Source organism: Aquarana catesbeiana, linkage group LG09, assembly GCF_042186555.1.
Source record: "Aquarana catesbeiana isolate 2022-GZ linkage group LG09, ASM4218655v1, whole genome shotgun sequence".
Taxonomy (NCBI): Eukaryota; Metazoa; Chordata; class Amphibia; order Anura; family Ranidae; genus Aquarana; species Aquarana catesbeiana.
Genome location: NC_133332.1, coordinates 119046713 through 119181238, shown reverse-complemented (window position 1 = coordinate 119181238; position 134526 = coordinate 119046713). Strand labels below are relative to the sequence as shown.

The window sequence follows — 134526 nt, the reverse complement described above, 5'->3', positions numbered from 1 at the left end:
ACAAGACCATCCAACCTTCTGCTTCACTGTCCCCTTGGCCCCATCCCATGGACTGTTCTAACGACAGACGCAAGTCAGTTAGGATGGGGGGCACATTACCAAGACCAGTTGGTACAGGGCAGATGGCAATTCAATGCGACAGAGGTAGTATCAAACACCTTGGAGCTAAGGGCGGCTTGGTTAGCAATCCTGTCTCTGGCCACCTTCCTCAGGGGAAAATCCATCCTTCTCCAGATGGACAACAAAGCGGCAGTAGCTTATGTTCAGAATCAAGGAGGAACGCACAGCAGGTCCCTTCTGAACGAAGTGACACCCATTCTGACATGGGCCGAGAGGAATTTAGTCAACCTACGAGCCTCATATATCCCAGGGCCAGAGAACCAGTTAGCCGATCAGCTTTCAAGATCTTTCAGCCACAACAACGAGTGGTCTCTGAATCCGAGGGTCTTCTCCTGGATATGCTAACAATGGGGCACTCCCCAAATAGACCTATTTGCCTCCCCGCTCAATGCGAAGACACCGCTTTTCTTTTCAAGGTTCCCATCTCCGAAATCAGCAGGGGTGGATGCCCTAACCCAGCCATGGAACTTTCAGATGGCATACGCATACCCACCAACTCCACTGATACTGAGGTTTCTCCAACGTCTAACCACAGAAGCGATCACAGTTTTAGCAGTGATTCCATACTGGCCCAAGAGACCGTGGTTCACGTTGCTAATCAAGATGACCTTGTGCAAACCGCTTCACCTTCCACACATAGACAGCCTTCTGTCTCAAGGCAAGTTCTGTCACCCGCACCCGGATATCCTAGACTTGAGGGTTTGGAAGTTGAGCGGAAAAGGTTGGGCGAGTTAGGATGTTCGCATAATGTCATTCAAACACTACTACAGGCCAGAAAAGCATCTACGAATTCCACATACTATAGAGTTTGGAGAGAGTTTACGGAATTGGCAGAAACGAACCATTTTGATCCTCTAAACCCTGGAATCCAGAACATACTCCTCTTTTTACAGAGTGGATTGGACTTAGGTTTGGGCCTGAATACGCTTAAGGTCCAGGTTTCAGCCCTTTCGGCTCTAACAGACACCTGGTGGGCGCTAGATCCTCTGGTGGAACGTTTCTTGAAAGCAGTTCTAAGATTGAGACCGCCTAGAAAGACGCTATACCCCAAATGGGATTTGACTATCGTGCTTAATATCCTTTCAAAACCTCCGTTTGCTCCCACAGAAGAATGCACCTTGGAGGATATTTCTCTGAAGGCAGTCTTTCTAGTCGCCATCACTTCGGGTCGCAGGGTATCAGAGATCCAAGCATTAGGGTCACAAGAACCCTACATTACCTTCTTCCCGGACAGGGTGGTGTTGCAACCTATTCATCAGTTCATCCCTAAAGTACCTTCAGTCTTCCATCTGAACCAAGAGTGGGTTCTTCCAGCATTCGGGGAGGATCCAGCCTCCTCAAAACTGCATGAGTTGGATATAGCCATATCCCTAAGTCACTACCTAAATTTGACGCAGCAGTTCAGGAAAGATCAACAGCTATTTGTCATCCCCAAGGGTGCCAGGAAGGGAATGGCAGCATCTAAGATGACCTTGGCAAGCTGGATTGTAAGGTTAATCCAAAGAGCATATCGGGCTAGTGGTCTCCCATTCCAGATGCGGTCAATGCGCACTCAAACGCGTGGAATAGCCTCCTCCTGGGCAGTTTTGGCACGGGTCTCCCCTGAGACAATTTGTCGAGCGGGCAGCTGGTCGTCCTTCAGCACGTTCATGTCCCACTATAGTGTGGACCCAGCAGTCCTTACTTCGAGAGTTTGGGGAAAGGACTTTGCAGTCATCTGTACTGTAGCTTTTTTGTTTAATTAAATTGCTTTATTGCAGTACCCTCCCTGTAAGCGAGTTATTTACCATGGGTATGCTGACATGGGAGGCACCAGGAAAACGGAAAATTGAATACTTACCTTTCCGTAATTTTCCTTTCCTGGTGCCTGCCCATGGCAGCATACACCCTTCCTTCAATGATCCTTAGCGTTATGAGATCTAGTTACAAGAATACTGACTAAGGGGAGGAACTCTTTTTTTATAGAGTTAAAATGGTCCTGTGGGTTGGTAGGGGGCGGAGCAACCAACCATGGGTATGCTGCCATGGGCAGGCACCAGGAAAGGAAAATTACGGAAAGGTAAGTATTCAATTTTCCGTTTTCTGAACCACCAAACGCCAACGTCTGCAAACAGAACTGGATGTCGTGCTGCTGGTGTTGTCAACCTGGAACGCCTGACTGGTCGTCACTTTATGGACCACATCCCACCAACTGAAAAGAAGGCAGCACCCACAAGGATGTGCGTAGTTTGCTGCTCAAAGCGTGATGACACTGGAAGGAAAATCCGAAAGGAAACCAGGTTCTTTTGTCCTGATTGTCATGTTGGACTTTGTGCAGTCCCATGTTTCAAAATTTACCATACCTGGGATGTTTACTGAAGCAATATGACTAGTAATATTGCACCCTTGTTTGGCCCCCAAAAAATTCAGTGTTTTTGATTTGATTATATTATTGACTAAAATGTATTGAATAAAATGTATTACTATATCTTTCTTTTTATTTATAGTTATTTAGTATATTATAATTTATGATTTTGTGTTTCAAACTTTATCATACCCGGGATGTCTACTAGACTCTGGTTTGGACAGATTTAAGTGAGTTATTCCTAAGAATTACAGGCCTACAATATAAAACGCCAAATTTCCATGCAAAATAATTGTACCGCTTTCAGCACCTAAAATCTGACATAATCATACCGCCAGGAAGGTTAAGGCACTACCAGGGGATAAAACAGGTCTTGCTGCCCTCTGACGACTAGGGTGGTCCAAAGAGCACTGCAGGAAAGACAGAGGCATATATTGATTGGTTTGCGCAAAAGTTATAGCGTCTACAAAATAGGGGATATATTTATGCCATTTTTATTATTAACTTTTATTAGTAATGGCGCTGATCTGCGATTTTTATCGTGACTGCAACATTGCAGCAGACACATCGGACACTATTGACATTATTTTGGGACCATTGTCATTTATACAGCGATCAGTGTTATAAAAATGCACAGATCACTGTGTAAATAACACTGGCGGTGAAGGGGTTAAACACTAGGGGGCGATCAAGGGGCTAACTGTATAACCTCAGTATGTTCTAACTGTAGAGGGGATGGGCTCACTAACTAAAACATGACAGAGAGCAGTAGATCCCTGTCATGTTGCTAGGCTGAGCAAGGAAATGCCTTGTTTACATAGGCATCTCCCCGTTCTGCCTCTCCGTGTCACGATCGCAGGCCACCAGCGGACATAGAGTCTGCGCGCACGCTCATGCAACGCGCGCCCACTAGCCCACAATTTAAAGGGGAGGTACAGGTACGCCCATTTGCGCAGCCGTGCCATTGTGCCGACATATATCGCGCTGGACGGCAAGTGGTTAAAGGGCAAGTTCACCTTTACAGAAAATCTGCCAATGAACTTACACTGGACCCCCTCCCCATCTTCCCCGGTCCTGCTGTACCAGTATCCTGCGATCCCCTGCTGTCAGGCAGCCATCCATGCAACGATGCTGACCAATTAGAATGCCTCTTGTCCGTACACACTGAAAGGTACGGATAGGAGATTAAGCCATGGGGATTTAAAATCCCCGGACCGGTGAAACAGCGATCCGATGCCTGGGGGGGGGGGGGGGGGGGAATCGCGGTACACTGGTACGGCATGACCAGGAGGGATAGGTAGGGGGTCCAGTGTAAGTCCACTTACAGATTTTCTGTAAAGGTGAACTTACACTCTAACCACTTCAATTTTCACCCCCTCCCTGCCCAGGCCAATTTTCAGCTTTCAGCACTGTAACATTTTGAATGACAATTGCGCAGCACATGCAACACTGTACCCAAATGAAATTTTTATCATTTTTTTTTTTTTCTCCACAAATAGGAGCTTACTTTTGGTGGTATTTGATCACCTGTGCTGTTTCTATTTTTTGCGCTATAAGCAAAAAAAGAGCGACAGTTTTGAAAAAAACAAAACACTTTTTTTTATTTTTTGCTATAATAAATATCCCAATTTAAGAAAAAAAATTTTTTTTCTCAGTTTAGGTTGATATGTATTCATATTTTTGGTAAAAAAAATTAAAATCGCAATAAGCGTATATTGATTGGTTTGGGCAAAAGTTATAGCGCCTACAAAATAGGTTATTGATTTATACCATTTTTTTTTTTTTTACTAGTAATGGTGGCGATCCGCGATTTTTATCATGATTGTGACATTGTGGTGGACAGATCGGACACTTTTGACACCATTTTGGGACCACTGACATTTATACAGCGATCAGTGCTATAAAAATGCACTAATTACTGTATAAATGTCACTGACAGGGAAGGAGTTAACACTAGAGGGCGATCAAGGGGTTAAATGTGTTACCTAGGGAGCGATTCTAACTGTGGGGGGGTGGGACTGACTAGGGGAGGAAACCGATCAGTGTTCCTATATACTAGGAGCACACCATTGGTCTCCTCTCCCCTGACAGGACACACACAGAGATCCACGATCCTGCTCTGTCACGAGTGATCGCGGCCGCTGGGCACGCACACCGGCTCCTCAGTGAGGTGGTGCGTCGGTGCCCCCTATACCACCGGGAAGCAGAGGACGTCATATGACGCCCGCCCAGGATGGGAGGTCCCATCTGCGGATGTTATATGACAATGGGAGGGTAGGGAAGTGGTTAATTAGTACAGTTTGATGGAAAAAAAAAATCAGAAGAGCAAGACCGCACATGTGGAAATTTATCACTTTAGTAACCTCTTCATTTTCGATATGAGACTAGCATGCAAAAAAAAATTGGATGATCATTTGTCCAATAATCTTATCGTGTGTACAAGGCAATAATATCGGATGAACTGTCATGATCAGCTCTTGAAAGCTGTGTACTAACAATCAGATTTTTGGATGATTGCTTTAAGCGGTATTCTTCGTCAGATTTTCTGATGGTGTGTACTAGGCTTAAAACGGTATTAAACTGCTGGAAAAAAAACTGCAAGACAATGGCATAATGTGCTAGTAAGAGAAAGGGAAAAAAGAAAAAAAAAAAAAAAAAAGAAGAAGGGGGGCTGACCAGAACATCTGATCTCACCATGCTGCTTTGCAAACAATAAAAGGTTGAATAGTATTTCCAAATATATGTGACAGACAAAAATTGGTCTAGCCACCAAACAACCCTGCTGTGGCAGGTGGTGAAGGAGGTGGAATGCCTGGAAAAAAAAAAGAAAGGGGTGGACAGGGCCTAATGAGTTCACATAAAAAAATAAATGTAAAATAAAAATTAACCTAATTACCACAAACCCACATATGTGTATATTAGTCCTCAAGTGGCCAAATGTGTATGTACCTTGAAAAATGACATCTTAAAAATACAGTATGTAGATAAAAATGTAAAAAAAAAAATGTAAGAAATACCGGTATATGTGGATATGTGTTTTTTTATTTATTTTATTTATTTCAGGTGCTTATATAGCGACGTCAATAAATAATGTGTTGATTAACTTATTGGGATAACAAGATGTGCAACTGGAACCAATGTCCAAATGCAGATATCCATGAAGCAAATGCATATCAAAAAGGTGTAGCTCATGTGATTAATGCTGAAAGCCTACATACCTGGTTGCAGGATAGTGATTGCTATTGAGGAATAAGTCAAATCATGATGTGTAACATGGCAATGCTAAACACTTGATAAGCGAACTCCCCAAATAGTGTGATTAAAACCAAAACTCAAACATGAAAAAAATATTAAAAAAAAGAGCCCCAATAGATTGTGAATATAACGTGCCGTGAAAAATGTAAATGTAAACCACCAAAAAAAATACAAAAAAACAAACAAACACACAACATAGAAAAAGACCACAAAGAACACTTACCCACTAAGATCCTATAGCACCAAATGGCCGCCGTTCACCACCGGTCTGCTCACAACAAAATGCATGGAACAAAAAAAAAAAATAAAAAAAAAAATGGAAATTTGTATCAAATGCCGTAATTTTCCTTTCCTGATGCCAATACATGGCAGCAGACATATAATATAGCTCCGCCCCTATATCCACCCACAGGACCCGTTTAGCTCTATAAAAGTCTGACTTAGAGCTACCTCCCCCATTCTCCGTATAAAGCACAAAGATCAGAGGGAGGGTTCGTATGCTGCCATGTATTGGTATCAGAAAAGGAAAATTACGGTATTTGATACAATTTTCCTGACGCCTACATGGCAGCATACATATGATAAATAATGAGCTTTTGAGAGGGAGGGTTTAACCGGTTCAATACCGGGCATTTTCACCCCCTTCCTTCCCAGACCAATTTTTAGTTTTCAGTGCTGTCGCAATTTAAACGACAATTGCGCGGTCGTGCGACGTTGTACCCAAACAAAATTGATGTCCTTTTTTCCCCACAAATAGAGCTTTCTTTTGGTGGTATTTGATCACCTCTGCGGTTTTTATTTTTTGCGCTATAAACAAAAGAAGAGCGACAATTTTGAAAAAAAAAAAAAAAAAAACACAATATTTTTTTGCTATAATAAATATCCCATTTAAAAAAAAAAAAAAAAAAAAAAAAAAAAAAAAAAATTTTTTCCTCAGTTTCGGCCGATACGTATTCTTCTACATATTTTTGATAAAAGAAAAAAAAAAAAAAATTGCAATAAGCGTACATTGATTCGTTTGTGCAAAAGTTATAGCGTCTATAAAATACGGGATAGATTTATGGCATTTTTTAAAAAAAAAAAATATTTTTTTTTTTTTACTAGTAATAGTGGTGATCGCGATTTTTTTTTCATGACTGCAACATTATGGCGGACACATCGGACACTTTTGACACATTTTTGGGACCATTCACATTTATACAGCGATCAATGCTATAAAATTGCATTGATTACTGTGTAAATGTGACAGGCAGTGAAGGGGTTAACCACTAGGGGGCGGAGAGGGGTTAAATGTGTTTCCTAGGGAATGCTTCTAACTGTAGGGGGAGGGGACGCACAAGGGGAGGAGACCGATCAGTGTTCCTCTGTTCTGGGAACACAGATCGCTCTCCTCTGAACTGACAGGACGTGGATCTGTGTGTTTACACACACAGATCCACGGTCCGACCCGGTTAACGGGCAATCGCAGGTGCCCGGCGGACATCGCAGGCGCCGGGCACACGCACCAGGTCCCGAGCAACGCTGCGGGCGCGCGCCCCCTGGGCGGCCGGGAACCCGAGGCCGTCATATGACGTCCACCCAGGATGGGAGATCCCATCTGTGGACGTCATATGTCTATAGGCGTGTGGGGAAGTGGTTAATGCTGCAAACTTAGTCTTTATTTAACAATAGATATAGAAGCTTGGATAGTTTTCCTCCCAAACGCTACTGTAGTAAGAGCTGCTGGATGCAGTGTTTTAAGAACGTATGATGTGATGACCAGCTAGCCGCTTTGCAGACTGTCTCCAGAGACACTCCTGCCCAAGAAGAAGACATCGCACTGGTTGAGTGAGCTCTATCCACCTTTGGAGGATCCTTCCCGGCCGCTCTATATGCCCGGTGAATAGTTTTTACTATCCAGGCCGAGATGGTTCTGGGGAAGGCCTCTTTCCCTTTAAATTTTCCGGTAAGCATGATGAAAAGTCTGTCAGAACGTCTGAATGTAGAAGTAATAAGGAAACAGGCTTTGAGGACTTTTGGAATGTCCATCTCGTGCAGATCTGCATCTGATTCCACTGGGAAGGCTGGAAGCACCCATTCACTGGAGAGATGAAATATCGATGCCACTGCTGGGACAAAGTGATCCAATGGTCTCAGCATAACCCTGTCTGGGAAGAAGATGGAATAACGTTCGGCTGCCCCAATTCTTGGGAGTTCTGACACCCTTCCCCCTGATGTTATAGCTATTAGGAAAGCCGTTTTTAAGGTGATATCCCATAATGAACAGTCTTCTGTCGGAGCACAAGGAGAGTTTGCTAGAAAATGGAGGACTACTGCCAAGTCCCATTGAGGGAACCTATTTCTCTTGGGAGGGCGTAGTCTAATGCCCTGTACACACGATAGGATTTTCCGACAACAAAATCCATGGGATTTTTTCCGACGGATGTTGGCTCAAACTTGTCTTGCATACACACGGTCACACAAAGTTGGTTGTAAATTCCGAACGGTAAGAATGTGGTGACAACACGTACGACGAGCTGAAAAAAAAATGAAATTCAATAGCCAGTGCTGCTCTTCTGCTTGATTCCGAGCATGCGTGGCACTTTGTGCGTCGGAATTGTGTACACACAATCGGAATTTCCGACAACGGATTTTGTCGTCGGAAAATTTTATAGCCAGCTCTCAAACTTTGTGTGTCAGAAATTCCTATGGGAAATGTGTGATGGAGCCTACGCACGGTCGGAATTTCCGACAACAAGGTCCTATCACACATTTTCCATTGGAAAATCCTATCGGGTGTACAGGGCATAAGGGGGTTATTTACGAAAGGCAAATCCACTTTGCACTACAAGTGAAAACTACAAGTGCAAAGTGCACTTGAAGTTGCACTGAAAGTGCACTTGGAAGTGCAGTCGCTGTAAATTTGAGGGGTAGATCTGAAATGAAGGGAAGCTCTGCTGATTTTATCATCCAATCATGTGCAAGCTAAAATGCTGTTTTTTAGTTTCCTTGCATGTCCCCCTCGGATCTACAGCGACTGCACTTTCAGTGCAATTTCAAGTGCACTTTGCACTTGTAGTGCAAAGTGGATTTGCCTTTCGTAAATAACCCCCTAAGTATCGCTCTCATAAAAAGTGCTCCATCAGCAGGTTTGCTGCCCCTTTCTTTTGGGTAAAAGCCTAGATGGCAGAAACTTGTACCTTAAGTGAACTTAGGCTAAGCCCCAATCCAATCTGGATTGCAGGAAAGACAGGATTTGAGATACATTTGGGTCACACGGACGTCCAGCTGCAAAGCTCGTGAACCTATTCCATATTCTGGAGTAGATGGAATTGGGTGACCCCCTTCTGGAACTCTGTAACATTCTAATAACCTCTGGAGAACATCCTAACTCTTGTAACCCCTGTCTTTCAATCTCCAGGCCGCTAAGACCAGTCGTGATGGTTGCGGGTGTAGGATTTCTTGCGACTGCAGATGAGGAGTCACCAGCACAGTGATCAGTGGGCACACGCTGAGATCCATTGCCAGAGAGAACCATGGTCTGCGGGGCCAGTAAGGTAATACTGTGATGACTGTGACATTCTCTGTAAGCAATCTCCTCAGGAATTTCAGGATTAAAGAAATTGGAGGGAAGGCATAAGCCAGTTGCGCAACCCAAGGATGGGTCAAGGCGTCCGTCCTCTCCGCTAATGGATCAGGGTGGCGTGAGAGGAACCGGCTCACCTTGCAGTTGGTTGATGAGGCAAAAAGATCCAGCTGCGGACATCCCCACTTGTGGATGATCTGTTTGAACACTTCGGGGGAAGGGACCATTCGTTGGGATTCTTGAATTGTCTGGATAGGCGATCCACTTCCAAGTTCTGACAGCCTGGAAGATATATGGCCCTCAAATCTGGGAGATATTGTTGTGCCAATGTCATGGTCAGTTCCACCTCTCTTAAGAGGGCTTGGCTGTGTGTCCCGCCTTGTTGCTGTATATAGGACACTGCTGCCGTGTTGTCCAGACGGCGCAGGACTGGGTGACCCTGTATGTGAGGCAGCAAGGTGGCCAACGCCATGAATGCTGCTCGAAGTTTCAGAATATTGGAACCTAGGCCGAGTGGGCAATTCCCCTCTGCCCTGGATCTTGAGTTGTTTGCAGGTGTTGCCCCACCCTGCTGCGCTGGCATCTGTGTTAACAATAATCCATGGCTGCAGCCCTAATGGACGATGCCATTTAGCGTTTCTTGTTTCATCTACCACCAGAGACTCTGGCGCATCCGGCAAGAATCCTGGTGATCCTGATTGGCTGGGCTAGACTAACTCTCTTCCATTAGGAAGCCTTGTTGGAAAACAAAAAGTTTCCAGTGAGCCTAGGGGATCATCGGGATACATGAAGCCATTGTCCTGAAACGACTCACGCACTGGGAAGCCGACATCACTGGTGCAGCCAATGTCTGTTGGAACTTCTTCTTGATTTTGGGGAGTTTCTGAAGTGGCAAAGAAACTGCGGCCGCTTGAGTTTTGAATTGGGCCCCTAGGTAGACCATATTCTGTGTAGGCTCCAGCTGGCTCTGGTAATGCCTGTCCCCCAACGCAAATCTGAGGAACTGCTGGTATGACTGAAGGATCTGCTGGTAGGCATCCTGCAAGTCCACTGAAATCCTCCAGTCTCCTGGTTGAATAACCTGGATTATGGTATGGAGAGACTCCATCTTGAGTCTCTCTATCCGGATAAATTGATTCAGCCTTTTGAGGTTGTTGTTTGAACAGCCAATAATGACCTTGCGCCACTGTGAACTGAATCTGCCGATTTTGGCAGTGGTCTTGCCAGAACTGGGCCCTTTGGGCAGCCTGGCTCCAACTGCCTCCTGGGTAGGCCTAGCTTTAAAAGGGCTTCTGGGTATCAAAGGGAGCTGCAGGGGCCTTAGCTCTTTGCGATCTTACGAAGGTTGACTGTGTACCCCTCCAACCCCTTCTGGAGTCCTTGGATGGTCAAAAGCCTCCAAATCCAGGTACCTGTTTGGCGCTCCTCTGGATGGTTGCTCCCTCTGCCGTCTGGACCTTTGATCTTGGGGCAGATGGTAGTCTCCAGTTTTTTGGCCAAACAGCGCCTTCCCATCAAAAGGCAGTCTACAGCAATTCTGCTTTGAGGATGGGTCGGCCGCCCAGGGTTTTAGCCACAATGGTCTTTTGGCTGTGACTAAGCTGAGCATTGCTCTGGAGGACCATCGAATGATGTCTATAGCTGCCTCACCTGCGAAGTCCGCAGAGAGTTTTATCTCATCAGGAGCCTTGATGATTTTTTTTTTCTTTTGGCAGCTGGTTTTTGATTGCATATTCCAAGTTCTGCGCCCACACTCGCATAGCGCTTGCTACGGATGTTAAGCAACGGTGGGCTTACAAGCACCACCTACAGGGAGGTAAAGCTTTCTTAAGTTCATGTCTTCGCGTCTATCAAGGATATCGCGAAAGGAGGAAGAGTCTTCCATCGGAAGTATCACATTCTTGGCCAGTCTGGTGACTGCCGCATCCACCGTTGGTGGGTTAGATAAAGGAGCCAAAGCCTCCTCCGTGAGTGGATACAACTTCTGCAACCTATTGGTTGAGGAGGATTTTCTCTCCCTTCTCCCATTCCTCCTGAAACAGGCCTCTTATTTATGTCATAAGAGGAAAGGTAGCCACCTTTTTCTTTAGGTTCCTCCTATGGAACCCAAAGGCTTGTTCACACTTGCAGCAGGCTCTGCTATTGCAGTGAAAATTTGTGCTTAGGTCACTTTTCAGAGGCATTTGGTATCACATAGTGGGAACAAGTGTTTCCACTATGCGATTTTCAAAGAGCAATTTGCATGCAATGTTGCAAATCGCATGGGTGTGGTCCATTCACTTGGCTACCCTACACATGCAAAAATAAGCCCCAGCTCCTATATAGGGGTGACAAGCTTCGTACAATGTTTTTAAAAGGCATGTTCTCCCAAGTGACAATCATATCGCATTTGGGGTGCCGTGAAAGGATAAAGGCACCTAATGCGTCTTGTGCAGCGATTGCCACACAAATCAGATTGTATGGTGTATGATAGAAGTTTCTCCTTCTTTGGAGGAGGTTCCGGATCCTTCCATTCCAGTGCATATTTTACTGCCTTAAAAAATTGTGGTATCATCGCAAAATCAAAGCCTGAACATTCAGGATCCTCTGCCGAGAAGGAGGCGGTATCTTCTCCCTCTGCCTGGAAGGTTGGCTATAATACTGGGTCTGGGGAATCAGCCCACTTAATCCACTGGGCTGGAGTCATCCCTGAAGTGCCTGGTACCCCTCTAGTTAGAGAGGGTTGAATGGCTTGGTTTAGACCTGGTGCAGGGCCCACACTCTGGTCGTCCGCTTCTGTCCCTGGTTGTCTGAGACGACCGGAAAATTCTGCCAGGGAGTCATGGACTACTTTCTTGATCAAGGTTGACACCTGCTGACTTTCGTACTCCTGGTCTCTGGCAAGCTGCCTGAGTAGCTTTCCTGGCATAGGGTCATCTCCACATGACCAACATTTGCCTTTCGGGTGCTGAGCCCTCAGAGGAGAAGCTGTGTGCTTTCTCTTAAGCGTACATTTGCGCCCTTTGTACTGGGGTCTGCCAGGACTGGAGGAGTCAGTTTCTGCCCTGGAAAATTCCTGAAGATCCAGAGGGCCTCTGGACCTCCTAGAGCGGGAGTGTGAGCGGCCAGGGCTGCAATAGACAAGAAGGCACACTCATCCAAGCATAATGCACTCTTTTTCCTGCATCTTACTTTCCAAAGTTGGCCCTTACCTATAGTTGCCACCTCATCCCTTTAAACCCGAACACATAATAATTACACAGGTTCTGTGGCTGATTAAGGTTGTAATTAAACTCACTTGGTGCCTTATCTGCATTTAATTAGCCTCAGAACCTGTGTAATTCAAAGGTGTTCGGGTTTAAAGGGATGAGGTGGCAACTCTACCCTTACCTGGTATTGCGGTGGTCTTTGTTATGTGGTTAGGCTCAGGCTGGCGGAAGGGAAGGGAAGAGAGAAGACTCAGTCCTAATCAAAAAAGGGCTAGTACAATTAGGAGGGAAGCCAACGCCCATCCACACAAAAGGACACTTTTAAGCTGGCTACACATCATGCAATCCTCTGCAGATTTTTTTCTCTCAGATTTACCAGTACCACACAATACGAGGCCAAATCTCAAGAGCCTCAATTTGTATGCAATCGGGCAGGCCCCTGCACTACATGGCCCCTGCAAATCTAAAGTAAATCAGACAACAAAAGCTGCACAGTGTGTATGGGGTCTTTAGAGACACGAGAGCAAGAAAAAGACAAAAACGTTTTATAGAGATTGACAGACCTGGAAAGAGTTTCATAGGAGAGAAGACATCATGCAGTCCCAGCTGCTGGATCCGGACTCCAAAGCAGGCATGCCACAAGAGAATTGTTGTCTCTGATTAGAGAACACCTCGATCCCAAAAGACCACCAGAAGGGGTTCCCCACCTTGTTGGTGCGTTTAGCAGCCTAAGATGTGGGACTGCCTGCTGGGAGAGGCTTGAACTCAGAGGGACTCCGACATAGGTAAGAGCTTATCCTGAGTGTAGGTGTTGATCTTTGAGGACAAAAGGGAGAATGGGGGAGGTAGCTCTCTCTGTCAGACTTTTATAGAGGTCCTGTGGGTGGATATAGGGGCGGAGCTATATCATATGTATGCTGCCATGTTGGCGTCAGGAAAGGACATGTCCCAGGCTAGCCTGAGCATGATCCCGCCCTTATCCTCCAAGCATCACCATGGTACGGACTGCGCCATTGGGCTTGGGTCAAGAGGGGAGGGTAGGCGGGGACAACGCCACCCATGCGACCCGGCCAGATGGTCTCTCCCTTCACAGACCCCGGCAGGAAGCGTCCCAAAAGGCCTGATCCCGCCAGGGATATACAGACCAAACACACATGCGCAACACTGCTGGCACGCACGAGCCAAGGAACAACAGAAGGGCCCAGAACAGCCCGTCACACCAGGACAAGCATCCGAGCAATGATGAATTGGAATCGCGCATGCGCGAGGGAGAGCCCCCACCTCGCACGGGCGACCCGAATGCAACATAACACACATGGCGTCAGTCACAGTGTGGGAGAATAGCGTTTCACATCAAGAAGGGAACATAAGGTGATGCCAATCCCACTTGTCCCCTAAAGCCTGAGGCAAGGGGGGACTAGAAGCCCAGCCGCACGCCAGGAGCCAACCCACAAGAAATCCTGGGGTGGCACTCACATGGCGTAGCCAGGGGCGGCATGGACATATAGGATTGCAACTCCCGGAGGGAGTTTTTTTTTTCATATCCAGATATGTCTGAGTGCTTCTCCTGAGGAAGTGAAGCGCGTCAAATTTATTAACATAACATGGACAAATCTGGCTCATGCAAGGTTTTTACAAATGTGTATACAGTAATGTGACGTGTGTACTTTTACTGTTGATACATTATGATACTCATGTTTTGATATGTGTGAATTATTTCTGTAAACAATATGTTTTTATAAAAATAATTTTTTTGTGATGTGACTCACAAAGGCCCTTGGGCTAGAAGTAGTTGTGGTGTATGTATATTGTATATAGTGTGCGTTAACATCCATATACATTGTATATAGTGTGTGTTACATCCACATACATTGTATATAGTGTGCGTTACATCCACATACATTGTATATAGTGTGTGGTACATCCACATACATTGTATATAGTGTGTGTTACATCCACATACATTGTATAAAGTGTGCGGTACATCCACATACATTGTATAAAGTGTGCGGTACATCCACATACATTGTATATAGTGTGCGGTACATCCACATACATTGTATAAAGTGTGCGGTACATCCACATACATTGTATATAGTGTGCGGTACATCCACATACATTGTATAAAGTGTGCGGTACATCCACATACATTGTATATAGTGTGCGGTACATCCACATACATTGTATAAAGTGTGCGGTACATCCACATACATTGTATAAAGTGTGCGGTACATCCACATACATTGCATATAGTGTGCGGTACATCCACATACATTGTATATAGTGTGTGTTACATCCACATACATTGTATAAAGTGTGCGGTACATCCACATACATTGTATATAGTGTGCGGTACATCCACATACATTGTATAAAGTGTGCGGTACATCCACATACATTGTATATAGTGTGCGGTACATCCACATACATTGTATAAAGTGTGCGGTACATCCACATACATTGTATATAATGTGTGGTACATCCACATACATTGTATAAAGTGTGCGGTACATCCACATACATTGTATATAGTGTGCGGTACATCCACATACATTGTATATAGCGTGCGGTACATCCACATACATTGTATATAGTGTGCGGTACATCCACATACATTGTATAAAGTGTGCGGTACATCCACATACATTGTATATAATGTGTGGTACATCCACATACATTGTATATAGTGTGCGGTACATCCACATACATTGTATAAAGTGTGCGGTACATCCACATACATTGTATATAGTGTGCGGTACATCCACATACATTGTATATAGTGTGCGGTACATCCACATACATTGTATATAGTGTGTGATTCATCCACATACATTGTATATAGTGATCGGTACATCTCCAGCTCACTCCAATATACGGCGAGCTGTAGCATGTATCCAGGGCTTCCCTGGGAAGTCACTATGTCCTCCAGGACAGAAAGGCTGCTCAATTCTTCTGTATTTGGGGAGTCGGAGCTCAGCACTCCTCAGTACTGAATCTGTCCGCTCCGGAGGTGTCTCCTCACAGCACACTCAGGCCGTCCTCGGCGTTCAGTCATCAGCTGTGCGCATGCGTGCTGGGCGCTGCTCAGTCTCGGCATAGGGAGGGCTGGAGAGCTTGGCCTGGGCCTGAGCCGGGGCTTCCTCGGCCTCACACAGTGCAGAGGGCGGCAGGAGAGCGGCAATCGTCTTCCCTGGCTGTGCTATGGAGCCCTAAGCTCGTCTGCTGAGGCCTTGTACTGGGGAGGGAGGAGGAGGAAGATCGGGGGAGCATCGCTGCTGCCATCATGGCTCAGGAGAAAATGGAGCTGGACGTGGAGATCCCCAACGATGGAAGCCTGAGGAGGTCCAATAGTGCCCCCCATATTAACGGGCTCAGGTGAGGCTGGGGGGCACTGCTGGGGATGGGGCTCTGGGATGGACTCAATGGGTTGTTGAGGGATGGAAGGTCCATCCTGAGCTGTGTGTAGGGACTCTGTACTTTGTACTGAACTGCCTTCCAGGGCCCCTGTGCTGCTGAGGCTGAATATAGAGAGGGGTTCATGTAGTCCTTACTAGAGGGACCATGGATGTTTTATACATAGTTATACTGCTCTATGTCAGATCAATGTAACTATGTATACACCATACCTGGCCGCTGCCCCTGGAAGCAGACACCGCTACTCCAGTCATCTCCACTTTTTTCCAGGTTCTACACAGGTACCATTCAGAGAATGCCTTGCATTTTGTGAATGGATGCAAAGTGTTCTCTGATTGGATGAGATAGAGGGGCAGGACGGTGATGTCACACTTTTCACCTCCTCCAATCACAGAATGGCTTCTGTGCCGAGCAGCCAGCCTCGTGTTCAATAAGCAGAGGTGCAGCCGCTCACCGTGGGACACAGAAGCTAGAGACGCAAGTAGCAATATGTACTTCAATGGTTTCCAGATTCCAGGGACATCGGCCAGGTATGGTATATACATAGCTACCAGCTTCCAGGGACATCGGCCAGGTGTGGTATATACATAGCTACCAGCTTCCAGGGACATCGGCCAGGTGTGGTATATACATAGCTACCAGCTTCCAGGGACATCGGCCAGGTGTGGTATATACATAGCTACCAGCTTCCAGGGACATCGGCCAGGTGTGGTATATACATAGCTACCAGCTTCCAGGGACATCGGCCAGGTGTGGTATATACATAGCTACCAGCTTCCAGGCTGGTTATGGTTCATTTGACCAGCTTTTAAAATCAGAGAGATTATTGAGCCATAAATCCAACACTGTCCTTGGAAAGGTGTAAGGGCGGGTTCACACCATTCCCGCACAGGAACACGCCGTGCATTTCACACCACATGCAAATTGCACTCTGTGATCGATCTGCAGCAGGTGTTAACTCCTTCCCAGCCAGTGTCATTAGTACAGTGACCGTGTATAGCAGGGGTCTCAAACTGGCAGCCCTCCAGCTGTTGCGTAACTACAAGTTCCATGAGGCATTGCAAGGCTGACAGTTACAAGCATGACTCCCTCAGGTAGAGGCATGATGGGACTTAGTTCAGCAACAGCTGGAGGGCCGCCAGTTTGAGACCCCTGGTGTATAGGATTATCACTGATCACTGCATTAATGTCAGTGGCAATTAGTCAGTTTCCCCTCAACTTTAGTTAGTGTCAGATTGGCCCCATGCACTTATGCCGTTACATTATAAGTCGTTGATTGCTGCCATTTGTAGTATAAAAAAATAATAAAAATACAGTATATATACCATTGTTTGTAGGCGCTATAACTTTCATGCAAACAAATCAATATTGGGATTTTTTCAAAGATCTGTAGCAGAATAAATTTTTGTCCAAAATATATGAAGAATTCCTTTTTTTTTTTTTTTGGCTATGTTTTGTAGCAGAAAGTAAAAAATAAAGTTTTGTTTGTTTTGTTTTAATTTTCGGTCTTTTTTTGCTTATATGGCAAAAAAACCCAAAAAAAACAGTGGTTATCAAATACCACCAAAAGAAAGCTCTATTTGTGTGAATAAAATCATATAAATTTTGTTTGGGTACAGTCCTGCATGACCGCGCAATTGCCAGTTAAAATAGAGCAGTGCTAATAGCAAAAAATGGCCTGGTCGTGAAGGGGGTAAAATCTTCCAGAGGTCAAGTGGTTAAAAGGCTAAATCCACCTTTTGCAGAAAAAAATGTATTAAAAAAAAAAAAAAATCATATACACCTACAAAGTATTGCACTCTCGATCATTGGATGCTGTTTGCGATGCCAAGCTCCTGTAGACTTTTTTGTTAGCTCTTCATTCTTATTGAGGTATTGGGCTTTCAGTTGGAGAGCTGTAAAAAGTGTCAATGGACTTCGAATGAGTGATCACGGTAATCCTTTGAGAACTACAAGTCTGCCTGTCCTGGTGGAAGATGGGACTTGTAGTTCTTCCATTCACAAGTCGATGTGGATGAATAATGCGGCTGTGCAAGTAGAGCCCTGCAAAACCATGCAAAATTCTAAAGTGCCTGTGGAAGAGAGTAACCCCCAACATGCAGTCATGTTGTGAAGTGTTTTGGGGATGGGGGAGTTTGCTTGGCACTCTGTTGCACCTTAAATATGGGTGTAACATGGGGTAAAAGGTTAGCCTTTAAGCAAGCTTTACTTTCCCATACTAATCTAAGCCCTGATTCACACCTATGCATTTTTAGTGCTTTTTGCAGATTTGCAGTACAGTCCATGTAACATGGTTTCCTACACGTTCTGTAGTGCAAATCTGCAAAATGCACTAAAAATGCATAGATGTGAATCAGGGCTTAGAGACAGCAAGGCATGCTTGAAGCAAGTCAGAAGAAGGTCAAATGCACATCGATGAATTCTGAATGCTGTCAGAAGCTTCTCAAAATGATGTCGTCAACACTGGTCCTTATAGTTCCTGGCGGTCCCTATACAGTTTGTTGAATCGAGGCCTGTTTGTGTATATTTCATTCCACTCTGCAGTCACCCTGTGCTGATGATGGCTTTAAAAAAAAATATATATATATATATATATTATAATATTTTTGATATACGGTATATAGATGGATGCATTTGCATTGAAAAGAAGAAACTTTTGATTAGTGTTCTTTTGGTGCAGCACGCTAAACATAGTCTGTTAAGCCCTTGTTCAGTAAAGTGTTCTTGTTCTGAAAGGACAACCATACTTTTTGTGCCGTTATCCTTTATTTCCCCTCCTTTCCTCTGTTTTTATAGTCACCTGTCTACGCTCTTGCGAGTTTCTTGGCTGCCAACTCTCCAGCCATCTTAGTTGATAGAAAATCCTATTCTTCCCTATGTAGAAGCTGTCTATTGTTTGTTCTAGGGATAGACGGCCTCTCATTACTTTTTCCCATGTATGCTGCAGAAATGAGTTTCAGGCAGGCTTGTGTGCGCACCAGTGACTGGCATTTCAGTGTATTACAAAAGTCCTGCATGCCGCATTTATGATGCGTTTACTAGCATTTTCTCATTCAAACCAGTTCATTGTAGTTTTTCACTTGTAAAGCACTTCCAAACACTTGTCCAAATGCACATGAGTTCATACATGTTAAAGTGGAACTCCCACTCAGACTTTTTAAATTTGGGTGTAACGTTTACTGTGGTCTGTGAGGAGTGAGGAACTAAAGTAAAAATACGCAATAAAAAACAAAACAAAACAAAAAAAAACTGAGTTTTGCCGTTTGTTTTCGACCACACTGATGCAGAAGATGTGAAGGACCAGGATGGAATTTTCTTTTTTTTTTTTTTTTTTTTTTTTTTTTATTTTTGTTGTTTTTTTGCTTTTTGTTCGGTAAAGTCTATTCAATTGAAAATCAAGTGTTAAAGGTAGACGAAATCTTGAATTTCATTCGAACATACTGGGAATTGTCATACAAATTTTCATTGAAATTCTACTAGTGTATACCGAACTTCAGACTTCGGTTCCAATTGAACACATTTTACCTGTGTCCCGATATCAGTGGAGGTTACAGGGCTGTTTGTAATGGCTTTCATTCTATTGTGTACAGGAACAAAGGAGGTGTGATGTGTGCATTACAGGTGTTTTAATCTTTAAAATGGCTTTGCCTAGTAACAAGAAATGTAAAAGGAAAAATGCTTGCACAATGTAATGACTAAAAAAACATGTTAAAAAGGAAATGACCTAGTTTAGCAAAAGGCGACAGAGTTTATTCTATATTGCCACAGTCCTCTTTAGAGTTTATATACATCCTGCGTGTGAATGAGAAGGCAGATTGATCAGAACAGGGCTTCTGTGTATTAGGAAAGCTTTAATCTGCATAGTAATTTAATATAAAGTGCTGCACAACAACCTTTAGCTCTGTGTTGTTAATAATAATAATAATAATATTATAAAAACATTGTATGGAATCAATACGGTCAAAATATTTTTCCATACACTCTCGAACAGCCTTTCTCAACCTTTTTAGCACATAGGATCCCTTAAAATAACTTTCCTGTCTCAAGGAACCCCTTCTAAAATCACTATATCTACAACTCATGATGCATTAATGTGATGGTCAGCGGGAAGAATGCTCCTTATGCTTGTAGACATTGGGAAGAATTAACCCCTTACAGTAATCTTAAAAGATCAGTGGTGTCAGTGATAACTTATCTAAGAGGCAGAAATGGCTGAAGGAACCCCTAGCAACTTTTGGGAGGAACCTTGGTTGAGAAACCCTTTCTCTAGAATACATAATATGTATTATCCCCAGCAATAATAACAGTGATAGATGCATGAATATGAATACACCACTTATAACGTTTAGTAAATAATTATATTGATATGTATAATAAACAATATGTGTTCCAATAATCCTATATGCCATCCGCATCAATACTTCAAATAATACGTGCTTCAAAACTCTTTTTAAAATGTCTTTTTAGAATCAAGTTCAACATTTCTCTATATAGTGTCTTCTTAGCTCCTTCACATGAACTGGTGCCCAGTGAATTCCACCACCTGTCACACTGCGCTCATCTCAGCAGATTGACCTATTGTGTAAGAATAGGTCACATGCGCATTCCCCTGTAAGGGGTCTCATACACACTTCTAGATGTTTACGGTCCCCTCTTCATCAATCCCACTAAAGGTCTCAGCAGTATCGATGCTCCCTCCACTGGCTCCTTCACTCAAAAAAGAAAAACTTGCATATTGTTTTACCAACATACAATAAACTCTTTTTTAAAATTAAAAAAAAATATATAAAGTGCATTAAAAACAGTAGTACACCACGTTAGAAGACGTAAATAATCCAGCTACATGTCCCCTTAAGGCCATGATGTCACTAGGCTCTGCCTGATGTGTTTCGTCACAGGCATGTGACTTTGAAGTGACATCATGTCTACTCAGAAGCCGCTGTCAGATTGCTGGTTAAAGTTATGCTGTGGTCTTAGCCTTAAGCGGACATGTACCTGTATTATTTGTATGGCTTCTGAAGTGGAGCACTGCTGTTTATAATGCACTTAATTTGTAAGTGCAATGTTTTTGGGTTTTTAACCACATAACGACTGGCGCACACCAATGTTCTTTGGCTGAATGGCACGGACAGGCAAATGGGCGTACCTGTACGTCCCTTTGAATTTGGCGCAGTGCCATCGCGCTGTGATCGGGAGCTATGATCCGTGATGTGTCACACACAGCCCCTCCCCCCCCCCTCAGTTAGAATCACTCCCCAGGACACACTTAACCCTTCCCTAGCCCCCTAGTGGTTAACCCCTTCACTGCCAGTGTCATTTTTACAGTAATCGGTGCAATTTAATCGCACTGATTGCTGTAAAAATGACAATGGTCCCAAAAATGTGTCAATTGTCCGATGTGTCCGCCATAATATCGCAGTCACGATAAAAATTGCAGATAGCCGCCATTACTAGTAAAAAAAAAAAAAAAAAAACCATTATTAATAAAAATGTCATAAAACTGTACCCTATTTTGTAGACGCTATAACTTGATTGCAAACCAATCAATAAACGCTTGAGATTTTTTTTTTTTTTTTTTTTTTTACCAAAAATATGTTTTTTTTATATATTTTTTGGGGATATTTATTATAGCAAAAAGTAAAAAATATTGCTTTTTTCACCACAGAGGTGATCAAATACCACCAAAAGGAAGCTCTTTTTGTGGGGAAAAAAGGATGTCAATTTTGTTTGGGAGCTGCGTCCCACAAACGCGCTATTGTCAGTTAAAGCGACGCAGTGCCGAATCGCAAAAGTGCTCTGGTCTTTTGCCAGCCAAATGGTTCGGGGCTTAAGTGGTTAACAAAGAGTTTATTTGTATGTTGGTAAAACACTATGCAAGTTTTTCTTTTTTGAGTGGAGGAGCCAGTGGAGAAAGCATTGATAGAGCTGTGACATTTATTGGGATTGATAAAGGGGGAACCACAAACATCTGGAAGTAGTGTATGAGACCCCTTGAAGGGGAATGCACATGGTGACCTATTCCTACACAATAGGTCAATCTGCTGAGGTGAGTGCACAGTGTAATTTCTGGTGGAATTCACTGGCCACCATCGCATGTGAAACTGAGCATGTGCAGAGTGACTCCAAAGGCTCTGTCTTATGAGGAGATGATTTGGGAACAGTGGAAGAAGGAGAGGCGCAGACAAGATAGGATCAAACAGCCTTTTTACACAATACGAAGGATTAACCCCTTAGGTTCCACAGTGAGTAGAACAATCATGCTTTACTGCACATACAGACTAATTTTACTGTTGTGTGGGTTTAGTAACACTTTAACCACTTAAGGACCAAGCCTCTTTCTGAGATTTGTTGTTTATCAAGTTAGAAACATTTTTTTTGCTTGAAAATTACTTAGAACCCCCAAACATTATACATTTTTTTTTTTTCTAAAACCCTAGAGAATAAAATGGCGGTCCTTGCAATACTTTCTGTCACACTGTATTTGCACAGCGGTCTTACAAGCGCACTTTTTTTGAAAAAAATACACTTTTTTGAATTAAAAAATAAGACAACAGTAAAGTTAGCCCAATTTTTTTTATATTGTGAAAGATAATGTTACGCAGAGTAAATTGATACCCAACATGTCACGCTTCAAAACTGTTTTAAGTTACAGAGGAGGTCTAGGGCTAGAATTATTGCTCTTGCTCTACCGATCGCAGCGATACCTCACATCTGTGGTTTGAACACCGTTTTCATATGCGGGCACTACTCACCTATGCGTTCTTTTCTGCACGCGAGCTCGTTAGGATTGGGTGCATTTAAAAAATAATTTTTTTCTTATTTATTTTGTCTTTTATTTTTACACTGTTTAAAAAAAAAAAAAAAAGTCACTTTTATTCCTATTACAAAGAATGTAATCATCCCTTGTAATAGAAAAAAAGCATGACAGTGCCTCTTAAATATGAGATCTGGGGTCAAAAAGACCTCAGATCTCATATTTACACTAAAATTCAATACAAAAAAAAAATTGTCATTTAAAAAAAAAAAAGGCCCTTTAAGAACTATGGGCGGAAGTGACGTTTTGACATCACTTCCGCCCTGCATTGTTATGGTGACTGGTGGGGGCCATCTTCCCCTCACTCGTCTCCATGTCCAGCAAGGGTGAAGATCCCATCCCCTCTGCCGACGGATCCGTTAAGCGGGGGAGGGCACTGGAGCGTGGCGGGATGCTCTCTCCCGCCACCGATAAGTGAGCTCACGGCGAATTCGCAGCAGAGACCACTTTTATCTGAAACCAGACCGCTCACTGAAGAAGAAGATACTGGGGTTATGGCAGCTAGCTGCTGCCATAACAACGAAACTCCTCTTCAAACAGCCGACGTATAACGACGGTGGGCGGTCCGGAAGTGGTTAAGCTTTGACAAAAAAAAAAATGGAAGCTGATTGTTTTTATGCACAGCTGCACCAGATTTTGCACTCTCCAGTTTTAGTAAATCAACCTCATATTGTTTACTAATAGACTTTATAACAAGTGTTGCATTAATATTCGTGCACTTATCACAGTGATCATTGCTGGGGACAGTACATATTATATCATCTAGACTGTATGGAAAAAAAGATTTTGACGATATTGTTTGCTTATGATGTTTTTTAATATTATTATTCACATAGAAGGAACACAGAGTTGTTGCACAGCACTTTATATTAATTTACTTTAGTGCGTATGGGAAACGCATTACAGTGTGGGCAGCAACAGCAAAATAAGAGATAATCTCCGTCAGATAATCTGAGTGTATTGACAGTGGGGAATAGGTTGCACAGAGAATAATTTTGGCATAGTGCCTCTTGACTCCATCCAAAGGTGTCTCTCCTTTTTGCTCCTTTTGAATTTAGCTTTGTCACTCAGTTACACGATCCAATATGCAACTCCGTCTTTTTTTTTTTTTTTTTGTTATATTGCCACAGATTAGGTTAATTCTCAGCAATCAGACTTCATCTTGGGTCAAATTGTATCAATCAGGGCCACCAGGTTCTGTCCAGACCTCCCATGAGTTTGATTCCAAGGGTTTTATTTCCCTGTTCAGTGTTCTAGCCTCACTCCGGGTTTGATTTAACTTTAGTTTGTTTGGACCAAGCTGGTCCAAACAAACTATATCCTTCACTAACACGTGCCGGTTGTGAGCACTGTATAAACTATGTAGCATTAGCTACTGTACATTCAGTATACAGTACTGTGTTCTGGCAGCATTGCAGAGACTAAATTGCATACAGCGGCCAGAACACAGCACTGCATACTAAATGTAGCTGATAATGGAACTAAATCAAGTTGGGCTGAGCTCTGATCAGCCATTCATAGAAAGCTTTGTATTTTTATGAAAGAATACATAGCTACCACTGATAGGCTGATGTTATGATTATGATGTAATTTGCCCGCCTCTATCTCAGCCAGTCAGAGGAGACCCTGTATTCACTCGTAAAATATAAAACTTACTGTGAATGATTGGACATCGCTCAACCCCATTCGATTTTTTTTTTTTTATTTTTTTTTTTGTCCAAGAATGGGACAGAAAGTCCCCATACCACTGTTGGAACACAACGCTGTATACTCTACGTAGCTGATGCTACACACAGTTTATACAGCATGCGCAACGAGTGCATCTGTTGGTGAAGGAAATAGTTTGGTTGGACCAGCTTGATCCAAACTATTTAAAGTTAAATTAAGCCTAGAGTTCATCTTTAACATCTCACGTTATCCTCTCAGAAGGTCTTCATTGTTCTTTTCTGGATTCTGGTGTACCCAGACTATGTAGTTCAATCACACAAATATAGTGACATCTGTGATGCTGTTTTGATGTTACATTTTGTAACAAGCTGGACTCCAGGAGTAGGAAGGTGGAGGAGGCCATGTTGGTACAACCTGCACTGCTCAGCACTAAACCTTTAGGCTTTAAGGTTTAAACATCCAAACAGCATCACAGATGTCAATATACTATATTTATATACACTCACTTTATTGCAAAAATTACTCTGAAATTCAAAACGTAGTGGAGTGTAATAAGATGTCTGCTGCCGTTGTTGTCAAACAATCTGATGGGCTCTGCTGGGCTCTAGCGTGCCGTGGAACACATGTTGGAATGCATAGCACAGTAAGTATTTTTTGGTGGGGATATGAATTCCGTTACACAATCTGATGGGTAGTGGTAATCTGATAGAAAACCGACACTACATGGATCGACATTCGTCCTGTTCAGCAGGGACTGCATGAATTTTGATCCATGTATGGGCTAGCTGGTTGTACCAGAGTCGACCTATCGATTAACTTGTGTACAATCAGCCAATTAGGTTTTTCCCGAATGATGAGTGCCGCTAGCTATAACCGGCAACACTGATCACAGTATTCTGCTGGCGGGGAAGGCTCCCTGTCGGCAGAATACAGTAGTGAGAGTAATTCCCTCTTCCACCTTTAAATGTGTGGATAGGGGAATTAACACTTTTTTTTTTTCCCTCCGATGGTTGAACAAAAGAAATGTAAAATGGATGGTCTACCTTAGTACAGCTTCTGTACTATGAGACTGTGGTTTTGTTCCAGTGAGTGTTCATAGCATTAGAGGGCAAAAAGAGAGGAGAGGAGAGGGGAATGGAAAGAATTCCCCAAAGGGGGTCCCGTGCCTCATGAGAGGAATGGGAACAGACTGCAGGGGTTCTCCTTAATAAGCTTTATTTGAAATATGTACATTCAAAAATCTCAAAACACAAAATGTTTACAATAGGTTGCATCAGATGCCAAAATAGACAACGTTGTCTGTTAAAAACCCATTCCAGGGGTCACGGCCATACTCATTCATTCACAGTTCACAACAAGGATATTGCACATATTGTAAAGTATTGCTAGAGGCTGAAGGGGTCCTGGGAAACCTCTGGGGAACCTGCAGATAAAGTGCTATGTGTCTCCCATTGGAACATCCAGGCCCATTATTTGCCCTGTAATGGAGGTGGATACAGAATTTAAAGTGTCTACTTGATATCTGTAACACTGCAGTGTAGTGGAACAGGGTACATACAATATCTACATATGACTGTATCTGCTCCACTTTAGTGCTTTATACATGGTGCCATAGAGCTACCCTGTTTCCCCGAAAATAAGACCTAGCGTGATTGTCAGTGATGGCTGCAATATAAGTCCTACCCCCCTAAATAAGCCCTAGTTAAAGTCCTTGTAGGTCTTATTTTCAGGGTAAGGCTTATTTTCGGGGAAACAGGGTAGGGCTTATATTGCAGCCATCGCGGACAATCACGCTAGGTCTTATTTTTGGGGAAACGGGGTATTAGTGGGCCTGGATGGCCGAAAGGGAGACACATGGCATACCCTGCAAGTGCCCCAGTGCTTTTCCAGGACCTTTTCAGCCCTAACCAAAAAAGCATTAGTGGAAATCGCAGAGGACCAAATACCCTGTTCCACTACACTACAGCGTTAGATATCAAGTAGACATTTTAAATTCTGTATCCGTTCCACCTCCATCACAGGGCAAATAATGGGCCTGGATGTACCAATGGGAGACACATAACACTTTTATCTGCAGGTTCCTCAGAGGTTTCTCAGGACCCCTTCAGCACCTAGCAATACTCTACAATATGTGCAATATCCTTGCTGTGAACTGTGGATGAATGAGTATGGCCATGACCCCGGGAGTGGGTTTTTAACAGACTATGTTGTCTATTTTAGCATCTGATGCAACCTATTGTAAACATTTTGTGTTTTGATATTTTTGAATATACATATTTCAAATAAAGCTTATTAAGGAGAACCCAGAGTCTGTTCCCATTCCTCTCATGAGGCACGGACCCCCTTTGGGGAGTTCTTTCCATTCCCCTCCCCTCTCTTTTTGCCACCCAATCAATTTGGTTCATCATCGGTGAACTCCACCCTAAACCAGGGTGAATCGGCACTCCTATTTTTGACCTGACCAGTTGGGCTTTGATCACTAGGTCCATGCCTGTTCCCTCTTCCCCTTCCCCATATGTGTCATATCATTAGAGACAAAATGGCGTGTCCTGTATCTGAAATTCAAACTCTATTTCCTTAAAGGCCTCTACTGGCCACTGAGGCAATCTCATTGGACGGTGGAATGACAGTTGATGAGCTTGGCAGTGATGTTTGGGAAAGTAACAAGTGCAGATTCACATTAACACTTCATTTGGTTGACAACCTACACATTCCAAAGTGGTGGTTTTATAACATTTTTACATTTATATAGAAAAATGGTATAAAGGGAAATTCCCCTTTAAACGGACGCTGTCATGATAGAGATGCGGTGCTGACTTGTACAAAGTACAAGCTTTGGGGGTGTCATGTTTCCTACTTTGTGATCTTCTGCCCTAGAACAGATATACGTCAGGAGTCATAGCTTTAATAGCTGCATGCCTGTCCTATTGACTCACAAAGTATTAAAGCAAGGGTGATGATGATGGCAACACTGGAACTTCCAGCTCTACAAATTGGCTAATAGCAGATACATTGTTTTTCAAGAAAGTAGTCATTGTAACTTTATTTCTGTTTTGCAGTGATCACTGCCAGGTATTTCAGCCTTACGGATCCAGAGCTCGTAGAAACAGCACTACTGTGGTGAATCGCCAAAGTCTGGTAAGAATAGAGGAATAACAGAGCTGGTTTTTAATACTGCTGGGGGAAAAAAAAAGTATAAGATGCTTTCTGTCGTTTCCAGTTAAAAGATGAAAATCTGATTCCTCCTGTATTGAATTGTATTGTATTGTAACTGTAATGTCTGCCCTCATGTTGTAAAGCGTTGCGCAGACTGTTGGCGCTGTATAAATCCTGTATAGTAATAATAATTAGAAGGTGATCAGTAGCTTTGGAAAACAGGACTGTTTCCTTTCCTTCAGTTCCTATGATCGGGTCCAACAGGTAATCTTTAATTAATAAAGTGGTTCTAAAGCCTTAAAGTGGTTGTAAACCCCATGTGCCATAATTATTAAAGACTAATAGATGCATGCAGTCTGTAAGATAATCGTTTAAATTACATTATTTGTACCTTGTTTTACCACTGTGTATTTCTGTTACACCCAGCTGAATATCTCCTTTTCTATGGGCCCAGAGCTCAGGAGACGGTGTTGTGACATCACTGGACTCCCTTCCCTGTCTTGGAATAACAGCGCGCATGGCGGAAGTACTAGTGCGTGCATGACGCTCACCCCCTTACTGGTGCTTCTTCAAATCTCCAAGCTCAAAGCAGGATGGTGCGATCCCCCGTTGGCTAGCCATGCCCCCTCACGAGTCCCAAATAGCAGAAGGTCCAGGCAGGCACCACCTGATGTCACCTAGTTCCATAATGCTCAGGTGCATAACACCCAATCCTGGGGGAGCCGGAGGAGGTGGGAGGGTGATAAATGCTGTGTGCACGGCCCCTTCTCTCAAATGCTCGTGCATGAGACCACTTCTTAGTCTGTCAGTCACAGGAGAGGGGGTGTGGCGACACACATTTTTTTGTGTGTCAGTTTTTTGCACTGCAGAAAAGCAGAGAGGATTTCAGATTACTGGCTGCTCCTTTTCTGGCCAGACTGGGGACAGATGACTTCTGCTGCTTTGCTGTGTGAGGTAGACTGCTCATTTTAATTTAGATTTTACAGGTTTACAACCACCTTTTTAAGTTTTTATACCTTAATGCATTCTGTTCATTAAGATAAAAAAACAATCCCCCCTACCTCTCCTTACCTGATACTTACCTGAGCCCAGTCTTAATCCATCGATATGCACAAGAGCAGGAGCTCTCCCAGCTATTTTCCTCCTCACAGGGCATAGTGACAGCTGCGGAAGCTATTGACTCCTGCTCCCGTCCTTCAAATCCTATGCGGATGGAGCGGGGGAAAGGGCTGAGTCCCTCTGTCTGTGTCAATAAACACAGACAGCGAAGCTCGGGAGCGAGCCCGCACGAGTGCCCCCATAGAAAGCGGGAGGAGTGTCGGGGTACACGAGAAGAGGAGGACCGGGGCTCCTCTGTGCAAAACCATTGCACAGAGCAAGTAAGTATGACATGTTTGTTTATTGTAATAAATAAAATAAATTGGAAGCTTTAATATTACTTTAAAAGAGAAGTTCGGTAACTTAAAAACAAAATTACACCTAGGTAGATGCAGTATTAGTCCAATGCTGCATCTGTCCCCCACTGGCTCCGGACTGAGAAATAAGCAATTAAAGACTGCTGATCGATCATTTCCCAGTCTTCAGGCTGCATAGAGCTGGTGACTGTCTGAATGAATGAATGAACTGCACTCCTGTGATCCATAGGAGAAGTACAGCCAAAAAAGCTTTGGCTATGCTTCTTTAACCAATTCAGCCCCAGAAGATTTTACCCCCTTCCTGACCAGAGCATTTTTTATGATTCACAATTGCGTCGCTTTAACTGACAATTGCACGGTCGTGTGACATTGCACCCGAACAAAATTGACGTCGGTTTTTTTCCACAAATAGAGCTTTCTTTTGGTGGTATTTGATCGCCTCTGCGTTTTTTTATTTTTTGCGCTATAAACAAAAAAAGAGCGACAATTTTGAAAAAACTCAATATTTTTTACTTTTTGCTGTAATAAATATCCCCCAAAAATATATAAAAAAAACTATTTTTTTTTCCTCAGTTTAAGCCAATATGTATTGTTATACATATTTCTGGTAAAAAAATTGCAATAAGTGTATATTGATTGGTTTTCGCAAAAGTTATAGCGTCTACAAAATAGGGGATAGTTTTATGGCTTTTTTATTATTCATATTTTTTTTTTTTTACTAGTAATGGCGGCGATCTGCGATTTTTATCGGGACTGCGACATTATGGCGGACATGTCACACAATTTTTACACATTTTTGGGACCATTGGCATTTTTACAGCGATCAGTGCTATGAAAATGCATTGATTACTGTAAAAATGTCACTGGCAGTGAAGGGGTTAATACTAGGAGGCGGTGAAGGGGTTAATGTGTTCCCTAGCGTGTGTTCTAACTGAAGGGGGGAGGGGAGTGTGCAGGGGAGATGACAGATCGCTGTTCATACTCTGTATGAACAGACGATCTGTCTGCTCTCCCCTCAGAGAACTGGAAACTGTGTGTTTACACACAGATCCCGGTTCGGGTGATCGCAACCGCTGGGCACTCGCATCGGCTCCGTGGGTGAGCAGGGGGCATCTATGTTACCGAAGTAACATGACGGCGATTCGCGCAGCCGAGCCATGTTACCGCAGTATAACTGCGGCGGCTGGTCGGCAAGCGGTTAACCACTTGCTGACCAGCCACCATCATTATACTGCAGCAGGTCAGCTCGTTCCCACAAATCGCCGTAGCTCTGCGTGGGCCCTTTAAACAGCTCTGGCAGGTGCACGCCCGCTGCACGGAGGGGGACCCGATGCACTTAGCCTGGCGGCCGTGATGTCCTGGCATAGTCGCAGGCAAGAGGGCCAGAACGGGGATGTGTGTGTGTGTGTGTGTGTGTGTAAACGCACAAATCCTCATTCTGTCAGAAGAGGAGAGACAATTTGTCTGTTCCTACTAATGAGGAACAGAGATATGTATCCTCCTCTAGTCAGTCCCATCCCCATACAGTTAGAAACACATATGAGGGAACACATTTGACCCCTTGATTGCCCCCTAGTGTCAACCCCTTCCCTGCCAGTGACATTTACACATTAATCAGTGCATTTTCATAGCACCGATCGCTGTATAAATGTCAGTGGTCCCAAAAATGTGTCAAAAGTGTCCGATCTGTCCACCGCAATGTCGCGGTCCAGCTAAAAATGCAGATCGCCACCATTACTAGTAAAAAAAATAATAAAAATGCAAAAAAATTTGCATAAATCTATCCCCTATTTTGTAGACACTATAACTTTTGCGAAAACCAATCAATGTACGCTTATTGCGTTTTTTTTTTTTTTTTTTTTTTTTTACCAAAAATATGTAGAAGAATATATATCGGCCTAAACTGATGAAAAAAATTTTTTTTTACGTTTTTTTTGGGATAATTATTATAGCAAAAAGTATAAAATATTGTTTTTCTTTCCAAATTGTCGCTCTTTTTTTTGTTTTTTATAGCACAAAAAATAAAAACTGCAGAGGTGATCAAATACCACCAAAAGAAAGCTCTGTTTGCGGGAAAAAAAGGACGTCAATTTTGTTTTGGGTACAATGTTGCACGGCCGCGCAATTGTCAGTTACAGCGACGCAGTGCCGTATCGCAAAGAATGGCCTGGTCATTAAGGGGGAAATTCTTCCGGTCCCTAAGTGGTTAAGAAGCAATAAGCTAGCCAACACTGGGGACATTTGCCTGATATTTAGATAAGTTTCACATTGTAATCCATAGTTTACTATTTTGGGAAATTTTGTAGTTAAGCAGTGATCGGTAATTGTAATCATCTATGTTAAAAGTGCTAATAGTAGATCAAAATGTGAACAGAAAGGTTGGGGAGAAATATCTTCAATGGGGTACATATTACAGTGAAAACATCATATCCATGTAGCACAGAAAGCCATTCTATATAAGTGGATCTATCCAAACTCTTTGTTTATGGACAAATTTTGCTATGTTTTCACGGTTCAAAAATTCTATGAGGTCTAGGAATCTATCATTCCAAACTTGCCTTCAGATATCGAACAATCTATAGTACAATGCTTCCAATGCACCCAATGGTATCAAACCAGACTATTAACCAGTAATCCTTTAATTGACATCCTACCCTCCACTTAATCCAAAATATAATTTATACTCGAATAGCTGAGCCCTCCCTTTCCTCCACCCATTGTAAGATCAACAACCATCCACTAAAGTGATTATTACCATCCATCCTTAGACTTGGGACTGCTACTTTGTTCTTTAACCTCCCTGGCGGTATTGCCGAGTGTGGCTCGGGATTAAATTTCAGTACCCCGAGCCACACTCAGGATTGCTTCTCAGGATCCTGGTGCAGGGTACTTACCTTGTCCCTAGGATCCTGCGATGTTCCCCCCCGCTGTGTCTGCGGGCTGTGTACTCCTTCCGATGCCTCTGTGTGCCGGGCTCCGTTCCCTGCGAACGTCGTGACGCACGGGGGCAGAGCCCGGCAGCAAATTCAAAAAGTACAAAATTCATAACATACAGTACACTGTAATCTTACAGATTACATTACTGTATGAAATCCTTTCACCTCTTTTTTTGTCCCTAGTGCTTTGTCCAGTGCCCTGCATGCAGTTTTATATATACCAGTGGTGGCGAACCTATGGCACGCCAAGCCCTCTGTCGGCACGCCAGGGGAATCCCCCAGCCAGGCAGTCGCATAGTAGGCGGCGGCTCCCTTCCTTGCATCTGTGCCAGTAACATCGGCAGGGGGGTGGGCAGCCAGTCATCTTTCCCATGTGCAATGTTTAGGGGGGTGTAAAATTCTTCCTCCACCGTCCCGACTCTGTTCTGCAGCATATTGCCTCCCCTGGACCCCTACGCCTACGGTAAGGCATTCGGGCATTCCTTTCTGCAGGCACCCTATTCCAGCTCCCTCTGCTCCAGGACGACTTTGGTTTAGTCTGTCCCTTTGGTGCAGCCTGTGAAACAGTGGAAAGGGAGGGGCAGTGCTCGGAGCAGATCATCCATGGCCTTGGGGAGAGGTGCAGTGGCTGCTAGCTGACCTCCCGGCGGCGGGGTTATCGAGGAGCGACTGGATGGTGGGGACTCTTACAATACTGCCCGGGTAGAGCTGGACGATGAGGCCATGGAAAGGTAAGGAGGAGGATGGATCCTCCGATCTACATTGTACTGTGTTGGGGGGGGGGATGGGGATGTGAGTAGTGCAGGAAGTATGTGTCAGGTGAGTGCATGTGTCGGGTAGGTGAGCGTAATGGTCAGGTAGGTCAGTGTATGTTGCACAATGCATTCCTGAACCCAGCATTCTGAGCAATTCTGGCAGAATCGTATGGTTTTTGGTCCCTTAGGGCTCATTCAGAGGGATGATCAGTCCCATCCCCTGTACAGAGCTGCTGGTAGGTTTAATTCTGTGTTGGCACTTTAAAAGAAATACGTTTTTGCGTTGCGGTTTGGGCACTCTGGCTCAAAAAGGTTCGCCATCACTGATATATACTGTCTGGAAACTTGAGATTGTCCATGGCAGCCAAAAAGTGTCCCTTTACGTCAAAAGCGGTTTGAGACCAGCTAGAAAACAGCGATAGTAAATTGAGAATTGAGCCATAGTGAATCATGGGGAAATTCATTTTATTATTATTATTATTATTATTATTATTTTTATAGTTATTATAATAGAATTTATGATTTAGTGTTTCAAACTTGATCATACCCGGGATGTCTACTAGACTCTTGTTTGATCAGATTTAAGTGTGTTATTACTAAGAATTACAGGCCTAAAATTTAAAACTCCAAATTTCTATGCAAAACAATGTACCGCTTTGAGATGCAAGAATCTGACATAATCATACCGCCAGGGTGGTTACACCATACTAACAAACTTAAAGCTGTAATTTTTGTATTGTTTTATCGGCCAAGTGTTGCGGCTATTATAATTAACAGCATTCTTATGTCAAATAAAAAAGAGCTTCCTGTTTGGCATTTATTTTACTTATTTTACTTACTTACTTATTTAAGAATCTACAGAAAAGCAGTGAAGATCTACGGTTTCCTTAAGGGCCTGTTCATGACAATGAGTCGTTCTGATTGCACTGTTGCTGGTGTATGCTGTGAGACACAGCCTACTACTTTTTTTTTTTTTTTTTTCTCACATAAATTTATTGAAAGGTCGCGAGTTCTATTCTCCATGGCAGCATTGTAATTCACTGGTTTGCGTTGTAACCCGCTTCACTGACTACTTACAGTACTTTCTTTCAGCACACACTGTAGCTGTGGTGTGAACTGACAACACAAGAAACAAAGCATTTCACCTTGTCTGTTCTCTGGAGATATCAGCCAGCATAGCCGGAACGCATCTGTTTTGAATGGGCCCTAAAGGATGAAAATTCTGCAACATATGTTGGCCTTGAAGGGATTTGAAGTTTTGCTTATCCTTCACAGATCGGTTCCAGTTTCTTGGATATCTTGTCAGAAATATTGCATAATGTACATACATGTCCCATATGGTGAATTAAAATGTTTTCAAATTACCAACCTTTCAGACCTCTTGATTGCAGTGCAGACAGGAAGCTTTGTGTGTTGGTTAAAACCATCTGCCATGATATTAACTAGAGAGTGAAATCTCTGTTCATATGAGATCCTTAAAGCAGAACTACACTGTATCTGAGCACCACAAAGCAAAATGCTATTTAATTCATTTTTAATATTCAAAGCAAACTCCTCCATCCATCCAAGCCTCCATGCTTTATTTTGCTGAGAAATCACTTTGAAAAACACTCCCTAGCAGTTCTGGCCATGGCCATCTTGAGTAAGGGCCGGTGATTCATGTAACATTTACTTCCTGCAATCTATCTGCCCCTACTTCAGGCATCCAGGCAGGAGGGTGTGCTTAGCTGGAAAAACACTCCTGGGATGTATCATCATTTGCCTAGGCATGGAAACCAGGAACTGAGAACATGTAAAGAATTTAAAAAAAAGTTGATTGAAAGAGTGAAGTTCCGCTTTTACATTTGTTTGCAAATGTGAGTCAGATATCTGCAAGAAGGCTGTAACTGCTACATAATTTGCCGTGCATTTATCATTTAATGAGGCTCCATTCACACTTGGACATCAAAGTCGCATTACAAGTCGTTCCCCATGTTTTCCAATGATAACCATTCTTACATGTGCAACTTAAAGTTGCAGCAGCTTCAGAGTGGTTTATGCACTACTTTGGTCTGACTTTCATGCAACTTGAGGGCCATAGACTTCAATGTTAACCCTCAAAAGTTGCATGGAAGTCGTACCTGATTGTTATACAATGCAACAGTTGTGCATTATCACGGGTCAAAGCCAAAGTCGTATCCAAGTTGCGTCAAAGTTGCATTCCAAAGTCGGCGCTACTTTGGAGTCGTACCAGTGTGAATAGAGCCTAAATTAGGAATGCCAAAGTTAGATAGTTAAATTATTTGTTTTTTCTGTCTGTAGGCACCTTCAACCTCTCCCATCCGAATCCCAAGCAGCCGTCTGTATCAGCTGAAAAGGGTAACATAAAAGTTCTAGACGTTTTATGTTTGCATGTTAACCAAATCCTAAATGAGTTGGACAGGTGAATCTACCTTGAGGTGCCATTTTGGATCCAGCCTGCATTTTTGAAAGTGCTTTAAAAGAGAACCATGTCAGATGTACTCTCTGCTTCATGCCTACTACTATAGCACTTGTATAGTGCTTTACTACCCCCCATCTCTATGGGCAGAGCTCTGTAAAATAAACTTTTACTAATGGGTAAAACACATGAAATCGTTAAATTACTTTTAAGTGATCTATAAACAGTGACTCAAAATGAGTTCTCAGCAAAAATTCATGCTAGTCTCTTTTAGCAGAAATTACCTCCGTGTGACCACCGGACAGGAGTGCTCGCTATTTGCCATCAGTTTCCCAAGTTTCCAGAAACGTGATGTTTCCCTTTATTGCACAATTTATTGTTTTTTAAGCATGGAAGGTCCACTTTACGGACGTCTAAAAAAAAATTAACTAAAAATATTTTAGCCCCCACTTCCCATTACTTCAGGAGGCATGGGTGACATGACTATGCCTCTATGTTCCTTCTGGGAAAGCTGGGTGATGCGAAAATGTGCTACCACAAAAGGCTAGATGTTTGTGCTTGAGGGTCTGTTGGTAAAGTGGACCTTTTTTCATAGCCTACTTTAAAAAGTTATCTCATAAGTTAAAGAAGTCCAGCCTTTGCACACAGCACTTGTCCCCAATAAAAACCTGTGCTTTGATTGCTGAGCTGAGTTGGATAGCTATCCCCCCTTTCACCTCTATCGACCACACTGGAACAAGGAGACAGACTTCTAACTGTACACAAATGAGAGAGGACTGTACAGACGCAGAGCACACAGGACTGGTACACGCCCCCCCCCCCCCCCCCCCCCATTTGCTGTAAACACACTATTAAACATAAAAAGCTTTTGACGGGATTTTTGAGGCACAACTTGCGCAATACTCCAGTATATAAAATCAAACCATTTTTTCTTTTGAACACTGGCAGATGGAACATCTGCAGCCCTCCTTGCCTGTGCAGCCCTGTGCCTTCTCTTACACTGTAATAATAAAATACTATGCCAACAATCTCCTGCGTCCACCAGCTAGTATGAAACAAACCCCTCTGAGGGTCCTATGTGGGTTTTCCCCTCCTGAGGTTCGGGAGGTTCCATGGAAGCCGACATGTATTCTGCAGTGACCATTTTCGAGGTCCGGTGGTGGCCATTTTGACGGTGATTTGGTGGTCATGTTTTTTCAGAACTAGATGGAGGGGCCATTTTGCGGTTGACCGTTCCCATAGCCGTGCATGGTCGCTGACTGGGGATATGCATGGCAACCATTTTCTAGTGGCTTTCTAATGCAAACCTAATTCTCAGAAGATGTGCTTGACTGTCCTTGGGACATGACTTGGTGGGCAAATCACTCTGGGACTCAGCCACTGGATAATCTGGTTAGCACATTCTCACAAGTGGCATCAATCCTCTGGCAGCATCCATCTCAGGCAGCACCCATCCACAACAGCACAGCACTTCCTTTTGGCTGTTGGGTGGTGAGTCCTCTCTTGGGTATCTACTTCTCTGCTGCTGGTGGGCTGGTGGCGGGTCTGTTGTTTCCCTCCTTACTAGGGTGTCATCCTCTGCAGTGGTGCCTCCATAGCTGGAGAGTAATAATGGAACATAGAACTTGGACTTTTGAGGCACATCAGTACACAATATTAAAATTAAAATATCTTCAATACAAAATATATACAATAAACAGACAATTGAGCGAAAAATCACGCTAATGAATACTGCTTATATGATAAAGTATTAGCCACTTATACATCAAAACATTACACTTCATTCAAAATAGAACTCATTGTACTCATCGATGTATAGGTGTCTAATACTTTATCATATTGTGTACTGGTGTGCATAAAAAGTCCAAGTTCTATGTTCCATTATTACTCTCCAATTAATTCAGGACGTGGCACATGTACTAATTGTGTATCCACAGTACCAGTCTGTGGTGATACAAGCTAGTAAATTTAAAGCCTCCCTAGCTGGATTGCGTATGGAGTCTCAGGCACGCACTTGCCCTTCTGATTCCCTTTTGGAGGCAGCGGGTTTCTCGGGGTCCTCTATCCCCCTGGGCATGCTGTTGGTGGTCCTTATATCGTTCATCTCCTGGGTGAAGGCGTCGTTCTGGCCCAAGGCAAGCAGGATGCGCCCCCTGCTGTCACCTTCTGACATTTTTAAACCAGAGTCGGGCTCCAGTGCCATTGGCACTGTTTTCTGTGGGCCCGGACGATGCATCCCCTAATTCCTCGGATAGAGAGGTTGAGTCCTCTGCCTCAGTAACCGCACAGGACAAAGTGCTGGTGACAGCACTGATTACTACTGTGCGAGAGACGTTAAAAGGTGAGGATTCAATGACAAAGTGCTTGTTCCTTGGGTGTGCACAAACCAACTAAGTCCATTAATGTTTTTCCTTATCCCGCATACTTTAATAAATTTGTCTACAAAGTTTGTGAATGTCCCAAGCAGCCTTTTTTGGTACTGAAGCACTTTGCAGTATCTTACCCCTTCTGAAGAAGTAGACTTCCCATCCCATGATGGATCCTCCCATTTCTAGGTTGAATAAAGTAACCGTGATACCGGCAGAGGAGTTTCACACTTTTAAGGATCCTGTTGACCGCAGGGCTGAATTGGTTGCCCTCTCTGTTTACCATTGCGTGGTCGGCATTGCAGCCTTTGTTGGCCACAGCCCTTGTGTCTCAGATGCTTACTGAATGGGCCAAGCTTCTGTGGCAAGGTTTGAACACTGGTAATGTGGATCTGGTGAACCAGTTGGTCCAGGGCCTGAAGTATGTGTGTGATGCATCCTCAGATGCTGCTCTACTCTTTTCCAAGCTCTCTGTTTCGGCGGTGGTGCTTCGTCGGGTTTTTTGGCTCAAATGCTGGGCTGTTGATCAGACTTCTAAAAAGGCCCATGTAGACTTGCCCTTCCAGGGGGATTGTCTCTTTGGTGCTTTTACAACATCATCAAGAACCACGTGGATGGCAAGAGTACCGGAAGGACCCTCGGGTGTCCAAGCCTTCCTTCGCTGCACATGAGTAACTTTTTCACTCCTCTGGTTCTTTTGTCAAGGGCTCCAAGCCCTTTTTAGGCCCCTGGTGGGGTCAAGCACTCCGCGATCCCACCGAGCATCACGGCTAAGTCCACCTCAGCATGAAGGTTTGCCCCCACCCATCTCTGGGGGGGGGGGGTTGTCTTTGCTAGATCTCAGGCCCACGGACCTCCCTCATTCCAAACAAGTGAACTGATTGTGGCTGGCTATAAAATAGGATTCCATTCTTATCTACCAGATAAATTCTTTCCCACCACTCTTCATCTTCTGCCATCATGCAGGGAGGTGCAGGACCTGCTTTGCCAGGGAGCAACTGTCCTTGTACCCAAACTGTAACGTTTCCGAGGGTTTTATTCCAATCTATTCACAGTCCTGAAAAAAAGATGGGTTCACCCGATCCTGGACCTGAAGATCCTGAATTGCTTTATGTGGGTTCAGAGGTTCAAGCTGGAATTCATCCATTCAGTGGTAGCCTCTCTATCAGGGGTATTTTCTAGCATCCATGGACATCAAAGATGCATACCTGCATGTGCATCAGCTGTTCCTAAGCTTTGCAATTAGGTATGCGCATTTCCTGGGTATTTGCCAAGGTGCTTGCTCCAGTCCTAGCATTGCTGAGCTGACAGGATTGCCGTGACTGGGTATTTGGTCAACCTGCTCCTGCAGGCTGACTCCTAGGCTGCACTAACGGACAATGTGGAGATCAAGATGTGCTCCCCACAGGACTTCGAACAGGTCCTGAACCTCAAGAAGTCTGCCCTAACCATGACCAGGAGACTAGTGTATCTGGACCTGATTCTCAACTCAGGGCAGGCCAAATTTCTCCCCGTGGACCAACTATGGGTCTTTAGGCCACCACCTTTTGAGAAGGTCACAGTTCTACAGGGGAAAATCCTGTCCAAATGGGAGGAATCTACAGCCTCCCTAGACAAACAGATTAGTCTGGACTGGTTGACGAGGGCCTCCCTCCTCTAGTGGCTGCAGTCCCCTGTCCAGCAAGCTGAGATTTTTCTTCCCCTCCACTGGACGGTCGTCGTGACGCATGGCAGCCTGTATACTTTGACACTGCTTTGTTATGAACTAGATTCCCTATAGCAGAGAAGGGGGTTAATACCAGAGGGGACTGCCCATAGTGGGTGCTGTACTCATTTCCTAGTGTCCTATTCTTGGGTGGAGCTACAAAACCCTATGTTCAAGATTTAGACGAGAAGACAACATGCATTCCTGGTGTCGTCAGATGCTGGATCAAGGAGAGTGGTCCCTGCACCTGTATGTGTTTTGCCAGATCTGTCTATGTTAGTGAACACTGGACATGGATCTTCTGGCATCCCACCATTACAGGAAGGTGCCCCAGTTTGTCGTGAGAGAGCCGGACACCCTAATGAATGCAACGGAAGCGCTGATGGCACTATGGGCCCAGTTTCATTTCATTTACCTCTTTCCTTCTCTCAAGCTGCTCCCTCGCTTGCTGCACAGGATGGAGGCCGAAGGGATTCCAGTCATTCTGGTAGCTTCAGACTGGCCTTGTGATCATTTATACGGCGACATGGTGCAGTTGGTCACAAATGCTCCCTGGTTGTTGCCTCTTCGGGAGGACCTCACGTCCCAAAGTCCAGTCTACCACCCTGCTTTAATGTCTCTGGTTTTGATGGCATGGTTACTAAAATCCAGGTTTTGAGGGGAAGGGGGTTGTTGGGTTCGGTGATCCCCACAATGTTGAAGGCTTGCAAGTCTACCTCTCAGAAGATATATCATCACACCTTGAAGGCTTATATTGCCTGGTGCTAGACTCTGAGTGTCCATCCATGTTTTTTTCTTGGTGGTTTGGCTTTTTCCTTAACGGTGTGTTGAACACAAATGTGTCTTGACTAACATTAAGAGTCAAGTTTCTGCCTTTGCTATCTTCAGTGGTCACGCACACCCTGCTTCACACCTTTTAATAAAGGTATTCTTCGTCTGGTGCACCCTGTGCGATTTTATCAATGTGGAACTTTGAATGTGGTTCTTCTGGTTCTCCAGAAGCCTCCCTCTTGAGAGCATTAGGGATATTTTCCTGCCTAGTCTTTTGCAATAAGTTGCCTTCTTGGTTGCCATCTTTTACGCAAGGCGGCTATCAGAGTTGGGGGCCTTATCTTGTAAGAGCTGGAGAGAGAGAGAGAGATTAGGAAATCCCAGGTGCCGCACATCCACGTAGGTGTTCAGTAGTGAAGTTACAAAATCAGCCTGGCCTCCTGCCAGACCACACCCCTACACAATTCACTCAGCCCCTTGGATCTTAATCATGGGGATCTTGTAAGTCTCCCTATTTTGCTTCTACACAAGGATACATTGGTTCTCTGTCCTCCTCTTCTGAAGGTAGTGTCAGATTTTTCACCTGAGGAAAAATTGTCTTGCCTTCCTTGTATCTACAACCATCGCATCCTAAGGAGGTTGCAGTGCATTCCTTGGATGTGGTATGGGTGGTTCATGTGTACTTCTTCACTATGGCCTCATGCTGGCGATTGGATTCTCTTGTAAATGCTCATGGATGGCCCAAGGAAAGGCCTGGCGGCTTCCTCTGCTGCAATTTCCTATTTGGCTCCTCTCTTCCCCATTACGGCACACTCCACCAGGACGATGAGCGCCTCCTGGGCTTTCCAGCATCAGGCATCTGTTTCTGGTTTGCTAAGGCGACTACCTGATCACCTTAGAACACTTTTACAAAATTTTACAAATTTGATGTGTTTGCATCTTCAAATGCTTGTTTTGGCAGCAAGGTTTTGCAGGCTGCTGTTTTAGATTTCTTTAAGAGTTGTTTGGGTGGTTGGCATGTTTACCTGGTTGCTCCAGTTTTGGCAATGCTTTGGGACATCCCTGTGGTCAATATTCAAAAGAGCTGTGTCCGTCAATGAACATAAGAGAAAATGGGATTTTCTGTTACTCCCTGTAAAATCCCTTTCTCTGAGTTCATTGATGGAGACAGCACGCACCGCTCTATTGGAGTTTATACATTGTGACACTGCTTTGTTATGAACTAGATTGCCTATAGCAGAGAAGGGGGTTTATACCAGAGGCGACAGCCCATAGTGGGTGCTGTGCTCGTTTCCTAGTGTCCTAGTCTTAGGTGGAGCTACAAAACCCTATGTTCAAGATTTAGAAGAGCTGTATCAATCAATGAACTCTGATAAAGAGATTTTAAAGTGAGTAACAAGTTATTTCTAAAACGCAGCACATATTTTAAAAGGGACAGGTGGGATATGCACTGGGTCCCCTGGGGGATTTAACAAACCATTTATCTTCTGATGAGAGTTTTTTTTTTTGAAGAGCTTAGGGATGATTTATGTAAACTAGAGCAGAGAACAGTAAAGTAAGAATGAAGCAGCTGCTAGTGACAACCGATTGGGCTTCATTTCTCTTTGTGTGGGAAAATGAAACTATGATTCTGATTGCTGTTAGCAGTAGTTCACATTTCCTCTAAGTTTCACAAATCAGTCCTACAGTGGTTTAGAAGCAATTAGGAGGGGGGTGTGCAATTCCAAGTCAAAATTCTGAATAATATTGTGTGCACATTTTTGCTTTTGTACTTGTTTTCCAGTTGATTTTTCTTACCATTTATGCATTTTACTTTAATTAGGAGGAAGGCGTCGATTTGATGAATCGTGAAACTGCCCGTGAGCGGTAAGTGTACTTCCTACTTAACCACTTCAATACAGGGCACTTATACACCTTCCTGCCCAGACCAATTTTCAGCTTTCAGTGCTGTCGCAGTTTGAATGACAATTGTGTGGTCATCCAACACTGTACCCAAACAAAATTTTTATCATTTTGTTCCCACAAATAGAGCTTTCTTTTGGTGGTATTTGATCACCTCTGCGTTTTTTATTTTTTGCTAAACAAATAAAAAAAGATGAAAAATTTTGAAAAAAATAAAAGTTTTGCTTTTGTTACTGTTAAAAATTTTTTGTAAATAAGTAAGTTTTCCTCTTTCACTGATGGGCACTGACAATGGGCACTGGTATGCGGCACTGATGGGCATTGATAGGCGGCACTGATGGGCACTCATGGGTGGCACTGGTGGGCACTGATAGGCGACACTGGGCACTGAAAGGCTATAAAGATGGGTTCTTATGGGTGGCACTGATAGGCGGCACTGCTGGCCACTAATACGTGGCACTGATGGGCACCATCCCTGGTGGCACTGGCAGTGGTAGGCATTGTAAGTGGGCACTGATTGGTAGCTGCCTGGGCATTGATTGGCAGCTGCCTGGGCACAGATCAGTACAGATCAGTATTTCCCCGGTGGTCCAGTGTGGATAGCTTCCCTGGTGGTCCTGGGTAGGATCCGGGGGGGGGCTGTGTTGGTAAACAATCAGCACAGACCCCCCCTGTCAGGAGAGCAGCCGATCGGCTCTCCTCTACTCGCGTCTGTCAGACGCGAGTGAGGAAAAGCCAATCACCGGTTCTTCCTATTTACATCGTGATCAGCCGTGATTGGACACGGCTGATCATGTGGTAAAGAGTCTCCGTCAGAGACTCTTTACCTAGATCGGTGTTGCTGGATGTCAAACTGACACCCCGCAACAACGCTCGCCGCGATGCGCGCCGCCATATGACGCCCAGTCAGGATATCGAAACCACTTTGCCGCCATCATTCTGCTATATGGCGGGCGGCAAGTGGTTAAATAAGAAATCTTATGCTTTACTAACATTTTTATGTTCTAATATATAGAGGTCCATCCTGGCCTCAGTTCCAGTTTTTTATTGGAACTTAGGTTTAACCAGAAATTGAAATTAAATATTTCTATCGTTGATATGAAATGTATGCATACATGGGCTTCTTGAGTAGGGGCCTGTTCAAACTTCAGCTGGTTAGGGTCAGTAGAGGGCGGTGTGGTGTGCGATTCAATGTATCGCACACCTTTTCTTTTTTTTCACTGTTCAAGTTCAACTCTGAACTTTGAAGTGTACGATGATGTGCTGCTCTGCTGTACAGCGATGAGCGATTCTGTAAAACACGCTGCTAGAAAATGCAGCATGTCTGCATTTTATCACAGCTTCCAGCTGTGTTGCAGTGTGAATAGGACACACAGAAAACAATTTGTTTTTTGTGTGTACTAGCAGCGACCGGTGTTTTACAGTGCAACACTAAGGGAATATAGTAACTCATAAGAGACAGTTGAGATCTTTTCAGAGCCTGGACCGGCTTTAGGGTCACAGGAGTGCATAAAGAACTGCACTCCTGTGATTTCCAGAAGTATAGCCAAAATAGCTTTAGAACTAGAATTCTCTTTTAAAGCACGTCTAAACCCAAGGATAAAAAAAATGTACTGTTGCAGCTTACCTGTTCTTAGATTTGGTGGCTGCATTACTTTTTTCAGAATTTTTAAACTTTTTATTCTTTTGATTCTGCCAACATACTTCTTGTCCTATGGTCAGGGCACTTTCTTTACCATATCTATGGGGGAACAGTGTTGTCACCCTACAATAGGACTGTAGAACACCTTTCCCTCTCCTATTCTCCATATCCATGTAGTCCCACAGAGAAAGCTGTAAAAAATGCAAACTGAAAACAGCCAGCCCAGGTAGAGTGTACAGGATGTTATCAGCTCACAAGATTTCTGGCAGGATTAAAGCTTCATAAAACTGTTGGTAATAGCTTTTTGTAATAGTGTTTTAGGAGTGTTTTAAGATCGTTTGTGTTTTATTATTGTTTTTGAAGTTAGGCTTCCATGCACACTAGCATTTTTTTTTAAGCTCCTGGAAGATTTTATTAGCATTTTTTCTCTGCTCCTAGAAGCTAAATAGGATAACACTATGTGTCCATGCGCACTAGTTTAGGCTATAAGTGTTTTTTGAGTTTCAGCATCTAGGAACAGAAATAAAAATGTTTTTGTAGCGTTTCTTGGAGCGTTTTTCTAGCAGAAACACTCCTAAACTTTTTTTGAGCTTTTTTTTTTTTTTTTTTTTTTTCTTTTACTGCAAAAACGATACTACAAAAAGCATTTTTTCCAGTGTTTTTTTTAGCTTAATCAAAACGCTAGTGTGCATAGAGCCTAGAAGGGGGAAAAAAAGGACCAAAAAAACACTATTCATATAGTTTAGTAGCATTTCTACTGGAAAAACGCTCCAAGAAACTACAAGAACTATTTTTTTCTGCTCCTAGATGCTGAAGCTCAAAAAATACTAATCACCTAAAGTAGTGTGTATGTACATATAGGATAACACTATTTAGCTTCTAGGAGCTTAAACAAAATGCTAGTGTGCATGGGGCCTTACAGTGTTTTTTTTTTTTTTGTTTTTTTTTTGTTTTTTGCTTTTATTGAAATGACACAACAAAACTCTTTCAATGGTGTATTTAGCAGACCGAAAGGGAATACAAGAAGTTTGAAGTTTGGATTTACGTACTCTTTAGTTCTCTGAGTCAAAACCATCTTATCTTGCATGTATGGCCGCATTAAATTTGTGTCTGAGTTTTCGATAGATGTAGGTTTAGCAGGAATAAGGTGTACGTTTTTGTTTTTTTTGTTTTTTAACTAAAGCTGACCTTAAAGTAATCGATTGTTTTAAGATTTACTTTCACTGTGTTTGTACACAACATCCTTTTGTTTATAACACTGGTGCTATAGTATGTGTAAGATTTTATATTTATTGCTTGGAGCTTTGTAGAACCCTCTTGGGGATGTGGTAAACCAGAATGCTTTGTCATATAAACAGTGTTGAAGCAGTGTAGGAAAATATTCATCTAGTATCAACATGGAAATAGTTATTCCCCATGTTTATACAGTACATGGGTTCAGAATACATAAGACCCCTTCACATACAGTTTATGTGCCTAAGCATTACCTGTTTTAGTGGCAAGGTGTACCACCTTGCAGAGTATCTCCCCAAATTTGTTTTTAAAATGACTTCTTGCTTATTCTTTATCTATAGATAACATAAGAAATACACTAGTAGGAAAATAATATCTGAGAAAATCTGTACCAAGTGAAATGCAGAGGGCTGCCTTTGTTGCTTGGCTGTATTTGGCTTTACTACACAGTCACTGATCCAGAATAAACTTGCAAATTAGAAACTCGGGGTGAATTCAAAACTTCTGATCCAGTGTTTCAACGTTTTTTGCCTCAAAGTATTGAAGCCACTGGATTGACATGACAGCCAGTCAATTTTTAGAACCTTTGTTGGGTATTTTTAGAAGATATTCTCCTGTTTTAGGTTTCCTTAAAGCATATGTTTCTTCTTTAACTATTTTGTTGTCTCCTGTGAGATGCAGAAATCTTTTGCTTACTCATCATATCATGTTTGTGTGTGGCTAAATCTTTTAACTTGTTGAGGACACTGGGTAGGCCACACACACCAAAAAAAAACAAAAACGGAATTGAAGTACACAAGGGGTGTGTAGCACGTCCTGATCATCTGCATCACTGCCTTTTACCCCTCCTACTTGCTGGCAATTTCCAGCTCTTTAAATGAAAGCCAGGAGTCGCTGTGTAAATAAAGCAAAAAATAAGTAAAAAAATTACCATCTGATTAGTGTTAATTTTGTCACTATTTTTAGTCGACTAAAACAATTATGACTAAAACTAAAATGGCATATTATTTAAAAGACTATGACTAAAACTGAGGCTCCGTTTGCACTACTGCAACCTGAAAGAGCAACTTTGCTAGGCGACTTGATGCGACTTAAGTACTACTTTGATGCAACTTTGTCTTGTGCAGGTATGCAGAGATAACAGCATACAGGAAGATGCCATGCACTGCCTGGGTAATCTTTCTCTAATGTTGGATTCATATCACATCAATATATATGAGGATCTGACTTGGAGGCTACTTCCATTTAAGTCTATGGGCACAAGTCGGACAGAAGTTGCCTTGAAGTAGTACAGGAACCTTTTCTAAAGACTGAGCGACTTCAGTAGTGCTAATTAACCACTTGCTTACTGGTCACTTAAAACCTCCCTCCTGCCCAGGCCAATTTTCAGTGCTGTTAGACTTTGACAATTGCGTTGTCATGCAACACTGTACCCAAATGAAATTTTTTATCATTTTTTTTTTTCACACAAATAGAGCTTTCTTTTGGTGGTATTTTAATCACTACTGGGTTTTTTTTATTTTTTGCTAAACAAACAAAAAAAGACGGAGGAAAAAAAAAAAAAACATGTTTCTTTATCGTACATCACGGGACACAGAGCACCATAATAATGACTGTGGGTTATACGCTTACCTTTAGGTGATTGGACACTGGCAACCAATAGTAAGACGGTTCCTCCCATATAACCCCTCCCACACCGGAAGGACCTCAGTTTTTTCGCCAGTGTCTTGAAGGTGATGGTCATGGCTGTTGAAGCTCTTCAAATTTCTTCAAAAAATGTCCCATTGAGGACGTTCTAATCGGATCCATTCGGATGGCTTACTAAGCTAAAGTGGATGGTACCCGAACCTCGGCTCAAGAACGAGGTGTTGCTTGTAATGTGTCCTATTTAGGCGCTGGACCCTTGTTAAAAGTTGGTATTCCTGGTCTGCCTTGCCCAAGGAAACCACAAAGGGTTCTTTACAGGTCCAGGGGTGTGGACCCCAATATATGGGGGACCCGGTCCCTGAAGGTCCTTAGAGGCGCTACCCGCCGTGATGGGGGAAGATTGGGCCTGGCAAGACAGGCCCTGCTGCATGGGATGGTGAGTACTCCCCTTTGGGGTCCTTTTATATATAGATATATATATTTCCCCCTTTTTGTTTTTTAAAACTGCCAGACTAAGCCTTGATCCGGTGTCCGGGGTTAAAGAGGGCCGGTTGGCGCGCATTTTTAAAATTTGGCGTGCGCGCCGCTAGCGTGTGAGTGCGCCGCTGGTGTGTGCGTGCGCCACTACTGTCCACGTCATGGCGCCGCGTGCATCAGGACAGCGCATGCACCGTGCGGTGGGCGGGTTGCCGGCCACTGATGCACGCGCTCGCTTCCCTACTAGGGCTTATAGGCATGGAGCTCCTGGTGTGCGCATGGAGGCAGAGCGAATGGTGGGCACGTGAGTCTGATGGTCTTGGACACTACGGTGACAGGTTAAAAGACTGGTTGTAGTTTGGGGGGGGAGTACTCCTTGGTTATTTCTCGTATGTAAGCAATGTCTTCCAAAAAACGAGGAACAGGGAACAAGGCAAGCCCAGGGGTAAGAGTCCCTCCAAAAAAAGCAGGGGACCAACCCCATATTTATGCAGCCTCCGTCTCTACTGAAGGACCTGCAGTTTCTGACCTGGCTGAGCCATTGCACTTGTCAGGCATAGTAGCCATTACCAATGTACCTGCCTCGGCTTATGTTACAAAGGATGATTTGGCATCTGCCTTAGCGGGTCTTGAAGGCAAAATAGCTGGCATAATTGCCTCTGTAACGCAGGGGGGAAGGAAGCATAATAGATCTCCCTCCCCTGAGCCTGGGCCAAGTGGTGAGTCACTAGAGCCCCAGGACTCTTACAGCCAGATGGGTCCAGGTGACCTGGAACCAGAATGGGCAGAGGATCCAGAGGAGGTAGTCATAAAGGACCAAGAGGTAGGAGAGGCTGAGGACTCTGGCTCTGAAGAGCCAATTTCAGCCTCCCATTGCCAGAAATTGTTCAATCTCTAATGGAGATGGTACGAATTGGGTTTAAGTTACCCCCGGTTCAGGAGTCTACACTCTCCTGTTCCACTCTGGGATCTTTGCGACCTAAACAAATTTACCAAGCCTTTCCCTTGCATCCGTTACTGGAGCAGGTGGTTTATGCGGACTGGGAGCATCCTGACAGAATATACTTACCTCCCAAAAGGTTTTCTATTTTATACCCTATGGAGGAAAAGTTCAGGAAGAAATGGAGCACTCCTTTTGGTAGACGCCGCCATATCTTCTGTAAATAAAAATTTAACCTGTCCAGTGGATAATGCCCAGGTTTTCAAGGATCCGGCTGATAAGAAGCTAGAGTCCTTATTAAAGGCCTCCTTCTCGGTTGCCAGTGCAGCAGTTCAGCCTGCTGTTGCAGCCATTGGGATTTGTCAATCCCCAAAGAATCGCTTTAAGAGGTTAGTGAAGAACATACCTTGCCAAGAGGAATCTGCTGAGGAACTGTCAGAGATCCCTCATGCCTTGTGTTTTGCGGTAGACGCTTTAAAGGACTCAATCCAACAGATGTCTCATTGTGCGTTACTATCAGTTCATATGCGCAGAGTATTGTGGCTAAAGAACTGGTCTGCTGAGACGCCATGTAAAAGGCTACTTGCTGCTTTTCCGTTTCATGGAGAGCTCCTGTTTGGCGAAGATCTGGATAAATATATCCAGAAGATCTCTAGAGGAAAGAGCGCTCTGCTTCCTATTAAAAAGAAGGGGAAGCAGCCTTCCTACAAGATTCCTAATCCCCCAGGGCCTGGTGCCTCTTCCCCTAAGCGGTATCGACGGCCTCAGCCATCTGGGTTTAAAATACCTCAGGGTCAGAAAAAACCCTGGACCCAAAAGCCATCCAAGCCCAACTCCAAGTCTACCTTGTGAAGGGGCGCCCCCGCTCTCGCGGGTGGGGGGCAGGCTTCGGCTGTTCGGGGAGGCCTGGGAAGAACTGGTTCAAGACAGATGGGTCATTTTCACTGTAAAATACGGTTACAGAATAGAGTTCCGGGAGGTTCCCCCGAACCGCTTTCTACACTCAAGGGTTCCGGCGGATCCAGAGAAAAGAAGATGCCTATTCCTAGCTTTACACCATCTGCTGTTGCAGGGAGTAATTGAAAAGGTCCCGCACGAGGAAAGATTCAAGGGGTTTTACTCAAACCTATTCACCGTGCCGAAACCAAATGGGGAACTAAGGCCCATTTTGGACCTCAAGGCTCTTAACTTCTTTTTAGACGTCCGATCCTTCCGTATGGAGTTGGTTCGTTCAGTAATAAGGTCCCTGAGAAAGGGAGACTATTTGGCATCCATAGATATCAAGGACGCGTACCTTCATGTGCCAATTTTCGGTCCACACCAAAGGTTCTTGCGCTTCGCTGTAGAGGGCAGTCATTTCCAGTTTGTAGCACTGCCCTTCGATCTAGCCACGGCTCCCAGGGTTTTCACAAAGATTCTGGCCCCAGTGTTGGCTTCCCTAAGATCTCAATGAGTTTCCATAATAGGATATCTGGACGATCTACTTCTAAGGGAATGTTCTCGCCCTATGCTAGTTCTAAACATGTCAAGAACAGTGCAGGTTTTACAACGCCTAGGTTGGATACTGAATTTGGACAAGTCAGCTCTTTGTCCGACCCAAGCCTTGGTGTAACTGGGTCTGGTCTTGGACACCGCCCAAGAAAGTGTTTCTTCCTCCCTTAAAGGTCGCCTCCATAGTGGAACTTGTACAGAAGGTGAAAAAAGAACCAACACCTTCTGTTCGGCTGTGCATGAGGTTATTGGGCAAGATGGTGTCGGCTTTCAGAGCAGTGCCATATGCACAGTTCCACTCCAGAGTGTTCCAGAACAGTATCCTGAAGGCCTGGGACAAGTCTGCTCAAACCTTGGATCAACCTATGGTTCTATCTCCACAGGTTCTATGGAGCCTCTCTTGGTGGCTAAGAACCAGCAACCAAGAACAGGGAAGTCTTTCCCACCAGTGGCCTGGGAAGTCTTTCCCACCAGTGGCCTGGAAAGTGGTGACCACGGACGCCAGTCTTTTCGGCTGGGGAGCAGTCCTAGAGGAAGCATCTGCTCAGGGAGTATGGTCCCAGACAGAAAGGACTCTGCCCATCAATCTCTTGGAGATCCGGGCAGCTGGTCTGGCCCTGCGATTCTGGACGTCCAGGTTGCGGGGTTTTCCTGTCTGACAGTTCAGTCCGACAACTCCACAGTAGTGGCATATATCAACCGCAAGGGAGGTACCAGGAGTCGGGCAGCCAAAAGAGAAGTGAATCATATACTAACCTGGGCAGAAAAATGTGCCGTTTCTGTCGGCAGTGTTTATCCCGGGGGTGGACAATTGGCAGGCGGACTTCCTGAGTCGCCAGAAATTGTTACCAGGGGAATGGTCCCTGCATCCCAAGGTTTTTCTACAGATCTGCCAATACTGGGGGACCCCAGATGTGGATCTGCTGGCATCCAGATTCAATGCCAAACTAGACAGGTTTGTATCCAGGACCAAGGATCCGCTTGCTGTCGGGATAGACGTATTAGTGGTTCCTTGGGATCAGTATTCCCTGATATATGCCTTTCCTCCAATCCAGATTCTGCCGCACTTACTACGCAGGATACGGGAGGAACGGAAGCCGGTGATCTTAGTGGCCCCAGTGTGGCCCAGGAGATCATGGTACTCGGAGATTGTGAAATCAGCAGTAGGGGACCCGTTGGTCCTTCCTTGCCGCCCAGACCTGTTGTCTCAAGGGCCCATATTCCATCCTTCTTTATGGTTGCTGAATTGATGGCCTGGCTATTGAGACCAGACTATTGAAAGATCGTGGTATTATGGGTTCAGTCTTGTCCACTTTGATAAATGCTAGAAAGTCAGTTTCTAGAGCTATCTATTACAGAGTATGGAAGTCATACATTTCTTGGTGTGGGAAAAGGAAATGGGACCCTCGTAGGTATACGATTGGAAGAGTTCTTGCCTTTCTCCAAACAGGAGTAGACTTGCAGCTTGCTTTAGGGACAATTAAGGGACAGATTTCGGCCTTATCGTTTTTTTTTCCAGAGACCAATTGCATCCCATACTTTGGTGCGAACCTTTGTGAAGGGAGTAACGCACCTGAGGCCACCGCTTAAACTACCTTTATGTCCTTGGGACCTAAATTTGGTACTTTCAGCCTTACAGAGTCAGCCCTTTGAACCTATTAGGCATATTCCTTTTGTCCTATTGACCAGGAAATTAGTTTTCTTAGTGGCTATAACATCGGCTAGAAGGGTGTCAGAATTAGCCACTCTTTCTTGCAAGGAACCTTTCATGGTTCTTCATCAGGACAGGGTGGTCATGCATCCTCGTCCAGATTTTTACCGACGGTAGTTTCCAAATTTCATTTGAATCAGGATATCATTTTACCTTCCTTTTTTTCTAACCCTAAAACTAGGGAGGAAAGGTCGCTTCACTCACTGGATGTGGTGAGAGCGATAAAGGTTTACTTGGAAATGTCAGCTCCCTTTCGGAAAACTGACTTTTTTTTTGTCTTGCCTGAGGGTCCTAAAAGAGGACAGCCGGCAACAAGTTCATCTATATCCAGGTGGATTTGCCAGACTATTGTCCAGGAGTATGGATTAAAGCACAGGGTTCCACCCTGGGATTTAAGAGCACACTCCACTAGAGGGGTTAGTGCATCATGGGCAGTTCGCCAACAGGTGTCTATGGCTCAGGTTTGCAAAGCAGCCGTTTGGTCTTCAGTCCATACATTCACCAGGTTTTATCAGGTGGATGTGAGATCTCAAAATGAGACTGGTTTTGGCCACAGCGTATTGCAGGCTGCTTTATAATCTCAGACCGTTGGGCCTAGGAATGATGTGTTTCCCCCCCCTCAGATGCATTGCTTTAGGACATCCCACATAGTCCTTATTATGGTGCTCTGTGTCCCGTGATGTACGATGAAGAAAAATGGATTTTTAAAACAGCTTACCTGTAAAATCCTTTTCTTGGAGTACATCACGGGACACAGAGGGATCGTCATTGCTTGCTACAAAACTGAGGTCCTCTCGGTGTGGGAGGGGTTATATGGGAGGAACCGTCTTACTATTGGTTGCCAGTGTCCAATCACCTAAAGGTAAGCGTATAACCCACATAGTCATTATTATGGTGCTCTGTGTCCTGTGATGTACTCCAAGAAAAGGATTTTACAGGTAAGCTGTTTTAAAAATCCATTTTTCATAGTTTGTTATAAAATTTTGCAAACAGCTCATTTTTCTCCTTCATTGATATGCGCTAATAAGGCTGCACTGGTGGGCACTGATGGGCTGCACAGATAAGGCGGCACTGATGGGTGGCACTGATGGGCAGCACTGGTGATGAGGCACTGATTGGTTCTATTGAACTGGCCGATACCGCCCGACATTCGGCCCGTGTGTACTAGGTTTAAGTTTACAATAATCAGCCTTTATTAAGTTCTTCTTCCCCCTTCTCCCTTAATCATTTTTTTTCTGCTGATTTTTTTTTTTTTTGTTTTATTTTCTATTTTTTAACTATTTAAACTTATTCTGTGTTTTTTTGGTTTTTTTTTTGGTTTGTGTGTCACTTTTTAAAAAAAAAAAAATCAAACTGAAAAACAAAACCTTTTATTTAATGTGTAAATAAGTTTGCATTGCTTGGTATTAGAATGATAATTTTAGTGCCGTTTTAACCAATTCCCGACCCACCACAGTAAATATACTGCGAGCTTGAGGGGGGGGGGGGGACGGGGGGGGGGGCGTGCACGCACAATCGCATACATGTACATCATTGTGCCTGCCCTGGGTTAGGAGCATGCAGCTCGCCCCTCCTGTGACCATATAGACACAGCGGATTACAGTTAACGGTAACCGGGTATCATGTGATCGCTGTGATTGGTTCTTAGATGTGATGGTTCTATTAGTTTTTTCTTTTTTTAGGCTTTCTTCTCATATTTCATCTGGTCAGTAACACTGTTTTTCCAAAGAACAAGCTCTCTTGCAGATATATCCATTACATGGATGAGTCAAACCATGCAACATTGGCAGGGGAGCTTACAATGATCAGCTTTTATTTATTTCTGTAAAACCATTATCCCAAAAGGAAAAACACTGCTGTAACTCGGGGTGGTTAATTAATTTTCCCAAGGGGCTACATGAGAAACTGTGACCCTTGTGGAAGGCCGAACCAAAGTTTAGTAAAAAATATTTTGATTAAACCAGCAGTCTTAGTTGAACACCACTGGACTGGGAAGGTCTGTAAGTATGTAACCATATGAGAAACAAACACCTGGTACTAGGAATAATAGGTACAACTGCTCATGAAATAGTGTGAACACTCACTATTACTAGAAGCAGTAGTGAAGAAAAGTCCTCTGCTATTCTGCTGGTTACAGTGTTGGTGTAGGGCAGGCTAGTAAAAGCAGTTAGGTAGTTGACAGGCATTGGATTTATTGAACTGATCTGTCATTCTGAGTACTCATATGTGACTGACTGGGTCAGGGAGATTACTGACAGAGCTACAAGCATTGTGACTGGAAGGAGAGAGATCCTGACCTGAAGTGAAAACCAGGTGCACGGCTTGTGGGGTTTGCCGTGTGCAGGCGCTAACACAGAAGAACTTGGTTGGGTAGCAGAGTGGCCGGAGAACTGAGCCTCCCCACTGTAACAGTCAGCTTTTCAGGCCCTCTCCTTACAGGCCTTACAGCTTTTCAAACAGACATCTGTCAGCACATCTCTCTGAGAATGTCAGCTGAAGTTGACAGTGGAGGCATCGTGGGCCGGACAGAGACCGCCAAAGGGCCACATGTGGCCCTGGGCCTGCAGTTCGCCCAGATCTGACTTATTAACTATTAGCTGGAGTTTGGCTTCAATTTGTTAGTGTATTTAAATCTGCTGGTACATATAACACTCCCCTCCCCCCAGACTGACAATGCTGCTGCCCAAATGTGCCCCCTTTTCTCCTTCATTCAGAGTGGGGGCACTCTAGTATGGGAGGTGTGTTACTGGCCAGTTCACCAGGTGAAACCAGGGGAAAAAAAAAAAAACTAAAAGAAAACGAATGCAGCCACCATATTTAATGATTGGTAAGCTGCAACTTAATACCATTTTAATTAATGACCTAGGTGTTGCTGAATAAAAAGGTCTGTAGCAGAAATGTAAAAATTGATCTGGTTCATAGGGGTGTACAGGCGTGAGAGTAGTTCAAGACCTGGTGGCCCTATATAATAAGGCTGAGTGGCTGGATTTAAAATCTCCTCATATGTGTTAGAGTGAGGATCAGTGGTGTGCTGTAATTTAGAACAATTATGAGTTTTAACTGGCTTTTTGCAATCTTTCTGTGAAAACTATTAAAGGAGGCCTCACGCCACTCCAGGGCAGGTGGATGAGTTTCCCCTGTGACTTTTTATAACTCTAATGACTTAAAGTGTAAACTCTAATAACTATTTCCTTATTTGCTCCCTTTTGGTCTGTTTTATATGCTGGAAGTAAAAAAATGGGGTGAGTGGCGCTACCCTATTAAAACCGAATGAGTATAGGGAGAATGATAGGTAAGTGAACCTACCTTTAAACAAAAAAGGAGGGGTACCTTAGCTATTGGACTAGATGTGTGTGTGTGTGTGTGTGTGTATGTATCCATCAATATTGGAGTGTAGTAGTATAAGTGATCACACAAAACTTAACATAGACATAATTATACATTTAGTGTGATAAGATAAATGTATGTCAGACCAATGGGCCAGTATTGAAAACCTAAAAACCATACATATATGGTGAAAGTGTTACATAGGTGAAAAATTCAACATAGCCAAATGGATAATTAAAAATAAAAAATAACATAGAATAAAAGAATGGTTTATCAGTTGCAAAAAAATAAATCCCAAACAGATGTGTGTGAAAACTATATAAGTGTAGTCCCACACAAAATGTGTGTTAAGATAAAGAATCAAAATACAAGTCCCAAGAGATAATGCGTATATAACATGAGAATAGTTCCAGAGTAGTCAGATATACAGCTCGTACGGGTGACTTTGGTGCTCAGCAAATCAGGTGACTCGTTGTGCTCCCCCCGTTGGGTCCCCACTCACCAAATGTTGTTACCCCTACAGGAGTGGTAGGCATGTGTGGGTAACCGTGAATGGACTTTCTCCTCAGCTCTCCCAGTGTCCCGTCTGTTGGTCTATCGGGCTCCTGCAGCTGTCTCCCCAAAGTCAGGGGTTATAAACACCGGTCAGCACCTGCCCAAAACTCACTCCAAAGCCTCTCAAGGCTGGGTCCTCATAGGAAGTAAAAAAAGGGCTCCCATGGTGTAGTATTTAAAATAAATTTATTAAGAGTAAATTAAAGTCAATGGCTTCCCATCAAAAGTGTGGAAAGGCTCAAAAAATACTACGATGGTCAGTGTAATGTGTAGGAAGAGCCGGTCCTCAGCGTGCGTTCCAGGCTCCCTACTTCCGCACCGGAAATGACGTAAAAGCGTAGCCTCGGCTTACGCGTTTCGTCATTGGACGTTCTCAAAGGCGGCGCCATCTTTCTATACTTCACATCTAATATAGGCGAACAGACCTGCAAGTTCCTCCCCTTCCCGGAACACAGCGAATAAACACTCAGCGGTGTCATGAAGGCAATAATGTAGGGGATAGAATGTTCATATTCAGCGCACGTCAATCGCCAATTCCCCATAAGATAATCAAACTTGTGTGTGTCCGTTCGTCCTTAATAATCATATTACAGACAAAAGTACATAACAGGCATATACAACATAGTTGATATAAAGGTTATATGCAAAAGTATGCTCACTAACACAGATAAATAGATAACTGGTGCTAGATGGTAAGTTAACAATAAGAAAGTGTCAGGTGGCCGGCCATGGAATTGCAGCTCAAACCGCCGGAATTTTAAGAAGGCTAACAAAGCCAGATACTACCTGGTAAGACTAGTTTAAAGGGTATATATGTAAGGGGGTACTGTATTTAGAGGCATCCTTCCTGGAGCAGGGAAGGACTGCTATATGTGCAAGATGTGCAAAAATATGCACAGTGTGTAAACCGATATTATACTATATGGAGAAGAGAGAGGAAAAAATAGGGTAGCGCCACTCGCCCCATTTTTTTACTTCCATTCACTAAGTTCCCTTGGGAACTGAATAAAGGGGGGGCTGCAACCCGTTACCATCCTGAGTGCGGAGTATACCACAAACCTGACTGTTTTATATGCTGTTTGAAGTGTTATACCTGTTTGATAAGTGCTAAAAAGCTGGAAATTTAGAGCTGTCATGTGTCCTCTGCACACTTCCTACGTTCTGTAAATTGTACTCCTAGTTCTTATCTGGGACTACAGAATGATTAGCCCTTCTATTGTAGAGATCTGCGAGTGAACTTGGCTGAGTAGTCATTGAGGGGGGGCTGACAACAGTCAGTCCACAAAAATTGGAGCTGAGTGCATTTTTGACAGATCAATCGGTATTCTGTACTTTCAGGGTCTGTAAAGAGAAAAAACAAGGGGAACGGGCATATATTGCAGGGATGTGCTAATTTTGCCTTGACATACGCTTTAGGCTCCGTTCACATATATGCGAATTGGGATGTGAACCGCATTCAATTCGCATTGCATGTGAACCAAACCACCTTTCTATGAAGTCCTGTGTGTTTTCTGAGCACCGCGGTGCGGTTCCGATGCACATTCCAGGCTCATTGCCTTCTATGGGAACGCATCTGAATTGCACATCTCATCAGTGTTGAACATGTATGCAATCAGGAAAAAAAAAAAAAAAACAGCGTTACTAGGCCCTTTCGGGTCTGGTATAAATTTTGAGGGGAACCCCCACACCAAATTTTTTGTTAATAATGGCGTGGGTTCCCCCCCTAAAATCCATGCCAGCTCCTTATCCGAGAATGCAGGGGGAGGAGGGATGAGTGAGCGCCCCCTTAAATCATACCAGACCACATGCCCTCAACATGGGGGTAGGTGCTTTGGGGCAGGGGGAGCCCACCCTGAAATACTTTGTCCCCATGCTGATGGGGACAAGAGCCTGTTCCCTACAACCCTGGCCGGTGGTTGTGGGGGTCTGCGGGCAGGGTGCTTATCAGTATCAACAATGTCCCCCAGTGTAGATCCAGCTCAATCACAATGAGAGCTGCTGCCGACCCCCCTCAAAAAAAGAAAAGTGCTGCAGCGGTCATTGGCTCCCGATGTCTGACAGTTCTAAGGAGGTTACCACCCAGTGACATCACCGGGTGGCACCGCCCCATCATCATCATCAATTGGTGCATGCTGGGTCAGTGATGTCACAGGGCAGTGCCGTACTGTTATGTCGCTGGGTGGCCCTGTCCCTTAGCTACTTAAGACCTTGCAGAGGGCATATGGTGGGAGTCAGCGACAGTGCTGCAGGGCTTTATTTTTTTGAGGGGGAGGGGGTGGTGTTAATCGTGATTGATGCTGGATCTATACCGGGGGGGGACACTGTTATTTTTTGTTTTTGTAAAATTGTTTTATTTTTGACAGTTTTTTCTTTTTGGTGAATAAGTACCCCATACTCATTCACATAGGGGGGAAGGCCAGGATCTGAGGGGCCCATTGTTAAGACTTGTTGGCTTTCCACATTTCAATAGGCCCCCTGCCCGCAGACCCCACAACCTCTGACCAGGGTTGTGGGGAAGAGGCCCCTGATTGGTTTCTCTGCAGAGCTGCACCAGATTTTGCACTCTTCAGTTTTAGTAAATCAACCCCCATGTGACAGCACTCTAACTTCTAACCATTTAGACACTGAGCAGTGCCCTGTAGGAAGCAAGAGGGGAAAGCCACACATTCCCCCATACTTATGGAAAGGCCAGGATCTGGGGGCCCCCAGATTTAGATAAGCCACCTGCCTGCAGACCCGCACAACCACTGGCTAGGGAAGAGGCCCTTATCCCATGTACTAGACCCGATATCTGGTATGGATTGTGGGGGAGAGGGGGGGGGGGGTTCACACGTTTTTATTGCCGGCAACGTTTTTCTTTACATTCAGCTGTCGTCTGTTGTTAAGGAAGCGGCGGTTGACTTCTCGGCTCACTCCTCAACAACAAGCTAATGTTAAAGACACCGGTGACCGCCGGCTCCAAAAATTTGCATCTGAACTGCATCTAAATTGCAGCTGAACAGCTGATTTGGAAATTCGCAGTGAAAACTGACAGCACTCTAACTTCTAACCACTGGACACTGAGCAGTGCCCTGTAGGAAGCAAGAAAGTCACACATTCCCCCATACTTGGAAGTTTTTGGTGGGCTGTAATAGTCAGCCCACTAGAGCACATTTGTTTTATCAGAGATTCCAGGGTTCTATGTAAAGTATAAGTGTTTGTGAACAATATTCATTTTATTTATGTATTTATTTTTTGCTTTTATTCAGAGAAGTCCAAGCTGCAATGCAGATGAGCCTCTCCTGGGAAGAAAGCTTCAGTCTGGTAAGATACTGATGTATTTGGACTGCCAGTTAAAGCTTATCCAAAGCCAAACGAAAAACATAGTATAATGCAGCTTACCGGTCCTTACATGAGGTGGCTGCATTTGGTTTCTTTTTTCCAGGCTTTTTTTCCCTTTTAATTTTCACCTGGTAACCATGCAAAAAACACCCTTCTTTTTCCTGGGTGGCTATGTTCACTCTTCCACTGTGTTTAAGGAGACAGCCATGGTTAAACTAAGGCTGAACTTCAAAAGTGCCTACCTTTTATTCATCACCATTAGTAATGGCCAAAATTGCCTTGGTTAATTTTGCCAGGGGTTTGGCAAATCCTTTTCAGAATTCAACAAAGAAAAACTTAGAGGCAAATAGAGGTGAAGCTTGTAGGTAATTTCTGGCCATTTTTAGAGCTAAACTACTGTCACAAAAGGCATGGTAAAACTAAATGCTGCCATGGTTGACATGTACCAATGCAAAAAAATATATAATAAAATAAATTATCATACAGCATTGAGATGTTTTTTTCAGCTGGGGGAGGGAGGGCAATAAAGTGTACAATTCCTTTAAATAACATGCTTGGGGGATGCCTTAAAACTCTCCTTACACATACATTTTTTTTCTACAACAGAAAACTTACACAACAGGATCTTTGCCCATTTGTCAGAGAAGAAAATTGAATTTGGCACATGCATCTTAATTATGCATAGCCAGCTATACAACCCCTGGCAAAAATTATGGAATCGCCAGTCCCTGAGGATGTTCCTTCAGTTGTTTATTGTTGTAGAAATAAAGCAGATCACAGACATGGCCAAAAACTAAAGGCATTTCAAATGGCAACTTTCTGGCTTTAAGAAACACTAAAAGAAATCAAGAAAAATAATTGTGGTGGCCAGTAACAGTTAGATTTATAGAACAAGCACAGGGAATAAATTATGGAATCACTCAACTCTGAGGAAAAAATTATGGAATCATGAAAAACAAACAAACAAAATACCACTCCAACACATCACTAGTACTTTGTTGCACCACCTCTGGCTTTTATAACTGCTTGCAGTCTCTGAGGCATTGACTTAATGAGTGATAAACAGTACTCTTCATCAATCTGGCTCCAGCCTTCTCTGATTGCTGTTGCCAAATCATCTTTGCAGGTTGGAGCCTTGTCATGGACCATTTTCTTTAACTTCCACCACAGATTTTCAATTGGATTGAGATCTGGACTGTTTGTAGGCCATGACATTGACCTTTTATGTGTCTTTCTTAAAGGAATTTTTTTCACAGTTTTTGCTCTATGGCAAGATACATTATCATCTTGATAAATGATTTCATCATCCCCAAACATCCTTTCAATAGATGGGATAAGAAAAGTGTCCAAAATTTCAATGTAAACCTGTGCATTTATTGAAGATTTAATGACAGCCATCTCCCCAGTGCCTTTACCTGACATGCAGCCCCATATCATAATTGACTGTGGAAATTTGCATGTTTTCTTCAGACAGTCGTCTGCATAAATCTCATTGGAACGGCACCAAACAAAAGTTCCAGCATCATCACCTTGCCCAATGCAGATTCGAGATTCATCACTGAATATGACTTTCATCTAATCGTCCACAGTCCACGATTGCCTTTCCTTAGCCCATTGTAACCTTGTTTTTTTGTATTTAGGTGTTAGAGATGGCTTTCTTTTAGCTTTTCTGTATGTAAATCCCATTTCCTTTAGGCAGTTTCTTACAGTTCGGTCACAGATGTTGACTCCAGTTTCCTCCCATTTGTTCCTCATTTGTTTTGTTGTACATTTTCTGTTTTCAAGGCATATTGCTTTAAGTTTTCTGTCTTGACGCTTTGATGTCTTCCTTGGTCTACCAGTATGCTTGCCTTTAACCACCTTTCCATGTTGTTTGTATTTGGTCTATGTTTTAGACACAGCCGACTGTGAACAACCAACATCTTGTGCAACACTGCGTGATGATTTACCCTCTTTACCTACATACTAACAAGCAGATTTAATCTGATGCAGGTGTTAGTGTTTGTAATGAAAATTTACAGGGTGATTCCATAATTTTTTCCTCAAATTTATAGAACAAGCACAGGGAATAAATTATGGAATCACTCAATTCTGAGGAAAAAATTATGGAATCACCCTGTAAATTTTCATTACAAACACTAACACCTGCATCAGATTAAATCTGCTTGTTAGTATGTAGGTAAAGAGGGTAAATCATCACGCAGTGTTGCACAAGATGTTGGTTGTTCACAGTCGGCTGTGTCTAAAACATGGACCAAATACAAACATGGGAAGGTGGTTAAAGGCAAGCATACTGGTAGACCAAGGAAGACATCAAAGCGTCAAGACAGAAAACTTAAAGCAATATGCCTTGAAAACAGAAAATGTACAACAAAACAAATGAGGAACAAATGGGAGGAAACTGGAGTCAACATCTGTGACCGAACTGTAAGAAACCGCCTAAAGGAAATGGGATTTACATACAGAAAAGCTAAAAGAAAGCCATCTCTAACACCTAAATACAAAAAAACAAGGTTACAATGGGCTAAGGAAAGGCAATCGTGAACTGTGGACGATTGGATGAAAGTCATATTCAGTAATGAATCTCGAATCTGCATTGGGCAAGGTGATGATGCTGGAACTTTTGTTTGGTGCCGTTCCAATGAGATTTATGCAGACGACTGTCTGAAGAAAACATGCAAATTTCCACAGTCAATTATGATATGGGGCTGCATGTCAGGTAAAGGCACTGGGGAGATGGTTGTCATTAAATCTTCAATAAATGCACAGGTTTACATTGAAATTTTGGACACTTTTCTTATCCCATCTATTGAAAGGATGTTTGGGGATGATGAAATCATTTATCAAGATGATAATGCATCTTGCCATAGAGCAAAAACTGTGAAAAAATTCCTTGAAGAAAGACACATAAGGTCAATGTCATGGCCTGCAAACAGTCCGGATCTCAATCCAATTGAAAATCTGTGGTGGAAGTTAAAGAAAATGGTCCATGACAAGGCTCCAACCTGCAAAGATGATTTGGCAACAGCAATCAGAGAAGGCTGGAGCCAGATTGATGAAGAGTACTGTTTATCACTCATTAAGTCAATGCCTCAGAGACTGCAAGCAGTTATAAAAGCCAGAGGTGGTGCAACAAAGTACTAGTGATGTGTTGGAGTGGTATTTTGTTTGTTTTTCATGATTCCATAATTTTTTCCTCAGAGTTGAGTGATTCCATAATTTATTCCCTGTGCTTGTTCTATAAATCTAACTGTTACTGGCCACCACAATTATTTTTCTTGATTTCTTTTAGTGTTTCTTAAAGCCAGAAAGTTGCCATTTGAAATGCCTTTAGTTGTTGGCCATGTCTGTGATCTGCTTTTTTTCTACAACAATAAACAACTGAAGGAACATCCTCAGGGACTGGTGATTCCATAATTTTTGCCAGGGGTTGTAGTCAGTCGGTCTCAGTGAAGATTATTTTGTTGTATACCATTGTTTATATAACATGTGTTTTTTTTTTCCTTTTTTTTAAAGTGTATGTAAAGACAATTAAAAAAAAAAATACAGAGTATCTCTATGTATTGCTCTGTTTTTCCCTATCTTAAAGACCCCACAACTATAGAAAAATATCTGTTAATATGCCAGAAACGCATTTAGCTCTTCATTTCATTTACAATTCTGGGTGAACATACAGCATTATTGTGGACTGAGTGGTGTCAGCCCTTTCCAGCTTTCTTTTGCTAAACTATTCATTCCATCCTATTGTCTTCATCTCCAAAGCATATTTACAAGATACACAGTGCCTTGAAAAAAATATTCATACCCCTTGAAATTTTCCACATTTTGTCATGTTACGTCCAAAAGCGTAAATTTATATTATGCGGATTTTATGTGATAGACCAACACAAAGTGACACATAATTGTGAAGTGGAAGGAAAATTATAAATGGTTTTCAACATTTTTTTTTTTTTTTTTTTTACAAATAAATATCTGAAAAGTGTTGCCTATATTTGTATTTATCCCCCTTTAGTCTGATACCCATAACTAAAATCTAGTGGAACCAATTGCCTTCAGAAGTCCCCTAATTGGTAAATAGAGTCCACCTGTATGTAATTTTATATCAGTATAAATACAGTTGTTCTGTGAAGACCTCAGAGGTTTGTTGGAGAACCTTAGTGAACAAACAGCATCATGAAGGCCAAGGAACACACCAGACAGGTCAGGGATAAAGTTGTGGAGAAGTTTAAAGCAGGGTTAGGTTATAAAAAAAATATCCCACGCTTTAAACATCTCAGGAAGCACTGTTCAATCCATCATCCGAAAATGGAAAGAGTATGGCACAACTGCAAACCTACCAAGATGTGGCTGTCCACCTAAACTGACAGGCCAGGCAAAGAGAGCATTAATCAGAGAAGAAGCCAAGAGGCCCATAGTAACCCTGGAGGAGCTGCAGAGATCCACAGTTCAGGTGGGAGAATCTGTCCACAGGACAACTATTAGTTGTGCATTCCACAAATCTGGCCTTTATGGAAAAGTGGCAAGAAGAAAGCCATAAGAAGTCCCATTTGCAGTTTGCAAAAAGTCATGTGGGGTACACAGCAAATGTGGAAGAAGGTGCTCTGGTCAAATGACACCAAAATTTAACATTTTGACCTATAAGCAAACGCTATGCGTGGCAGAGAACTAACCCTGAACACACCAATCCCACCGTTAAACATGGTGGTGGCAGCATCATGTTGTGGGGATGCTTTTCTTCAGCAGGGACAGGGAAGCTGGTCAGAGTTGATGGGAAGATGGTTGGAGCCAAATACAGGGCAATCTTAGACGAAAACCTGTTAGTTTGCAAAAGACTTGAGACTGGGGCTGAGGTTTACCTTTTATCAGGACAACGTATATATTCATATTCATGTGTTAGAATGGCCCAGTCAAAGTCCAGACCTAAATTCAATTGAGAATCTGTGGCAAGACTTGAAAATTGCTGTTCACGGACGCTCTCCATACAATATGACAGAGCTTGAGCTATTTGGCAAAGAAGAATGGGCAAAAATGTCTCTCTCTAGATGTGCAAAGATGGTAGAGACATACCCAAAAAGACTTGCAGCTGTAATTGCAGGGTGGTTCTACAAAGTATTGACTCAGGGGGGCTGAATACAAATGCACTCCACACTTTTCACATATTTGCAAAAAATTTTGAAAACCATTTTTTATCCTCCTTCCACTTCACAATTATGTGCCACTTTGTGTTGTCTATCACATAAAATCCCAATAAAATAAGTTTTTCGTTGGAACATGACAAAATGTGGAAAATTTCAAGGGGTGTGAATACTTTTTCGTTTACAAAGGTTTTTATTAAGTAGCATGGATAAATATATAAAAACAAAACAACTAACAAGCAGTGGAAAAAACGCAATATGTGAGACATAACACAGGATTCAAATCCAAAGTGGAGAGAAAAGAAATTACAGTGAGTAAAATAATACAAAAGGTAAGCTAAACCTCTGTAAGCATGGTAATGTTCAAGTGTTCCTTGAAAAAAAAAAAAAAAGTATAACAATCTGTGAAAAACAATAACCATTAAAAACAAAAGTGTTAGAGGCGACAAAGCCTTGAAACTCTAAAGAGGAACACTGAATTATTATCTATTTACAGCTGCTAAGCCGTAAGGCTGTCAGTCTGTTATGATGTATAGAGAGATTTAGTGTTGTAGACAGAAAGGGAAGGAAAGTAAGGAGAAAAAGAAGATAGGATGGTTTCAAAGGGCAATGTTTCTAAAAGTATCATAACTTCAGTAGTGTTTGGTCAAAGCATGATGGGTGATCATAGAGTATCCAGGGTTGCCAGACTCGTAGAAACTGGTCGTGGGAATCAGAAAGTATAGCTGTTGACTTTTGATTGACCATAATATTGTTCATGCAATGTTTTACCGCTTCAAAACTGAGTGCAGAAGTTCGCCATGCTTTCGCTATAGTTAATTTAGTTGCGAAAAAGAGGTGCATTGCCAGCTTGCGTTCTACTCATAGTAAGGATAGGTTTGAATAGAAGGGCTTCACAGGGGGTTTGTCTTTACATTTGAGTGAAGTAATGTTCGTAAAAGTGCGTAAACCCAGATCCATAGTCTACTCGTCCTGGGGCAGTACCACCTGATATGAGACATCGTCCCCGGCAGGGAGCATTGAGGAATTATGCCAGGCGTCCAGGCGTATAATACCATCGGTAGATGACCTTATAGGCATTTTCTAGAGTGACTACATTTCTGGAACTCTTAGAAGCAGCTTGGAGCATAATCTGCCAATCCGCCAGTTCCAGCTCCACTAATCGTTCACGTTCTCAATGTTGTTGGAAAGGGCGCATTGGAGGTTTCCTAGAGGATATAATTGAAGAGCATATCATTGAAGAGTATATCAAGGAGATAATACCTGTGGAATGCAGGCGCGACCTACAAATGCTTTTCGAAGGCTGAAAGAAGGTAAGGTGTTGAGTGAGATCTCTGAATAAAATGATGGAGTTGAAGATGGGAAAACCCATTTTCTGTCCACCATCCAAACTGGCCGGGGTTGTCCATACCAGGGGCAAATAAAGGGAAATTTAAGAGGTGTAAGAGAGGAAAATATGGTGAGATCAGGCCTGCCGAGAATTTAATTGAATTTAAGGCAGAGTGTGTGTGACAAAGAAGGGCTTATATCTTTTAGGCGGGAGAGGGGAGGAAGCCAAGGCAAGGAAGACAAAGGTATAGGATGTGGATTTATCAAGTCTATGGTGGCCCATAAGGGAAGGTGGTGGGTCTCATGCAAGTAGGAGATTAGCTGCAACGTAATAAGCGTGGAGATTGGGGACCGAGAGGCCACCATTTATCCTGCAAGTTATTAGGATTTGTTTATTGACCCGTGGATGGGAAGAATCCCCAAAAAAATGTAATAATTTCCATTGGTGGATGCGGAGTATGTGTAGAGGTACAGGTATCAGTAGGTCCCAGAAGGCATATAGTAGTTTGGGTAGATAGGTCATCCGAACCGCATTAATCTTGCCAAACCAAGACAGCGGAAGGTGCTTCCAGGACAATAGTAGGTTTGATAGTGTTTTGAATATGAATACTTTTTCAAGGCATTGTAAGAACAGGGTGGGCTATACAGACTCTTTGAGATTACATGGACAGAGAGAGCACATTACACTTCTTAACCACTTCCCGCCTGGCCTATAGCAAAATGACGGCCAGGCAGTGGTTCAGTTATCCTGACTGGGCGTCATATGACGTCCAGCAGGATAAGCCAAGATTGCGCGCCCTAGTGGGTGCGCAGTGCGGCGATCGGTGGTGCGGCGTGTCAGTCTGACACACAGCATCACTGATCTCTGTAAAGAGCCTCTGACGGAGACTCTTTACCACGTGATCAGCCATGTCCAATCACGGCTGATAATGCTGTAGACAGGAAGAGCCGTTTATCGGCTTTTCCGCATTCGCGTCTGACAGACGTGAGTAGAGGAGAGCCGATTGGCGGCTCTCCTGACAGGGGGTCTGTGCTCTCCTGCGGATGCTCACCGAGGACCGCCAGGACCACCAGGGATGGCCACCACACAGGACCACCAGGGATATGCCAATCAGTGCCCATTAGAAATGCATTCCAGTGCTACCAGCGATGCCTATCAGTGCAATCTATCAGTGCCCAGCAGTGCCACCTGTAAGTACTCATCAGTGCAGGCTTTCAGTGTCCAGTAGTGCCACCTATTAATGCCCAACAGTTTGTCTGGGTACAGTGTAACATGACCACGCAAATGTCATTTAAAAAGTGACAGCGCTGGGAATTGGCCTGGACAGAAAGGGGGGGTAAGTGCCTGGTATTGAAGTGTTTAAAGCGGTTGTAAACCTCCGAAAAAAAAAAAAAAAAACAGCAAGACCAAGGCATAATAAGCTAGTTTACATCGCATTATGAAATGCTTACCTTACTATGCCCTGAATCTGCTCCGGCACACCGAGTACATGGCCGACATCTTTCACTGGAGTGCATGGGAGCTGCCGGTCACGGCATGGGCCCTGAAACAACGGCACCAGCGGGCCGTTTCTTCAGTGCACATGTGCTGATGACGTCAACAGCAGCCTATATAGTGAATATCTCCTAAACTGTGCAAGTTTAGGAGATATTTACTTGTACCTACAGGTAAGCCTTATTATATTCTTACCTGTAGATACAAATGGTATAACAGAGTTTACAACCACTTTAAAGTGATATTAAAGGCACATTTTATTTAGAGAAAAACAAACCTATTATACTTACCTGCCCCGATCCTCCTCTAATGGGGTCCCCCGACACTGCTCCTGGACCCTCCCTCATGCCAAGTGCCCCCAGAACAAACAGCTTGCTTTGCAGAGGGCATGTCAGATCGCTGGAGTAGTGCTCGTTTCCCCCTGATGTTGGAAAAGGGGAGTTTGGGGTGATGTTGGATGTGCTATTAAAAAAAATGTATTAATAAAAAATAAATTTAAAAAAGACTTTATGCACCCTCACTTTGTTCAGCATTCAAAGCTGAACTCCAGGTATAGATTTTTTTTTTTTTTTTTTTAGCATAGTTACATTTGTCCAGCTGGGAATCCTCATCAAATGATCTTCAACTAAGTATTGCATGGGCCTGCCTGATTGCATACAAAGTGAAAGTGTTTAGATTTGACCTGAGTAAAGCAAATCATACACAAAGTGCATAGAAACGAAAGCCATCCCCACTAGGAGAAGACAGTGATTATTGCTGGCGGGTGTACAGCTTCTAGTGATAATCGCATGTAAAATCAGGCAGGCTTGTTGCACCTAAGTTGATTGATCAGCTTGGTACATTTAGCCTGTCCATACACGGTTCAAATCTCGGGCGGTTCCTGCTGAACCGGCCGAGATTCTAACCGTTTATAGCCGGCCTTAGTCTGAGTGTGCACTGGGGATTAAACCCCACTGTGACATCAGTGCCTTACTAAAGAGGCTGACTGACAGCACAGTACCTTTCTGCATCATAACTGGTGAGTGTTTTTCTCAGAGCAAATCTACATGAAGTTGCAAACTAGATCCTCTGCAGAAATACCTCCTCCTAGCCTGAATCAAATAGGAAGCAGAACAGCAGGATTATGTGACCTGATTTTGGGAAACCAATTGATGGTACTTTCACAATTAAATTTTATAGGTTATAGTTTCCCAGGCATGTTTGCTGGATTTCTCTACTGAACCATGCCTTTGTTCTGTTGCTGTTACTTGAACGACAATTGAATGTCTATCTTATAAACAATGCATCGCCTAAAACGTCATTATTAGTAATGCATTGTTTGGAAGAATTAGCTATACACTAGGGAGGGTCATGGATATTTTATAGGTATGTGTTTTTCTCTCTGTTTACAGAGCGACAATGATTTTGACAAGCTGGATAAATCCTCTTCTCCAAAACGGATTGATTTTGCACCAGTCTCCCCTGCGCCCTCTCCCACCAGAGGGATCGGCAAGGTAATACATGGCCCATTTTTATAGTCCTGTAACCATTTAAGTAGCCACTCTGCAAAAAGACAGATGCTGCTCCTTCACAGCTGTGACCCACTCCTCTGCACACTGGAGGTAGGTGCTAGCTTTACAGCAGAGGTACTGGTTTCACTTGCCTAAGCTAATTTTGAGCATGCGTCTGTTAAGAATCTAGAGATTGCGGGACACCAAAATGCAGTGTCACGCTCCCTCATGTGAATTTTGAATTGAGAATATGTGTACAATCCACTTGACTTTGTTCACTGTTAGATTTTTACATCATTGCTTGTTATTGAGAGAGAGCTCTCTGAGTGTCTTTCACAGGGTAAAGACCTAGTGGGCTAGCCTACTATACCCCACTAACCTGGAAACAGAAATTTGGATACTGGCTTCAGTTTTTCTTTAACCACTTACCGACCGGCCACTGTATATATACGTCATTAGTTTGAAGGTGGATATTTCGGTAATGGCAGCAGCTGCTGCCACAACCGAGGTATCCATGTTTAGGGCCGGCGGTTCTGTTTACGATAATGGTGGTCTCTGCGGCAGATTCGCCGCGAGATCACCGTTATTGGCGGCAGGAGAGGTGCCGCTCTCCCGTGCCCTCCGCTGCTTACCGTAGCCGTCGGTAGCAGCGGAGGCGATCGGGACCTGTCACGTCCGTGGTATGGAGACGAGTGAGGGGAAGATGGCCCCCACCTGTCTCCATACCATAGGAGGGCGGAGGCGACGTCCATAACGTCAGCTCCGCCCATACGTCTTAAAGGCATATTTTTTTGTTGTAATTTTTTCAAATGACAATTTTTTATTTTTTTTTGCATTTAAGTCCAAATATGAGATCTGAGGACTTTTTGACCCCAGATCTCATATTTAAGAGGACCTGTCATGCAATCTGTAGAATTTTTTAAACGTCGCCTATGGAGATTTTTAAGGGTAGAAGCTTGATGCCATTCCACGAGCGGGTGCAATTTTGAAGCGTGACATGTTGGGTATCAATTTACTTGGCGTAACATTTCACAATATTAAAAAAAAAATTGGGCTAACTTTACTGTTGTCTTATTTTTTTTATTCAAAAAAGTGAATTTTTTCCAAAAAAAGTGCGCTTATAAGACCTCTGCACAAATACGGTGCGAAAAAAAGTATTGCATTGACCGCAATTTTATTCTCTAGGGTGTTAGAAAAAAAAATATAATGTTTGGGGGTTCTAAGTAATTTTCTAGCAAAAAACCTGTTTTAAACATATAAACGCCTAAAATCCAAAAGGAGGCTAGTCCCTAAGTGGTTAACCACTTGCCCACTGGGCACTTAAACCCCTTCCTAACCAGGCCAATTTTCAGCTTTCAGTGCTGTCACACTTTGAATGACAATTACTCAGTCATGCAACACTGTACCCATATGCAATTTTTGGCCTTTTTTCACACAAATGGAGCTTTCTTTTGGTGGTATTTAATCACCTCGGGGTCTTTTAATTTTTTGCGCTATAAATAAAAAGACAGAAAATTTTGTAAAAAAAAAAATGCATTTTTCTTCGTTTCATTTTTCAGTATACATTTTGGCCTAAATTTATACTGCTACACATCCTTGGTAAAAATAACCCAAATCAGTGTATATTATTTGGTCTATAGAGTCTACAAGCTATGGTGCCAGTCACTGAAAATTGATCACACCTGATGTACTGACGATCTATCTACTTTCTTGAGACACTAACAAGCCAGGAAAGTATAAATACCCCCAAATGACCCCTTTTTGGAAAGTAGACATTCCAAGGTATTACGAGGCATGGCGAGTTTTTTCATGTTGTAATTTTTTCACACAATTCTTTGCAAAATGAAGATTTTTTTTTTTTTCACAAAATTGTCATATTAACAGGTTATTTCTCTCACATGGCATATGCATACCACAAATTACACCCCAAAATACATTCAGCTACTCCTGAGTATGGCAATACCACATGTGTGAGACTTTTACACAGCCTGGCTACATAGAGAGGCCCAACATGCAGGGAGCACTGTCAGATGTTCTAGAGACATAAATTACACACATAACTTCCTGACAACCTATTATATTTTTGAAGGCCCTGTAGCACCAGGACAATGTAAACACCCACAAAATTACTCCATTTTGAAAAGATAACACCCCAACGTATATTCTCGGAGGCGTAATGAGTCTTTTGAACATGTCTTTTTTTTTTCCACGTTTTTTGGAAAATGTGGGAAAAAAATGAAAACGCATTTTTCTATGAAATTTTTACACATTTTTAAAGCACTCAACGGCGCTGATGAGGATCCACTGATAGGGTGGCACTGATGAGCACTTACTGATGGGTACTCTATTGGCACTAATGGGCACTTTAGTGGCACTGTAGAGCACTGCTGTGGCACAGCTGTGTAGCTGATGGGGATCAGCGTCCCTGCTGCTGGGGCACTTCTGGGCACTGATGTGGCACTGCTGGGCAGGGCTGCTGTTTAAAATCATGGGACACTGTACAGCCTACCTGATGGGGCCCCCCTTCAACCACGCCCTTGACCCCACCCCTGACAAACAAAATGCAGGTATGTTGCCCAACATATGCGTGCGGAGCCAACGTGTGCATTTGCAGTTAATACGTACGAAGGAGCAGGGGCAGTTTAAATTTCTTTTCAATTATCTCTTATTTATTTTATTACAAATAAAAAAAAAATCTTACACTGAATGTTTACTTTTTTTTTTTTTTTTGCTTTTTTGCTTTCAAAAGGGATGAACAAAATCCCTTGTGATAGTATGGGCCATGACAAGTCCTCTTTTTTTACGGAGAGATCTGGGGTCTTTTAGACCCCATATCTGGCCTCCAAAGCATCTGATCAAGATCAGATGCTTGTTCAAGCCTTTAATGGCTTCTTTACATGAGACCGATACCAGAAGTGATAAAATCCTGTTTGTTGACACTGATTGCTCTGTCCTATTGAACGGAGCTATCACGTGGGAAAGGGCCGCTGGGATTGACCCTTTACCCCGATCCGTGATGCGTCGGGTCCCGAGAACCCAGAAGTCACAAACATTCCCAGGTGCGTGCCCCAGGGGGCACATGGGGAGCGCGATTCTGGGAGGACATCATTGTACGCCCTCCCAGAATTAGCCGGTTGCGCTGCAGCCGCTATGTGGCTATGGCCCAGTGGGGAATTGGCAAAGTGAGACTGAAGGCAAAACCTTTTTTCATTTTGGATAGAGTAGGTGAGGGTTATAACCCATCTCAGGTTTTTTCCGCCATCTATGGGTTGGGATTATTTTCCTGTCCCATAAGCAAAACAAGAAGTGAAAGGGAATTCCTTCAAAGTGGGGGAATCCCAGCTTGTTACCAGAGCTAGTGTCACCATTGGAAGATTTACCCTCTTACTGCTCTGGGGACGACCTAAGATTTGGGACTTTCTCTTACTTTCATTTTTGATGAGAACAATAAACAGGACAAATAGAGAGGGTGAATTTCCCTAATGGGGCCACAGACCGCAATAAAAACCTAGCAGATGTTTAAACACTTCTCCACTCTGTGCAATAAAAAAAAAAAAAACTTTGCTTTTAGTTGCACTTTAATTTATCATTATAACACCTTTATATTGGGCAGGGTAGTACTAAGTTTTTTTTTTTTTTTTTTTTTTTTTTTTTTTATAAAAGAAACACTGTTACATCCCGTTACATTTATCAAGCGGGAAAAAGGGGACTATAATAAAATGGGACTTTTGAGGCACAACATTTCACAGTAAAATACTAATTCTTTATTTAGAGTCAACACTCATGAAAAATGTGTTCATCATTTGATTACATCATACCTCTTAAGACACCAAATTACAATACAAATATTCAAATATAGTAGTGGCAGGGTGTTTAGGGTGATTATAATTGCCAGCCATGTTTATTGTGACATTTAGTTGCACATTGTTTGGCTGATTTTGTTATGTATTTGAGCTCTAGTGTTCTTGTTCCAAAGCACGCACTCATACATGCAATAATTATAGCAGTTTTCAGAGCTGCCTTTTTAAATACAGTAAGCAACGATTATGTTCTATTCTGAGGAACACAATGGGCCTACTTTGGTAAACCATTCCTATTGTGTGCAGCAAGGCATAGGGGGTTATTTACTAAAGGAGAATCCACTTTGCATTACAAGTGCAAAGTGCACTTGAAATTGCACTGAAAGTGCACTTGGAAGTGCAGTCGCTGTAGATCTGAGGGGGGGCATGCAAGGAAAATAAAAAAACAGCATTTTAGCTTGCACATGATTGGATAATAAAATCAGCAGTGCTTCCCCTCATTTCAGATCTACCCCTCAGATTTACAGTGACTGCAATTTCAAGTGCAAGTGCACTTGTAGTTCAAAGTGGATTTGCCTTTCGTAAATAACTCCCCATAGTATTCAATCTGAACACATCTTGTACTCTTGACTAAAGCAATGTGAATTTCGATTGTTTGCTATGGATTACAGAGCTTAAAATGTATTACTTTAGAAAGAGAACACTATAATGCTATACTCTATATATCAGGCTGAATTTGTGAAAGTTTATTATCCATACAAATATAACACAACCTGGATTTATATCTGCCTCTGTGGAGTTTCTGTCTGAACAGAATTAATGCCATATTTTTCATCAGTTCTAATGCGTATGTTGTTATCACCCTAGATTAGTGCAATGTTTTGTATATATTTTCAATTTTGGTGATTTGAAGGCCAAGTCTGAACTTCCCTTATACCTGCTGCAGTGCTTAATATGTACATTGTGTTCAACTATTTTTATTTGCATCAAAACTGTACCAGACAGCCATGCACCAAGTAGCCATTGTTGTATTACTTTGCTGGTGCCAGACTCTACGTTGGTCTTGGCTGGAAGAGAAAATATAATGCTCAAATCACAATGAATTGTATTTACATTAGCATACTTCTATTGTATCCTGGATTGCATTAGCAGTTCACTGAATAATTCTGCCCTTCCCTGAAGGCGGCACGCTGACACACTTAACCACTCAGTTCTTCTCCTGAATGCCTCAAACTCAGTGAGCTTCTCACTGAATTGGATATGAAATAAGGCAATCCGTTTGTAATTGCATTTTCTTTTTTACCAACAGCAATGTTTTTCTCCATCCCTGCAAATGTTTGTAAGCAGTAATGGATTGCCTCCAAGCCCCATACCTAGCCCTACAAGACGCTTTACAACGTAAGTATGATGGCCTTTTATACAATAAACTCTGGACTGACTGTAGAAAGACTAGAGGCTCCCCTCCTCCAAGTGCCCATTCATGCTGGTGGTTTTAACCTTACAGATTTTTTTTTTTCTTTTCAAAGCATTTCCTCTTTGCAATTTATCCACCTCAGTGTTGGATTGAAATGAAAGTGCTTTCGCTGTAGTGCCAGTGGGCCCTGCCCATTTTATTGCAGACTTCGTGAACTGAGAGTCTTGGACATAAAATGAACTAGCAGAGGAAAGCACCCCCAAAAACTTAATTTCTTAGAAAGGGAAACAGTCACGTCTTAATAAAAAGTGGAAAGCAAACTTAATAGTTTCTTAATCATTTTGAAAGAGCTATTTATAAGGTACATCTTTCTTCCAAAACAAATGACCTGTCATTAGGCTTAAATACTGGCCTAAACACTTAAGACACTTGCTCTTCTTCTTACAGGCTGTGATATGTCTTTCCTCCCCATTCACTAGATACATCTGCTCATGCAAAGAAAAAAGAACTCCACCTTTTCCTCCCCAAAAAAACATACATTGTGCATGTAAATAAAACACAACCCCGCTGTCAGTTTGTGTGCAACTTACCTCCTTCAGCTGTATAGAGAAGGTTTCTGTGTCTGTGATGTCACTCTCCTCCTGGCTGAATCTCAAAGTTCTCTGACTTCCTGTTCCCTTCCTTTTACAGTTCTGATACTACATGTCCCATGATCCTTTGTGCCTCTGTAGCTTCAGGGCGGACTATGGGAGTCACTTGTACCAGTTCTGGGAGTTGATGTTGGTAGGTCCTAGGGTTACTGTGACTGTTTCTGCACCTTTGTGTGGGTGGTTGAAGGTGTAAATGTGTCATACCTCCTGTGTCATTCCTGTCTTGGAGCATGCCAAAGAATAATGGCTTACTGCAAGACTACAGAGGAAGGGCTATGGGAGGTTATTATGAAGGTGTTTCCTTCATACAGTGGGTAAAGAAAAGAATCACCCCCTTTTAAAAAAAACACATTTCTTTATCGTACATCACGGGACACAAAGCCATAGTAGTTACTATGTGGGTTATATAGGCCACCTTTAGGTGATGGACACTGGCACACCCTAAGACAGGAAGTTCACTCCCTATATAACCCCTCCCATTACTGGGAGTACCTCAGTTTTTTGCCAGTGTCTTAGGTGTTGGTCACAAGTAAAGATGTGCTGTGCTGAGCTCCACTGGAGTAATCCTTTGCTGGGGCAAGCTATGTAGCCAGATCCAATCAAAGTGTCTTTTCAAGCCAAATTGAATGATACCCGGTAGGGCTGAAACAACTAATCGATTAATCAACAACGAATCGATTATAAAATCGATTACTATTTTCATAATCGATTAATCGGCCAGTAACATAATGTGGTTAAAAAAAGCTAAAATGAGCCCTTTATAGTACAAAAAGAGCAAATAATTGCTACTGTAACTATTTCTTTCACAGTTCTACAGTAAAAAAAAATTAACCCCTTACAGTAGTGATTATTTGCTTTTTTTGTACTATAAAGGGCTAATATTTGTTTTTTTAACCCTATTATGTTACTAAACGTCTTACACCCAGTTCACATCTATGTGCTTTTTGGTGCTTTTTGCAGAAACGGACTACAGTTCATTTACATGGTTTCCTATGGGACACGTTCACATCTATGCTTTTTCAGCCACTGCGTATTTGGAAAGCGTCAGTGACTTTTTTTTAACGCAAAACAGTGCTGTTTTGGTTCAACATACTTCAATGGAGAAGCTGCAGAAAAGCATGTAATGCGTTTTTGCAGCAATTTGTGTTTTTTTAATCTGCCCAACAACAAATTGGCCAAAAAAATGCAAAAAACGCAAATCGCAGCAAAATCCCGTGCGCAAAAATCAAAACGCACAGCAAAGAGCACTGCAGAAACGGATCAAAAGCAACCTGCATAGGTGTGTACCGAGCCTTATGCTGGCCACACCGATCAATTTTCAGATGAGAATATTCAGACGAAAAATCTTTGTACATTCAATGAATGAAAGAATGTTTGAAATTTTCACTTGTTTTTAACATTCTGTTTTTAAAATAATTGTAATTTCTGAACGAAAACCACATACTGTCTGATAATTCCTTTCACCAAGAAGTTTTCTATTTCCAAATTTTCCCATTACTGTGGTTGAAAATGAACGTCGATTTGACCCCACTAACAATTAGAAAATCGAACAAACGTTCTTATCTCTCCTCTAATAGTATATACAGTATATCTCTTCTGTCTGTTATTCTCAGAGTGGATTAGATATTTTGCTCCCTAACCATATAGTTGGCTATTTTTATTTACCACTGCTTAGAGATATTTAAGAATAAATTGCCTTTTTTTTAAAACTTTACATATTAACTAAATTATACACCACACTTTTTTTTGAAGGTTATTAACCGATTAATCAAAACAATAATTGGCCAACTAATCGATTATTAAAATAATCGTTAGTTGCAGCCCTAATACCCGGGCCTCGTGGCAGAAGAAACGAAGTTTAGCCCGTAACGCTTCTCTTTTTTGAGAGCTGGACCCCAGGATCCAGTGCTTTTGGTTTTTTCAGCTATAAAGCTTCCTGGCGGGGTGCTATACGGGTCCAAGGGAGTGGAACCCCCGATAAAAAGGGGCCCTGGTCCTTGAAGGTTTTTTTAACAGAGCTCGCTGTGAGGGGTGAAGATTGGGTCTGTTTGGTTTTACTACAGAATCCTGCAGCGGGATATGGTAAGTGGAGATTCCTAAGGAATTTAAAATTCTCTTATGGATTTTCTCCTTGTAGTAAATGTTGCCATGGGGGCTGTAAAGAGCACGTACCTTGTTCATGCTTCCTATATCTCGCTCTGTGTCAGCAGATGTTTGAGGGGGTTTTCTACTAAAACACCCCCCACCTGGGTAGGAGTTTTCTCTCCCCTCTCCCAGAATAGGCAGGGGGAGCCCAGAACGATCGTCAGTATGCCGCTCCGCTCCCTCTTCCGCCGCCTAAGCACGGCGGTTCTCCATCTGCTCTCCTGTCAGATCAGAGGCCGCTTGCGCGGGAAAACGGTCTTTTTTGAAAAGGGGGGGGCGGTAGGAAGATGGAGGGGGCATGGCTTAGCGCGGCGTTGGCGTGCCTCAACGTGCACAGCACAGGACTGCATAATTAAAAGCTCCATTTGCAGGCTGACGGAGGGACACGAGCAGATGGTGGCATGTAAGTGGTGACACAGGCATTCCCAAGGCACGTTTACTGAGCATCAGGCTGAGCATTAAATAGCAGCCGCAGTTGCTGGACTAACCCTTAACTGAGTCAGTTGGTAAGCCCACTTCTTGTTTGGGTTCGCCAAAGCCTCCTCAAGCTGTGCATGCCTTTCCTGTCCATTCATTCATTGCTGGAACCGCTTATGTATTCTGAGTGGGATCACCCAGATAACCATTTTTTTCCTCCTAAAAAAATTCTCGGCACTTTATTCCATGGAGGAAAAATTCACTAAAAAGTGGGAGATACCAGCAATTGACGCTGCTATATCCTCTGTGAATAGAAGTTTGACTTGTCTGGTTGACAACGCTCAAATACTTAGGGGATCCAACTGATAAGAAATTGGAATTACTGTTAAACGCATAGGTTCAGTGACTCAACCTGCAGTGGCAGCAATTGGTGTATGTCAATCCTTGAAGGACCAGTTGAGACAGGTGCTCAAGGTTATCCCTGATCAGCAGGCCCAGGATTTAGACGGGTTGACAGGGGCTTTATGTTTTGCAATTGACGCGATGAGAGATTCTATTCTTCAGGCCTCACGCCTTGTGCTGGTGCATATGCGTAGAATCCTATGGTTGAAAAATTGGTCAGCTGAAGCGCCATGCAAAAATCTCCTGGCTAGTTTTCCTTTCTGGGTTGAATGGCTGTTTGGGGGTGATATGGATAAATACATCCAAAAAAATTCAAGTGGAAAAAGTACCCTTTTGCCAGTTAAGAAAAGGAGTAAACCTCTTTCATTTAAACAAGCTCCTTCTCCAGTACCAGGGGCATCAGCCTCCAGGCAGTCACCGCGGCCTCCGCCGTCAGGTTCAAGAGGTAAACCTCAGGGTCAACCCAGGGACAAAAGAAGTGCTGGGGAAGGAAACCTACAAAACAAAGTACTAAAGCCTCTTTATGAAGGGGCGTCCCCGCTCGCTCGAGTGGGGGGAAGACTTCTGCAGTTCTCAAGGATCTGGCAGGAGGAGTTCCAAGACAAATATGTGATCTCCACAATAGCTCTAGGTTACAAACTTCTGAGAGTTCCCGTCTCCTCGTCTCCTTGTTTTCTCAGATCAAACGTTCCCAAAGATCCAGAGAAAAAGAAGTCTCTCTTTCAAGCATTATATACCGGCTTTTGTCTCAAAGAGTGATCATGGAGGCTTCCATGGAAGAGTAGGGGTTGGGGTTTTATTCAAACCTCTTCACGAGGGCCAAAACCAAATAGAGATGTCAGACCCATTCTAGGTTTCAAGGATCTGAACTGATTCCTAAATATCTGCTCGTTTTGCATGGAACCAATCAGATCAGTAGTCTCCATCCTGCAAGGAGGAGAACTTCTGGCGTCAATCGACATCAAGGATGCATACCTGCATGTGCCTATTTCTGATCGTACATCACGGGACACAGAGCCATAGTAGTTACTATGTGGGTTATAGGCCACCTTCAGGTGATGAACACTGGCACGCCCTAAGATAAAAAGTGCACTCCCTATATAACCCCTCCCAATACTGAGAGTATCTCAGTTTTTTCGCCAGTGTCTAAGGTGTTGGTCACGAGTAAAGATGTGCTGTGCTGAGCTCCACTGGAGCAATCCTTTCTGGGGCTAGCCATGCAGCCGGATCCATTCAAAGTGTCTTTTAGGCCGAATTGAATGGTGCCCAGGCCTCGTGTCCGAAGAAACAAGGTTTTGCCTGTAAACGCTTCTCTTTTAGAGAGCTGGACCCCGGGATCCAGTACTCTTGGTAGTAAGGTCATAAAGTTTTACTGGCGGTGGTGCTATTACAGGTCCAGGATTGTGGGTTTCCTCGAGGATCCCCAGCTCCTGAAGGTTTAAAGGAACCCACCGTGAAGGGTGAAGATTGGGTCTGTTGGTTTTACCACAGAAAACCATGCAGCAGGAAAGCTAAGTGGAGTTTTTCTAAGAAATTTTTGAATTTTCTTATGAATGTCTCCTTTAAGTTGGTAAATGTTGTCATGCTTATGTGTCTGTATAGAGCACATACCTTCTCATGCTTCCTCAGAGAGCTCACGATGTGTCCGGAGCAGCAGCTTCCATTTCCCCCAGCCAGCAGCAGACCTCCGGTAAGTCTGGGGAGGTTTCCTCCCCACCAGACGCCCCCCACCTGTGCTATTTGCTACCCCTCTTCACGAGGAATAAGCATTAAAAAAAAAAAAAAAAGGCACACCGCACTACTCTGTGGCTTCCAGGCTCTCCTCGCCATTTTCTTCCCCCTCTGTAAGATCCCATAGGATCAGAGGCCCACACTCGCACGGAAAAACGCTTCTTTTGAAAGAGAGGAGGGGGGCCGTAGGCGACGGAGGGGGGCGGGGCTTAGCGCTGCTTTGGCGTCCTTCAGCGCCCAGCACGGGAAAGTTTTTAAAAAAGCACTAGTGTTATTGCTGCAAGCTGCAGAGGGACACAGGAGCGTAGAGGGACATGAAAGAGGTTGGTGACATAAGCATTCTTTTTGACACATTTACTATTGCATCAGGCTGAGCATTAATAGCGGCGTCAGTGGCTGACTATTGCTCAAGCAATGGGTGCAGTTTCTTCTGGTAGTATCTCTGCTTTGTGCATCGGGCTATATTCAGAAGGGGGGTTGAAACACCGCCAAAAAAGGAGCTAATAGGGTTTCCCTCAAGCTCTGGTAAGCCTACTCTTCAAATGGCATCCTCCCCTGAGAGGGGGTGGCTGGTCAGAGTGAGCATCAGGGCCATGAAATGTTTGCAACTGTTTTCAACGCTGCAGCCCCTGTTCATTTTACTCTTTTTCCTCAGCCATGGTAGGTTTTTAAAAAAGTTTAGCAACTTTAATCGCATCCCTGTGTGTTCAAATGCGAAAGGTTCTCTTCCATTTTCCCAAGACCCTCAGACTGAGAAACTAGGGGCAGGAGAAGACGATTCCCTTAGGTGACCGTGGTGAGGCTGATGACTCCTCTTCTGAGGTGTCAATTACGGGAGAGTCCGCTTTCACAAGCTGTAAGATTGATGGTACAATTTCTTGCTGAATGATCCGATCCACATTTATGTACCCTTAACTGAGTGTTTGGGTTCGCCAAAGCCTCCTCAAGCTGTGCATGCTTTTTCCTGGCCATTCTTTGTTGGGAAAATTTTTTGTATCTGGAGGATCACCCAGTTAAGCATTATTTTCCATTCTAAAAAGTTTTCACACTTTATCCTATGGTAGAGAAAATTCACTAAGCAGGGTATACCAGCAATTAATGCTACTATATCCTTTGTGAGTAAGTTTGACTTGTCCGGCACACAATACTCAAATACTTAGGGACCCAACGGATAAAAGGTTGGAGTTCCTATTTAAAAAAAACAAAAAAAAAAACACTTTTTTTTTTCTGGCAGGTTGAGTGTCTCAGACTGCGCTGACAGTATTTGGTTAATCGTTGAGAAACCAGTTTTAACAGGTGTTTAAGGTTATCCTGCTCAGCAGGTCCAGGAGGCAGCTTTATGTTTGCAATAGTTGCTATGACAGATTGCGCCTTCGCTAAGCGTCATGCAAGAAGCTCCTGTCTAGTCTTCCCTTTTGCGGTAAGACAGCTATCTGGGGATATTTTGGATATATCCAAAGAATTTCTAGCGAAAGAAAGATACCCCTTTTGCCTTTTTATATGAAGGAGTAAATATATTTTTTATTTGAAAGGGTAATCCTCAGGGATAACCCCAGGGACAAAAGAGGTCTTGAGGGAGGAAGCCTACAAGATACTGTAGCCTTCTTATGAGGAGATGCCCCGCTTGCTCCATAGGGAGAATTCTTCTGCTGTTCTCAGGGATCTGGCAGAAGGAGTGTCAAGATGAATGGAGACTTCCTCAATAGTTCCAACGTACAAACTGGAGTTCCAAGAGTTTCCGTCTCCTCGTTTTCTCAGATCAGACGTTCCTAAGGATCCAGAGAAAAAGAAATCTTTCTCTCTCGCATTGGACCATTTTTTGGCAAAAAGTGTTCATGGTGCCCCCCATGTAAGAGCAGAGATTGGGGTTTGGTTAAATCCAAATGGACATTTTAGATCTCAAAAATCTAAAATTCAATTGCTGAATAAAATCTCACCCTTTTTGCATGAAGATGCATATCTCCATATGCCTATTTCCTCGCTCACTAGTAATATTTTCTTTCAAAGTGGAAAATCTTCTTTTTCAGTGTATCTCTGCTTTCCGATCTAGCTGCTAAACCTTGAGTACAAGGTTCTGGCTCCTTTTCTAGCTTTTCAAGGAGGAACCTTCTTTAAAACATGAAGAAAATACTTGGGTCTGTTCATAGGTACACCCAGAAAAGGGTATTCGTACCCCAGGCTAAGATAAGCGTCATAAAGGACTGATCTAGGTAGTCAAAGCAAGATGTTTTTCTCCTATTCAACTTTGCGTGAGGTTGTCGGGAAAGATGGTGGCTTCATTTGAGGCCACTCTTTATGCTCAGTTTCATTTTAGACTGCTGCAAAGCAGTATCCTATCGGCTTGAAACAGAGAATTCAAGCTCTCCATTCCCAGTGTGTCTGACTCCATCACCCTGATAGCGCTCGATCTCGTCCAATCTTGGAGGCTAAGCAGGGTGGGCCTGGTTAGTACCCGGATGAAAGACCGCCTGGAAATACCAGGTGCTGTAGGCTGGGTGCGCCAGAGCCTCAGTTTATGGTTAACATCCAAAAATCTGCGAAGAGGAAAATCCTTCTTTCAGTTACCTGGGAAATAGTATCAACATATGCCAACTTTTTTTTGTTTAGGTTGGAGGACAGTCCTGAAAGCGCAACTGTCCAGGAGGCCTATATCAGAAATGGCCTTGCCCATTAACATTTTAAAAATTTAGGCAGAACACTTGGTTCTATGGGCCTGAACGTTCAATTTAAGGTATTGTCCTGCTAGGAGTCAATCTGTTTATGCCACAGGAATGCCCTATATTATTCACCAGGGGGCACAAGAAGTTGTGTGGCCCAGAGAAAGGTGAATCTTATCCTATCTTGGGAAGAAAACAATGTACTTTGCCTATCGGCAGTTTTATTTCTAGGAATAGAAAATTGGCAGGCGGACTACTTGAGTCGCCAGCAGTTTTTCCTGGGAGAATGGTTCCTTCACCCCGATATCTTCCTGTCAATATGTCAAGGATGGGGGATCCCAGACATAGATCTGTTTGCATCCAGGATCAACAAAAAAGATTGAAAACTTTGTGTCAAGAGCAAAGGATCCCCTAGCATGTGGAACCGATGCCTTGCTATTCCCGTGGAATGGGTTCTCACTGGCTTGTGCATTCCCTCGTATTCTGCCTGCATCCACAACTTCTTCACAGGATCAAGCAGGAAGGGAAGTCGTTGATTCTTGTGACCCCCAGCGGGGTCCAGGAAATCTTGGTATGCAGAGATCGTAGAGATGGCAGTAGGGAACCCATGGACCCTACCTTCACGGCCAGACCTTCCATCCTAAGTTCCATCCTACTTTACAAACGTTAAATTTAACAGTTTGGCTATTGAGCCCCACGCTCTGAAGACGCGTGGGCTGTCAGGTTCGGTAGTTTTCTACCTTGGTTTATGCAGAACCAGCCTCCATGGTTATATATTATAGAGTCTGGGAAACACATGTCTCCTGGTGTGAAAGGAGCTGCACCCCAGGAAATAAGTCTAGATAGAGTCCTTGATTTTTTTTCTGCAGATGGGGTGAGATATAAAGCTGGCCTTGAGTGTTTTCTAAGGACAGGTCTTGGCCTTATCGGTATTATTTCAACGACCACTTGCTTCGCATTCTTTAGTCCATAACTTTATTCAGGGGGTAACTCGGCTTAATCTCCGGTTAAGTAACCCCTGAACCCTTGGGACTTGAATTTAGTTTTGTTGGCAGCCTTTTTTGGGGCCGATCAGACATATTCCCTTGGTCCTTTTTTGACAAGGAAACTTTTTTCTGGTAACCATATCTGCTGCAAGAAGGGTATCAGTATTGGCGGCTCTTTTTATAAAGAGCCATATTTTTGTTGTTCACAAGGATGAGGTAGTATTGCGTCCTCATCCTAACCTTTTACCAAAGGTAGTATCGGGTTTTTATCTAAACCAGGATATTGTTCTACCGTCCTTTTTCCAGAACCCTGTTCTTTGGAAGAAAAATCACTACATTTTTTTGATGTGGTGAGAGCAGTCAATGTCTACCTAACGGCGATTGCTCAGATTCGAAAAAGGGCTGTTTTTATTCGTGTTGCCTGAAGGTCCTAAAGGAGGACAGGCAGCATCGAAATCTACTATTCTAAATAGATTCGACAAGTAATCGTTCAAGCTCATGGTTAAAGCGATGGATTCCACCTTCTCAAATCAAAACGCACTCCTCTAGGGCTGTTAGTGCTTCCTGGGCAGTGCATCACCAAGCCTCCATGGCTCAAATCTGTGAGGCCGCAACTTGGTCTTCGGTCTATATATTTACCAGATTCTATCAAATAGATGTAAAAGGTCATGAGGATATCGCCTTTGGGCGCAGGGTACTGCAGGCTGCAGTATTAGTACTTTTTGTTGTGTCTCCCTCCCTTCAGTTGGCATTGCTATGGGACATCCCACATATTAACTACTATGGCTCTGTGTCCTGTGATGTACGATAAGAAAATAGGATTTTTAAAACAGCTTACCTGTAAAATCCTTTTCTTTTAAGTACATCACAGGAGACAGAGGTCCCTCCCTTCTTTGGCTATACACGTGTATTGCTTTGCTACAAAACTGAGATACTCCCAGTAGTGGGAGGGGTTATATAGGGAGTGCACTTTTTATCTTGGGGCGTGCCAGTGTCCATCACCTGAAGGTGGCCTATAACCCACATAGTAACTACTATGGCTCTGTGTCCCGTGATGTACTTCAAAGAAAAGAATTTTACAGGTAAGCTGTTTTAAAAATCCTATTTTTCCCCGCTCACCAGAAATGTCTACGTTTTCGAGGTAGAAAAGCTCCATTTTCAGTTTGTGGCTCTGCCTTTCAGTCTAGCTTCTGTATCTCGGGGATTTACAAATGTCTTGGCCCCTCCTCTGGCCAGATTAAGGGCTCAAGGTATAACAATTGAACCAAAAGGACCTTGCCCATCGACATTCTAGAGATTTGGGCAGCGCGCTTGGCCCTCAGGGCCTGCACATTCAGGTTGCGGAATTGTTCTGTTGTTCTGTCGGGATCCAATCTGACAATGCCACGGCAGTGGCCTATATCAATTACCAGGGGGCACATGAAGTCATGCGGCCCAGAGAGAGGTGAATCGTATCCTAACTTGGGCAGAAAACCATGTACCTTGCCTATTGGCAGTCTTCATTCCAGGAATAGAATATTGGCAGGCGGACTATTTGAGTCGCCAGCAGTTATTCCCGGGAGAATGGTCCCTTCACCCCAATATCTTCCTGGCAATATGCCGGAGATGGGGGATCCTGGACGTAGACCTATTTGCATCCAGGTTCAACAAAAAGATCGACAACTTTGTGTCAAGAACAAGGGATCCGCTAGCATGCGGAACAGATGCCTTGGTGACCCTGTGGGATCAGTTTACACTGATTTATGCATTCCCTCCTATTCTGCTGCTTCCCCGACTTCTTCGCAGAAACAAGCAGGAAGGGAAGTCAGTAATTCTTGTGGCCCAGAAGATCTTGGTATGCAGAGATCATAAAGATGGCGGTAGGGGACCCATGGACCCTACCACCACGTCCGGACCGACTCTCTCCATCCTACCTTACAAACGCTAAATTTAACAGTTTGGCTATTGAGACCCACATTCTGAAGAAGCGTAGGCTGTCAGGTTCAGTGATATCTACTTTGATTAATGCAAGGAAGCCGGCCTCCAGAGTCATATATTATAGAGTCTGGAAGGCATATGTTTCCTGGTGTGAATCCAGGGGTTGGCATCCCAGAAAGTATGTCATAGGTAGAATCCTTGCCTTTCTGCAAATGGGGTTAGAGATGAAGCTGGCCTTGAGTACTATGAAAGGCCAGGTCTCGGCCTTATCGGTATTGTTTCAACGACCACTTTCTACGCATTCTTTGGTCCGTAGCTTTATACAGGGGGTAACATGGCTTAATCCACCGGTTAGGTCACCCCTGAACCCTTGGGACTTGAATTTAGTTTTGTTGGCATTACAGAAACAGCCTTTTGAGCCGATACGACATATTCCCTTGGTCCTTTTGACAAGGAAGCTAGTTTTTCTGGTAGCCATATCTTCTGCAAGAAGGGTATCAGAGTTGGCTGCTCTTTCTTGTAAAGAGCCATATTTAATTATTCACAAGGATAGGGTAGTATTGTGTCCTCATCCTAACTTTCTACTGAAGGTAGTGTCAGGTTTTCATCTAAACCGAGATGATATTCTACCTTCATTTTTTCCAGAGCCCTGTTCTATGGAAGAAAAGTCGCTACATTCTCTTGATGTGGTGAGAGCAGTCAGTCTGCTTGAAGGCGACTGCTCAGATTCGAAAAACCAATGTTTTGTTTGTGTTGCCTGAAGGTCCTAAAAGAGGACAGGCAGCATCGAAATCTGCTATTTCTAAGTGGATTCGGCAAGTAATTGTTCAAGCTTATGTTTTGAGGAGGAAGATTCCACCTTTTCAAATCAAAACGCACTCCACCAGGGCTGTTAGTGCTTCATGGGCAGTGCATCACCAAGCCTCCATGGCTCAAATCTGCAAGGCCGCAACTCTGTCTTCAGTCCATACATTTACCAGATTCTATCAGGTGGATGTAAAAAGGCATGAGGATATCGCCTTTGGGCGCAGTGTGCTGCAGGCAGCACTATAGGTCCTCAGGTCTGATGGCACCCTACTTTTGTTTGTGTCTCCCTCCCCTCAAACAAGATATTTGGGGGGCACACCCTAAAGGTGCATTAAACCTGGTGCAGCCATAAGACCATACAGCAGAGCAAAATATTACAGTGCACACATGCAAAAAAGACATTTACCTCCAGCAGGGCTAGTTTAAAACACCTAGACAATCTAAAAAATATTAGCAAAAAATATGGGGATTTGGTCACACCATATTGCTATATGGTGCTAAGCCCACTTACTGCGACAAAGTACCCCATGATTAGTGGATCCTACACTATCCATGGATTGGGAGATGCTGCTTCTCTGAACCATGAGAGCAAACACTCTTCTATATGGGAGAACTTTGAGGTCTCCACCCATGACACAAGTGGACACTAATGAGAGGCACTATATATACTGTATGGATTCTGACCAAATCCCTTTGGGTGCGGAGCACCCCACTCTTTCATTAAGTGCCTCTCAGTGTCCACTTGTGTCATGGGTGGGGACCTCAAAGTTCTCCCATATAAAAGAGTGTTTGCTCTCATGGTTCAGAGAAGCAGGATCTCCCAATCCATGGATAGTGTAGGACCCACTAATCATGGGGTACTTTGTCGCAGTAAGTGGGCTTAGCACCATATAGCAATATGGTGTGACCAAATCCCCATATTTTTTGCTAATATTTTTTAGATTGTCTAGGTGTTTTAAACTAGCCCTGCTGGAGGTAAATGTCTTTTTTTTGCATATGTGCGCTGTAATATTTTGCTCTCCCTCCCCTCAAATCACATTGCTCTGGGACATCCCACATAGTAACTACTATGGCTCTGTGTCCCGTGATGTACGATAAAGAAAATAGGATCTTTATAACAGCTTACCTGTAAAATCCTTTGGAGTACATCACGGGACACAGAGGTCCCTCCCTTCTTTTGATACACGTATATTGTTTTGCTACAAAAACTGAGGTACTCCCAGTAATGGGAGGGGTTATAAAGGGAGTGAACTTCCTGTCTTAGGGTATGCCAGTGTCCATTACCTAAAGGTGGCCTGTATAACCCACATAGTAACTACTATGGCTCTGTGTCCCGTGATGTACTCCAAGAAAAGGGTTTTACGGGTAAGCTGTTATAAAAATCCTATTTTTTGCTGCTTTGCAGCCTGAAATGAAGACAGACCCAGTTTTTCTTTTATCTAGCTGTATTTACTCAGGGCAACTTCTAACATCCAATTGAAAGATATAACGCTAACATGTCAGAAAAATAATAAAACAAAAAAACAGAATCACTGAGTTTGAAAAGGGATCATCCCCTCCTAAAAATGACTTGTAAACTTAATCAGGTGTAGCTAATCAACACCTCAATGGCACACAATGCCATTTGACTTTCAACTGTTATTAGCTTGTGATTAGCTTGGCACGAAAAGAACTTTCCTGGAGCATTTCAGTCCTTGGTAGTGCAACTGAAGCAAACAATCAACTAAGCACTGTCAAAAGTTCTACGGGATAAAGTTATAGAAAGGCACAAGTCAGAAGATGGATACAAATAAATTTCAAAGGCTTTACCAATGCCTAGAAGCACAGTGAAGTCTATTATTAAGAAGTGGAAGGTATTTGGTACAACACAGACCCTCTCTGGGTCAGGACATCGCTCAAAACTGGATGAAAGAACCAGGAGGAAACTGGTCAGAGAACCATGAGGCCTACAGCAACTCTGAAGCAGTTTCAGGAATTTATGACAGAGAACCACTGTGTGCATCTGACAGCAATATCACAATTTATCCACAAATGTGGCTTGTATGGGAGGGTTGCAAGGAAAAGCCACTCAAGAAAGGCTAAATTCATCCAATATAGGGAACAGGTACTGCCACGACTGCTGTTTAATGCCTCCATTGAGGGGGGGCGCCTCCCGCCCTCGATGACCTGAGCAAATGTGATATTACTGCTTAAGCCTGGGAAGGATCTGGTTGACCTGGGTTCCTATAGACCCATTTCCCTCCTCCAAAGCAATGTTAAGATCCAGGCTAAGGTCTTGGTAATTCGGGTCAATGGGATCATAGCCTCTATCGTACATCCTGACCAGGCAGGTTTTATGCCGCAAAAGTCCACAGCCACTAATCCCAGATGCCTTTTTCTGAATATGCAATTGCAGGCGGACAATGGGGGAAACGGGGCTCTACTGTCCCTGGACCCCAACAAGGCATTCGATAGCGCAGGATGGCGATACCTGTGGGCGGTGCAATCCAAATTTGGATTTGGAGATCGATTCATAGCCTGGGTCAAACTGCTATATGCTTCCCCAAAGGCAACCATTAAGATGTTGGGCAGAATGTCGCATGCGTTTTTTCTGGGCAGGCGGAGAAGGCAGGGTTGCCCCCTGTCTCCCCTGCTCTTTGCTATCGCCATCGAACCACTGGCGGCACTGGTGAGGGCCAGCCCGGGGATTACGGGGTTGAAATATGATGACCTTCATGAGAAGATCATGTTGTACGCCGACGACATGATGCTTTTCCTGGGGGACACCACTGCCTCTTTGGTCGAAGCGACAGCCGTAATTTCCAGATTTGGGCATTACTCAGGTCTGACCATCAACTGGTCTAAACCTGCCCTGATGCTGCTAGACGGGCATCAAGCGGTGGATCGGCCTGATTCGTGTCCAATCCCAGTAGTGACCTCATTAAAATACCTAGGAATACAAATATCACCTATACTTGCCGACTACTGCCAATTAAATGTATACCCCCTACTGTCCCGATTTCGAGACAAAATTAACACTTGGTATAACCTTAAACTATCACTGGTGGACAGAGCCAACTTAATAAAAATTATATTGATGCCACAGTTGCTATATCTTCTTAATAACTTCCCGGTTGTAATTCACTTGAAAATATTTAGGGTGGTTAACACCCTCTTTAGACGCCTACTGTGGAATACAGGCCGCCCCCCCCCCCAAGAATCAGAACAATTGCAGCACCCCAAGGACGGCGGAGGATTGGCAGTGCCCAACCCTTGGCCCTACTATATTGCAGCCCAAATGCAGCATCTGACTGGGCCCATGGCCCATGATCCGGAGGGCTCTTCGGCAAGATTAATGCTGATCAGCTCTGGAGCGGAGAATGTTCCGATGGGCCTGGAGACACAGATGATTCATAAATCCAATAAGCGGACACCCACCCTTACTCTAATCCAGAAAATATGTAACAAGGGCAGACAGATGCAGGAGGTGCTGGGCTTCACTGAATATAGCCTGATATGGAGGAACCTTTCATATGTCGAACTGGCGAAGTTACAGCAGGGACCCAAGTGGCGATCCTACAGTGTAACTTTGTTGTCACACATATTTCAAGACGGCAAGCTCCTATCCTTCCCTGAGTTACAAATTAGATTTAATTTACCCTCTACCATGTACTACTCCTATCTCCAGCTCAGGTATGCTGTGGGCACGCAAAGAGAAGCTAATCATTGGATTATGTCCAATAACCCCATTTTTCACCTTCTACAAACAAGTACTGAAACTAAAGGGATCATCTCAAATTGTTACCAAATGTTACACATCTTTTAAGGGCTTACCCCATAAGTCCCTATGGGAAAAAGACATAGGCCCACTTACAGGAGACCAATGGGAGGAAGTCCTGCAATCAATCACTACTTGCTGTCTTAATGTAGCCCAAAAAGTCTCCCAATTGTACATTGCGCTCCGGGTGCACTACACCCCGCTCAGACTACATAAGATGGGTAGGCGGCCAGACCCCTTGTGACAGGTGTAGACAACACCGGGGAGATCTAATTCACCTGCTCTGGAGATGCCCAAAGCTCCACCGGTACTGGAAAGCGGTGCTTGGGGACACTTAATCAAGTGTTCCAGAGGACCGTCCCCTTGGACCCAATTCATTGTATCTTAGGGGTTCTGGAAGAGGTTATCCCCGGAGGAGGTGGTGAGAATAGCATTCTCTAGAGCACTGTTCCATCCCGCTGGGATGGAAATCGATCTCACCGCCCACAGTCGCCTCATGGATCACACATATGGGGAACACCTTGGTCAAGGAAAGATATATCTACCAACACAGGGAAAGCCCAGGTAGATTTGAAAGAATCTGGTCGCCATGGCTGGATACCCCTGGACTAAGTCCCAGGAACTGGTGATGTCCAGAATCTTGCAAGACCCTACGGGAGAACCCCAATGAGATAGAACTGCTCACCACCAGATGTAGCATATAAGTGTATATGCCTCAGTATATTGTAGACTTGAAGGTTGTGATGATAAGATAAATGTGAAGGGCGCCAAGATGACCGCGAAATGTAAATACAACCATATGCTAATGCATTGCTTGTACATTGGAAACTGTCTACACTTGTTCAATAAACACCTTTTTTGATTAGAAAAAAAGGCTACATGTAGTCATGACTGAGCTTTGCCAAAATGCACCTTGAAGATTCTGAGGCCACATGGAAAAATGTGTTCTGGTCAGATGAGACTAAAATTGAATTATTGGGCCTCAACACCAAACGATATGTCTGGCAGAAATCCAATAAAGCTCACCATCCAAATAACACCATTCCTACAGTAAAACATGGAGGTGGTAATATCCTGTTGTGGGGGTGTGTCTCTGCAGCAGGGACTGTAGCACTTGTCAGAATAGAAGGAAAAATGGATGGTGCAATATATCATCAAATTCTTGAGGAAAATCTGCTGCCATCTGCCAGAAAGTTGTCAACGGGAAGAAGGTTTACATTCCAACATGACAATGACCCATAGCACACAGCAAAAATTACCACACAGTGGCTGAAGGAGAAAAAGGTGAATGTTCTTGCATAGCTTAGTCCGAGCCCAGACCCCATTGAAAATCTGTGGAATAACTTGAAGATTGCAGTCCACAAACGGTCACTATCAAATGTAACTGAACTTGAGCAGTTCTGGGCAAATGTTGCAAAGCCTGGATGTGCAAAGTTGGTAGAGACAAATCCCAACAGACTAAAAGCTGTAGTCAAAGCAAAAGGTGGTTCAACGAAATACTGACACAAGGGGTGATCCTTTTTCCAACTCGGTGGTTCTGTTAAAATAAAACAAACTTGGATGTTATAAGTTGCACAGTAAATACATCTGGATAAAACAAAAATGGTGTCTGTCTACATGTAAATCACTTCACAGAGAGCGGGGCTCTAGGAGGGCGGGATCTGAGGGATGGGACTTTCCCTGTTCACTCTGGTCGGCATATTTAACTGCAGGATTGAATTCTAATTGCGATCTATTCAATGCTGCCCAGAAACAGCACAGCTAGCTTTTAGAAGAGGCTGTGTATGAAGGTGTCTCCTTGAATAATGCTGTGATCTATGAGGCAGGTTTTGGGAAGTTTGGACTGTTCCTGTAGCTGTGACTGGGCGGAATTGAATGGGAATTAGGATGTATTCAATTCCACTCGCCATCAGAGCTGTGAAGCAAGTTACATCATTCACAGAGTCTGAAAGACTACAAAGGGGAGTGTTGCAGCCTCTTGCTGCTGCTAGGAAGGGACAGAGTCAATCAGCAGGATATACAGAGTGTCACATGATACAAAGCCCCAACTAAACCCAGAATATCAGGGGATCTACAGGCAACTGAGCAACATGGTACAGAGGTATGATCTATGCTAGGGTTGATCTTTACGTTTAGTTATAGTGAAAAGAAAGTTGGAATTCAGACTTAAATTTACTGCTGGATGCTACAAAAATTAAAACATGCCTGTCATAATGTCCAAGTTGATGTTTCACTTCCATGGCTGTAAAAAGGTATCCAGGGGTACCTGTACAAACCTTTGAATCCAGGACCCAGGACATCAGGGCACTTTTTATAAGAAGGTGCCAGAAAGTCAAGCCCAGCGTTACTCCTTTTTACATCTCATAGTCAGTGAGGCCATCCATTATTCTTATGAGTGAGGAACAGGAGTAGGCAGGCTCAAGACTGATTAACCGGTTCCCGACTGGCTCACGCCGATATGCGTCGGCAGAATGGCATGTACTCGTACGTCGCTCGTGGGCAGGGGGCGCGCACACATGCTCGTGGCGATCGGATTTGTTGCAGAACCGATCAGTCTTCAGGTCCAGGCCAATGATTTCTGGCCTGGACCTGCTGATTGGTTCTGACCATTGAAATGCTTCCCCTGAATGTAAGTGTAAACACAGGCAGGGGAAGTGATGTCATCTCCCCTCGTGGAATTCTTTTCGGTTCCAGAGAGAGAGGAGAGAGGACATCTAAAAATTAGTTGCACCAACACTACCCTGACACAGTACACGTAGACACACATTTCACCCCTGATTGCCCCTAGTTAACCTTTCACTCCCTGTCACTATGTCATCAATTGCAGTTTTCAGATTTTTCCTGATCACTGTATTGATGTCACTTGTGACACTAATCAGCGTTGGGGCAGCTAGTAGTAGGCCCAGGTAGGTCTAGGGTACCCCCCTAAGTAAAGGTTTAACCCCTGGTTAACCCTTTCACCCCTTGTCACCAGTGTCACTAATAGATCTATTTTCTGATCGCTGTATTATTGTTAAGGGTGACGCTAGTTAGTTTTGTTTTTTTTTTTTTTTTTTTTATAGCATCAGGGTACCCGCCATATATTACATAATAAAGGTTTAACCCCCTGATCACCCGGGGGGGGACATCAGTTAGATTTTAGCGTCAGGGTCTGCGTCAGCCCCAGGCAGCGTCGGATTAGTGCCAGTAGCACTAACACCCACTCACGCACCTGCTCCTCCCTTAGTAATATAGTGTCTGAACGGATCAATATCTGATCAGATCTATACTAGCGTCCCCAGTAGTTTAGGGTTCCCAAAAATGCAGCGTTAGCGGGATCAGCCCAGATACCTGCTGGCACCTGTGTTTAGCCCCTCCGCCCAGCCCACCCAAGTGCAGTATCAATCGATCACTGACGCTTACAAAACACAACACGCATAATTGCAGCGTTCGCAGAGTCAGGCCTGATCCCTGTGAACGCTAACAGTTTTTCTGGTAGTGATTGTAGCAGGCTCTGACAATCCGGTGCTCTTTTTGCCTGTGAGTCGCACAAGTTGTACCTGTAAATTTAGAGGCCACAATGTCCAATCGGAGGTACACCAGTGAAGAGGCCTACACGTTTCTGAGCATGACAGATGAGAGTGAAGAGGAAGTCCTCCATCTGTCAGATTCAGGCTCAGAATACGATCAGGTAGACCACAGCGGCACCCTGACAGATAGCTCTGATGACAGAGTAGTGGTCCCTGCTAAGGTCAAGCGTACCCGACCCCGTTCTTCTGTTGTTTTAGGTGCAAGAACCGCAGGGCTCTCATATGGAGCAGAGACAGTACCAGTGCCACTCATCCTTCTGGTGAACTGGCAAGCACCAGCGGCCTAGTACACCCTGGTCATACATCCAGCACTGCAGTATCATGTGGTGACGTGGTGAGTCCCATAAGTGCAGTTCAAGCTGGTTCGGTGGTTAGCACAAGTAGTGTATCGCAGCCACCAAGAAGACAAACACAGGCCTGTCGAGCCCATAGTGCCCTTCCTGCAGAATATGCCAATCCTAATTGGGAGCCCACCACTTCTGCAGCACCTGTATTTTCCCCATTCACTGGCCAACCCTGAATTCAAGTGGAAACAGTTGATTTTACATCACTTGAATTTTATTGGCTTTTTTTCATGGAAGATCTTTATACATCTATTGTGGACCAAAGCAATTTGTATGCTGGTCAATTTATCGCCGCTAATCCCCAGTTGACCCTTGCCAGAGATTGGAAACCTATTACGGTTTCCGAATGTAAGACCTTCCTGGGCCTATCCCTTCTCATGGGCATAGTTAAAAAAGTGAGTTGCGGTCATATTGGTCCACTGACCAAATTCACCATATGCCCGTGTTCTCTGCATCCATGACCAGGGCTAGATAGGAGCAGATCTTGCAGTTCATGCATTTTAATGACAATGAACTCTGTCATCCTCGGGGTGACCTCGAACTGAATACAATCGGCTCCACAAAATTCGGCCCCTCGTAAACCACTTCAGCCAACAGTTTGCTGCCTTGTTTACTCCCAATGAAGTTGTCTGCGTTGATGAGTCCCTGATTAAATTTTCTGGCCGCTTGTCTTTCAAACAGTATCTTCCCAGCAAGCGTGCCAGATATGGGGTTAAGATGTATAAGCTCTGTGATAGAGCAACAGGCTATATATAAAGTTTTATGGTTTGCGAGGGAAAAGATAGTCACGTGGAGCCCGAGAACTGCCCAGACTACATAGGGAGTGCTGGAAAGATTGTTTGGGACTTGGTGTCACCCTTATTCGGAAAAGGGGTACCACTTGTATGTGGACAATTATTACATGAGCATGCCACTTTTTGTCACTTGTTTTATCATTGAATTGGCGCATGTGGCACCGTGCGATCTAATCGTTGGGACTTACCCCAGCAGCTTGTAGAGTCCTGACTTAGATTGGGGGAGAGAGCCTGCTTGAGAAGTAATAATTTGCTCGCAGTGAAGTAGAGGGATAATCGGAATGTTTTTGTTCTGTCCTCCCTTAACGCAGATATGACAGTCCAAATTCCAGTGGCGACTGGAACTACATACATATATATATATATATATATATATATATATATATAATGTATGTATATATCAATCAGAGTATTCATATATAATAATTCTATTTTAGATACATCACACGCTTTCTCCTGACGAGTGGCTCAAAAGCCATGAAATGCGTAGAGCTACCAGACGCTGTGTTTCTACTAATACCCAGACCTTTCAGTCGTTATGCAATACCCACCTTTACAGGACTAGTGAGGCCATAGGTCCTGCAGGCCCTATTTCGCAATTTATGGTTTTATACAATCTTGCTATTGGTGAACTATGGAATATTATTGTGGTTATATCATGAGATACCAATGACATTAAGCACTTAAGCCCCGGACCATTTGGCTGGCAAAAGACCAGAGCACTTTTTGCGATTCGGCACTGCGTAGCTTTAACTGACAATTGCGCGGTCGTGCGATGTGGCTCCCAAACAAAATTGGCGTCCTTTTTTCCCCACAAATAGAGCTTTCTTTTGGTGGTATTTAATCACCTCTGCAGTTTTTATTTTTTGAGCTATAAACAAAAAAAATAGCGACAATTTTGATAAAAACGCATTATTTTTTACTTTTTGCTATAATAAATATCCCCAAAAAATATATAAAGAATCTTTTTTTTCCTCAGTTTAGGCCGATATGTATTCTTCTACATATTTTTGGTTAAAAAAATCGCAATAAGCGCTTATTGATTGGTTTGCGCAAAAGTTGTAGCATCTACAAAATAGGGGATAGTTTTATGGCATTTTTATTAATAATTTTTTTTTTTTTTACTAGTATTGGCGGCGATCAGCATTTTTTACCATGACTGCGACATTATGGCGGACAGATCGGACACTTTTGGCGCTATTTTGGGACCATTCACATTTATACAGCGATCAGTGCGATTAAAAATGCATTGATTACTGTGTAAATGTAACTGGCAGTGAAGGGATTAACCACTATGTGGCGCTGTAGGGTTTAAGTGTGTCCTAGGGAGTGATTCTAACTGGGGGGGGGGGGGGCTATGTTTGACAGGACACTGATCACCGCTCCCGATTACAGGGAGCGGTGATAAGTGTCACTAGGCAGAACGGGGAAATGCTTGTTTACATGAGCATTTTCCCGTTCCTCCTCTCCATGAGACGATCGCGGGTATCCCCGCGGACATAGAGCAACATACAGGTACGTTAATATGCCTGTACGTGCCCTTCTGCCGACGTATATCGCGTGAGCGCTTAAGAATGTTTATTGTTATTACCATGCTCATCGTCTATAATTGATACCAGCATTATATGTATGTATATACTATATGATAATCAATGAATTTCCTATATGTTCACCAATTTACTCTATTGCTAAAGAATGGTGATCTTGCGAGCTACCATACACAAATTGTCAGTTCTAATATATTCAGCTGCTAGCACTGATCACGCCCCATAAGGCCGTGCATTCAGCAAAAAAATATAATTAAAAAACGTGCTGTGCTAAAAAGTGCCTGTGTGTTTAATACACATATATACACACGCTATACTATGTCTGTAATAAACCACAAAAAATATAACAGCACCACTAACTCAAATTGGTGTAACTCTGTGCTCAATTATATTGCAGCATGTGAACTACTAATTAATTAGTATCTTTGCTTATCCTTATATCCACACTCTACTACTACCTATAGAAAATCACATGCGTCTAGGGCTAATGAGTGCCACAACTAATTATTAAAGTGACTCAGTGCAACGAAATAAAATATATACATTAATACTCAAATATCAACATCTGTCATAAAATAAATCCATTATATACAGTGGGGACGGAAAGTATTCAGACCCCCTTACATTTTTCACTCTTTGTTATATTGCAGCCATTTGCTAAAATCATTTAAGTTCATTTTTTTCCTCATTAATGTACACACAGCACCCCATATTGACAGAAAAACACAGAATTGTTGACATTTTTGCAGATTTATTAAAAAAGAAAAACTATCACATGGTCCTAAGTATTCAGACCTTTTGCTCAGTATTCAGTATAAGTATTCAGACCTTTTGCTCAGTCTTTAGTAGAAGCACCCTTTTGATCTAATACAGCCATGAGTCTTTTTGAGAAAGATGCAACAAGTTTTTTCACACCTGGATTTGGGGATCCTCTGCCATTCCTCCTTGCAGATCCTCTCCAGTTCTGTCAGGTTGGTGGACAGCCATTTTTAGGTCTCTCCAGAGATGCTCAATTTGGTTTAAGTCAGGGCTCTGGCTGGGCCATTCAAGAACAGTCACGGAGTTATTGTGAAGCCACCGCTTCATTATTTTAGCTGTGTGCTTAGGGTCATTGTCTTGTTGGAAGGTAAACCTTTGGCCCAGTCTGAGGTCCTGAGCACTCTGGAGAAGGTTTTCGTCCAGGATATCCCTGTACTTGGCCGCATTCATCTTTCTCTCGATTGCAACCAGTCATCCTGTCCCTGCAGCTGAAAAACACCACCACAGCATGATGCTGCCACCACCATGCTTCACTGTTGGGACTGTATTGGACAGGTGATGAGCAGTGCCTGGTTTTCTCCACACATACCGCTTAGACTTAAGACCAAAAAGTTCTATCTTGGTCTCATCAGACCAGAGAATCTTATTTCTCACCAACTTGGAGTGCTTCAGGTGTGTTTTTTTTTTTTTAGCAAACTCCATGCGGGCTTTCATGTGTCTTGCACAGAGGAGAGGCTTCCGTCTGGCCACTCTGCCATAAAGCCCCGACTGGTGGAGGGCTGCAGTGATGGTTGACTTTCTACAACTTCCTCCCATTTCCTGACTGCATCTCTGGAGCTCAGCCACAGTGATCTTTGGGTTCTTCTTTACCTCTCTCACCAAGGCTCTTCTCCCCCGATAGCTCAGTTTAGCCGGACGACCAGCTCTAGGAAGGGTTCTGGTCGTGCCAAACGTCTTCCATTTAAGGATTATGGAGGCCACTTTGCTCTTAGGAACCTTAAATGCAGCAGAATTTTTTTTTGTAACCTTGGCCAGATCTTTGCCTTGCCACAATTCTGTCTCTGAGCTCTTCAGGCAGTTCCTTTGACCTCATGAGTCTCATTTGCTGTGACATGCACTGTGAGCTGTAAGGTCTTATATAGACAGGTGTGTGCCTTTCCTAATCAAGTCCAATCAGTATAATCAAACACAGCTGGACTCAAATGAAGGTGTAGAACCATCTCAAGGATGATCAGAAGAAATGGACAGCACCTGAGTTAATTATATGAGTGTCACAGCAAAGGGTCTGAATACTTAGGACCATGTGATATTTCAGTTTTTCTTTTCTAATAAATCTGCAAAAATGTCAACAACTCTGTGTTTTTCTGTCAATATGGGGTGCTGTGTGTACATTAGTGAGGAAAAAATGAATTTAAATGATTTTAGCAAATGATTGCAATATAACAAAGAGTGAAAAATTTAAGGGGGTCTAAATACTTTCCGTCCCCACTGTATGTGCTCAAAATATTCACAAACGTGTTCCAATGCACTAACAAGTGCACAGTGCTATTGTTCTTGATTCACAAGCTGACATGCACTCTGGGGCTCCCCCCATCAGTGTATGTGCTCACCTTAGAGCGTGTGACCCTGCAATTAAGCCTGTTCAAAACTCTGTTGCAACCACGTGCTTCATGTAAAGTCCCACTCTATTTCTCTCCTCCTTATTTTTGACCATCATGGGTATACCCACCGATCAATCTCTTTTTTCATTCAGCCCACAGGCTGCTTGAAAAAAAAGAACCTTACAACATATGCCCAACAAGGACCAGCAACATACTGGTATGTTGCTGGACTTTGAGTGGTTATTCCAGAATGATGCCTGCAGGTTTAGGTATCATCTTGGTATCATTCTTTTCAGACAGTGGTCGGCTTTCATGTAAAAGCAACCCTAGTGGCTAATTGGCCGCTAGACTTCTTTTACAATCAGTGGTAGGGAACGTCCCCCTCCCGCCGTCTTCCATGGTTTTCTCGGCCTCTCCTGTCCCACCGGGGAACCTGAGAATGCAGCCGGTTGTTCCACCAGCTGACCATAGAGCTGATCGAAGACCTGAATGACTCCAATCATCTCTATGGCCTAAGAAACCGGAAGCTACGAGCATTTCATAACTTCGATTTCGCCGGATATAAACAGCGCCATTGGGAAAGCATCTTATTACAGCGATCTTGGTGTGATCAGATGCTTTGAGGGTAGACGAGAGATCTAGAGTCTAATAGATCCCATTTTTTTTTTTTTTTTTTAAAGAGTACCTGTAACTACCTATTGCTATCGTAGGGGATATTTACATTCCCTGTGATAATACAAATGAAAAAGAAAATGAAAGGAACAGTGTAAAAATAAAATAAAAAACAAAATAAATAATTTAAAAAAAAAAAAGCACACCTGTCCCCCCCCCCCCCCATGCTCACACGGAAATGTGAACGCAACCATCAGTCTCCTGTCATATGTAAACAGCAATAGCACCATGCATGTGAGGTATCACCGCGAACGTCAGATTGAGGGCAGAAATTTCAGCAGGTGACATCCTCTATAAGTCTAAAGTGATAACCTGTAAAGGCTTTTGAAAATGTATGTAGTTTGTCACCGCTGCACGGTTGTGTGCAATTTTAAAGCTTGTCGTGTTTGGTATCTATGTACTCAGCATAAGATCATCTTTTATATCTTACTAAACATTTGGGCAATATAGTGTGTTTCAGTGCATTAAAATTCAAAAAAGTGTTTTTTTTTTTTTTTTAAAATTGCGTTTGAAAAATCACTGCGCAAATACTGTGTGAAAAAAAAAAATTGCAACACCCACCATTTTAATCTGTGGGGCCTTTGCTTTAAAAAATATATATAATGTTTGTGGGTTCAAAGTAATTTTCTAGCAAAAAAAAAAATATATATTTTTTCATGTAAACAAAAGGTGTCAGAAAGGGCTTTGTCTTCAAATAGTTAGAAGAGTGGGTGATGTGTGGCATAAGCTTCTAATGTTGTGCATAAAATACCAGGACAGGGCAAACCCGCCCAAATGACCCCATTTTGGAAAGTAGACACCCCAAGCTATTTGCTGAAAGGCATGTTGAGTCCATGGAATATTATATATTTTGCCACAAGTTTTGGGAAAATGACAATAACGTTTTTTTTTTTTTTTTCACAAAGTGTCACCAAATGATATATTGTTCAAACATTCCATGGGCATATGTGAAATTACACCCCAAAATACTTGGCTTTCTAAGGGCGTAAAATGGTGATTTCACTCCTCACTACCTATCACAGTTTCGGAGGCCCTGAAATGTCAAGATAGCACAACCCCACGCGTGACCCCATTTTGGAAAGTAGACACCCCAAGGTATTCGCTAAGTGGCATGGTGAGTGTTTTGCAGCTCTCATTTGTTTTTGAAAATGAAAAAGCAAAGGAAAATGTATTTTTTTTTCTTTTTTTCAATTTTCAAAACTTTGTGACAAAAAGCGAGATCTGCAAAATACTCAACATGCCTCTCAGCAAATAGCTTGGGGTGTCTACTTTCCAAAATTGGGTCATTTTGGGGGGGGGGGGGGGGGGGAGTTGTGCTATCTGGGCATTTCATGGCCTCCGAAACGGCGATCGGTAGCGAGGAGTAAAATCAAGAATTTATGCCCTTAGAAAGCCTGAAGCTGGTGATTGGTTCTTGGGGTCCTGTACACGGTTAGACAAAAGGCCAAAAAAGTGCCACACATGTGGTATCCCCGTACTCAGGAGAAGCAGCAGAATGTATTTTGGGGTGTAATTTCACATATACCCATGGCACATTTTGAGCAATATATAATTTCAGTGACAACTTTGTGTAAATTTTTTTTTTTTTTTCAAACACTTATAACAAAAAAAATAAAATATTCAATGTGCTCAACAAGCCTCTCAGCAAATTCCTTGGGGTGTCTACTTTCCAAAATGGGGTCATTTGGGGGGGTTTGTACTGCCCTGCGATTTTAGTACCTCAAAAAATTAGATGAGCAGTCATAAACTAAAAGCTGCATAAATTCCCAGAAAATGTACCCTAGTTTGTAGACGCTATAACTTTTGCGCAAACCAATAAATGTACGCTTGATATTGATTTTTTTTTTTTGGCCTAAATGTATGACTAAAATTGAGTTTATTGTATTTTTTTTATAACAAAAAGTAGAAAATATTTTTTTCTTCAAAAATTTCAGTCTTTTTTTATTTATATCGCAAAAAATAAAAACCGCAGAGGTGATCAAATGCCACCAAATAAAAGCTCTATTTTGAGGGAAATAAAGGAGGCAAATTTTGTTTGGGTACAGCATTGCATTGCATTGTTACTAGTTAAAGCGACACAGTGCCAAATTGTAAAAAGTGATCTGGTCAGGTAGGGGGTAAAATCTTTAGAAACAAGAATGTCCTGGGCTGCCGCACTCCGTAGAAAAGGCATCTTTATTGTGAAAAGATGCCTTTTCTACGGAGATATGAGTAAGCATCAAACTATGTGAAACGCGTTAGCCATTGATCCCTGTTTTGTCCCTGTTTGATTTGACTACCATGTTGGATTCTATTCTATTTTTCACAATAAAGATGCCTTTTCTACCGAGTGCGGCAGTCCGGACATTCTTGTTTCTACAGACTTGTGCAGAGCCAGCACCTGAGAGTTCACAGTAGGGCGGGAGCACCTGTTAAGGTCCGGAGGCTTAGTGAGCGGCATTCCTTTCTCAGGGGGTAAAATCTTCCAGGGCTGAAGTGGTTAAGATTAACCTGAGTTGCAGGTCAAATTGCGGGTTCTACTGAATACCAGACTCGCCAGCTGTACATTTATGAAAATCCACTATCCTACCACTGTGTCTTTCTTACAGAAGCAAAGCCAGCTCTGTACATTCCAAGTCATAACCTGGAGCTTACAAAGGGCTTGAGGACTCTCTCTCTCCTTACCCTCATGTAACAATGATGAATGCCTGAGTGGTTAACAGCCAAGATCCAGCACTGTCATGTGGGAGAAAGGGGAGTGAGTTTCCTGCTTTCTCATACCCAGAAGTACCAGTATCTTGGTTCCTGGCAGTGAAATAATACTGTGGAAGAGTTTAAGAATGATAAATATGTACTGCTGGTGAGGCCAACATTAAAGCAAATCCATTTCTTTGTGCATGAATGCTTATCACATTCCGTGATACAAATAACAACTAGCTGAAGTATTTGTAGAACTTTATATTAAATTTATAAAACTTTAGAACAAGCAGCATTTAAAAATGTATAAATTTCTGCAGAATAAAAAAATCTATCAAAGTTAAATTGAATACCCCAAAATGCTGTCGCTCAAAAATACATTACCGCAATATCAGCCAAGGGTGGAGTGTCGATTGAGGCTTTTGCTAGACAACTAAATTGGTTCATAATCGGCATGGTAATGGTGGAGCCCACAAGTCTAGCTCTCATGGTCTATACATTGGTCCCTAAAAGTCTTGTTTGCTGTCAGCTGCAACTAACATGATGGCAAAAATGGCAACAATGCAGTAGAAAATAATGCATTTAATGATGTGCACTAGTTCAATTTTGATCATGATATACCACATTCTCATTAGCAGGAGGAGCCAGAGCCCCATCAACTGCATTCGTCCAAGTGCCCTGGGCCCTATAAAAAGAAAAGGTATGATAAAAAAAGCATATGCTGGCAACCTTTTGGCTCTGTAGTTTTTTAACACTAAAAATCCCAGAATACCCTGCCAGCTTCTACCATAAATGCTGGTAGTCATCGAACCTCCACAACAGCAAGAAAACATCAGGTTGCCCTTAACTGATGTAAATGTCTTTGAGGTTTCTTTTTAAAGACATTTTACATCTTTTATAGGCAGTCCATAGCAAGTATTTTGCTGTTTGAATTAATAAAATCATTTATTGCGTTAAATAGGTATTCTCTACAGACATGTCATTTTCCTAACATCTTTGGGCTCTTAACCTAGCATGACACATTAAATAGGTAGATGATCTTGTTCCCTTGATATCATGGCCCTGTGGTGTTACGTTGACTTGGGAGTGCCCTTGTTTTGAGAGAGAGCACTCGGAGGCACGGTGCATGCTACCATCTCAGGCTCAATCACGAGGCAAATACGGAGTGCAAAATGCTGAAAAAAATGGCAATAATGTGGCTGACTATAAAGATCTATGATTTTTGAATATACTTTATACCAGGGACGCCTGCACCCTTTGATAATAAAAAAAAAAAAAAAAACACATGGCACTAGAATAACATTTCTCATTGCTTTATAACTAAACATTCAAACACACTTTCACCCTAAGATTTGCTTAATCCAAATAAACATAAAATGACGGATGATTTTATTAATGCTATATATAAATCTGTATCTGAAAATCAACAGACCCACTAGGATACTGTCTCACTGTGCCACTTTAATTGATAACATATTTATTAATGATCTTGTAAACCGTAAAAGACCGCATGCACACTGGGCGTTTTTACAGTTGCTATTTTTGGCTTCAGCTGTTTTTTTTTTTTTTTCTGCAGCCAGTAAACTCCCCAGCATGTTATCTTATGTGTCCATGCACACATAGGCTTTTATCAGCGTTTTCTGGCTGGAAAAAACCCAGAACTAGTGTATTTGAAGAGGGGTTTTTCAGCTCTGATAAAAGCTTAACGCAGAAAAACGTGGCTATTCTGCGTTTGTGAGCACTTTTGAGCCGTAAGCTTTTGTTGGAGTATAGTTTTACTAAAAAAAAAAGTTAAACACAAACGACACTGTGACTGGTGCGGCAGTGATTAGGGACGCTGACTGCTGTGGTGGTGATTAGGGATACTTACTAGCAGCACTGGTATGGTGACATTGTTCTGCTGTGGCAGTGCTCAGAAATAATAGCTGGCGACACAGACATACAGTGATATCGGAGCAGCCTGCCATTGTATATGATCATTGCCACAGTAGTATAATGCCATGGCACATCCTTTGGTGACAGTATTTAAAAAAAAAAAATGTGTGTGTGTGTGTATTGTGGAGAGTCAGCGTGGGGCAGGGTTAAGAAGGGGTTAAATGAAGAGGGCAGGTACTTCACCTTCAGACCTGCTTATTGCCAGCTGAGTTGAAAATGTGAGAGAGAAGTGTGTTTGGAGAGAAAGATGGCTGTTGAGATATCAAAGCTGAGAGGAGTTTGAAGCTGGAAGGACCCCTGTTACCTATGACTTGATCCTGCTGGGACTGGGACTTTGCTATGTTATATGCTGTGGCTGGGATGCTGAGCGTTATTTAAAAGGACTGTCTTATACTGCTGAGAACAGTTTTTGTATTGTTTGAACTGCCCATAAAGACAAAGCTTGTGAATTTTCTGTTGCTTTTTGCTGAATAAAGCCTTTTAAGTGGAGTGAACTGTCTCACAGCTGCATGTTAACCCCTTGGATCCCGACAATTGGTGGAGAATGCGGGCAGTTTGAGGGGTGCAGGCCAAACCCATGTCCTGGGTTAAAGCTGCACAGGCTGGAAAAGCATCAGACAAAGCAATGGAGTAACTGATCAAACAATTAGCAGTGGATAATGTGTAGGCAGTTGCTGCTCACCAAGAGACAAACTGCTTACTGATGGAACAGATAGCGGGTTTACATAAGGCACTGGCCCAGCAGGCTGAAATGATGAAAGGTGATCCCACTGTAAAGAGTGACCCGCGGAAGGCTGTGCAGAGGACTATGCAAAAGATGACAGCCACGGATAATGTGGAAACTTATATGGCAATGTTTGAAAGGATTGCAACAAGGGAAGGTCTCCCTGAGAAAGACTGGGCAGATGTGCTGGCTCCTTTCCTGACTGAAGATCCCCAACAGGCCTCTTCTGATTTGGCCTCTGAATCAGCACTGGACTATAACCTGCTTAAGGCAGAAATCCTAGCCAGGCTGGGAGTGACTGTGGCTCTAAGGGCAAACTGTGTTCATGAATGGCGCTTTGACAGAGCTAAGCCTGCCCATGCGCAACTGTATCGTCTACTGCACCTGTTCCAGGATTGGCTGAAACCAGAAGAGAAGACCACCAATCAGATTGTAGAGCGAGTTGCACTGGATAGCTTTTTGCATGGTCTTCCTAAGGAGCTGCACCTATGGGTGGCTCACCCCAAGCCTCAGTCCCTGGATGAGATGGCTGCTGCTGTCGAGCGCTACAGTTGTGCAGAAAGTGCCCAGGAGAGTCCCTCTATTATCAGAGAGCTGGCCCGTTCTAAGGAAGCAAAAGAATTGTCAAAGGATCTGCAGGAAAAGGTAGTTGAACTGTATAAAACAGAAAAGGGATATGAAAAGATATCCAAGGAATTGAGAATGCCAATCAGCAGTGTTCAAACTCTAATCAAGAAGTGGAAAATTGGGGGTTTTGTTGAAACCAAACCACGGTCAGGTAGACCAACTAAAATGTCAGCCACAACTGCCAGGAAAATTGTTTGAGATGCAAAGAAAAACCCAAAAATAACTTCAGGTAAATACAGGACACTCTGAAAACATGTAGTGTGGCTGTTTCAAGATGCACAATAAGGAGGCACTTGAATGTTGGGCTGCATGGTCGAGTTGCCAGAAGAAAGACATTACTATGCAAATGCCACAAAGTATCCTGCTTACAATACGCCAAACAGCACAGAGACAAGCCTGAAATCTAATGGCACAAAGTCATTTGGAGTGATGTGACCAAAATTGAGCTTTTTGGCCACAACCATAAATGTTACATTTGGAGAGGAGTCAACAAGACCTATGATGAAAGGTACACTAGTCCTATTGTGAAACACGGAGGTAGATCACTGATGTTTTGGGGATGTGTGAGCTACAAAGGCACAGGAAATTTGGTCAAAATTGATGGCAATATGTTATCAAAAAATACTGGAGGAACATTTGCATTCATCAGCCAGGAAGCTTCTCATGGGACGTACTTGGACATTCCAACATGACAGTGAATCAAAACACAAGGCCAAGTTGACCTATCATTGACTACAGCAGAATAAAGTGAAGGTTCTGGAGTGGCCATCTCACTCTCCTGACCTTAATATCATTGAGCCACTCTGGGGAGATCTCAAACGTGCAGTTCATCAAGACAGCCCAAGAATTTGCAGGAACTGGAGGCTTTTTGCCAAGAGAAATGGGCAGCTTTACCATCTGAGAAGATAAAGAGCCTCATCCACAAATACCACAAAAGACTTCAAGCTGTCATTGATGTTCAAGGGGACAATACACGGTATCAAGAACTGGGGTATGTAAACTTTTGATCAGGGTCATTTGGGTAGTTTCTGTTGTCATTATGATTTAAAAAGAGTAAAACGCAGTTGATTGATGAGTGAAAGAAAGAAGGTGAAAGAACCATGAGTGAAAGAAAAGTTTTTGTGTTATCATTCATATTCTCTGAAAAATAGCCAAGAAAACATAAATTCTGCTAGGGTATGTAAACTTATGAGCACAACTGTATATATATGTGTGTGTATGTGTGTGTGTATATATATATATATATATATATATATATATATATATATATATATATATATATATATATATATATATATATATATATAGGGCTGAAACAACTAATCGATTAATCGACAACTAATCGATTATGAAATTAATCGATTACTATTTTCATAATCGATTAATCGGCCAGTAACATAATGGGGCTAAAAATAATAAAATTAGCCCTTTATAGTACAAAAAGAGCAAATAATCGCTACTGTAAATATTACTTTCACAGTTCTACATTAAAAAAATTAACCCCTTACAGTAGTGATCATTTGCTTTTTTTGTACTATAAAGGGCTCATTTTAGTTTTTTTTAACCCCATTATGTTACTAAACATTTTAGACCTGGTTTACATCTTTGTGTTTTTTGGTGCTTTTTGCAGAAACACACTACAGTTCATTTAACATGGTTTTCTATGGGACACGTTCACAACTATACTTTTTTTCAGCCGCTGCGTATTTGGAAAGGGTCAGGGACTTTTTTTTTTTTTTTAACGCAAAACGGTGCTTTTTTGGTTCAATATACTTCAATGGAGAAGCTGCAGAAAAGCATGTAATTTGTTTTTGCAGCAATTTGTATTTTTTAATCTGCCCAACAACAAATTGGCCAAAAAACTGTATTTCTCTTCTAATAGTGTATATATAGTATATCTCTTCTGTCTGTTATTCTCAGAGTGGATTTAATATTTTGCTCCCTAACCATATAGTTGGTTGTTTATATTTACCACTGCATAGAGATATTTAAGAATACATTGTTTTTTTTTAAAAAAACTTTACATACTAACTAAATTATACACCACACTTTTTTTTTAAGGTTATTAACCGATTAATCGATTAATCGAAACAAAAATCGACCAACTAATCGATTATGAAAATAATCGTTAGTTGCAGCTATATATATATATATATATATATATATATATATATATATATATATATATATATATATATATATATTATACATATATATTATACACAGTGGGGCAAAAAAATATTTAGTCAGCCACCAATTGTGCAAGTTCTCCCACTTAAAAAGATGAGAGAGGCCTGTAATTGTCATCGTAGGTATACCTCAACTATGAGAGACAAAATATGGAAACAAATCCAGACAATCACATTGTCAGATTTTTGAAAGAATTTATTTGCAAATTATGATGGAAAATAAGTATTTGGTCAATATCAAAAGTTCATCTCAATACTTTGTTATATATCCTTTGTTGGCAATGACAGAGGTCAAACGTTTTCTGTAAGTCTTCACAAGGTTGTCACACATTGGTGCTGGTATGTTGGCCCATTCCTCCATGCAGGTCTCCTCTAGAGCATGGTGTTCTTTGGTTGCAACTCAGCATTCTCTCTCCTCCAAACACGACGAGTTGTGTTTCTACCAAACAGTTCTACTTTGGTTTCATCTGACCATATGACATTTTCCCAATCCTCTTCTGGATCATCCAAATGCTCTCTAGCAACCCTCAGATGGGCCTGGACATGTACTGGCTTAAGTAGGGGGACACGTCTGGCACTGCAGGATCTGAGTCCCTGGCGGCGTAGTGTGTTACTTATGGTAGCCTTTGTTACGTTGGTCCCAGCTCTCTGCAGGTCATTCACTAGGTCCTCCCCGTGTGGTTCTGGGATTTTTGCTCACCGTTCTTGTGATCATTTTGACCCCACGGGGTGAGATCTTGTGTGGAGCCCCAGATCGAGGGAGATTATCAGTGGTCTTGTATGTCTTCCATTTTATAATTCTTGCTCCCACAGTTGATTTCTTCACACCAAGCTGCTTGCCTATTGCAGATTCAGTCTTCTCAGCCTGGTGCAGGTCTACAATTTTGTCTCTGGTGTTCTTCGACAACTCTTTGGTCTTCACCATAGTGGAGTTTGGAGTGTGACTGTTTGAGGTTGTGGACAGGTGTCTTTTATACTGATAACAAGTTCAAATAGGTGCCATTAAGACAGGTAATGAGTGGAGGACAGAGGAGCCTCTTAAAGAGGAAGATATAGGTCTGTGAAAGCCAGAAATCTTGCATGTTTGTAATAGGCTATATGGGTAGAGATCAGTGTTTATAAACGTTTTTTATATATGTACCATCATCCCTGAAGTAGTAAACCAAAAAATATGTAGAAAATGGGATTTTAAAGGTACCCCTGATATAGGAAAAGACATTATCTACTAAAAATATATCAAATATTTATTAAAGCAGTTTTACAAAAAAAATACGATAAAATGTGAGAACAGTTTTATATTCACAGTCAAAGGTATACATCCTCAACCTAATATTGACAATGAAAAAAACTGTGGTCACCAAGAGTTCAAAGCATAACCACGTCCACATAATTTCAACATGTTTCGCCCAGAAGGCTTCATCAGGAAAATGGACGAGGCTTTTCAATTATTCAACAACAATATTCACGATAAAAACAACCTTGGATGTTCAAAAGAGAAAGAGAAAAAATGCATGTTTGTAGGTGACCAAATACGTATTTTCCACCATAATTTGCAAATAAATTCTTTCAAAAATCAGACAATGTGATTGTCTGAATTTGTTTCCACATTTTGTCTCTCATAGTTGAGGTATACCTATGATGACAATTACAGGCCTCTCTCATCTTAAGTGGGAGAACTTGCACAATTGGTGGCTGACTAAATACTTTTTTGCCCCACTGTATATGTGTGTGTGTATGTATGTGTGTGTGTATGTATGTGTGTGTGTATATATATATATATATATATATATATATATATATATATATACACACACACACAGTATCTCACAAAAGTGAGTACACCCCTCACATTTTTGTAAATATTTTATTATATCTTTCCATGTGACAACACTGAAGAAATGACATTTTGCTACAATGTAAAGTAGTAAGTGTACAGCTTGTATAACAGTGTAATCAGTCATTAATGTCTAAACTGCTGGCAACAAAAGTGAGTTCACCCAGTGTCAAATTGGGCCCAAAGGGTCAATAATTTTTGTGGTCACCATGATTTTCCAGCACTGCCTTAACCCTCTTGGGCATGGAGTTCCCCGGTCCTGGGGAGCTGCAGGCAGGAGTTTTTAGGCGAGGCCGCGGCTTCGGCCTAGTCCACGGCGTCCGGCCTCGCCTAAAAACTCCTGCCCGCAGCTCCTCAGGACCGGAGCAGTGTCCGCGCCGGTCCTGGTGAAAAGAAAAAAATCTAAAAAAACGATTTGCTGAAAATTTGAATCGATTTGATCTCTCAACTCGATTCAAGATTCAAATCAATTTTTTCCCCAGCCCTACCAGTAATCCATGTCCTTAGTCTGCTGGTCTTCAGCAAACTGTTTGCAGGCTTTCTTGTGCATCATCTTTTAGAAGCGGCTTACTTCTTGGATGACAGCCATGCAGAGCAATTTGATGCAGTGTGCAGCATATGGTCTGAGCACTAACAGGCTGCCCCCCCCCCCTTCAACCTTTGCAGCAATGTTGGCAGCACTCCTACGTCTATTTCCCAAAGACAACCTCTGGATATGACATTACTTATGCCAGGGATCCTCAAACTACGGCCCTCCAGCTGTTGCAGAACTACACATCCCATGAGGCATTGTAAAACTCTGACATTCACAGACATGACTAGGCATGATGGGAATTGTAGTTCCTGAACACCTGGAGGGCTGCAGTTTGAAGACCCCTGACTTATGCTGTAACAATATTACCCTATTTCCCCGAAAATAAGACCTAGCGTGATTGTCGGTAATGGCTGCAATATACCCCCAAATAAGCCCTAGTTAAAGTCCTTGTAGGTGTTATTTTCAGGGTAGGGCTTATTTTCGGGGAAACAGGGTAGGACTTATTTGGGGGGTAGGGTTTATATTTCAGCCATCACCAACATTCACGCTAGGTCTTATTTTCAGGGAAACAGGGTATAAAGTGCAAACAGTCCACAATGGCAAAAAACAGTGCAGTCCAACGTGTACTCAATGTTTATATGTCATTGCCTTCTTATACACAATCCCTGCTTATCATGTGTTACACCAACAAGCCAAAAGTGTTTATCTCCACCAAGCATACTGCTCAGATTACATAAAAGTCTGATGGTGGATTTTTATTATAGCCTACTTGCTTTGATTCCTGATTACCAAATCGTTGCCAGGAATTTCTCTTTATTTCCTGTAGAAAGTTCAAAAATATATTGATTTATGTAAAGACCTCAGGACTTCAATAAACCAGTTTTATATTCATACTTTCAGTTGAAATGGAAATGGAAACCCAACCAAAGAGGCTGTTTCAAGGAACAACAAACATGCTGTCCCCAGACATGACTCACCTGTCAGATTACAGTTGGTAAGATGGTATAAGCATTTGTCTTGGACTGTTGATAACCCCTGCTTGGTATCTCGGGAAATATGTTTTTTTTTTTTTAACAACTTCTCCCCACTATAGCCTTTTAGAAATCAAATCAATACAGGCTGTAAAAGTCACGCATTTACTATGTAATCACTTTAAAAGGGATCCACAGTTATAGTTTTAGGCCGCAGAAGTATTTTAATAGTTGCTATTATTCAAGCAAATGTTGCGTATGTTTCATAATTTCCACTTGCAACCACCATGAGATTAGTGAATGGAGGTTCTCTCAGTTCTACATCTGTCTTGAGTGACCTGGTTTAATATGATCCACAATTATTATTCATTTCTGTTCAGAACACACAGAAAGTTTAATCTGTAAGAAGTTGGATACTCATACTATGTCTGCTCCTACAAACCCATATGAGTTATCATTATCAGTAAGGGTCCATTTACACCATTGCAGTGCGCTGACATACATTACGTTCATTAACGCAATGCAGTGAGGTACATTCTAAGCTGCATTTCATAGCACCTTCACAACCCACTTGCAGCAGGTATGATTTCAGCAACACGTTAACATGTAATCTAGTACCTGTTAATCACACCCCAACGGATAGCCCTTGTGTGAATGGGCCCTGTGATGATGAATAGTTTTGTTTAATCCAAGCTGATCCAAATTACGTATTTCCTTTATCAATCGATGAAGCGCCCATTAGCACTTCAAAAAACTGTCTACATTATACAGTACTGTACTTTGACAGCCGTATGGGGAGATTTGCTCAGCTATTCACAGGAAGTCTTGTATTTTTATTAATGAATGCAAGGCTGCCTCTGGTTGTGATGGAGATTGTGACCTCATCTACCTGACTCTCCACCCCAGCCCTTCACAGGAAGCCTTGTGAGTTTTGTTTTTATGTGTGTGTGGTATTTTTATTTATTTTTTTAATACAAAACCTTCTCTGATTGCCCAAAGTGCAGAGGTGGGCAGATGACATCACATTCCCCACCTCAGCTAATCTGAGGAAGATTATTAATTCGTAAAAATACAAGGCTTCCTGTGAATGGTTGTGAAGAACTCAGGCTTAATCATTGTTCTGGGAACGGGAAGTCTCCATACCACTGCCGGAACACAGTGCAGTTTACTGTATGTAGCTAATGCTACATATAGTTTATACAGAGCTGGCAGCTTCTGCATCAATTAGTGAAGGAAATAATTTGTTTAGACCAGCTTGGTCCAAACAGATGTCATTCCTGGAGTAAGGCTTTAAAGATTTTCAGTATTTTCAGGAAGTACAGATTTTGATGTACTATTGTATCTATACATTAAAAAAAAAATTGATCTAGAATTTTTTTTTTTTTTATACATATATAGAGATTTCCAATTGCTCCATCTAGTAGTTATTTTTTTGTATGTCACAAAATGTGACTAGCATCATTGCTCGGTCACAACTGTAACTTGCCTTGTGGAGTATCTGTTTTAATTTGGCTCAAACCAGACTAAAGATCGCCATAAACAATCTGATAAGTACAAGCAAAGCTCTCAGTTTTCTCCAAGCAATAATGAGCATCTCAAGTGGTTGGAAGCACTGGTTATTGAAATGAGATGTTTGAATGGACACAATTATTTTCTACTTGCTATCTCTGATATTTGACAGTTGATGCTGTTTGCAGACTCTGCCTAGGATCCAGGGTTCTTCCCAGACACGGATTGTTAAATTGGGGAAGCTGCAGTGTATTCATTCTGCAGTTATCGCCAAAGTCAGAGGTGGAGTTTACATTTTGTACGCTGATTCACTGGGCTTGCCTGTTACTATTTAAGTCAATAGAATTTATAGTGGTTTGCCAGTAAAAGACATATTGGTTACAGGTGTTTGTAAAATCATAATACATGAGTAATGCATGGTTCAGCATTTCCATCTCACCCCTCCCTAGTGTACTCTCTTTTTTGAAGTAGATGAAGAGCTCACTCCTGCAGAACCAGCTTTGCTGTCATCTGAGCAGGAGGAGAAATCTCCCAGCCAGCAATTCATAGAGCAGTACCCCACAGGGACGATCACTTAGCCTCCCCACTCCATCCAACATTAAAACCTAAGGGAAAATCATAATCGAATTTTGTATAGTTTAGATGTTTAAGAAGTGAGAAGATGTGGAGGGCAGAATTTTTTAGCAGCTGCAATATTTTGGTTTACTTAATTTCGCAACTAAGTTGCATTTTCATGCTTGACCACATTCCTGATGAGCTATCACTGGAAGGCACTTGTCATGAAGCCTTCCCAGGATGCATCTGGAAGGCCTGGTTAGGTCACCATTGCCTCAAGAAAGCTGGATATGCAATTCAGTTAAATGTAAATAACTGAATAAATATTTTCTTTACCAACTGACTTGTAGATGTTTTGGGTGGTGCGTGTATTGTGTGCACCAGAAATTTCGCACATTATGCATAATCGTGATTATGCATGATGCCCTAAACCACGCATTGACTATTGTACTTACTTTTTCCCACGTTTCCATAATAAGAAACTAACATTTTAGGTTGTTTGTAATATCCCCAACCTTGCATGTTCTGGAACAGGAACACATTTTTAATTCTGTCTGTGTTCCTGTTGAAGATTTGTTTCCCCTACTTCCTGTCTGGTGAAACCACTGTCACCAGGACAGTAATTGAGGGGAAAGCTTTTTGGCTGGCTTTGCACTCATACGTTGCAGTAATTGCATGGTAAATCATTGTGCATTATTGCAGTACAAGGCATTTTGTGCAGGTCTGATTTTTGTTCTGTAGACTTGCATTGACAGCCCCTTTCTAAATGAACAGGCTGCCTTAACATAGTGCAAGTTAACTTGCATTTGATTATGTGCAACTGAACGGTATAGCGTGAAGGGATCCTGTAACAGAACCCTGGATTGCAATAAAACTCAACAGGGGTTCTAATCCCCCCCCCCCCAACCCATACACAATAAGCATTTACCTGGATATTTAATAGTGATGCATTGCTACTTAATTTTTTGTTAATAAATTAAAGAGCAACATTGCTATAAATAAAACGCCGCCTTTTTAAAATAAGTGACTCATCTGATTGTGTTTTTTTTTTTTTTTTTTTTTCCCCCCCACAGCCTTTCATCAGACCTTGACAGCAGTAGCAGTCTTGGCTCCTCTTTGGACTCTTCGGCTAAAGATGGCTGCGTTACTGACTCTCCAGCAGCCTGTTTCAATTCCTGCTCTTCGTTCATATCTCTGGATGATCTGTCACCAAAGTGAAAGATGTTGGTGTGACATTCCGTTTCTCTGCAAAGGCTGTGTCAGAGTCCTAATTTCCCTTCGACTCTGAAATACCACATATTCTTTTATTTTTCTTGTAATATATTTAATGCCCCTTCCTGTGTGAAGGACTACTGTTGTTACAGGACACTGTTGTAAAGTGGCAAGGGGGCTGTATATTTTGTGTACAGTATAGTTTGTACAGTGTTTGTGTACATTATGCCTGCTTCTTCCAGGTACTTATGCAATACTCATGTTTTGAAGTATATTTTTCCTATTTATTTATATATGTAAATCATGAATTGAGAATGTACTTTCATTTGCTGTTCATGGGTATCTATGAGGAAAATTGGGAAGTATTTTGCCATTACTATCAATTTAGTTGTTGTGCCCAGCATTATTTTATTTTTTTTATAAGTGAATATGCTGTGGAAGGACAGGAATGGAAAAGAGTACATGAGCATTTTCTATTATGTACTTTCTTATACAGTGAAGGGAAAATGAAGGGTAGGTAGAAATTTTTTGTAGGCAATATTTAATATCTCTGTGCACTGATAGGCTTGCTATCCCCACATTTATGAAAGGCTGATCACTGTGTAGTGGGGGCTGATGATGGTAAGATCTTCTCTCCTCTCTTCCTCTCCTCCATTCTGGTGTTTTTGCTCCTTTTTAGCACAAAACCATCACTCCGTGTTTATATCATATTTACTTGCTTGCTATTAATGATCATTTTCCTTTATAACTCTTTGTCTTCAGCTAAGACCAAATATACAACCTGAGGCCAATAGGATGTTATGAATAAGATTGTGCTAGTTGTCATGTGAGGCATTTAATCAGTATTATTTTGCTAATTTAAAAGGAATTGGATGGCTATTTAAAGTATTAAAAGGCATTGTATATTTTAAATTTATAAAGTGTTACCCCAGGCAAACGGCTAAAGAGGTAAATTATGTTTCCTAAGCTGTTTTACCTGTCAAATGATTTTTTAATTCTGTTCAGCTTGTCTTATGATTAAACACTGCCTAACCAGGAAGATAATTTCATAGTTACCTTTGCTGTGTAGTAATATTGGTTAAGTTAAAAATGGTTATTTCAGTTGCAGCAGAGAATAATGCTGCTGCTGCTGTTTGCCTCTCAGAGAATCTTTGCACAAGGTATGAAAGACACCAGTGCTGGTGTTGTGTCTTCACCCCCATCTACACTTGCCTTTTCACAAAAGTCACAGTGTCATTACAGAATGTGTTTTGTGAATAATCAAGTGTAAATAACGGCAGAGACATGACACCAGAACTAGTATCTATCAGACCCTGAGTATTGCCAGATGGGGCGGGGGTAAAATCTATACTGTCCAATGAACTGGTTTTAATATTGCTGACACTACATACATACACTGCAGTAAATGCCCACCCAGCCCCCTTAAAGTAATTCTAGAGGCTCACAGTTTATTTTTTAAAATAACAAACCTGTCATGCTTACCTGCTTTGTGCAATAGTTTTGCACAAAGTAACCCAAATCCTCTTCTCAGGTCACCCGCTGGCGCTTCTTGCTCCTTCCCCCTGCAGAGTGCCAACCTCTTGCTATGGGAGCATTTGTGCATGCTCGCTCCCTCCCATATGACACAGAGCGCAGCTTGGGCCCCGCTCCCGCCCACTCCTCACTGGCTGCGGTTGACAGCAACAGGAGCCAATGGCTCCTGCTGCTGTCTGAGCCATTGAGGAGAGAGAAAGCCTTTGCTCTTGTGCACATGGCTGGATTGAGATTGGGCTCAGGTAAGTATTGGGGGGAGGGGGGATGAAGCTGCTTACAGAAGGTTTCTTTTTTTATCTTAATGTATAGATTGTATTAAGCTAAAAAAAAAAAACTTCTGCCTTTAGAACCACTTTAAGCTATGAATTTTTTTTTTTCTGGAGTTGAGTTTTAACAGTTTGTTGTGTGACCCCTCCACTCACTGTACAAATAATCAGCAGTATGATTATGGTAATTGTCAGTGAGTAGACTAAAGTTATAGAGGGAACAATGGATGCGGTAAAGCTCAACCAGGAAATATTAGGGTCACTTGGCTGGCTGTGTGACTTGCTAGACTATATAAAAAAAAAACATTAATACGCGCTGTGTTTTGGTGGTTTTCCTGGAGTTGCACTTTGTTTTGTCAGCCTACCATTTGGGCAGCTGGATTCTTGTGTTTTATAAGGCTTACAACGCTTTAAATATACTCATATACTCTTTGCTGAAAAGAAAGCAAAACTCTTTGTTTAAATGGGCTTCTTGGGACAAGTATTGCATACAGTATGTGGCTATGCTGCAAGATGCTTGTTGCACAGCCACCACCCTTTGCCGATATCTTTTTATAGTCTTTTTGGACTTAACACACACTACACCGAGGCCTCATGCACACTGGACATTAAAATAACGTTATAGAAGTGGCAGTAGCTTTGCAGTGAGTTTTTCAAAGTTGTTTAACGTTTTTGCAATGGTGTTTATTAGCGGTTTTTAGCGTTTTTTTAGCAGTTTTTTTCTTTCATGGATCAAAAACGTTAAACACTGGAGAGCCGCATTTTTGAGCGTATATCGGCGTTTATAAGCGTTTTTTTACGTTAGAGCGTTTTTACAGCTGAAAACAGTTGATAAACTGAGAACCCACTAGTGTGGGGGTTTTTTAAAGCCAAAAAACGCCCCAGCCAAAAACTGCTGATAACAGCCTATGTGTGCATGGACACATAGGATAACATGATGGGGAGTTTGTCTATAGAAAAAAAATGTCTGAAGCCAAAAACAGCTGCTGTAAAAACATCCAGTGTGCATGAGGCCTAATTGTGACATAGTACACTAATTGCTGCTACAAAATTGCATTGCACCAGACATTCCTTCTATGTTTGACTATGCAACCTTATATGTGTTTGACCATTTACATACAGAGGATGTGAGAAACAGGGAGGTGTACCTGCCTGAGTAGTCCTTGTAATGAATATTCTATGGCACCTGTATGCAGGCATCAGATTTAAAATGAGTAAGGGGTCTGTGTTGCTTCAGTTTTCTTTTGTGGTTGCTCAAGAAGTTGCTTTGTCCTCTTTGCATTCACATAGACTTGTTGGAGAGAAATAGTTAAGACCGGTGGCGGCTGGTGGTATATTTTTTTTTTTTGGGGGGTGGGGGCGGCAAACAATCCACCCGCGGCCACCATCCCACCCTGTTTGGAGGAGCTGCCACTGGTTCAGACTCAAACAAATGCTCACAAGTTCATAATAGAAACTTGCATGTAACTAAACTTAACCACAGCAAAGGAACAACATTACCACATTCCATCTTTTTTGTAAATGTATATAGAAACATTTTGGTGAAATCTGGGTATTTTCTTTTTATGCATTTGTAGTCATTTTTCAATGTGAACAAACTGTCAAAATTAAACTGAACATGCACCATTTTCAAAAGTAATATCCTGCACATAGCAGTGTTGTTTTAACCAGCAGCAACTGGATTTCAACCAGACCAATGGAAGAACCCCCTATGATGCAAAGAGCCAAGGTTCACGGTGTGGTAAAGCTCCAATCAGAATCCAGCCTGAAGCACCTTGGAATATACAGTCAAAGCTGCTTTTTTATTATGCTGTCTGGTCCATGTTATTAAGAAAAAATGCTGCACCAGATTGGTTTAAATGTTGCTTAGGTGCAAGTTCTCCTATTTCCCACCACAAGGTCATTGTTCAGGTATACTAAACTAGAATATTAGTTTTGTCACTGATTTCCAGTAGTTTCAATTCATCATCTACTCATGACACTGAATGGCTTTCTGGAGCTTATAGGAGTAACAGGTTTTCTTGGATCCTGACAACAGTCAGCAGCCAGGCATTTTCTTTTTAAATAGATTTGCAGATCTGTCTTTGAACATCTCAGAGGGGAATTTGGTTACATGTTCTGCATATTCCTGTTAAATATTCCATATGGATTGTATTGACATTTCCTACAAGTATTTACTCAGATTTGGCTATAATACACAGATTTTTTATTTCTTATTCTGTATTGCTTGCATGTGCAAGTTTTGTATTCATGCATTTGTAGAATTATTTTTAATATTTGCATGGCTATCATTTTTATATTTATATAGTTGCACAGAGTTGGATTCTATTTTGGTTATCTAAAATTAAATCTTGCCAAATTGTGTATTATATTGAATTGTGTATTATATTGTTTTGTATGACATTGCAAATATACATATTTGTGATATTTCCTTTCAAGTATCAAAGTTGTACCTGAATTATATGATAGAATGAAAATGTCCAATTACAACCTCCTCACAGTACTTTATTAGTGACAGGTGATGAGGACTGTAACTAACTAATTTTTACTTTTTACTGATCTTCTGCCAGTCTTCCCTCGTTACACATGTGCTCACTTTTGTCAAGCGTACAGGCTGCATAACAAGACTTAATAAAGCTTGTATACATGGGCCAAATGTCTGGCGACATCAGCCGGTTCAATAAAAAACGTCCGACATTCGGCCAATGTGTATGGCAGCCAGTCCGTTTCGCCAGCTCCTGTCAGAGGAGCATGCTGGAAAACCAGCAGCTGACTGGCTCCCGATCAGCGCTTTCAGCCAATGGCCGCCTCCCTGTCAGACCACAGCAGCTCAGCAGGGAAGATCGCTGTACTAAGGTGGATGGTTAGTACAGTGGCTCCAACGTTACTGACTGGCAGCAGTATGTAATGTCATCTGCATTGGTCAACTGCACAGTAGAGGAGCTTGGATCAAGGTCAATAAAAGTGTCATACAACGCAATATGAGTTCTAGGGAACCTGTGCTGAGAGAAGTACCCGAGGCTTTACAGCGGGTCTCCTGAAAATGCTAGCTGCCTGTCTGTCTGACAGTACCGCCCTGGCTGTTATGTGCAACTTAGGAATGACATCAGACATCCTGATCTGCATACTTGTAAGTGGCTCAGAAAGTAATAAATAGATCAGCATGGCAATGCAAGCAACCAGCATTTTCCAAAGAGGTGGTTGCTCAGCTGTCATATATACTTTGATACCAGTTTCCTTTAAGGATGTTTTGGCCACAAAAAGCATTTTCAAAAGCTAGGTCCTTTGCTGGCAGTGAAGATCATCTGATAGCCACTCATAGCTGCATTAAGAGCATCTTCAATTGTTCCATGCCAAAAGACATTCTCAGGCCTAAGCTAGTTCTGTGAAAGTTGCAGTGAACCATTAGGTTTGTCTTTATGGCTGTGTACCTAGTATGCAGTCTGGTAGTCAAAGAATGGCCAGTGGGAAGACTGGGGCTACTTCTCAGTCAGGCATGAGTTCGAGAGATGCATTTAAATTAGCTGTGGTAAACACTTTATTGCATGTATCCTGTATCTACCCTGCGGTGCCTTAATCGTTATTGATTTCTTTTTTTTTTTTTAATTATTATATCTGGTAGGCTGAGAGGTCTCCAGGTACACAAACCATTCTGTGCCATGGTTGTGTTCAGTTGCTGCTTTATAAACACACCATATGTCTATTACTTTAGCTTTTGCTAGTGGTGCCAAATTCATATGCGAGTTTTAGGTATTCAGAGTTTCCTGTTCTAAAATGTGCAGCGGGTGGCTTTTAAAATGAATTGTGCAAATATTTTTGTATATATGGTTTTCTTCCTTATAAGGGTTGCTCCTCTGTAAATAACTACTTGGTCAGTTTGTTCTTTAATTCAGATGTTGAGTATGTTTCCTCTGGTCTGTTGTCATCCCCTAATGTCAATGGCCTCTATATTGTAAAGTATCTGTTGGTAGTGTTCTATATAATTTGTATTGTACAGTGTTGAAATGTACAGCTTTGTTAAGGCAGTGTTGCTGCTTCCACAATAAAAGATCTGCATATTTGAGTCACGTTTTGTTTTATTTTTCATCCCATATTTTGAATGTTACTATGACAAATCAAAGTGTAACATCTGCGTTTAAACTGACTTGAAGGACATAAGCTGTCTATTCTAGATGTTTCCTTTTTGGAGTAGATCTGGAACTTGGCTCCACTACAAGCCATTAAATGGCAGAGGTCATAGGGTAGCTATGCACATTGACATCTCTTGCAGCCCCCTTATGTGTTTGCCAATATACGAAACTATGGCTAGCCATACACATAAATGAAAGAAATCACTAGATTCCCACATCCATGTTAAACTGCATGGATGGAGGAATCTACCCTATCGGCTATCGTGTTCAGAATACATGAACAGAGACTGCTTACGACAGGATGCAGTCCCTGTTCGACAGACAATGTTCCACCTGGCTTCTTACATTTTTAATCAAAGTTTGTTAAGGCGGGTGGTGCCGAAAGGGAGGCCCAAAGCTAGAATTTTACCTAATTCCTGCTGAAGTCATAACAGCCAGGCAACTATTATTTTCTGAAGGATGAAAGACCACATATAACTCTCAGTACAATATTCCTACAGCATCATTCTCTCCTTGACCAGCAAGGGAGATTCTGCAGTATTTTAGCCATTTTGGGTTGAGGTCAGGAAGTTCCTCCACCCCAAACTCATCCATGTCTGTATAGACTTTGCTAGGTCCAAATCATATGGTGGAGGGGATTATGGTGTGGGGCTGTTTCTCAGGGGTTGGGTTTGGCGCCTTAGTTCCCATGAAATGAACTCTTAAGGCATCAGCATACCAAGACATTTTGGACAATTTCATGCTCCCAACTTTGTGGGAACAGTTTGGGTCTAGCCCCTTCCTGTTCCATTATGACTGCGCACCAGTGTACAAAGCAAGGTCCTTAACCACTTCAATACAGGGCACTTATACACCTTCCTGCCCAGACCAATTTTCAGCTTTCAGTGCTGTCACAGTTTGAATGACAATTGCACGGCCATGCTACACTGTACCCAAACTAAATTTTTATCATTTTGTTCCCACAAATAGAGCTTTCTTTTGGTGGTATTTGATCACCTCTGTGGTTTTTATTTTTTGTGAAACAAATAAAAAAAGACCGAAAATTTAGAAAAAAATTAAAGTTTTGCTTTTGTTTTTTCTGTTAAAAAATGTTGTAAATAAGTAAGTTTTCTTTCACTGATGGGCACTGATAAGGCGGCACCAATGAGCGGGCACTGACGATGGGCACTGATATGCAGCATTGATAGGCGACACTGATGGGCACTGAAAGGCTGCAAAGATGGGTTCTTATGGGTGGCACTGATAGGCGGCACTGATGGGCACTGATACGCGGCACTGATAGGCATCCCTGGTGGCACTGGCAGTGGTAGGCATTGAAGTGGGCACTGATTGGCAGCTGCCTGGGCACTGATTAGTATTTCCCTGGGGGTCTAGGCATACCTGGTGGTCCAGTGTGGATGGCTTCCCTGGTGGTCCTGGGTAGGATCCGAGGGGGGGGGGCTGTGCTGATAAACAAACAGCACAGACCCCCCTGTCAGGAGAGCAGCCGATCGGCTCTCCTCTACTCGCGTCTGTCAGACGCGAGTGAGGAAAAGCCGATCACTGGCTCTTCCTATTTACATCGTGATCAGCCGTGATTGGACACGGTTGATCACGTGGTAAAGAGTCTCCGTCAGAGACCCTTTACCTAGATCGGTGTTGCGGGGTGTCAGACTGACACCCCGCAACAACGATCGCTGCGATGCGCACCCCCGGGGGCGCGCAGCGGCTCAATATCCTGCGGACGTCATATGTCGCCCAGTCAGGATATTGAAACCACTTTGCCACCATCATTCTGCTATATGGCGGGCGGCAAGTGGTTAAAGACATTAATGAGCAAGTTTGGGGTGGAGAAACTCGACTGTGCTGCACAGAGTCCTGACCTCGACCCAATAGAACACCTTTGGGATGAATTAGAGCAGAGACTGCGAGCCAGGCCTTCTCGTCCAGCATCAGTGCCTGACCTCACAAATGCGCATCTGGAAGAATGGTCAAACATTCCCATAGACACACTCCTAAACCTTGTGCACAGCCTTCCCAGAAGAGTTGAAGCTGTTACAGCTGGAAAGGGTGGGCCAACTCAATATTGAACCCTACGGACTAAGACTGGGATACCATTAAAGTTCATGTGTGTAAAGGCAGGTGTCCCAATACTTTTGGTAATATAGTGTATACACTTGTCTGGGAATGTGATTTAGGGGAATCTCCAGACATTGCAGAATGAAGTAAAATCTACAAGACTGGCACAATTCTCCCTCTCCACTTATCCCCATATGTTTCAGGGGATGCAATGCTCAGGGCACACTAATACATATTTGGTGGGAATGCCCCATAGTTCAAAAACTATGGGCACGAGTATCCATATGACACAAATTATCATTAACAAACCTTTGGACATGAACCCATGGGAAGCCCTACTTCATAGACCTAATTTGAATCTTAGGAAATTTGGAAGAAAATTTATATCTTTCATCATTTTGGCAACTCGCCAGACTATCGCTAAATCATGGAGACATTGATCCCTGAATATTAAAGAAGTAAAGCGGAGAATCACAGGCATCATGATCCATGAAAAATTTTGTTCGATGAGCATCCTAACTTTTTAAAAATATGGTTAGACTGCAATACTAATCTTGATATTGATAATGATGTGAAGAAAGTTAGGCACTGCCCCAAAACATATTAAAAACTCAAAGAAATGAATAAATACTGTATTTATTGGCGTATAATGCTCACTTTTTCACCATGAAAATTGGGTGCAAATAGTGCGTGCGTGTTATACGCCAATACTTAAATTTTAGCTGCCTCGGAGGGGACAGAGAGGTCGTCGGGACGAGCGCCGTCAGATTAAATACAGTGAGAATCTCCTGTTTACTGGGCAGCCTCTGTAATAGGAAGTCCCGTCTCCTGGGACGCCATTGGACCACTGTTCTGTCTATCATAGGAGATTCTCACTGTATGTAATCTGTCGGCGCTCGTCCCGCCCCCCTCCCTGTCCCCTCTAGGCTGCAGATGGGCATCGATCAGGCTGCATTGATGGCAATGGTGAGGCTGCTGCATTGATGGCCATGGTGAGGCTGCTGCATTGATGGCCATGGTGAGGCTGCTGCATTGATGGCAATGGTGAGGCTGATGCATTGATGGCAATGGTGAGGCTGCATTGATGTGGACTGATGAGGCTGCATTGATGGCACTTGTGAGGCTGCAGATGGGCATTCCTTATTTAAAATTTAAGTTTTTTTCCTGAAACTTCCCTCTTAAAATGAATGTGCATGTTATACGCCTGTGCGTGTAATACGCCGATAAATACGGTATATCCAAATCACTCAAAATATAAAGTCCATAAATGTTTAAAAAATATGTAGCACCCTCTACCAATAGGTAGGTTTTTTTTTACTAGGGACAATCAGCACAGGCAAATTTAGGCAGGCCTATGCTGCAAGCTAGGCTTGTCTGTTTTGATCTGGGGGCTGGAAGTGGTCAGAGTAGCAGTGGGTGTGACCACCTGTGCTCTAGTTCTGGGGCGCCTCCCCTGCTTCCAGGGAGAAGATTCTGGAAGAGGGGCTGGAGCTGGAGTGGCAGGTAGCTCATGTGGGAGCCCTGACCAATCCCCAGTTGGTATTGGCAGGGGGCGGCCTCCTATATAAGCTGAAGTTATATGCCACTGGGGGGAGTTGTTGGCTAAGTGAAGTGAGGAATGGAATACTAGGCAGCAGCAGGAGGGCACCCCCATCTGGGGAGGTGTACCGATCGCAGAAGGTGGCCCAGGGAGAGCTGTGAAAGAACTTTGCCTCTACGCGTTCATTGGCAATGTCTTTGCCACCACACGGTAGGTGATAAGGAACTCCTGGAGCAGAGGGGCAGGTGAAGCTGTCGGAACGTATGGTCCGGTCAAGTTCCTCATCAAGGACTCAGGGCAGTGGAAGGTCGGTGAGTGTTACCACAGTGGAGTGCTGGATGTGCCAGGAAGTCTGTGAGGGAACTTTGCTTCTACACGGTCAGTAGCAAAGTCTTCATCAGTCACACGGTGAATGATGAGTCCTGGATCAGAGAAGAGACTGTGGGGATCTGTGTCAAATCGATGTGGTCTGAGGGCACAGGATTTGCAAGTTGGGCTGGCTGGGAACAGTAGTCCACCATCCAAAGACATGCTTTTAAACTACTAGGCCTCCGGGAGAGGTGCTTCAGGCCTAATAGCAGTGAGCAACCAGATCCTGCCTAGGGGCTTATTCAGAGTGGGTCCGTATTTCGTAACAAATCGAAATTCGGCCGAATTTTGCATCTTTTGGACATTTGGATGCATCCGAATAAACAAATAACAAGTTTCAACTAATACGAAAGAAATTATAGCGAATATAACAAATGAAACATTATTCGGTAGTTCGTTAAAGATCTAATGAAACAAAAGGTCAACTCAAAGTAAATCTTACAGTCCAATCAGCTGATTAATTTTGTGCTGGAGGTTGGATTACTGACAAAGTGCATTCCTGAGAACTGAGTGAGGAGGGTGTTGTATTGTATTTGAGCAGAGGAAAAGAGATATTGTCATTGTTTGTGTTAATAGATTCAATAAACAAACGACTTTCCAAACTACGAATCCTTATCACAAATATATATACATACATAAATATAGAATTTTAACTAATACGAAAGAAATTATAGCGGATATAACAAATTAATTCGACATGATTCGAGGTTCAGTATAACGGAAATCGACACTCTACAGAAATAACAAATTATCCGAAAACGAATTAACATAACATAATGAATATAACAGAACGAAATTATGTATTTTACGAATGACAACGTACCAAAACTAAACAAAATTTTCCGTTGTGCACAAGTCTACCCTGCACCTCTAGTCTAGCCTATTCCATAGCCAGGGTATTAAAAATAGTCTAATTGGATTGGGGTGCTGTCACTGACCTTGCCATAAAAGATTTAATTTGAGCAGAAATGGGTTTGGTGGTGCTGATGACATCTGGGGGGAGCAGTGAAAGCCAAGGCCTTCTCAGTAGGCAAAAAGGACCTGTTTTGTCCAAATTTTCAGACGCACCTTTATATTTAAGGAGAGAAACAAAGCTCAAACAGAAAATTCTATGGCACTGTGAACCTATTTGTTATGACAGAGTCTTTGCATTGGTATCCTGTTGCAATTATCAGAAGCTGCGTGTTCAGTGAAGTCTCCCTGGAATGCCCCATAGGTGCAATATTGGTTTGAGGCACTTGTTGAAAAATATTGTGCCTAACTGAACCAATAGTTGATTTTGCTTCCTTGGCAAGAAGACCAACCTTAACTGACTGTAAGTGGTTCAGTTTCTTTGCAAGATGTAACAAGAAAAGACTTTTGGTGTCCCCTTGTCGGGCAATGTAGGCTACTAATGTCTTGCTGTAAACCTTACTCAGGCCCCCTTGAAGATCCTGAAAGGCTTGCAATGCTAGAAAAGGCTTCCTTCCATTCAAGATGCTTGGGGAGTCTGCGCTCCACCGCGCTCCAATGGACTTGCACTTGCTTCTTCAGATTGAGCTCCAGAGACTGGCATCTGGCTTCAGAATCATCTTATCTCCTGGGCTGAGAGGCATGCCCTGACAGAAGCACAGTGGCGATGTCCAAAATTCCAGTTCTTTCTGAATTTGTATAGGCACAAAGATTTTCTGATCCATAGACAGCCCAGCTCATAGACTAAAGAGGGCAAATTGAAATGCCCTCATGTGCCACCTGGCCCAAGGTACCACCACTGCCAACAAGATCTTTAAACAGCTACCTGGGACTGTGCCAATTCTGTAAAAGGTAGACACCTGAACTGGAAGTGACATCTGGCCACCACAAACCTCACACGCCTCTGGTGCTCGGCATTGATCGGTACATGGAAGTATGAGTTGGCAGGTTGATTGATACCAACTTGTCCTCCTGCTAAACTGTCCCTGTGACTGTCTGCATGGACTCCATCTTGAACCTCTTGGTGTGTATGAACACGTTTGATTCCTTCAAACTGAAACAGGCCAGAAGGCTCTTGCCTTAGGTATCAGAAAAACTGGGGAGAAAAGCCCCCAGATGATTCTATGTTTTCAGCATCAAGGCCTTGTAGCAGTATAAATTCTTATACCTAATCTTGAAAACATTTTCTCTTCTGAGATCTGTTGGTCATAAATTAAATGGATTCAGTGGTCAACTTTACAATTCTCCATTGTACTCCCACCTAACTGTTTTCTGGACCCACTGGTCTTTTATGATTGTCGTCCAAACCCTCCAGAAGGAGGCTACAATCACCAATTTCACTCAGGCTCCCTGGCACCAACTGGAAGAGACTGGCTGGACGTACCTTCAAAAGACTTTCCAGCCATCTTAGCAACTTGCTTTGGACTTGATTTCATGTAAAAAGTAACTGAGGCACCTCCACTGTGATTTTTTAAATCTGCAACCTGTCCTATAAGATTTGGCCTCCTGCACCTTCTGAAGTTCAATAGGCTTGAATGAAAGATGGCGGCTTCCTCTTACTAGTCTGTGGCCGCAGTCCAGACTTTCCCTCCTGTCATTTGCTTAATTGCGTTGTTCAGCGTTTGGCCAAACAATAACCTCCCATTATAGGAAATGTTGAAGGCTTGTGTAGAAGTTCTGCCTGCCCTCAAGTGGCGTAACCACAACGCTCTCATAGCAGTGACTGAGTGCGCCAGAGCTTGTACTAGGTCTATCAAAGCATCAACCAATAGTCAGTTGCCAGGTTCAACTCTTCCAGAAACTGAGCAAAATCTTGCAGTTTCCAGTGCTGAATATAATGTTATTTCTAAAGTTTATATATCTGGTTGACAGGAAAAAACCGTCACTGTATAGATTCTGTACAAGCCTGATGGTCTGATTACTACAATTTCTGCGTTCCAAATGTGTTTCTGCATGAGAGTTGCTCTAATGCATTCTCAATGCGTTTTGCCACTTTCCAGATGTGTTCCATACAGGTACAATGTAACATTCTACTTTTGTTAACTGCACTAGAATGCGCTGCACTGGTGTGTACTAGGTAATTGGAAGCCAAGTTAAACACTGTCCATGCGTTCTTGATGCAGAATAAAAATGCACTGGAGTGCATCTGGTGAAGTCCACTTTCTCATCCATAGGATCTCTGAAGGCCACTGAGTTATAAAAAGGCAAAGACACTTGATGCGCCAGACACTAGAGGGCAGCATCCACCCCTGGGAGTGCAGTGCATAAACATACCTCAGCCATCTTATATAGATAAGGCTTAAAGAACCTGTTACTGTAAATTGGTCTTCTGATGAGGTCTCTGCCATCCTTTATCAACAAGCTATTTACGGTCTATCATTATGGTTGTTGCTTGTGGCGTGAATATTTACAGCATAATTTCTGCTATAGGCACCTTAATAGGACTTAGAATTTTGCACAACCACATCCTTGTGAGGCAATCTGTGCAATTAAATTTCTCTGCCACTGCAATTACATGCAAGCCCAAAATGTACCTTGAGCTGGGCAAAACATTTCCTATCATGCTGGTACCACATGGGGTGCTTTGCCAATTTTCTGGATCCTGTAAGTGAAAACGATTCCTTTACAGTGTATATTCACCACATGCTTAATGAATGTCACAACCTGTTAGGTGTCGTCGTCCTGTTCAGGATAAGATGATAGTTGGGGGGGGTCTTATGTTTTTTGAAGCGTTTGTGTTTAGGGTTTCTGCTCCTAAAATAATGCAAAACACCTTAATTTGCATAATTTCCTTGAGCATTTTTTTAAAAACCATGTCCCACATTGCCCCCTCCTACCTTTGCTAATCTTCTGTGCCACCAACATGTGTGGCAAGCTCATATTTGCACAAAATATATGGAAAAAATCATATTACCTCTCACCAAGAAACAGGTACACTGTCTCTTTAAGACCCCTCTGCCTTCATCCACTCACTTCAGAAGCAGCAGCAGGTGAACTCAGGCAGCATTTCCAAAGGCAGACAGCAGACACAGTCAGAGTCTGAGACAAAAGCCAGTCAGACTGTCAAACCCACAGAAGTACACAGCATAGCAGGGGAGCCAGGACAGCACATCCAAAGGCAGGCAGGCAGGGGGCAGAATCTGAGGTAAGTCCTTTACCTGGCAGGACTGCAGAGAGAGAGGGAGAGAAGCCCTCTCAACTGCAGACCTCCAAGATCATTAATGCCATTGCATGGCAACTGGCGGTTACCATCCCGCGCTGCCCATCTCTCCACCCCCTGTGACATCATTCACAGCCGCTTTCAGACTGACAAAATTAGCCAGGAAGGCTATAAAAGACGGGAAAAAAACCCAAGGGAGAGGCAATAATGACATTGCAGAGCTCTTATAATACTACACCTGTACAATATCAATGCTGTTTAAGCATCATTTTGCCCGCGGCCCTGGCACACAAAGGGCATCCAGTTTTTAGAAGGATTTTCCTCCAGCTTTCAGGGTTTTTCAACTCCATGAGAGGCTGAACATGGAGGTTCGGCAGGGGGATGCAACAAACAAATTACTTAACAACTGCAATCAACAGGTGGCCTAGAGCATGACCAAAAAAGAAGAACGCCTTAATTGGAGGAGGGACTGTCTTTTATTTAGCTAGGTACAGGTGGTCATGTGGGGCTCAAGAGGAGGTGTTAACCCATTGTGTGCTGACATGAGGTGGGCCAGGAAACATGGATGCAAGTGTTGATCATGCAGTTAAAGGGGCAGCTACACTGTATTTGTTTATATTTATTCACTTTAACCACTTAAGGACCGGAAGGATTTGCCCCCTTAACCAGGTAATTTTTTGCGACACAGCACTGCGTTACTTTAACTGACAATTGCGCGGTCATGTGATGCTGTACCCAAAGAAAATTGATTTCCTTTTTTCCCACAAATAGAGCTTTCTTTTGGTGGTATTTGATCACCTCTGCGGTTTTTATTGTTTGTGCTATAAACAAAAAAAGAGCGACAATTTTGAAAAAAAAAAAACCCAATATTTTTTAATTTTTGCTATAATACATATCCCAAAAAAAAAAAATCTAATTTTTTCATCATTTTAGGTCAATAGGTATTCTTCTACATATTTTTGGTAAAAAAAAATCGCAATAAGTGTATATTGATTGGTTTCTGCAAAAATGATCACGTCTACAAAATAGGGGATAGATTTATGGCATTTTTATTATTTATTTTTTTTTACTAGTAAAAAAGTGATTTTTAGCAGGACTGCGACATTGCAGCAGACAGATCGGACACTTTTTTGGGACCATTGACATTTATACAGTGATCGGAGCTAAAAATAGCCACTGATTACTGTATAAATGTCACTGGCATGGAAGGGGTTAATACTAGGGGGCGATCAAGGGGTTAAATGTGTTAACTAGGGAGTGTTTCTAACTGTGGTGGGATAGGACTGCCTGGAGGAGGAGATCGATTGCTGTTCCTAATCAGTAGGAACAGCTGATATGTCTTTCCTCCCCTGACAGAACAGAGATCTGTCTATTTACATTGACAGATCCCCGTTCTGTCTCTGTCAGGAGCGATTGCGGGTAGCCAGCGGGCATTGTGCTCACTGACCACGTGCATCGGCTCCAGCGTCATGCCGCGGGCAGGCGTGCGTGCCTCCGGCGGTGCGGGCGCTCCCCCTAGAGTTCTTAAAGCAGCCGACGTACAGTTACGGCGATTCGCCCAGGGGAGTCAACCTGCCGCAGGTCCTTAAGTGGTTAAGCAGTAAGTTTCCTTTCTTTTTATTTATTTTTTTTTGTATTGATATTGATTGTTCTTTGCTCTCTCTTTGATGTATATAGAACCTCAACTGTGAACTTTCTTCTTTTCTTTTTTATATCCTTTTTTATTTTTTTATTCTTCTTTTTCCTTTAAATTTTGTGCAAAAGATTAATTATCTATTATTATCGTATTTATCCTATAATTTTTTTTACTTCTGTTTAGTAGTTTATTTGTCCCATGAAAACAAATGTAATTTTCTATAATTTCTCATTTCATATATTTTACATCCACTGTATTTTTGTATTTGTATTTCTTTGCTTTTTAAAATCAATAGAAGTGATTGTACCACAAAGTCAAATGTATTATAATCTCTAGGCAGGATAAGAGAAGAGTGTCAAATGTTCTTGGGTTAGAGCCTGTATTTGGAACTCTCCCCAAACAAAACACAAACTGCATTTTCCTCTTATTTGGAAAACAATAAATGCCTGTACTACTTGAGCTTTGAGAATTATGTGTCTTTCTCCTTTACATAATGTAGTGAAATTATGGAAGTTCAGAGCATGATCATTGTGTTTTGAAATATATATTGCTGGAGTTCAAAACCGGGATTAACATGAATATCTGAGCTCTGATGCATTAAATGTTTAAATGTATATTTTCAGCAGTTGCACAGTGCACATTTTGGTTAAAAAGTGGCAAGTGTTTATGCACACACAATGTAGTGTAATCTACTTAATGTTCACATCTACTTTTAGGGCCAGTTCACACCACAAAAACAGCATATGCTCAGTGAGTCAACAAGGCATATGGTGTAAACACCAAAGTATAGGACCTCCACGTCTGGGCAGTGTTGCCAACCGTCAGTTATTTTACAGGCAGCCAGTAAAAAACAAGCACTTTTTTCCTGCCAGTAAATGCCAGTGACAGGAAAAGTTTGCCAGTAATAAATAAATAATATGGCTGTGACGCTCTGCTCGAAACTGCGCTTACGCAGTTCTGGTCCGGAACCGTTCAAAACCATCACCAAGTGCCTTCTACAGTGTGTTTAGGCAGTGGTGGCGGGGAGGCGAATCTGGTGGAGGCAGTGCCTGAGCTTGTCGTGTGATGTCATGGTGTAAGGGATCCGAGCGGAGCGGTCCGGAGTCTCATGTGCGTGTCTGCGGGACGGCAGCAAGGCAAGCCAGGAGCAGAGCTGTCAGTGCTGTTTGGACTGGAGTGGACTAAAGGGATCACGTGGTGTGGAGAGAGACTGTCGCTGTGACTCAGGAGGGGACATGACGCGTCGGTGAGGTGCCATCATCATCTGTGCTGCTGTACACTGCTGCCAGTGTCACTGTGAGAGTCAGTTTCATGTGCGTGCCACCTATTCTAATTTCTTGCCCTCCTAAGTCCTGTCCCTGAGCTACTTACTTACTATATCCAAAATAAAAAAAAATATATGTTTTTTGCCTTAAAGTGGAGGGCCACCCTGGAAAAAAAAAAATTCCACAAAAAATCCTAAAAAAATAAAAAAAAAACATTTGGAAAAAAAAAAAATATTATACTTACCTAAACCCTTGTTGCTAGGCAGTCTTCCTAATCTGCCTCTTCCTATTCCGCGACGTGTTCTGCTCCTTGGTGAGCGGCCCCGTTGTCTTCTGGGAACTATGTGTGTTCCCAGAACACCACGGGGCAATTCACAGATCGCCGCGCCGATTGCGCGTGCGCAGTAGGAAACTGGCAGTGAAGCCGCAAGGCTCCACTGCCTGTTTCCCTTACCTAGGATGGCGGTGCTGGGACCCGAGAGCCGAGGGACAGGTCGACCTTGGGCGGCCGACATCGCGGGCACCCAGGACAGGTAAGTCTACTTATTTAAAGTCAGCAGCTACAGTGTTTGTAGCTGCTGACTTTAAATTTTTTTTTTAGCTGGCCGGAATCCCGCTTTAATATCTACCTTATATCATATTGCTAATTGCATATTGTACTTATTTGTAGCCTAAATACTGAAATTTGCACTTAAAACTGTAATTTTGTAACTTTAGGATATGTAAGTAAAAACTTAACTGTGCCAGTAAATTTTGAGTGTCGCGTCAGTAAATTTCAGTCTGGTAGGTTGGCAACACTGCGCCTGGGCTCCAGATCAAGATAGTCCAATTGGTCAAGAGATGTAACAGAGAAGCAGTCCTCAGAAGCAGCCAACTTGTTAGACCAAGTCTTCTCAAATGTTCAGTAGCATGACCTGGCTTCCTGCACTGTGATTGTAATAGTGGAAGGCCATACAGCTGGCTGAAGATCCCTTGCCAAGCTACCTCTTGCCTTTGATTACAGAGCAGTAAGATAAGTACACTGTGAGGGATTAAGAAAAAAAAAAAGGTGGGGTGAGATCAAGTGTTGCAGAAACATTGGCGTAGGACAAGGTTAGTATAAACTGGCTTATTAGGACAACTGGCAGCTGTGTTTTAAAATAAAATGGTGCAGTATGCTAAGAATATGTGTCAGAGATTATACAGCTCCATGTTGTGGGAATCCACAGTGTTTTATGTTCCTGTTGCCAGTGGTAAATTAAAAGATGCTAAGAACAATCGTGGACCAAGAGTGTTCTAGCTGCAGGATGAGGAATGTAAGAAGTGTTAGAGAGGAAAAGGGGGATAGGGGAAGAAAGGAGAGAGGATGAAAAACAGAGGAGGTGGGAGATTTGATGGGAGATGAGGGGAGGGAATTGGGAAATCCATAGGGTCCAGCCAAGCACGTGGTTGTCTTGGTTTCATAGAGGGTGATTTTACAGCGAAGGGAGGGAGTGGTGTAGGTCAACGCTGTATCCTGGCCTAGGCCTACAAGGCCCAGGCCTAGGGCAGCACTTTGCAGAGGGGCAGCACGGAAAAGTCCCCGCCGGCTTGCGCTACATTTTTAGTGTAGTGGCAGTCTTATGGGGCGGACTGGTCTAAGAGGCAAATTAGTCTAGCGCCCCCAATAAAGAGTCTGCACTGCTTCAAGTATGCGGGCGGCCAGCATTCCGCAAATATGGGGGGGGGGGGGGGCGCCGCTTCTAATTTTGACTCTCATCATCCTGGACCACAAACCTTCCTCACTGTGCTATGTTTTCTGCTGCACCACTGGCATGGTTATATCTTTAGTCCTCTCCATAAAATCATAAATGTATGCTTAAAGTAGAACTATAGGCAACACTTTTTTTTCATTTTGGATAGAGTAAAGGGAGGGTTATAACCGTCAGTTTATTGCCCCATAGCCAAACAGGAAGTGAGAGGAAATCTATGCAAAGGGAATCCATTACCCCCCCCTCCATGCCCTCAGAACTAGTGTCCCCACTCGAAAATTTCAGGGCAGATCTTAAACAGCAAGGGGTGTGGCCTTGACAGGAAGGGGTGGGTCTTATTTAAGTTAGGAGTACACGAGTTTAGTCAGGCCTAAGGCAGCACAAAACCTAAATACACTACTGGTGTAGGTTCAAAGGGCTGTTGTATTCTAGTGATGGGGACCATATTTTAAGGAACTTAGAGTGGGTGTTGTGAAGGATTGCAGTGAGTTTCTCATATACCATGCTGCCCATCACTCTGTTTCACCTCAGCAAAACTGAGAGTTGGTTGCTATCAAGCTTTATCCAGCATTTGCCTGGCAACAAAAAATGTTAAATCTGTGATGGTTCAAAACCTCATTCGGGTTCAAATTGGATGTCTACTGCTGTTCCTAATTATAAAGTGAAGATGTGCCCAATGTTTTATACACAAAGAACAGTAAATTATACGTCACTACTATGTAAATGTAGTCAGTCTAAAGGGTACATCTTATTGGCTGAAATACAAGAGGAATGCAGTAACTTGCTGCTGAGGCTTGGTTGTTGCTGGCTGTTCTTCTTACTTCCTCATACCTCCAATGCGGGGGCAGTAGGGGGTAGCCGCTATCTTAGTTCCAAAGCAGAGCTGAGCTGTTTTACTATATAATAAGTAAGGAGTTGCATAGAAACATGTATACACATAAGAAAATAGGCATTTTTATGATTATCATTATGTACATTACATTCCTTCACAGTCCCCCCTAAAATGGCAATTTTTTTTCTCTTTTCTGTCCCTCATTTAAAGGTTCTACTTACCTGGCCCATTCTCCTCAGCAACTCTTTTAGGCTGTATATAGAGACGGGCAGCAACTGGTTCACTACACCCCTCGCTACAGCTAGAGAAGGGCAGTCAGGTACTATCTATCCCTATAACCCTATAGGATTGTGAGATTATGGACAGGGAGTGACTGTAGAGGGGTGAAGGGTTTGTCCTCTTCCATCATACGGGGGTCCTCCTCTTCTTGGTGGAGAAATGTAGGTGTGCTGTTGTATACAGCCTTGCTCATTAACTTCTTTACGAAAGGTAGAATACAGCATACAATCAGGGCTAACAGAATCAGGATTATTAATACCATTACCCCTATCTGAACGAGCACCTTTTGCCACCCACTCCTCCAGCTAAAATATTGATTCCATGGGTCTGTAAAACCTGAGTTCTTCTTCAACTCCAATGATAGATCTTCTAATTTCTTTATAGCTAGAGTAACCTTACCATTTGGGCCAGTACTATCAGGAATATAGGTGCAACAGGTTCCTGTTTTTTCTATCATTTTACAGACACCTCCTTTCTCAGCTAACACCATGTCTAAGGCCATCCGGTTCTTGAATGTCATGTAGGAAGTGGGGGCTAACTGGTCAGCAATTCCCTGGAGGGCATCTCTGGTATAATTCACAAAACTCTGTTGGTTATAGTATATGTAGTTAATCCAATCTACATTCTTGTTGACAGTTATTATGGGGATCAAAGACTCAAAACCAGATTTTACCTGGTCCCTGGCTTTGAATTCATCAGGGACCCCCCTTGGACCCCTATGGCATCTATGTACACATGAGGGTCAAAGCTTCTGGAGGGAGCTGCTCGCTTCCTCCTCTGACTGGGTGTTGGGTCAATGTATGTATCAGGGGTATCTTCTGTTAGGATATGGAGAGGCATAATGACCTTTGCAAGGGCACATTCATCGGTCTAGGTTCCCTACAATCTGGCCCAGATTTTTAGGTCCCCACAGATCCAGTATATGTCACCAAGAGACTGAGTTTGGCTCTGTGTTAACTTCCCTGAGGCACTACTGTAGGTAGAGCAGGGGATTTGTCATTGGTTTTGATATGTTATACATGTCTTTTAGATATAATCTTGCTATAGGAACACCCTTCGATGGGTACCTGCCTAACCAGTAAAGTCCTGCATCACCAGGGGTGGGATTCTCAATGTTTAAAATAAGTCTTTCTCCGTCATCACTGCACCCTGACTTCCAGATGGACATACGCTTAATGAGGGGCTTCCCCATGTGATCTTTCCTATTTAAGGTGCTCTGTGGTTGATACCTCCAGCCTGCTCTGGTACTCCATCCCACTGATCCCCAGTGGTCACAGTTTTTTCCCCAATAATCATCCGTTATACATATATATATCTGATCTAGGCTGATTGCCATGCAAGCCCGCTGTGCCCAACCTGGTCTATACCTGTTGCAATATCTAGGTATTATACTACAGAAATCAAAGGTAAACACAACCACTTGTGTGTTGGTGCAATTCATCCAACACACAACCACTTGTGTGTTGGATGAATTGCACCAAAATGTGGTGATGCCATTCATCTTAGTGATGGCTGCCCGTTGGTGAAAAAGGGTATACAACACGATCATTGTGGTGCAGAGAGAGTCTTGTCTTCAGAAGATGGGGCTTTCTTGCAGTGGGAGGCGTGTATGCAGATGTGGTCAGCAGCACCTGGAATGGTCCATCATATCTTGGATCAAGGGAATTTTTCCTCATGAATTTCTTCACTAACACCCAGTCTCCTGGCTGAAGACTGTGGGTTCCTGAGTCTGTCTCTGGATCTGGAATGGAGGAAAACACTCGAGAATGGATATTCGGTTAATTCTAGTTAACACATCAAATTGTAACTGCAACTGCTGTGGGAAGTAACAGCCAAGTCTAGGGGTGAACCAAACAAAATTTCAAAAGGGGATAGGGCATGTTTCCCCCGGGGGGGGTCTGACACTGAACACGGCAATGGGCAAACTGTCTGGCCAACTTATGTTAGTCTCTTGGGCCATCTTTAACATCCTGTTTTTTACAGTCCCATTCATCCTTTCTACCTTCCCGTTACTTTGAGGGTGGTATGGGGTGTGTAGAGCCAACTGAACCCCCAGAGCTGCCCAAATCTCTTTTGTAAGGGTTGCTGTGAAGGCTGGGCCCTGATCGCTCTCTATCACCTCTGGGACCCCAAATCTACATTCTATCTCACTCAGTAGTTTCACAGCCATGGTCTTGGCTGTCATGTTTGTAACGGCATATGCTTCTGGCCAGCAGGAGAACATGTCCACCACTACTAGGGCATATTCATATCGGCCACTTCTTGACATCTGTATATGATCATTCTGTATCCTCTGGAACGGATAGAGGGGTTTTGCCAAATGCTTCTGTGATAGCTTTTCTGTTCTCCCCGGATTGCATTTTGCACATACTGCACACGAGGCGCAGTCATTTCTGGTTAAGGTGGTTATCCCTGGGACCCAGTAGTATTTGCTGATCAGTGAATTCATTAAGTT

General features: G+C 42.8%; 1 protein-coding gene across 6 annotated transcripts; it reads left to right on the top strand.

Moving 5' to 3' along the window:
• The first annotated feature begins 15498 nt into the window (after positions 1 to 15498).
• LOC141108021 (PABIR family member 2-like) lies at positions 15499 to 118184 on the top strand. Of its 6 annotated transcripts, none has more exons than XM_073599188.1 (10): positions 15500 to 15847; positions 27428 to 27506; positions 34932 to 34988; positions 41714 to 41757; positions 58065 to 58119; positions 67488 to 67589; positions 72696 to 72784; positions 100870 to 100931; positions 108976 to 109069; positions 112184 to 118184. In XM_073599188.1, the coding sequence occupies exons 1-10, from the start codon at positions 15756 to 15758 to the stop codon at positions 112326 to 112328; spliced, it is 819 nt and encodes a 272-aa protein (XP_073455289.1). In that variant the 5' UTR covers positions 15500 to 15755; the 3' UTR covers positions 112329 to 118184. The 6 variants fall into 6 exon arrangements, with proteins under 6 accessions (XP_073455290.1, XP_073455293.1, XP_073455289.1 ...); XM_073599187.1 differs by having other exon boundaries at positions 15501 to 15847; positions 100867 to 100931; XM_073599189.1 differs by lacking the exon at positions 34932 to 34988 and having other exon boundaries at positions 15499 to 15847; positions 100867 to 100931.
• Positions 118185 to 134526: the final 16342 nt, after the last annotated feature.

Excerpts from the sequence above, each read along its gene's own strand:
- LOC141108021 (XM_073599187.1), top strand. The coding sequence starts at position 15,756 with ATGGCTCAGGAGAAAATGGAGCTGGACGTGGAGATCCCCAACGATGGA. Across the intron at positions 34,989-41,713 it reads GTCTGTATCAGCTGAAAAGG|GAGGAAGGCGTCGATTTGAT; the intron begins GTAACATAAAAG and ends TACTTTAATTAG. Across the intron at positions 100,932-108,975 it reads GGGCCCTATAAAAAGAAAAG|TTGAAATGGAAATGGAAACC; the intron begins GTATGATAAAAA and ends TCATACTTTCAG.